Raw genomic sequence first — 144,179 nt, forward strand, 5'->3', positions numbered from 1 at the left:
ACTGTAAATGTGTGGGAACGGGCTTGAAGCGGGGATTCCTAGGATGCTTTTCCGTACATCAAAGTATTGACAAATATGTGTTTCATGTAATAAAGCCATAAACCTGCGTATAAGAGGCCAGGCCTCAGAGATGCGGTTAGAGCACCTCGTGACGATACTTGCTGTCTGAATTGATGTGCTCTCCTCCGGAGAGAATAAACCCTCGTTTCCTGCCTTTCAGTCTCCAGCGCCTGCTTCTTCATTGATTAATATTGTGTGGGTAATAGAGGCGACACCGCCGGGCAACACAAAAGGGTCTTTGGTCACTGGTTGTCTATTCACCCTTTTACAGTTTTTAAAGCAACCTTTGGAATTGACAGGTCAGTGTGTCAAGCAGCAATTAGACTGGAATTCGGTCTCCAAAGACAGTGCCTGGTATCAAAAGGAACCTTCCTAAAATGCATGGCTGATTTATCAACATCAGCCCCGGTATCATTAGGGAATATTTTTTGGCAAGCAATTGATAAATCTGCTTATACTGCAAAATGGAGAGCCTATATTTCCTTATGATATTTATGGAAAAGTATGTAAAGCACACCGTCACTTTAAGCTGTATTATGTAATTCAAAACGTACGGTGACTCGATTTGGGCCTATCAACAAGGTTTTAAACTGTATCTATGGGATTTTTTTTTTATTATGTGAAGAGAAGTTCTCTTGTTTAAAAATGTAACTGTGTTTTTTTGTTGGTTAATTATGATGCTGGGATTGCAATGATTTTAAGTAAACAAGCAATAAAGATGATATATATATATATATATATATATATATATATATATATATATATATATATATATATATATATATATATATATATATATATATATATCCAGCTCAAGTCCCTGCAAGTTTTCAGGAGCACTCGCAGACGGGTGCGTGATGCGGTTACAGGACCCGCATAACATACAGCTCACGGTTTCCACCAGTTTTCGCCAAAGAAACCACGCACTCCGGGGGTCGTTTTCGATTATTTTATTTCAGGTTCGCAACAGACGCGTTTCGGCGCTCCGCCTTCCTCAATGTTACAAACATTGATGGTGGGCGCCATGTTTTTAACAGCGTACACTCGTGATTAAAGGGCGAAACAAACAAGGGACTGAAATCTGTACACCATATTGGAAGTTGTTCACAATATACGTCACGTTTTGAGTCAATGCACAATGAAAAAAGGCTTTCCTGCTTCATTCAGCCCCAATATATGCTCTCAATAATGTCGAACATATTACTGACAAAAATCATTTAGATAAATCAAAATCATGAATTACACGAACATTATCTCGCATTTCATGGTATCTCGCCGTGTATCGGCATAAGGATCTAACCTCCCTGGCAATCTGTCAGCCATGTTAAATTGGCACAACTCATGCATATTAAATCATTTTGTCAATAAATTACAAACCATTGCACTGTAACACAACAAGTGACGAGTAGAAGAAATACCGCCGTGGATCGGCAAGTCACCCTTGACTCATTTTTGTTCCGTCCCATTTCTAAACAATGAATACCATTTTCATTTCATAATTTCAAAATTCACACTCTGGAAGTACTACAAAATAACAAAGTTTAAACGAAAAAATAGATAAACTTTTGGAGTTGACTTCAAATTTTCTCTCAGTAACTGCACAAATTATTTACATCCTCACTACTTATCCTTTCTTTCTGGTGCCTGCCTTGGATTGATATTCATCATGTTCGTTCCTCGTACACTTTAAACATCCTATAACAGTTAACAGCGGTATTTCTTCTACTCGTCACTTGTTGTGTTACAGTGCAATGGTTTGTAATTTATTGACAAAATGATTTAATATGCATGAGTTGTGCCACTTTAACATGGCTGACAGATTGCCAGGGAGGTTAGATCCTTATGCCGATACACAGCGAGATACCATGAAATGCGAGATAATTTTCGTGTAATTCATGATTTTGATTTATCTAAATCATTTTTGTCAGTAATATGTTCGACATTATTGAGAGCATATATTGGGGCTGAATGAAGCAGGAAGCCTTTTTTCATTGTGCATTGACTCAAAACGTGACGTATATTGTGAACAACTTCCAATATGGTGTACAGATTTCAGTCCCTTGTTTGTTTCGCCCTTTAATCACGAGTGTACGCTGTTAAAAACATGGCGCCCACCATCAATGTTGGTAACATTGAGGAAGGCGGAGCGCCGAAACGCGTCTGTTGCGAACCTGAAATAAAATAATCGAAAACGACCCCCGGAGTGCGTGGTTTCTTTGGCGAAAACTGGTGGAAACCGTGAGCTGTATATATATATATATATATATATATATATATATATATATATATATATATATATATATATATATATATATATATATATATATATATATATATATATATATATATATAATTACCTGTGTCCTCCCACATTAGCTTTAAATTCCAATTTCAAGCAGGCATTGGACCCCCAACAAAATAGCAGACAGATGTCTAGTAAAACAGAGTAGGACATCTGAGTTACCAGACTTCAGATACACATGAATCTTGTTCTGGTTCTAATTTGATTCTTTTCAACACTTTTACATTTGTCTCAGTAAGACTTGTCAGGCATGATTTTACACTGTTGTCTTAACAGGATGCCCACAGCTCTACCTTGAATATTTTACTGAGCTTAGAGGAGTCATCACTGCCCATACAGTAGTTCTGAACCTGTCAATTAAACTTACCTACAGTGCAGCTCATGGCAGGAATTATTCTCCTACATCCTGCCTCATTAAAGGCTAAGTACAGAATAATAAGCTGTTATAGGCTGTAGGAAACTAGGATCTGCTTTTATGGTTACCCCCACGTGGCTGAAGCAGTTGTGGGGACCCGAGGAGGTGCTTTGCTTAACACCACAAGCAGCAGAACTGGGCTTTCTAACCATCGCAAACCTGCTTTCCGCCAAAAAACATCTGATGCTATCAACAACCCTTGCATCACCTACCTGGAATGAAAAACACTGCATTCTGGGTGTTGGAGTCCACGAAGATTGCCGTGAACTGCAGCAGGTGAAAATGATTTCTCCGGGGGCGGAGCCTCTTTGTACATACAAGGAGGCAGCAGGACTTACATTCTGTGAGAAGGAAGCCTTTGACTGACTTGGGCGCTGAGGAAGGCAAACCAATGCCGAAATGCATTCGCCAATATTTTGTTAAATAAAGTGCTTCCAAATGTCCCCCGCCGTGGCCTCTGCTCTTTCGTGAGGAGGAGTTCTTTTGGATATATATATATATATATATATATATATATATATATATATATATATATATATATATATATATATATATATATATATAAATTACCTGTGTCCTCCCACATTAGCTTTAAATTCCAATTTCAAGCAGGCATTGGACCCCCAACAAAATAGCAGACAGATGTCTAGTAAAACAGAGTAGGACATCTGAGTTACCAGACTTCAGATACACATGAATCTTGTTCTGGTTCTAATTTGATTCTTTTCAACACTTTTACATTTGTCTCAGTAAGACTTGTCAGGCATGATTTTACACTGTTGTCTTAACAGGATGCCCACAGCTCTACCTTGAATATTTTACTGAGCTTAGAGGAGTCATCACTGCCCATACAGTAGTTCTGAACCTGTCAATTAAACTTACCTACAGTGCAGCTCATGGCAGGAATTATTCTCCTACATCCTGCCTCATTAAAGGCTAAGTACAGAATAATAAGCTGTTATAGGCTGTAGGAAACTAGGATCTGCTTTTATGGTTACCCCCACGTTTTGCTGATGTTTCACAGTTTTTTTACTTTAGTCTGTCTTTGGCCCTGCTGTCCAGGACCCCAGCCTAGTTGCTTCCTCTCTAAATTGATACCTAGTACTTTAGGTATACTCCGGTTTGGTTACTGGGGTTGCCTTGTGAGTCCCTAGTATATGGTAGACCAGGTACTAAGGGCATAGGTACCCCAGAGTCCGGCCAGAGGCTGCAGCATGTATTATGCCACCCCTGGGAAGCCTTCCAAAATGACAGCACAGGACTGTTACTGCAGCCTGGAAAAGGTGGTACATGCACCCCTTACTTAGATATAGGTGACCTATATTTACATTAAATCACTTCACATATAAACCTATCAGTCACCCCTATTGCAGGCCTTATGAATCCTGAAGGCAAGGTGCTTGATTTTGTGTGAGAGGGTGCCCATGCATGAGCAGGGATCCTCTGCAGCCTTCGGAACCTATTCTCTGTGGCTGTTCGGTAATGCAGCCAGACCGTATACTCTTAAGTGAATTATAACCTCGCAGTAAATGCTAACTTTAGAATAGCTGCACGGAAACATGTTGTGTTTGGTGTAAAACACTTTGGAATCCTACCCCCCGCCAGTCCTAGTGGTGGGGGTAGAATTCCACCCTTCTAGAGGGAGAGACATGTACACACCGGTATACAAGAGTCATCGCATCACAAAAATGGATGCTGCAGCCACAGACACAAGTCTGGCCTCCTGCTGCTGACCGAAACTCTGGCAGGAGAGGCCTGGACAATAGGTTTCCTGTGACAGGGAGGTGTAACCACCTCCCAGACAGGCCTTAGTGGATTGGGGCTGAGTGGGTGCACTGTGACAGTGCTTTGATGTCTGCACTGGGGGCACATTTGGTGTCCCTGTGCATAGCCCAGTTCAAACCTGCTCTGGTGCGAAACTGGACAAAGTAAACGGGTGTAGCCACCCCTCTTTTCAAACCCTCCCATTAGGTGGTTCCCCAGAGTATGTCCAACCCCTTCCTTGGGTATCAGAAAGGAACCCCTGACTCCAGGACTTTGGATTACACCTGGACGAAACTCTGCTAAAGATATCCTGGAACTTCGACGATCTACAAAACTAAATGACTGAAGAATCTCCCTTGGAGTAACAGAGTTACTCCCCTGCTTGGCAAGCACCAAAGAAGTGTCTGACCAGTCTACATTTCTGAGGCTCCTGCCAGATGTTGAAGACTTTGCAGCCAAGGAGTTGGATTTTCAGACTTTTCAGAGGCTGACCCAAGTCTCCAGCAAAGCTGAGACCAGCAGCCCTCGTGAGTGAAGTGGAACCAGAACTCCTGGGCACTGTGCACATTTGCAAGTTCATCAGCTTCTCAATGCTGTTTGAGGCTGTGCTTTGGGTTACTTGTAGCCCAAGCCCCGAGCACATTTGGCCCTGAATATTGCTGGCCTACACTTCACAAGTGTTCGGTGAGCCAGTTCTGAGTGTTTCAGCTCGAGACCCCTTTGCGATCCCTGGTCTGTCAAATGGTGGGTCCCTGTAAAGGCAACTGTGATTTTTCTTGGGCTTCCCTAGTTGCTCCAGAAGTGCCCTGACACCCCATCATATATTGAGTATCTCGGACCTTGCTGGTCTGCACCAAAGCATTTCTTCACTTTCTGTGTGGATTGCTGTTGCCAAGGCTTGTTTGGTACAATCCGGTAAACGATGCTGGAGCACTCGACCTCCTATGTGGGACTGCTTTAATCCAGCTCCTGGTCATTGCCGACGCCTCCTGGTCCTCGTGGCTGCAGAGTCAAGCTTCATCTCTTCAACCTGAAAACACCCGACATCTGTGGGCATCCGACTATCAGGTCCCTGGTCACTGGCAAGTGACCCAGACTCTGTCCCCTCTGCTTTCAGGTTCTTCTCATCTTTGATATAGGCTTGTATCACTCCGGAAACTTTCCTCTTCGACGGCAGCAGCACTTTGCAGCAGATCACCAGTGAAATCAACGATTCCCAACACCAAAAGACACCTATGCAGTCAGCTTCCATGGGTGAGGTAACTCGAGTACTCTGGTGCTCCTGTGGGTGTTGGCCCAAGAACCCTGTAAGTCTAAATAGGTTTGCTTAAAGTCGTGTCCTAAGTGTTCTTAATCGTTAAATTTCCAACTGCGACTTTCCCCATAGAAAGCACGCGTCCGCTGGCTCTGATGCACGCTTTTGGTGAGGTGCTAGCTACGCTGTCAGTGTTCTCTGCTCTTATCTGCCGCTTAATATAACTGTTGCACAGTTTAATATTTTAAAAAATAATTACTGCACTGTACTGCTTTTAAAAACGTAAATCAGGCTTCTTGACTCACCCTTACTTTAGCGCTACCACACCACATATTCAGCTGGTCATTGCCCCGGTCCACCGCGGCCTGTGCCGATTGTAGTGGAGGGCTTCCCCTGACCAATAGCTGGACATCCCCTTAGAGGAACGCACTTCAGGGGACGGCATAGGTGGGCTTTCCCCTCGCGAATGGTATTTTAAAAGAAGGCTGGCTCTGACGCGCAGCGGATGCTTATGGTGAGGCGCTAGCTACGCTGTCAGTGTTCTCTGCTCTTATCTGCCGCTTAATATAACCTGTCTCTGAAGTTGCACAGTTTAATATTTAAAAAAAGAATCACTGCACTGTACTGCTTTTGAAAACGTAAATCACTCTTCTTGACTCACCCTTACTTTAGCGCTACATCAACGCATTTCCAGCTGGTCATTGCCCCGGTCCACCATGGCCTGTGCCGATTGTAGTGGAGGGCTTCCCCTGACCAATAGCAGGACATCCCCTGAGAGGAACGCAGTTCCGGGGACGGGAGAGGCGGGCTTTACCCTTGCTAATAGTATTTCAAAGGAAGGCTGGCTCTGACGCGCAGCGGACACGCGCAGTGGCTGCGCCGCTGGTGCACCAAAGGCTCGCCCAAGGCAAGCCCGTCTGTGCCCGTCGTGATTGGACCGCGATCAGCCCCAGCAATGCTGCCCATTTCCAATCAGACGCACGTATCATGCTATCCAAAGATCAGATTCTTGAGCTCAACTTAACTACTTGCCATAGGCCATTATGTTTTGATCCCTGCATACTAGACGATGGGCCCTGTGAGGTGGAACTCAATTGTAAGTCCTGTTCCTTTAAATTGGACAAACAAGTTCTGGGAAGACAGTGCAAAGTCCCTGCAAAAGCTACATCATCAGAGCCTTTTGTCACTGGCAATAGTTCAAACCTTAAAATGAAATCCAGCTTAATTAATTGCAGATCTTTCCCTAAGAATGTAGATAACATCTGGCTACTACTTGACTCTAACTCTTGGGATCTCATCTTTCTAACAGAAACTCTAATGCCCAGAGTTGCCGAGTGTGATCCCTGGTTAGAGTAGGCCCCGAGGCGAGAATTATCGAGTCCGCTGACCCTGGTTCACGACCCTGCCGCGTCGGGAATTGAACCCTGGTCCCGGGCCGTCCTCTGCTCCCAAGTCTGCCGCCTCTAACCAGTGAGCCACACCACTCCACTGGTAATAATAATCATGAGAACCTCACCATCCCCCGTTTTTCTAAATACAGAATTGGAGGACGGTCTTTTGCCGTCAAAACTGCAATCCCAAGGAGCTCCTTGCCCGATCATATTAGAAAAGCTAAATCGGAACTCATTTTCCGGAAGGCGCTGAAGAATTTGGCTCTTCAGCCTCCCGTAACAAACTAGGGACTGACAGCTCTGACAAACTCTGGCAAAAATGACAACCCTAACTCATCTCTCACCGTGTCCACAAGTGCCAGGACACCCCTGTTGGGGTAGCTGTGCGCTATACAAGCTTAAATACATACATACATATAAGCTAACAGCATCTCAGCACTGTGTTCTCACACTGCACGCATCCCCAGTATGTCCACTGTGTCACTACCTTGGGTGGTTCCTTGTGGCCTCAGCGATTTTACAGGATCTAGGCCTTGTGTCTTGTCACGTCATGGTTCTTCTACCACTTTCTTAATATATGGTTTGATATGCCCCTAGGGCTCAATGTATATTGTGATAATATACTGTGTAATATTAAGTGTAAAGTATGTTCTTTTACCTCTAGCCTCATAAATAAACTAGTAGGGTGTGTTTAGAATAAATACATATATTTTATGTATAAACTTTGTATGGTTTTCCTTTCATTTGGCCATTCAAGAGATTATAAACTGGTAAAACAAGCTGCTATACATTACTTCAAGACTTAACCTGAAGGCTGCTCTCCATAGCTACCACTAGGATAGCTTTCAATAAAGGTTGGCCTCTAAGGGGCTGTTTGGACTGGTGCAAGGTGCCCACTATAACTAGTAGACAGCTTATGCCAGGCCAACTTCTCACATTGGTGTACAGTGGTTTGGATTCAAGCTTGCCATTGTTTTACCAGATAATCTCAAGTGATTGACTAACTGAAAACCACTAAAGGTACCTGAGGTACATATAATACAAGCTTAAAAACTACAGTAAGTTCTGCTGAACTTAGAGTTGTGTGTCAAGGGCTTAGCACACCCTTTCAAAAACTCGAGAGAGTTTAGTAGGCCACACTAGAGTAGGTAGGTGCATACACCACACCACACTAGTAATGTCTTCAAGGCAAGGAACCAGTGTGTCCCTGCCAGTTGTCAGTACTGTACTGGCATCCAAGTATGACACATTCTCAATCTTGGAATTAAGAGCATTGTATACTACTAGGGAATTGAAGACAGGCAAACGTGCCAACACCCAAAGCCTTAAAGAGGTACTACTGTTGGATGATCTCAAGAAGACCTCAGTGCCTGAAGGGGTAGACAGAGTGGGTGTGGCAGCAGAAGAAAAAAGGCCCAGGGTTGAAAATGACCAGGACCAGACCTCTGATGTTGACCAGGAAGGTGACAATGACTTTGACCCGGAAACTGCAGCTCCTCCTGGAGATGAAGAAGAAGGCAGGATGGCCCTCTCTTTGTCCCACCAGGGAGAGTTGTAGGTGTGCCTAGAAGGCCAATATCTCCTTCTCAGGTGTCTGACCATTCTGACATATCTGTAGGGACCTCTGTTTCTTCTCACAGGAGGAAATCCTTCCAGGAGAAGAGAGAAAGGCAGATCAAGTATGAGGAAGCCTAGCTGGGAATTAGAAGACAGCTAGTAGCCTTAGAAATGGAGTCCCTAGAGCTCCAAAGAGCTAGACAGAAGACAGCAACTTCCCTAGTGGTAGAGAGAGATCTCATGACCATGGTAATTTAAACAAGATTGTCCCTCCCTACCAGAGTGGGGGTGACATCCACAAATGGATTACTGCACTGGAAATGGCCTGTAAAGTTCAGAGTGTCCCCGAGGAGCTGTGGGCAGCGATCTTGTGGCTCTCCGTTGCACACAAAGGTAGAGATAAGCTCCTCACTGTTAGAGAAGAGGATGCTGATGATTATACAGTCCTGAAGAGTGCTCTGATTGAGCGGTTTGGCCTAACCACTGAACAATACAGGATAAAGTTCTGAGATACCCGAAAGGCTCAGACTCAGGAATGGGTTCACTTTGTTGATTGTGCTACTAAGGCTGTGGAGGGCTGGTTAATTGGCAGTAAGGTGTGTGAATTCACAGGATTGTACACCGTAATTATGAGGGAGCAGATCCTTAATACTTGTCAAAATCAGCTGTTGCATCAGTACCTAGTGGACTCTGCTCTGACCTCTCCCCAGGAATTGGGAAAGAAGGCAGACAAATTGGCCAGAACCAGGGTGAAGCAGAAGGTCCAGAACCAAGGTGGTGACCAGAAGAAGCAAGATTCTAAGAGCTCCGATATGGGTGGAGAAAAGGGTATAGACCAGAAGTCTTCTCAAGGTCCCCAAAAATCTGCATCTGGTGGGGAGTCCCAATCATCAAAAGGAAAAGGCCAAAGGAAACCATGGTGTAAAATCTGTAAACAGAAAACGTAGTGGACTAGTGATTTTAATAGGTCCAAAAACTCAACTGGCACCATTGCCCCTAAGGCAACTGTTCCCCCTAGTTCAGCTCAAAGTGGTGGTTCTCAGAATAAGGGTGTAGTAGGAACCCTGGGGTCTGCGATGGACTCTGGCCTAGTCAGAGTTCCAACTCAGGCTGTACTGATCTGTGATAGAGGCATGGATATGTCCTCCTTTGTGAGTCCCAGTAATTTGGGCAAATACAGACAGCAGCCTTTAAATAATTGAAAATAGGCTTTTGCATTCAGGCACACAGGGGCAAGTGTCAAAATGGTGACACAAGACTTTCTGGCTCCTGAGCAGATCATACTTGGTGAAATGTACCAAGTGACCAATGCTAGCAATGTCAGGACTAACCATTCCCTTCCAGTTGTTAATTTCTCCTGGAGAGGGGTAACTGGCCTCAAGGTGGTTGTGGTAAGTGCAGACCTCCTTGTTGAAATCTTGCTTGGCAATGATTTAGAGACTTCAGCTTGGGCTGAAGTGGAGCTCAGGACCCATGCATAAATGTGAGGAAGCCCTGCACATGTGTGACTAGGTCACAGGCCAAAATGTCAAACACTGAACAGGCCCTGGAGTCTGGAAGAATGGACCAGGTGCCTTCTAAGAAAAGGATCAGTAGGGTTAATGCAGTGCCTTCCCCTCTGACTCAGAATACAGATCAGTCTCTTGAGAGAGATGATTGTAGTCCTGAAGAAGGAACTGTCCCAGATGAACTTGAGCTTGATCAGGTTGAGTTTTTGGGGACAGGGGGCCCTTCCAGGGCAGATCTGAGCCAGGAGCAGCTGAGCTGCCCTTCTTTTTAACCCCATCAGACAGCAAGCTGCAGCTGAGGCTGCTGGGAATGCTAGTGGAGCCCATAAGATATATTGGGATGATGGACTCCTGTATTCAGAGAGTAGAGACCACAAGCCTGGTACAAACAGGAGGTTGGTTATACCTCTGAAGTTCAGGGGCTTCCTATTAACACTAGCCCATGATATTCCCATAGCATGTCACCTGGGCCAAAACAAGACTTGGGACATAGTTCGCGTAGTAGCGCTACGCGTGCACTTCACACTACGCAAGTTATGCGTAGCAATACTCAAACTGCGTATTGAGGTAGTGAATTGATTGCACAGTGCCGGATGCTTTTCCGCACTGTGCAATCATTGCAATCCTGCATCTTGCACAGTGCAAGCGGTCTGCAGCTCGAGTAGATTTGTACTCGAGCTGCAGTTTTCTCAACGTGGACTGGTAGTTTCTCATTGTGAGCGGTCGTGAGCATACACGCCCACTCACAATGACAAACCTGACCTCCCCACATTGAGAATCTTTCCGGGAGGTTTATTTTCCACACTCGCAAACAAGGAAAAATTCTCGCCGGGATGTCATTTTGCTTCCTTGCGGTTGCAAACTTGACGTTGAGGACCGAGAGCAAGCAAAAAATGCCCGCTGCTCATTTTTGCACCATGCTACGTACAATTCGTGTAGCGCATAGTTGCACAAACTACGCAAGCGTAGTGTAGTTTTCAACCCATGCCTACTCCTGTGTCACCTGTCACCTAAGGCAGGTGGTGGAACAAAGGCCCCCCTGATACCACTACCTGTGGTGGGGGTTCTCTTTGAAAGAGTAGGGATTGACATAGTTGGTCCCATGGATCCTCAGACAGACTCTGGGCACAGATGTATCCTGGTGGTGGTGGTGGACCATGCCACTAGGTACCCAGAAGCCATTCCATTTAGGACCACTGCTCCTGGGGTGGCAAGGGTCCTCTTGGGAGTGTTCTCAAGGGTGGGCTTCCCTAAGTAGGAAGTTTCAGACAGAGGTACTAACTTAAAGCATCGTTACTTGACCCACAATGCAATGGTTTAGTTGAAAGGTTCAACAAAACCTTAAAGGGCATGATCAAGGCATGTATGGGACATCCTTCTGCCTTGCCTTTTGTTTGCATACAGGGAGGTTCCTCAGAAGGGGTTTGGTTACAGCCCTTTTGAACTTCTGTTTGGGCATCCTGTAAGAGGGCCATTGTGTCTGGTGAAGGAGGGATGGGAGTTACCTCTCAAATACCCTAAACAGGACATAGTGAACTATGTACTTGGTTTCCGCTCCAGGATGGCTGAATACATGACAAAGGCAACCATTAACCTTGAGGCTAGCCAGGAATTACAGAAAGCCTGGCATGACCAAAAGGTTGTGCTGACTGTTTACCAGCCAGAGCAGAAAGTATGGGTGTTGGAGCCTGTGGCCCCAGCAGCCCTTCAGGACAAGTGGAGTGGCCTCTATACAATTGTTGAACAAAAGGAAGTGGTTACCTATCTGGTAGACCTTGGAACTCCCAGGAACCCCCACAAGGTGCTTTACGTCAACAGACTGAAACCATATGTCGATAGCGCAGACATTGGTTTGCTCATGGCTACTGATGAGGGACAGGAGGAAAAGAGTGTCCCACTCCCTAACCTGCTCTCACAGAACCCTGATGATGGGTCAGTAGATGGTGTAGCCTTGGCAGGCAGCCTCACTGGCCAGCAGCAAGCTGATTGCAGACAGGTGCTCAATCAGTTCAGACACATGTTCTCACTGACTCCAAGTCAGACTACCTGGTGCACTCATGAAGTGGACACTGTGGATAGTCTGCCTGTTAAATATAAGATTTACAGGAAATCTGCCCATGTTAGAGACTGCATCAGGTCTGAAGTCCAAAAGATGTTGGAATTGGGAGTTATTGAATTTGCTGACGTTTCACTGTTTTTAGACTTTAGTTTGGCTGGGGCCCTGCTATCCAGGACCCCAGCCTAGCTGCTTCCTCTCTAAATTGATTCCTAGTACTTTAAGTACACTTCAGTTTGGTTACTCGGGTACCCTTGTTAGTCCCTAATATATGGAACACCAGAGGCATAAGTACCCCAGAGGCCTACCAGGAGATGCAGCATGTATTATGCCACCCCTGAGAAGCCTTCCAAAATGACACCACAGGACTGCTACTGCAGCCTGGGTTAGGTGGTGCATGCACCCCTTATTTAGATATATGTTACACATATCTACCTTAAATCACTGCACATATAAACCTATCAGTCACCCCTATGGCAGGCCTTATCAATCCTAGAGACAGGGTGCTTGGTTTTGTGTAAGAGGGTGCCCATGCATAAGCAGGGCCCCTTTGCAGCCTTCAGAACCTATTCTCTGGGGCTGTTCTGTGATGCAGCCAGACCATATACTCTTAAGTCCATTATAACCTTGCGGTAAATGCTAACTTTTGAATGGTTTGGTGTCCTACCATCTCCCCACCAGTCAGGCGGCGGGGGTAGAATTCCACCCTTCTAGAGGGAGAGACATGTACACACCAGTATACCTGGTACCAGTTTAAAAGAGCCCTCGCATCACAAAATGGATGCTGCAGACACAGACATGGTTCTGGTCTCCTGCTGCTGACCAAAAATCCAGCAGGGGAGGCCTGGACAATAGGTTTCCTGTCACAGGGAGGTATAACCACCTCCCATACAGGCCTTAGTGGATTGGGGCTGGGTGGGTGCACTCTGAGAGTGCTTTGAAGTCTGCACTGGGGGCACATTTGGTGTCCCTGTGCATAGCCAAGTTCAAACCGGTTGCAGGGGCTATCAGCCCCTGCTCTGGGGCAAAACTGGTACAAAAGTCAGTGGTCCTAAACTTGGTTCTGACAGGATCTGAATCAAAATTTCATTTTAGGCATATCAATACATTTCTGAGCTTCAGGGAACTGATTTTTAGTAAGTATGGGCGAATTTTGCGGATTTGCGGTCCGCGAAATCCCGCGAAATGGCAAAAAATTTAGCGAGTTTGCAGGAAAATCTGCGAACTTGTGGATTTGCACAAATATATACTGGAGTACTTTCTACTGGCTAATCAGTAAGTGCTAGCTCGTTGGGTAAATGTATAGTGCTTTTCCTACACTGCAGCTGCTTAAAGGGCCAGAGAAGTTGTCTCCAGTGACCACGTGAGTCTGTAACTTTGCCACTGTGCCGAAAGGCACCGAGGTCCCTCGAGTGAGCTGTCCATCATAGTGAGGAAAGGGCGTGAAGACGTTGCATACCCTAGTGTTTGTGGGGCGGGGCCACACGGGTGGGGCTTCTATGCGAGTTCCCATGCCTCTTGTTTATAAAGGGTCAGAGACCGATCAGAGCAGCAGATGAGAAGGAAGCAGCCTCCTGGTCACAGGAAGTACACCGTGATTGGGCTCGAGAAACTCTTGGATGCAAAGACCTCCATCAAGGATTACACCTAATTGTAGACTGTGGATATAGAGAGGAAGCACACTTGCCTAGCCTCGACCATGCTCACTAGTTGTTTGGGCTGATTATAATGCGTAACTGAATTTGAGCATGTGCAAAAAAAATTAAAAATCCGCCCGCGAGCGGATTTGGGGATTTTTTCGGCAATTTCGCAAGATTCACAGATTGCAAAATGGCCGAAAATCTGCAAATTCCGCGAACGGAACGGATTTTACGCCCATACTTCATTATTAGGCTCCCAGTACTCAATACATTATTCACAAATTGTAGGAAAAAATTGCAACACAATATAACCTCGTCCAACATGCATTAATTTTCATGTTAATTGATGAGCAGACCTCAAAAGATTCTCAGTTAAAAATAGAGGTTGCTCCAGGGGGAATGTGCATCGAGGAAGGGTGCTCAAGTGAAAATTGGTGGTGAAAGGAATTCAATAAGGAGACAAGAAAAAACTTTTCATTCAATATTAGGGACTTGTTATAAATCACCGTCCTACTAGGCTTGGCTACAATCACAGTTGAGAATGTTCCATTTTATACACAATTTACAGTTACATATAGTATTATTCTTATGCGGCACAATGGAGGTGTATCTGGTGTCCAAGCCTATTGTGGGGGGTCTACGTTTGGACCCAACTTGTGGCCGCGTGTGTAATTTCAAACCTCAGCCTTGCGGGTCTTCATCTGGACTGGGGTGGGTAAGGGGTGGCAACCTGGGTGGGTATGTGGTCTCTTCACAACCTATGTGGAGGTCAGAGGGTTGCACTATTGAAGGGACATCATACAATTTGTGGATGCCTGAGCATCTAGTTATGCTTACCCGCCACGCTGTGCGGGGTGTCACAGTCTGTGCGGCGATGTGCTCCAGTCTGCAGGGTTCAGTCTATTAATGGTACTGAAGACGAGCTGGAATTAAGGTAAGGGTGAGGTCAGTCATCAAGAAAAGGGGGGTTCAAAAGGAGACAACCGTCCCTTGGTGACATGTACAATATAATTGCCGTATCTACCTTAAACATGCTCATATGATTCAATCCAATGGCTTGGTACAAGGAAAAATCCCGCCGTGTTAAGGTTCAGTTAAGGGCTTAAAAGGCGCTCATACGATTCCATGAGTCAGCATAGGACGAACGGCTCCCGCCGTGTGTCAATTCTATTAGGGGCTGAAACAAGATAAGGAGAGGGCCGGCAGTGTACTGATTCAACTGGTGATCAGAGCAGACTAACTCTGGACGCTAAGTAAATTACCTGCAATGGTGCCGCAACGGCAATGTCTGTGTGCCACCTCTGTGTAAGACGACAGGGAAGTACAGTGATCGCGAGGACGTTTATTAGTCATTACTTCAGGGTGCGCTGACGTGTGCATGCCATTGAACGGGGACCATGGTTGACAGACTACAACCTACGGCATGTGAATACTCATACTGGTGATGGACGGGCATGATACTAGAATTGCCCAGATGTGCAATCTAACTCAGCCCGGGTGCGTAACGTTACAACAAGTTACATACATTATTACCAACATTGAAAAATGCATTTCTGTACATACAGTAATAATAACAATACAAATGGCATGATATGTCGCTAACAAAGTTTATAGGTTTGCCGGAACTCAAGTAAATAAAAGCTGGTGCATTAAATCTGTGTTACTCAAGGTGAAGCTAAAAATCCAGAAGCCTGTTTGCGTGACACGGCCTCATTCCGGGTGGGCTTTTAGATCTACAACAGCCTTTATAAATACATATTGATACAATACATCAAATTCCAACCACCTAAGGATACAGGCATTTGATTCCGTTTGGCTATATTAGGGAGGACCCATTGTGCAAGTGTCTTCACTGGAAGTGAAGGTCATGGGCCTCGGTAGCCAAGGTGCAACATCAGTGTGCTACTGTAATCTAGTCTGGTGGAGTATCACTGGAGCCCCAGTGCGGTGAATGTCTCCAAGGTGATGTGTATAGAGTTCCATCAGTGGCACTAGATCCCTGGTGTCTCAGTGTCCATGTTCACCCATGCCTGAGTATGGATACCTGTCTGCCAATTCCCTCTGCTTCATTCAAACCCCATGTAATTGTGTCTAATTGGTATATCCATCTACACTCACGTTTTCGGAGTATGCTGGTGAAGTCCCTCCCTTTGGGTTAGGTTTAACCTTTTCAATGACACACCATCTGATACTGTCATCCGTGTGATCAAATGTGGAGAAATGGTCTTCTAGGGTTGCGCCCTGCACCTTGCAGCACATTCGGCTGCAGTGCTGGAGGATGCAGCATTTTACTTTCTGTATCGTCTGGTCTATATACATAAAGCCACAAGGGCAGATGATTGTGTAAATGACCCCTGTGGTATTGCAATTGCTGTTATCATGCAGTTTGTAAGTGACAGCATTATGTGTCAAGTCTGTTACTTCTTCTGTTATCGGGCAGGCTTTACAAGAGCCACACTTGTAGTGGCCAATGATGGGTGGAATCCCCCATAGTTTGGTTTGCCCAGGTGTACAGACAGGGGACAGGAGAGATTTGACCAAATGGTCCCTTACATTTTTGCCTTTTCTAACTGCATTTAGGGGAGGGGCATGTTCCCCAATTCATCTGACACTAAATGCCAGTGCTGGTTGATTGTCTTTTTTATGAGATTACTTTTGGTATTGAACGTCGTCACACATACCAGTCATTTCTCAGCAGTGTTTTTGGTTTTGGGGACCAGTAGAAATTCCCTATGATTGTGTCAAGCGCGCTTATGAGCTTTCTTAAGGAGTGTGATCGGGTACCCTCTTTCTAGTAGTCTGGAGAGGAGGCCTGCATATTCACTGAAATAGTCTTCTTTTTTAGAGCAGTTCCTCCATAACCTCAGGAATTGCCCAAAAGGTAAATTTTCCCTGAGGTTACGTGGATGGTGACTCGTGTATTTCAAGAGTGTATTCCGCTCACTACTCTTCCTGTAGAGGCTAGTATGTAGTTTGCCCGACTCGTCTTTCATCACAATGTCCAAGAAGTTTATTGACCCGCTGTTATACTCTAGGGCGAACTGGATGTCCGTGGAATAGCTATTGAGCCAAGTGTGGAATGCTTCCAGTTGTGACGCGCTACCTTCCCAGATGTTCAGAACATCGTCTATATAGCGTTGCCATAGTTTAAGACAATCTTGGTGTGGGTTGTACGCATTGAAGATGAACTTTCGCTCATACTCATGCACATAAATTATTGCTAGATTAGGGGCAAAACATGCCCCCATCGCCACGCCTTTGGTTTAGACATAATATTGTCCCTGAAAGTAAAAATAGTTCCTGGTCATGGCAATCCTCAGTAAATCAATAATAAAGTCTGTAGGGACTCTGTATGGTGCTGGTCTGGATTAAGGACTGTTTCAATGCATTTCAGTACTGCTGCCTGAGGAATGTTAGTGTAAGGTGCCGTTATATCCATTGTGGTTAAGATATTCCTGTCATGGTCATGTGGGCGTTTATCCACCAGTTGTATCGTTCGCATAGTATCCATGAGGTAAGTGGATGTGCTTTCAGTGATAGGTTTTAAAAATACATCAATGTATTTGCATAGGGGTTCTAAAATGGACCCACAGCCTGAAATTATTGGCCTTCCTGGTGGGTCCTGCATGCACTTGTGTACTTTCGAGAGGGTGTAAATGGTGGGCTTTCTGGGGTGTTTATTGTTAAGAAACTCAAATTCAGATTTGCTCAGGTATCCTGCTTCAAGGGCTCTCTTATTCTAATTTGATATACTGACTCCAATCTCCTTAGCGGGATCCCATCTCAGTCTGTCATAGTTGCCTTGGACCGCTAACTGAGAGTAAATTTATTTCTTTTAGTCTTCCATATTCTGTACAACAACCGTATATCGGTATTGGTTTTTAGTGACTCTAAGGCGTCCCGCTCTTGTTTGCTCACATTATACTTCACATACTGTCGATTGGCCAGTATGGTCTTGATGTCCCTCATCACCACCTGTTCGTATGCTAAAAGCTTTTGTGGTATCAGGTGGGTAGGAGGATTGAACTTTGAGGCTGGTCACAGACCACTCCCTGGGAAGGTGAGTTGTGGGGCAATCTTTAGGAAGTTGTGTTTTAACCTTTCTTTGCAGACAAATTGGTGCAATTCCATCTTCAGATTGAAGATGTTGGGCATGGAGGTGGGAAAAAAAGACAACCCGTTGCCAATATTTTCTGCTCATTGGGCTTAAGTATGTAGTCTTATAGATTGACCAAGGGGTTTTGGGGTCTAAAGGCTACCATCTGTAGTGTTGCCGTCTCGTCTGTATATCCCTGTGTGTCTCATGCTGGAAATGTGTCCATTTCCTTGCTCTCCCTCTGCCTTGGTTCGACGTTGGAACCCTCAAACCCCTGGGTCTGCCCCAGGGGCGTCCTTGTCCTCGTTGTCCCCACCATGGGTCCTCTACTAGAAAAGGCTGTTGTTCTGTGTGGGTATGAGTTGTGGTGGGTGTGACTGTACTGGGGCCTGGGAGGTCAGTGTCACTCTCTGATCCGCTATCTTGTGAGGATCCAGAGAAGGTTGTGTACCGCCTAAAACCACTTCTGCCCCTGCTGGAGAAGGTGCCCTGCTGTTCCCTGACGTAGTAACCCTCAGCTAGCTATTGGTATGTGTTGTGTTTATCATGGAATTTGATATCCTTTGCCACTTTATCAAATTTGTTCACCTGTTTGTAGAGGTCAAATTCTTGTATAGTTTTTTCTAGCCTCTCAAGTGCTTCCTTTGTGTTCTTTAGGGATTTGTCATCAATAATCTCTTTCCTAAGGTCAGCTATTTCCTTAGTCAGTCTTTGTACTTCCTCAACTGCAGTCTCGATCCCGAGCACCATCCAGTGACTGGAACAATTATTTGAAACAAAACTGAAGTTTTCTTTAAATTTCGGTTTATCCAGGAAGATAGCAGGTTGTTTCTGACCTGTAACCTACGGGGATGACATTAGATTTTAAATATTTAGCTAGTGTGTGCCCGTGTAGTCTTGTTCTGATCAGTTTTTTATCTAGTCTCTCAAGCTTTGATAATTTTTCATTGAGTGAAAGACACAGGTCAGTGGTACTTCCTCCCCAAAAAGTCCCATCTCCCTGTTCTTGTAGGAGTTTGTCTATATAGTCTTTACTTTAGGATAAGGTTTCCTTATCAGGCATACTAAAATTGATACAAGTTCTAGAGTGGGTATGGTAATTGTTATACAGTCAATTAACGATGGTATCAACACAACATTTAACAAAACATTAAACATTTAACACAAAAAACCCTTGTAGGCATAACCTGCACAAGGTGGCCATTTAAAAAAATGGGGTTACCCAATATGTAAATGTAAATGTGTTTCGATTTATATAGCGCACTTTAACCCAGGGGCCTCAAGGCGCTTGCTTAGGGAACCCGTCCTGGTATTCCCCTGTGAGATACCCCGGCCGGGTATCCACAAGGTGAAAGCCAGGCATCCCACCGCGAGGGGCCGTAGTGGAGATTAAGCAAGCTATTGCCCAGAGTCGCAGAGTGTGACCCCGTGAGTCGAGTAGGCACCAGAGCGAGAGTTGTCGACTCCGTGGAATTTTTGAGCCCGAGACCCGCCGAGGCGGGGAATCAAACCCTGGTCCACAGCCGATCTCAGCTTCTGGGTCTGCCGCCTCTAACCACTGAGCCACACTTCTCCACATAATGGTCGTGGACCTGGGTGCATATAGGTACAAAAGGCAGTCGTCCTAAACCTGGTTCTGACAGAAACTGAATCAAAGATTCTTTTTAGGCATATCAATAGATTTCTGAGCTTCAGGGAACTGATTATTAGGCTCACAGTACTCAACACAAAATATAGGAAAAAAGTGCAACACAAAATGACCTCGTCCAACATGCATTCATTTTCATGTTAATTGGCGAGCAGACGTCAAAAGATTCTGAGGTAAAAATAGAGGTTGCTCCAGGGGGCACATGCATCGAGTAAAGGGGGCTCAAGTGAAAAGTGGTGGTGAAAGGAATTCAATAAGGTGACAAGAAAAAACTTTTTTATTCTGTATTAGGGACTGGTTATAAATCACCGTCCTACTAGGCTTGGCCACAATCACAGTTGAGAATGTTCCATTTCATACACAATTCACAGTTACATGGAGTATTATTCTTATGTGGCACGATGGAGGTGTATCTGGGGTCCAAGCCTATTGTGGGGCGTCGACGTTTCAACCCGAATTGTGGCCGTGTGGGTAATTTCAAACCTCAGCCTTGAGGGTCTTCATCAGGACTGGGTTGGGTAAGGGGTGGCAATCTGGGTGGGTGTTTGGTCTGGCAAGAACCTATGGGGTAAATGTGGAGGTCAGAGGGTTGCACTATTAAAGGGACATCATACAATTTGTGGATGCCTGAGCATCTAGTTATGCTTACCCACGCGGGGTGTCACAGTCTGTGCGGCGATGTGCTCCAGTCTTCAGGGTTCAGCCTATTAATGGTACTGAACACGAGCTGAAATGAAGGCAAGGGTGAGGTCAGTCATCAAGAAAAGGGGGTTTAAAAAGGGGACACCCGTCCCATGGTGACATGTACAATATAATTGCAGCATCTACCTTAAACGTGCTTATATGATTCAATCCAGTGGCTTGGTACAAGGAAAAATCCAGCCGTGTTAAGGTTAAGTTAAGGGCTTAAAAGGCACTCATACGATTCCATGAGTCAGCGTAGGATGAATGGCCCCTGCCATGTGTCAATTCAATTAGGGGCTGAAACGAAATAAGGAGAGGGGTCGTCAGTGTTCTGATTCAACTGGTGATCAGTGCAGACTAACTCTGGACGCTAAGGAAATTACTTGCAATGGTGCCGCAACGGCAACGTCCGTGCGCGTGGGGTGAAACTGGACAAAGGAAATGGGTGTAGTCACCCCTCTTTCCAAACCCTCCAGTTTGTGGGTCCCCAGAGAATGTCCAACCCCTTCCTTGGGTATAGGAAAGGAACCCCTGACTACAGGACTTTAGATTACACCTGGATGAAACTCTGCTACAGATATCCTGGAACTTTGACGATCTACACGACTAGATGACTGAAGAATCTCCCTTGGAGTAAAGGAGCATCTGACCAGTCTGCATTTCCGAAGCTCCCGCCGGATGCTGAAGACTTTGTAGCCCACGTAGTGGATTCCCAGACTTCTCGGAGGGCGACCCAAGCCCCAGCAAAGCTGAGACACGCAGCCCTCGTGAGTGATGTGGAACCAGAACTCCTGGACACCATGCACATTTACAAGTGCATCAGCTTCGCATTGCTCTTTGAGGCTGTGGTTTGGCTAACTCTTAGCCTGAGCCCCGAGGACCTTTTGCACCAAAGATTACTGGCCTACACTCCACAAGTGTTCCGTGAGCCAGTTCTGAGTGTCTCATCTTGAGGCCCCTTCGCAAATCCTGGTCTGTTGATTGCGAGCCCCTGTGAAGGCAACTCTGATTTTCCTTGGGCTTCCCTGGTTGCTCCAGACATGGCCTAACTCCCCACCACGTGTTGAGTCCCTTGGACCTTGCTGGTCTGCACTGAAGCATTCTTCACTTTCTGTGTGGGTTGCTTTGCCAAGGCTCGTTGGGTCTAATCTGATCACTGATGACATCCTTTGTGGGACAGCTCAAATCCAGCTCCTGGTTGTCGTCGACACCTCCTGGTCCTCATGGCTGCAGAGTCAAGTTTCACCTCTTCAAACTGGAAACACCCGACATCGGTGGGCATCCGACTATCGGGCCCCTGGTCACTGGCAAGTGACCCAGACTCTGCCTCTCAGCTTTCTGGTTCTTCTCATCTTCGATCCAGGCTTGGATCACACCAGAAACTTTCCTCTTCGATGGCAGCAGCACTTTTCAGAAGATCGCCATTGAAATCAACAACGATTCCCAACACCAAAAGACACCTATTCACCCAGCTTCCCTGGGTGAGGTAACTCGAGTACTCTGGTGCTTTTTTGGGTGTTGGCCCTTGAACCCGTTAAGTCTAAAGGGGTTTGCTCAAAGTCCTCTCCTAAGTGCCCTTAATCTTTAAATTTCCAACTGCGAATTTCCCCATAGAAGCTAACTGCGTCTCGTGGCTGTGTTCTCACACTGCACACATCCCCCGTGGGTCCCCTGTGTCACTACCTTGGGTGGTTCCTTGTGGGCCCAGCAATTCTACCAACTCTAGGCCTTATGTCTTGTCAAGTTGTGGTTCTTATACCACTTCCTTAATATATGGTTTGGTACGCCCCTAGGGCTCATCGTATATTATGCTAATTTACTGTGTGATATTAAGTGTAACATATGTGTTTTACATCTAGCTTCTTAAAGAGACTAGTGGGGTGTGTTTAGAATAAATACACATATGTTATATATATACCTGGTGTGATTCTCGTTTCATTTGGTCATTCAAGAGATTATAGACTGGTAAAACAACCTACTTTACATTCCTTCAAGACTTAGCCTGAAGGCTGCTCACCATAGCTACTACTAGGATAGCTTTTAATAAAGGTTGTCTTTAACCTATCACCTCTAAGGGCTGTTTGGACTGGAGCACCGTGCCAACTATAATTAGTGGACAGCATATGCCAGGCCAACTTCTCATATTGGCTAATGCTGATAAGTCCTCTGAAAGCTCTGAAAGGGAAAAGGTACATTTCTAAAAGTTGCTTTTCCTAAATATTTATTATAAATCCAACTTGAAGATTGGATTGGATTCTAACTAACCGCAAAAAATAGGGGTTTAAGTATTTTGCCATCTTGTCCCATTCTTGAGATTCTTGTACAACTATTTTAAACTGTACCCTGGTTTTCTACATAAGACAGCTAGGCCTTCCATAGTGAAAATAGCTTTTGTGGCCTTGTGACTGCTGGGTAATGGTAAGTCTATTTTTCTAAATGTCCCCCCTTTAAATAGTATGCAGTGTGCCTGTGGGATGATGGGCTACATAGTGGCGACTAATTAATATATATATATATTTTTTAAAACAGTTTTTATTGTTTTATCATCAACAACAACCAAACACCTACATTGGCAGTGCAAAAGAAGAGTCATGACGGTAAAAGTACACAGTTAATCTGATTTTTGACACTATGCATACAGTGCGGACGATACATCACAACCATCTCATGCAGTATAATTTAACCCTGTCACTTCTAATCACGTTGCCATTAGCCCTCCTATGTCATTCCACATCACTCTCCTCGTCAGAGCTGACAGTATCATCCTCAGGCAGTGGATCGCAAAAGTCCCCTCTAAAGACATTCCAGTGAGTCCAGATCTTATTCCATTTACGGGGGCTAGTCCTGGCCATGTATACCGCACGCTTCATAATCATCAGCATATCCATATTTCTACACCAGTGCGCCAGTGTGGCAGGATCTGTCGCACCCCACTTCTGCGCTACGTCTCTCTTGGCAACCATAATGCCCAGTGTACCCCATGTTTGACCATGGCGGGAAAGATCGTTCGGGTCCCATATGTTCACGATACACTTGAGCGGTTCAGGTAGTATAGAGATCTTTAGTGTTTGTGATATAGTACACATTACCTGTCTCCAATACTCTGTCACTAATGGGCAGTGACTAATTAATATTTAAAGGGGAGGTCTTTACTTTTCAAAAAGTGTTATTTTGACAGGTCGCACTGAAGGTTTTATACAACAGCAGCCAGGCTACACAGGGTAGGCTTGGAGCCATGTTTTCAGTGCCACTGTATTATATTATACAATAGGTGCTGTAGTCTACAAGTAGTCAAGATAAAGAGTAGCTACAAGGGATTTTGCTTAGAATCTTACTCAATTATTTTTTAAATTCTTAGTTCTAACAATAGAACCCAAAGTATCCTCAGGATAACTTAATGACTTGGTTAGACACTATTATCAAATGACAATATATTCATTATTGACAAATTTAAAAAATAACAAGAAGTAAAAAGAGGCACACAGCAAGGAAGGGTGTAAAGTTAAAAGGATTATTTATATTGATATGAATCATAAAAAGAGAAAATGAATTAAATGGGGATACAGGTTGAACAAAACTGTACAAAGACTATTATGAAGAGCAACAAATATGCATTTCAATGACAATTCATAACAGTAAAATCAGCTCCAAAAGGTATATATATAAGGAAACCAAATGCAAAAATATATTTAGGTATCCTATGGCAGAAATGCCTGGGGAGATGATCTTTAGGTCGACGTTTCGGTCTTTTATGCTGTCGTCAACAAGACCATCATCAGGACTAGTTTTTTGAGGAAAAAAAACCCCTGTACAAAAAATGACATACAATTAAATACAATTCTTTGTAGTGGTAACCAAACAAATACATCTACATGGGATACATTTTATCTCACCCTAACTAAAGTGCTGTGTGCGTCACATCCTATTGATGGGCATTTAAACTAAAAACATAAGTTGTCAAAGAGATGCTTGGGTTAGCTAATGTTGTAATTTACAAATCTAATTCTGTATCTTAATGTTTTGAGCTAATTTCATATAAGTTACAGAGACTGAAGAATTTATAATTTACAGGTCTAATTCTGTATTTTAATGTTTTAGGCTAGTTTCATATAAGTTTAAAAGACTGTAGAATCTGTAACACTCACTTGAGAGGACCAGAGAAAGTAAATGGTCTTAGTGAAATGGACGGAGTTTCGCTCTGAGGTGGTTTTAAATCACGCTAGAAAATATATATTGGGTTATTAGTCTTGGGCCAGTTTCGGAAGCAAATTAAAGCTAGACTATCGGTTTCATTGATAATCATCATACCTGAGAGGATTGCTAAGAGTCATACAACGTATCTTTCTTTGAAGAGGACTCTTGTAAGAATGGTTCAAAGTTCTTTGAAGCAAAACCAAATGTACGATCTGCAATGACAAATGGTGTTCCTTATATTTGACTGTTTAGAGGTCAATAAGCATTCTATTCACCTTAGGATTATGGGGACGTACCTGGATCAAATGTGGTACATATAGATACTTTCAAGAAATTAGCGGTTGATCACAGTGGGTCAGTCAAAGTCACCAAATCTGTGAAGAAAATGATGGCTTTCTTAACTAGTCAGTCGTATCAATAGATGGGTGCAAGATTTTAAAGACATTTTAGAAAGATTTATACAAGGCATATGCAAATTAAATGGGAGCAATATAAGCTTGTACGTTTAAGTCCTCGAGGGATGAACAAAAATGTATAAATTAAAACTATTCATAATACCCAAGTATTAAAGTAAGGCTTTCTACAACGGTCAAAGTTAGACTGATGTCGATTATTTACAAAAAGCAGGACATCAATTTGGGCAACAGGTTTCATAAACATGATTAAAGAAAACGCGATTGGACAAAGTACAAGAATAAAACTTTAGTGCTTTGCGCTCGTACTGGTATCGGTTAAGTTTACAGCATTTAGTCACGCTGCATTACTTACATTTTTACTGGAATAGCAGGCAGAGGTTCGTCAATCACTCGGCTAGCATGAGACAAAAAACGAGAGTCGTCTGGCAACAAAGTGTCAAGACAGACTTCTAACTTTTAAATAGTGTGACCCGGAAGTATTGAGGTATCTTTGGGTGATGTTTGACAACTAGAGTAACATTGCAAAAAGGCGGCCATCTTAGAATGGTGTTTTGTCGTGAATAGAACCAACTTCATATTACTTGTTTAAAGATAAGTCAACTTTTCAAAATTGCGCGAACTCAAATTCACGACTATAATTAAAAGTTCGTAAATAAAGGGCTTTTGTACAGGCCATTTATAGATTTCGTTCTTTATTTATCTATGGCAGATTATCCTTGTGAGAGACTATGAGTTAAACTATCGATGCTTAGATTGTGTAAAACACAGAATATAAATCGACTAAATGTTCCGGAAAACGGTATTAGAAGACAAATTATTTGGACTGTCATAGATCAAACCGTAATGGATATAAGGCATACATATTGTAATAACAAAAAACGTTGTATTCAGGTCATTATTATGACATAGTCTACTTCTCACAACATTTCCAGTTAACTGATGGACTCCTGGAGTCAGTTGTCATTGTATTTGACAGTTTTTCAAAATAGCTACCACTTAGAGATACAGTGATCATTACCACAGATGAAGCAAAAATATTCAACAATTTATAAATAAAATAGGATTTGAATAAATCTCTAAATGGATAGCATGTCCAGGATTTCAAATGTACATAGTTGTTATGTGCGATTATAGTTCCAGAAATTGTAACATCATTATTTACAGTTTTACACATATCGACCTCATATTGAATTCAGGAAAACAAAGCAAAGGACTCTATAAAAATGAGCCCTTTCTACACATCTGGTATAAGGATTAATATTCTATATTGACTAGGTACAGATGTATGTACATATCAATCTATTTATGCATATTAATAACAACCTATCTTACCTATGGACATTATACATAATATTAGATATGGCATAATGTTTCACAATTAGAAAAACACTGACTATAATACAGCATGAGGCTAGAGTTATTGTTTATAGCATTGGTTACAGTGGATAATGCAGCGAACTGCTATCTATATCGTTTACACATTTGTATGAGATGAAGGATAGTTTAATGCGAACTCAGGTTAGACAGGCTAAGGTTTGCAATTCCAGACTGGAATTAAGTCATTTTTTACTGAGTCTGCTGTGCAGATCCAGCGTTGTTCTTTCAGTGTTAGGATGCGATCTACGTTTGTTTGTCTGATTGAAGGTTTACAACCCACCAAATCAGGTCTTTAGCAGTATGTTTGGCATGTGTAAAGTGTTCCACAAGTGGAGCATTTTCCACATTTTTGTTCATCCCTCGAAGACTTACACATACAAGCTTATATTGCTATAAGGAACACCGTTTGTCATTGCAGATCGTACATTTGGTTTTGCTTCAAAGAACTTTGAACCATTCTTACAAGAGTCCTCTTCAAAGAAAGATACGTTGTATGACTCTTAGCAATCCTCTCAGGTATGATGATGATCAATGAAACCGATAGTCTAGCTTTAATTTGCTTCTGAAACTGGCCCAAGACTAATAACCCAATATATATTTTTCTAGTGTGATTTAAAACCACCTCAGAGCGAAACTCCGTCCATTTCACTAAGACCATTTACTTTCTCTGGTCCTCTCAAGTGAGTGTTACAGATTCTACAGTCTTTTAAACTTATATGAAACTAGCCTAAAACATTAAAATACAGAATTAGACCTGTAAATTATAAATTCTTCAGTCTCTGTAACTTATATGAAATTAGCTCAAAACATTAAGATACAGAATTAGATTTGTAAATTACAACATTAGCTAACCCAAGCATCTCTTTGACAACTTATGTTTTTAGTTTAAATGTCCATCAATAGGATGTGACGCACACAGCACTTTAGTTAGGGTGAGATAAAATGTATCCTATGTGGATGTATTTGTTTGGTTACCACTACAAAGAATTGTATTTAATTGTATGTCATTTTTTTGTACAGGGGTTTTTTTTCCTCAAAAAACTAGTCCTGATGATGGTCTTGTTGACGACAGCCTAAAAGACTGAAACGTCGACCTAAAGATCATCTCCCCAGGCATTTCTGCCATAGGATACCTAGATATATTTTTGCATTTGGTTTCCTTATATTTATACCTTTTGGAGCTGATTTTACTGTTATGAATTGTCCGACCGCCCAAGCCTACAAGGGTAAATTGAGTTTCCACGTTTGTCTATAGTAGTCTACAAGTTGCATTTAACTGTGATGGAACAGCAGGGCTCCAGTAGGTCTTGGGTTCCTCTCTCTTCGTGTGGGGATAGATTTGACCCTCTGGAGATTGTGAACCACTTCTGTTGCTGCATCGGCAACGCCAGGGAATGGCAAGTCGGTACGTTGGACTCTGGGGTATTGGTGCCTGGGGACTGCAGGGGAGTAGTTCCTATACTCCAAGGGAGTTCTCTGGCTATTGTTGAAGGGTTGGAGGTGCTCTGGGGTTCTTGGAGGCCTCACAGTAGCAGGACAGGAGAGTACATCATGGTGGTTGAGTCATTGAGGCAGCAGAAAGGGTTTTGCCCAAAAACTCAGCAGCAGGAGCCCCTTTCCGAGGTCAGCAGCTCTTCTTTTTCCATTTCTTCCTTAGGTCCATTGAATCAGAGGTTCAGGTTTGAGGGTTGTTACAGGGAGTGACAGGTAGTAGCCAATGGGCTACCTACCTTTAGGGTGTCTACATCCTCTATGTGAGCACATCGTTCCTTTGGGGAGTGGGCACAACCCTGACCCTAATTTGCTAATTCTCTACATCACTAGATGGAGGAATTGGAACAGTGGGGTCCACATCACCTGCCCCACCTTCGGGGTGATGCTGGCTGAATGTGGACCAACCTGCTAATCTAACTAATTTTCCCGCCTCCCCTCCTGCAAAAAGTGGGGTTTGGACAGGTTCATTGGCATCCTCCCCTAACTGGTGGAGCCTGGGTTGCTTTGCAAATGCTGTTGATAGACAGAATGTTGCTCAATGTCAAAACATTCACACCAGTACAGAGATATGGGCCTAAATCCATCCTTTTCTTGCTCCCCATGCCATTTCAGTTCAGACCCAGCCATATGCATATCAGTCTTACCCTCTTCCTCGTGGGGACAGTCCAGCCTGAACTTCCAGGCAAAGCCAGGTCTTCCCCCTACTGGCAACAAGTATCCTGGGACCAGTTTCAGGGCATCACCCCTCATCAGCTAGGCTAGCCTGACTCCAGTGGCATGGAGAGGCACAGGGATGTGTGGCATGTCAACTCTTCAGTTTTGTCTGCACCAAAACTTGCAGACTGCAATGGCAGTTTGCATAATCTTGGTGAGGGGTCCCTAGGGTGTCACAATTTGTGTTGCAGCCCTAGAGGACACTCTTCAGTCCTAATGCCCTACGTACCGGGTGTACCATTTACTATGGATTTATATGTTGGCGGAAGTTGTGCCAATAGTTGGACAGTTTAAGAAATAGCTCTGGCACTGGGAACTTAGTTAGTAGGAACCTAGTGCACTTTCAGTCGAAATCACTTCATGTTATAGGCAAAGAGTGGGGAGCAAACATGTCAAAAGAGGCACATGCCTACATAATATCAAAGATTTAAGGTATATATAGTGCCTAAAAGCACATAGCACTACTCACAGTCATCTGGTGGTGCATGATCGGGCGAATGGCACACATTCAGGCTGACCATTATGGAGCAAGGGCTGGATACAGGGACCAGGTTAGTCCTGCTGAAAGTTGCATTCTAAAGTCCAGTGAGAAAAGTCAAGTTTGCAGTGGCTAAGGCCATGAGGAGAAGATAGTGCTTTGTGGAGGGTTGTTTCTGTAGCAGGAAGAGCAGCCCGGGGTCCACAGATGGTCATCTCTGTAGTGCGAAGATCCTGTTGAGCATAGCAGACTGTCACAGCTGGAGCATTGTATTAGCAGTAACTGTGGGCTGTCCATGTTGTAGATCTTGCGTTGACGGTCATCTCTTGCAATTGCTATAGTGTAATGAGTTGAGTTCCCTGGAGCTTTATGTTGGTGGTCATTAAAGGTAGCAAGATATTGGTGCAAACTGGTCCATTTGCAGTCACAAAGAGCCCATTCCTTAACTTCAAGGAGGAGATGAACTGATGCAACATCTAGGGAACAGGACCTGGGAGGCACATCATGGGGATCAGGAACTCACTCTAGCAGAGGCCAGCAGGGCTCAGGCAGGTCTACGGTCCAGGCAGGCTCAGTGAAGAACGTCAGCTGGGCAGTTCCAGGGAGACCTCTGGAGCTTGTTGTTTCCCTGTAGCTTAGAAGAGGAGTCCAGATTATTAGCTATTGGGGTCATTCAGGTAGCCTGAGATGCCGCGTACAGGTCAAGCATCCTTCTCAGACAGCAGCACAGACCTCAAGTATCAGGGCAGTCCTCTGGCAGCAGGGCAGTCCTTCTTCTGTACTATCCTCAGATCAAGGATCCCATTTTTATATCTAGTTCTAGCTTTGAAATGGGAGAAGAATCTGACGTTTTCCCCCCACAAAGGTATTTGGAATTTCATGTCTGCCTTTCCTGGTCCCATTCTGTCTGCAATCACAACGGACTAGTGTGAAGTTCTTTTTGTGTGAGCTGAGGCACTATCATTAAAGTGCAAGGAGGGCTATGCACAGCTGAGCTCCCCTCCTGCCTTGGATGGCCTACCCTCCAAACACCCAGGCCCTCCATTGTTTAGCTGTCTAGGAGGAATGCACAAAGGCCATCTGCCAACTACACCTAATAATGTGATCTACAAAACAAGCTGCAAGAACCAAACGGTTAGGACTAGAAAATGTCAACTTCTAAAAGTAGCTGTCCAGAATTGTGACTTGAAATCAGAATTTACCTTAAAAGAGGGTTTCACATTAGAATTCATCAGACACCAACCATGGTATTCCAACATCCTTACAAACAAAAGTTAACACTTATTAAATGAAATAAGGTAACCCAAGATTATGCTATGGAAGAGGTAGGCCTTGCAATAGTAAATAAAAGATGTGAGAGTTTCTCGCACGCAGGCGATGTAAAACTTAAAAGAACATGTCTCTAACATTTAAGATACACCACATGCTGCCCGATAAGCTGTTTAGGCCTTCTTTATGTTCTCTATAGGTGACTATAGATAGGATTAAAAAAGGAAGGTTTAGGCATGGCAAAAGTTCATTTTCATGACATGTGGAGCGTCATGACGCTCCATCAACAAGTCACACAGAAGATTCAGGAAATATTCAACAGATTCCATCTTTAGCGAAATAATCCATTTTTTTTTAAAGATTATAATATTTATTGAAAATATCGTGCTTTATTATGGAGCATTTGCTTTTTTTTTTAAACCTTTTTATTAATGGGTATCACAGGCAGATTTGAACAGAATAATCAGAATTTTGTTGTGCATAACTTCGAGTATCTATAAAAATATTACAAAAAGCAGTTTACCAAAACTTGTAAATAATAATCAATTCTCAAACTGGCAAATAAATACAATACATGAAAGATTTACACAAATAAATACAATCTTATCTGACTTAGAGTTAGACACAGCTTCAGATCAAGTTAGTTAGTTTCGGTTGTATTAAACATGCCTCCCCATATTCTCTTTACTTTAATCATTGCTTTCGCTCCTCTTTTTCTGGCTAGAGATAGCTCCATATGATGTATCTTTTTAACCAAACACCACCATTCATTCGCATTAGGTGCTTGATCGGCTATCCAAGCTCTAGCCAGAACTAACCTTGCACATGCCAGCACAATAAAGATTAAATCTTGAAAAGGTGTAGAATTGGGCTGTATACCTAACAGAATCATTTCAGATGTTAAAGGTGCATCAATTAACAATTTCAATCTCAGTATCTTCCCTATACTGTCCCAAAATGAAACTAGAGCAGGGCAAATGACCAGCATGTGTTCTAAATCAGCAGCCTGTAGATGGCATTTGGGGCATTTAGTTCGATTGTTAAAGGCATTATTCGGGGACCATTTACTTATTTGTAGAGGAGTGTGATAAAGTTGGCAAATTGTTTTATATGCTTGCAGTTTTAAGCTTGAAGAGTGAACTAGCGTATCAATTTTCTTTAAGGAGTATGATATTTCGTTTGAGGTGATACCTGTGGGAAAGCATAAGGCCCATTTCTCTGCTATTTTTGGACACTCATCTAGTTTATTTTCTGTAAGACACTTATATCCCTCGCTAATAGTTACTATTTGCTTTTCCTCTCCCTTGTACATACATTGCCAAAAATCCGAATCCAGAATCTCTTTCAGTTTTAATTTTCTTACAAGAAAATCACGAATTTGTGTATATTTAAAATAAGTGTGCTCTGGTAGTTTATACAATAACCTTAATGTTTCGAACTCCCAAAAACCCGAGGAGCCGTAAAGATCCCCAAGTTTCAATAAACCTTGACTCGCCCATATTTTACACCCAGAATCGGAAAAAATGCTAGGTAAACCTGGGTTGTTCCATAGACTTAAAAGAGGATGATAAAATGATAACTTATTCTGATTCATAATTATCCTCCAGATGTTAATCATGTCCTTTGCGGTCTTGAACCTCACTCTTTTGAAGTAGTTTGGGTCATTACTTCTAGCCAAAAACTGCAAGCAATCTGGCCCCAACATAAATTGATAAAAAAACTATGGATTGCTGGAGTTAAACAAGCTCTGTATCCGCCCCAAAAATGATGCAATATAACACAATCGGAAATCTGGGAAATTAAGCCCTCCTTTTATAAATGGGAGTTTCAGAGAGGAGAGTGCTCTTCGGTTCTTTTTATAACCCCAAATGAAGCTGCCCAATATGCCATCTAGTTTTCTAAAGAAGACTGTGTTTATTTTCAACGGTATACATCTGAATAAGTATAAAAATGTTGGCAGAATGTTCATTTTAATAAGGTTAATTCTCCCGATAAGATTTAAAGGTACCTTATGCCATTTTTTAAGGAGGGCCTCAGTTTCTTTTAATAAAGCATCATAATTCAGTAAAATAATATCCCTTATATTGGATGTTAGCTTAATGCCTAGGTAAATAGCAGCATAGCATACTCCCATCACAGGTATTGGCGGTTTGTAATTGGCTATAATATGTGTTTTGTCTAGGTTTAGCTTATAACCCAAAATTTTTCCAAAGATTTCTGCCTCTTTAACTATACCTAACATGGATTCAGTCACATCGCTTGTATAGATTGCCAAATCATCAGCGTATGCTGGTATTTTAAGAGAGTTTGCCCCGAATGTAAATGGTTTTATCATAATTTGAAGCTGTATGGCGTTAATAAAAGGTTCCATAGAGAGCGCAAATAAAAGGGGTGATAAAGGGCAACCCTGCTGAGTTCCTCTTCTTATGGGAGATTTAGTAGAAAGTAGGCAGTCGTATCCAATTAATGCATTAGGTAAATAGTAAAGTGCTTTTATCTTAGTAATGAACTTGCTTTTAAACCCCATTGCTTTCAAAACTGACCACAAGTAATCCCACCCCACTCAGTCAAATGCTTTTTCAGCGTCAAGTAGTATTATACCGAGTGGGGTGGAGTTAGCTGCGGCCATATCTAGCACTGTGATGGCCGTATTTACATGCTGTGTCGTATCTCTACCTGTTATGAATCCATGCTGATGTTTGCTAACCAATCTCGGCATAATGGGGGACAGTCTCAAGGCTAGTAATTTGGCAAAAACCTTAGCATCAGCGTTAATCAAAGAGATTGGGTGGTAAGATCCGCATTCCGTAGGAGTTTTATTCTTTTTTAAAAAAAATATAATTTTGGCGGTGTTCCAAGATGTCGGGCCCCGTCATCTGTAGCAATCTGATTAATAACCAAACAAAGTATAGGCACGAGCTCCTCCCAGCATAATTTATAAATTTCAATAGGGAGGGTATCATCTCCAGCAGCCTTTCCAGATGGGAGGGAAAAAATAGCTAATTTTAATTCTCCTTCAGTATAATCTTTTTCTAACTCTTCCATACATATCGAATCATTCTCCGATTGCCAGTTATTTCTGATATAATTCTCCACCAGATCAGTTGAGGGCACACTCTCGGGGGTATACAGCTTAGTGTAATAATCAGCAAATTGCTGCAGTAGCTTTTCAGGTTGAGTATAAATTGTACCTTCTGTTCCTTTTATACTCTTAATTAGAGAGGTGGCTCGTTCGTCAGCTATTTTATAAGCAAGTATTTTTCCTATTCTGTCACCACTCTCATACTGTGTAATTTTATATTTGTGTAATTTAGCAGTAACTTTATCTCTTAAGAATTTTTTAGTCTCGCAGTGCAGCGTATTTATTTTAAGTTCAAGTCTATCCTTGTTTAAATTATTATGGGCTCCTGCACTTTCTTTTCTAGCAATCTCAGCCAGGTGTTCTTCTAACCCTCTAATTCCTAAAATTAAGCATTGAGTCTCTGTTTTCTGATTGAAATTCTGCTGAATAATATATTGCTGTACAAATCCTCTAATACTGGCCTTGCAACAGTCCCAAACTAAAGTAATTTTAGTCGAATCAATATTAAACCCAAAAAAATCTTTTATGTGAGCTTTCAGTAAAGGAATGAACGTATTATCAGATAAGAGGTGTCAGGGTAATGAAAATAGCCTGCGTTCTTTCTTTGAAGAAAGTACCTTAAAAATTACCATTATAGGATTATGATCCGACGTTACCTTTGGGCAGATCTCCATTTTACAGCCGTTGGTAATTTGACTCGTTGCCCAGGCCATATCTATACGGGAATACATTTTATGAGGTATAGAATGGTAAGTATATCCCGCCAATGTAGGGTGTAGCTGTCTCCAGACATCCTTTAATTTATGTATACGGGCCAGCTCTAAAATGGATGCCCTAGTCTTACACATTCGCTGTGAGGGGGTACTCTTGGTCGTGTCTATTGCATAGTTTATTACACAGTTGAAATCCCCCATGATTAATATCTCTCCCTCCCACCCTAGTAGTTCTATATTTAAACGATCAAAGACTGCAGCATCATCATGATTAGACCCATTTACTGCACATATGGTGTATTTAACAGCTGATAACGTGATTTGAGCGATAACCCATCTACCCGCTTTGTCAGATGCTACCCTATTAACCTCAACCTTGAATTTTTTTTTTCTTTAGTATAGCTACCCCACGTATCGAGGTATTTAGAGATGTACTAGCTATCAGCTCATACCCCCCTTGCACCAGCATTTTCCTATCTCGATATCTTATATGTGTTTCATTTAGCAGTGCCAAGTGAGGATTATACAACCTTAACTCTTCAAATACAAGCTGTCTTTTACTCCTATTATTCAGCCCTGATACGTTCCATGCAAGACAGTTAACTTGGCACATTTGTTAATTCAGAAATGTTCTGAAAAACCGCTTCTAAAGACATATATACCCATTCTGAAATTATACGTTTGTAGCATGCATCGTACCTGCCTGTGATACTCTTTTTAGTTAACCCCGCTCCCCTCCTACAACCACCCCCAGGTCTAGACCTAAGTCCCTCCCCCCACCCTATACCTACCCGGAAGCCTAACCCTATCTTCTGCTGCCACTGATTGGGCAGTGTGACAGTGTGGACCCTCCCAGGATCTTCCCCCGCCGCATTCTATCATACATGCTTAAGTATCATATTATCGGAGTAGAGAAAAAAAAAACATCCTATAATATTGTCAATTTACAAAGACAGAGGAGAAAAGAAGAGAAGCAAAACAGCTAATCAAGTCTTTTAAGTAATAAAGTGCAGTACTTCTGGTATTTAATGATGCGAGAAATTGTTCTGCCTCCTTGAAATAATTAAATATGCGGGTGTGACCTGACTTTATCATTTTGAGCCTAGCAGGTTCTTGTAAATAGACCACCGCCCCCTTCGACTTCAAAGGGTCTATCAATTTTCTCAGTTCCCACCGCTTGTCCATTTTGGCCTTGCTCAAGTCGGACTTCGTGTAAAACGTAACATTGTCTACCGTCACTGGAGTATTAGGTCTTGCCTTTATGGAAATTGCTTGTCTCAGTAAAAAAATCCCCAGATATATCAGGATGGGCCTTGGATATCTGCTATCCTTGTTTTTAGCGAACATGGGCAATCTGTGAGCTCTCTGTACTTGGGAGTCCCAATCCCAATCAGAGAGATCTGGGAAAGCTTTGTGCAGTAGCTTGACCATGTACGCCCGAGCGTCGGCCCCTTCTGATCCCGCAGGAATTCCAAAAAAGCGCAGATTCTGGTGCCGCTGGCGATTTTCCAAGTCTTCGACTTTATTTTTAAGCATTACAATGTCTTTGTTCTGGCACTCTGAAGAAACAACCGTAGTAGCCAAGGTTTCTTCAGCCGTAACATACCTCTGTTGGATTTCGACTACCTCCTCTGTAACATTATGTAGTCTACCTGTGACCTCCTGCAGACAACTCTGCATTTTGCAATTGTCTTCCCTTAGCTGAGAGAAGTTATGCAGAACCTCTTGACGGTGCTCCAGAAGAGTCTGCAAAATCAGATCCAAAGAAGTACCCGCAGCAGCAGGGGCTGTTGCAGATACTGGGTGTGATTTTTGGGGGGGAAGTTAGTATCGTAGATGGGCATGGTATTGAAAAGGTAGCTTGGGTTGAATCGACACAGACAAAGGGTTGAGGAGATGGCGAGTCCACTGTCTCACCTTCTATTATATCTAAGAGAGGATCATCATCTACCACTCTTGGCACACCTGCTGTTAAAGAGTCTGAAGGAGTCTTAGTATTGCTTATATCCTCCGTGGGGCTATTACCAGAAAGACGCATAGCTAAGGTTTTAACACCACCTTTGGCTTGTATCCACTTACGTAATGGGCTCTGATCTTTCAAGAGTTTCCCCCTAGCGCTTGCAGATGCTAGTGTCGATGACATAGAGTTAAAGTTCAAGCTTCTGCCCTTTTTGGTCTTAACTTTTGCCTTCCCTCCCCTTTTAAGTAGACCGGTAGTCTTGCCACTCATGATTGTAACAGATTCATCCTCATTCTCATCACCCTCAACCCCTTCCTCCGTAACCAGATCCTCATATTCATCCTCATTAGACTCCACACCAGAAGCTCCTGAGACATCAATTTTAGCGGAGTCCTCCCCTTTTCTAGATAAGGATCCGAGCAGGGTGTTTCCTGCATTTACAATAGTCTCACTAGTTGTATCTATGTTTGTGGAGCCTAGGTTTTGGTTATTTGGTTGATCTTTTAGATTAGAGACTGCGTCTTCAGCGTCTTCAACAGTCACATTAGCTTTCCTCATATTTATATCCATGTCCTGAGTCTGTGCTGCCTTGCTTGACCCCTCATTTGCTTGATGTCTTTCTGCAGTTTTTTTAATAAGACCCCCAGTATCAACTCCTGGCTGGGCTATACTAACTTCGGCTGTGATGGCTGTAGTAGTCATAGCTATAGGAGCTGTGGGGGGTGCAATAGTGTCTTTATTAGTATGAGAGCTGGTTATATTTATATTCTTATGTCCCCCAGAGCTGGAAAGAGCCAGAGAATTAACTGGCCCTATGTTATTGGCACTTTCATTTTCATTTTTCTCTGTCACTGTCACTGTCACATTTTTAACTGCATTTACTACTGGTTCATCCACTCTAGAACCCACAGCTACTGGTAGACAAATGGTCACTTGCTTACCGCTTTGCTTGCCTTGTGCATTAAAGGGAGATCCAGTAATTAATTTGGCAGCTGCTATTGGGGTTTTCGCGATTACCGCTACCGCTGCTTGCGTTGTTGTTACTACTTCTTTTGTTATTGCAGCCGGCTCTGCAGTCTCTTTACCTTCAGTGTTCTCCTTATGTAGTTTATTCTGCCGAGGAGGGTTCTTGGGTGCATTTTTAGGGGCCATTGTAGCACTGCCTTCCAGCTTTTTTTTACTCCTTGTTCTCGCCACTTTCGTCTGTTCTGCTGGCGTATTTCACGTCTACTAATGTCTCTGTCTCTATCTCAGATATCTGCTGCTTGGCTGCCAATCTTCTGCCTATCCTCTTTCACCAGTTTCGAGCCTATCCACTCTCACCAGTTTCTGCTACTGCAGATCGAGGCACCCCTCTGCTAGTAGTCAGTATGCTTCCTTTTTTTGTTTCCGCCCCTTTATTCGAGAAAATAATCCATTTTAATACATGTTTTATAGCATACATTTCAGTTTACTTTCTCCATTCACATAAAATACTTTGTGTTTCCAATTTTCTTCAAATACTAAAGAAATGTCTATTCAGCCCTTTTTCTATCGCTGGTAGGAATACATAATGAATCCTGGACGGCTTAATTCTCATTAACCCAATGCATTTCAGACTGAACAGTCCTTCAGCTGGGGTAGTTATCAAATTAAAAATATTTAATAGTTTACAAGAGTTGACAAAAGACATAAGCTATAATATCTTGACTCATTGTGCAAACTGTAATCCATGCATGTGTGGTGTAAAAGAATGATGCACAAACACCTGTAAATCAGGAGGCCCCACCATTACCTTGCTGAACATTGTGAGTGGAAAAAAAGTCATCCACCAAGTGTTCCTCCTGTGTAACTTATTAAAACTCAGTGTGTGCAAACTAAACAACCACAACATGATGGCATCCCCAAAAAATAATCTGTACCTGAAAATACTTAACGCTGGTCCTGGCAGTTAAACAGCCTCATCCACTACTCATCATCACACCACTGCGATAGTACAAAAAAAGCCAGCTGCTGCCTAGTGATCCCAATTAAACCAGCTCAATGTTGCTTTCCTCTTTAAACCCCCTACATGCACCACAACCATTCCCATGACTCTAATTACCAATTCAAACACCGAACCACAAAGAAATACAATTTCCACTAACAGTTGCGTGCCCTTCATTAAAACTCACACTTAATACAAATACCTAATAATTTACACACTATATTTACAATAGCTGATGCTTTAGTAAAATTGTTTATGAGAAATGTCAGTTGTAAATCAGTATGAACGATGTTTACAGTCTAAAGTTCTTCAAAAAAGTCTTGTTAGCAGTTCTCAAAAAGCGAAATGGATTTCCTGTCGAGAACTTGACATTTCCAAACAGCCTTTTATATGATGTTGTGTTCTTTTCTTTAGTCATTTAATCCACATTAAAGTCCTGGGTGCAAATGATCAAAGGGGCAAGATTAATTGAATGACCATGTTATGTGACAGAATGCCCCCGTTCAGACTCAAAAAATATTTTTGTTCAAGATGCTCTTAGGCAAAAGTTTCGTGTTCAGACTTGCTTTGTGCCCTGCCCCAACAGCACGAATGAATGATTTCATAACATGGAGAGAACCATCTCACTCAATCCACCAATTGCATTGCAGATTCAGGAAACATTCAGCAGACTCCATCTTTAGTTAAAAAAACCATTTAATTCCCAGGTCAAAATGGCAGTTTGAAACTACACACAGAGACTGCAATGGCAGGACTGAGCCATATTTATGAAGGGCTACTTACTTGGGTGGCACTTGGTTTCTTAAAAATACATTTTTGTGTTGTTTTTGTGAGTACAGTCTTGTACTTGGGTGGTACTTCTTGAGAAATAATATGCAGCACCAGACTTGAGGTGAAATTCTTGTGTATACTGACGTTCAGCAAGATGTCTCGAGAATAGTGACTTGTAGCTGACACATGTTTCACTCATATTGGCAGGTCTTGCCTGGAGCTATATCACGGCTTGTTTTTTAAAGAGAATGAAGTAAAATCTCACACTCAGGTTGTCATTAAAGAACAACATATATAATATAATACTAACACGCTGTCATGGTTTGGTCTACACACTGCACATGGGTGAATATGGTGCAATACAAAGCTATCAAGAAACTTGTAAGTTCAAGTTCAAGTTCAGAAATTTGTATAGCGCACTACTCACCCAGAGGGTCTCAAGGCGCTTGAGGGAGGGGGGGTGCTTTACTTATCGAATATCCAAGTTTTTAGTTGCTTTCTGAAGGAGAGGTGGTTCTATGTAAGGCGGAGGTGGGTGGGGAGAGAATTCCAGGTTTTGGCCGCTAAGTAGGAGAAGGATCTACCTCCCATGGTGGATTTATGGATGCGCGGAATATCGGTGAGGGCTTGATTGGACGATCGTAGATGGCGGGTGGGGGTGTAGAAGGACAGTCGCGTGTTGAGGCATTCGGGTCCTAGGTCATAGAGGGCTTTGTGTGCGTGGGTGAGGAGACGGAACGTTATTCTCTTGTTGACGGGGAGCCAGTGGAGGTCTTTCAGGTGACCGGAAATGTGAGCTTGACGGGGGATGTCCAGTATGAGTCTGGCTGAGGCGTTTTGGATGCGTTGGAATTTTTGCTGTAGTTTGGCTGTGGTTCCGGCGTAAAGGGTATATCCGTAATCCAGGCGGCTTGTGACCAGTGCGTGGGTGACCGTCTTTCTTGTTTCGGTGGGGATCCAGCTGAAGATTTTTTTGAGCATGCGTAGGATGTTGAAAAATTATGATGAGACGGCGTTGACTTGTCTGCTCATCGAGAGGGAGGAGTCCAGGATGAAGCCCAGGTTACGTGCATGATCCGTAGGTATGGGTGTGGTTCCCAGGGCCGGTGGCCACCATGAGTCATCCCAGGCAGAGGGGGATGAACCTAGGATGAGGCCTTCTGTTTTGTCCGAGTTTAGTTTTAGACGGCTGTTCTTCATCCACTCGGCTACTTCTTTCATTCATTCGAGTAAGTTGGTTTTGGCGGTGTTTGGGTCTTTGGTGAGTGAGAGGATCAGCTGGGTGTCGTCTGCGTAGGAGATGATGTTGAGGTTGTGTTGGCGCCCGATGGATGCGAGGGGACTCATGTATACGTTGAAGAGGGTGGGACTGAGTGATGATCCTTGTGGTACGCAGCAGATGACTTCGGTGGCCTCTGATTTGAAAGGGGAGAGGCGGACACTTTGCGTTCTTCCGGCGAGGAACGAGATGATCCAGTCTAATGCTTTTCCTTGTATTCCGATGTTGTTGAGGCATTGTATGAGGGCGCTATGACAGACTGTGTCAAAGGCTGCGGAGAGGTCAAGTAGGATGAGGGCGGCTGTTTCTCCGTTGTCCAGTAAAGTTCGAATGTCGTCTGTTGCTGCGATGAGGGCGGTTTCAGTGCTGTGTTTGGCTCGGAAGCCGGACTGTGAGGGGTCGAGGAATTTGTTGGGTTTAAGGAAGGCGGCGAGCTGATTATTGACGGCTTTCTCAATGACTTTGGCAGGAAATGGGAGGAGCGAGATGGGGCGGTAGTTCTTAAGTTCAGTGGGGTCTGCTGTGGGTTTCTTCAGAAGGGCTCTGAGTTCGGCATGTTTCCAGCTTTACGGGAAGGTGGCGGAGTTGAAGGAGCAGTTGATGATGTTGCGGAGATGGGGTGCGATAATGGAGTCTGCTTTGTTGAAAATGTGGTGGGGACATGGGTCGGTTGGCGATCCTGAATGGATGGAGTTCATCAGGCAGATGGTGTCTTCAGTGGTGATTGGGTTCCAGGCGCTAAGGTTGTTAGAGTGCGGTTTTGGTTCAGAGGTGGGTGGAGTGGACTGGTCTTCGGACTGGTTTTCAAAGCTGTTATGTATGTCGACGAATTTGTTGTGGAAGAATGAGTATAGAGAGTCGCAGAGGTGTTGGGATGGAGTGATGTTGTTGGTGCCGGCGGTGGGGTTGGTAAATTCTTTGATGATGTTGAATAGTTCCTTGCTGTTTTGGGCGTTGTTATCAAGTTGATCCTTGAATGCTGATTTCTTGGTGGATCGGATCAGTTGGTAGTGTTTGCAGGTGGCGTTCTTGAAGGTGGCCAGGTAGTCCGTGGTTGGGTTTTTTCTCCAGGCTTTCTTTAGGGTACGACAGAACTTCTTGGATTTCTTGAGGTCATCGTTAAACCAGGGGTTTTTTTTGCTACCTTGCTTGATTTGATGGTCTTTCAAGGGTGCTAGTTCGTCGACTCTGTGGGTGATCCATTGCGTGAGGTTGGTGGCTGCTTGGTTTGGGTCCAATGATTTGGCATGAGGGTTTTGGTGAAGCAAAGTGAAGAGGTGGTCGGTGGTAATTTTGTTCCAGTTTCTTCGGGGAATAGGTTGTGGGGGGTTGTGGGTCGTGTTTTTCTTGTAGTTGAAGTGAACGCAGCTGTGGTCCGATGGAGAGCTGTGGTGTGATCGAAGGAGATGTGCTTGCTGAAGGTGAAGATTGGGTCGAGCGTGTGTCCGGCATAGTGGGTGGGAGTATTGACAAGTTGTTCGAGTCCGAGGTTGGCCAGGTTGTCCAGAAGGGTGGTGGTGTTGCTGTTGTTTTTCTTTTCCAGGTGGAGGTTGAGGTCTCCCAGTAGAATGTAGTTCTCGGAGGGGAGGGCATGTGGGCTGATGAAGTCAGCGATGTCTTCGCTGAATTGTGTGCAGGGTCCTGGTGGTCTGTAGATGAGGGTGCCTCTGAGTGTGGTCTTGGGGTCGGTGTGGATTTGGAAGTGAAGGTGTTCGGCGGTAGCGAGGTTATCGTCGGAACTGGTTGTGATGCGGATGGTGTTCTTATGGACAATGGCGATTCCTCCTCCTGTTTGGTTGGTGCGGTCCTTTCGGATGATTTTGTAGGCGTCCGGGATGGCTATGGCGATGTCCGGAGCTGATGAGGCGTTCATTCAGGTTTCTGTAAGGAAGGCGACGTCCGGCGATGTAGTGTCGAGTAAGTTCCAGAGTTCGATGGAGTGTCTGTGGACCGAGCGTGTGTTGAGCAGGATGCACTTTAGGTGGTTAGTGTCGGAGCTCTGCTTGGAGATTGTGGATTTGGTGTGGGTCCTGGTGCAGTCGAATTTGCAGGAGTGGCAGACGAAGGGTCCATGGGTGTGTCCTGGGGCTTCTTGGTAGCATTTTGGTGGGTGGCTAGGGTTAAGGGCTGAGAGGGTTGCGGCGTCGTATGTTATGTGGGCAGAATGGTTTTTGCGGGGCCAGGGGGTCTGGCGCTGGGCGCGGTCCAGGCACAGACGGGCGTAGACGTAGAAGTTCACTGTGCTGTGCTGGTTACAAACACAGTGATCACTGTGTTGACATACATTCTAAAATACCACAGTAATATCATTATTCATATTATCAAACACTTCATAGGAATGATATCCATTAGACCTAAATGTTTTTCACTTTTTGCTGCCTAGAAAGTGTGTGCATTGTAAGTGTTCCAAGTGAAATATACCTCTATTACAAGTTTAATAATGTGATTTCTGTATTATTGTTATTGTGCACTCACAGATTTTGCATACATACATCAGTACCCTACTTACCATGCATTTTAATATTCAGGTGTTACTCTTTTAATAATGTTTACATTTTCACTTTGATATTGTATAATTGAGTAATATGTATTTCTACACTAACATTATAAATTTGCTTCGGGCGATCGGCCGGACCCGCATATGCTACGGTGCCAGTCGGACGAGAGTCCGACAGGCATCGTAATTATGCCCAAAGTCTTTTAATTTCCTTCATCATGCAAGTCATGCATGAAAAATGTACTCCAGAGAAAAAAGAAAATATCAGACTACTTTCAGAGAACCACAGGACAAGCAGGAGATACTGATTTCACCTGTTGGGGTTGGGTGACTCTTCCTGTAAATGAAGAGCCCTTTGAAGTGCACAGAGGATGCTCTGCTCCTCTCTCGTCAGTGTGTGTGTCTCTCACTCCTGCCTTCAGTAATGTCAGCAATACACATCTTCTGTGTAAGGTTTGGCGTCTTCGCCTCTCCAGCCTCTCCAGACACTTGGGTTCTAAAATGGAATCCACAGGCTTCCATATTATATACCACCCACAGGTACATACATGCGAACCAGCCCTCATACACAAGCAGCACGCACTGTCTGGACTAAATGCACTCCAAGCAGGCCAAGGATGAGTTAAGTACACAGCCATGGAACTTTACACCAGTGGGTTAATAGGCTCCTCTCCAGTGACACAGACAAAAAAGCCTTTTCACTTTACTGATTATACTGAACACAATAAACATGTATACTGCCACCACCCTGCCTGTGCCGCTTCACTCCATGTATGGGCAGTAGCCCTCTACATCATGAGGATATCACCTGTTGCGCCACTCCAGGTTTAAGCAGACAGCATTACTGTGAGGCGGTCCTATGTCATGGCCCACATGCAATGTCTGTGTTTACCCATGACCAAAAATCAGTACCAGGGATCCATACAGCTGAGGCATTCGGGGTAGGGGTGCATGTCCATGACACTGCAGGAAACCTTTCCATCACAATAGAAAGCGAGGCAACAGGGCATCTTGGGCCATCGAATGGCTTATGCATAAAGAAATATACCTCCTTATTAATGATGATGGTAGGATTATTTTCATTTACAAATCTATAAACAAATGGGCGCAAGCAGAGCCGAATTTGGGGGGCAGAGCGCGGGGTCCCTCTCGTGTGATGGCCCTGATGTGATTAGGCCCGGCATATGGCCAACACTATCTGCTCTCCAATATCATAGGCATATGGCCCCGTTGATATGCATTCGTTGGTTTAGCTGTGCTCTCGTTGACGTGCGTCTATGCTGAGTTGATAGACTGGAATCCATGAACAAACATTGTGCTATGTCTGAAGATAAAGGAGTCATGTGTACTCCCTGGAAACTTTGCTACAATATCATTGATGATGTTTTTGGCATTGCATGTGATCTGGATGTTGAGCTAGTGGTAGCTTTTTCTGTTCCGGAATACATATTCTATGGCTGCAGGTGGAATGATAGCAATATGGGTTCCGTCAATGCATCCAATCACATGTGGAAATCGTGCTATTTGATAGAAATCCAACTTTGTTTCCTGTATGGCTTGTTGTGTATTGGAGAAATATATATGATGTTGGAGTCTCCTTAGCATTGCATCCAGGAAAACATGAAAAAAGCGTGATAGGGCACTCTGTGACACTCCACCACCCTCTGCAATTACACTTCGAAAAGAGCCTGATGCCAAAAGGTGCAGTGAGCACAATACCTGCACATGTGTTGGAATTGATTGTGTCCTGCCTGTAGGATGCTCCAAAAAAGATTCCAATTCATTGATCAGGTCCAAAATGGTGTGTGGATGTAGTCTGTGTTTGTCATTGATCTCCTTCCGAGTCTGCTGGAACAGCGTAATGCGTATTCTGAAGATTCTCTCCTGTCTTTGTCTCCTCTGGGCAACAGCTTGAATGCGCAGCCTCCTGGCAATCAGGTACAGTCCCGCCATTTTGCAATTTAAAAAATGCATTCTGGGAGCATTTTTATACTTTTTTTTCTATTACCACCTGCTTCTATTTGGTTTTGCGATTTCTTATTTAGTGAATTTTGTAAAATCGATATTTGTGATTTGTTCTTAGATATTGATGCGATTTCTTCTCTTGCGATTTGTTATTTGCGAAAATCGCAAATTTAGAAACATGCAAAATAAGGAATCGCTAATTATTCTGAGAAAAACTCGTCTCGCACACTTAGAAATCGCTAAAATTGCAAATTCTTAATATGCGATGTGATTTGTTTCATACATGCCATTTGCACTTTATTTTGTTGCAAACGTTGAGAAATTGCGATTCGCAGCGTTTGCAACATGCAAACGACTTGATACACCTGCCCCTTAGTTAGTAGGAACCTAGTGCACTTTCAGTCGAAATAACTTCATAGTGTAGGCAAAGAGTGGGGAGCAAACATGTCAAAAGAGGCACATGCCTACATAATTTCAAAGATTAAACGTATATATAGTGCCTAAAAGCACATAGCACTACTCACAGTCATCTGGTGTTGCATGATCGGGCGAATGGCACACATTCAGGCTGACCATTATGGAGCAAGGGCCAGATACAGGGACCAGGTTAGTCCTGCTGAAAGAGTTACCTTCTATAGTCCAGTGAGAAAAGTCACGTTTGCAGTGGCTAAGGCCATGAGGAGAAGAGAGAGCTTTGTGGAGTGTTGTCTCTGTAGCAGGAAGAGCAGCCCAGGGTCCGCATATGGTCATCTCTGTAGTGAGAAGATCCTGTTGAGCATAGCGAACGGTCACAGCTGGAGCATTGTATTGACAGTAACTGTGGGCTGTCCGTGTTGTAGATCTTGCGTTGACGGTCATCTCTTGCAATTGCTATAGTGTAATGAGTTGAGTTCAATGGAGCATTATGTTGGTGGTCATTAAAGGTAGAAAGATATTTGCGCAAACTGGCCCATTCGCAGTCACAAAGACCCCATTCCTTAACTTCAAGGAGGCGATGAACTGATGCAACATCTAGGGAACAGGACCTGGGAGGCACATCATGGGGATCGGGAACTCACTCTAGCAGAGGCCAGCAGGGCTCAGGCAGGTCTAAAGTCCAGGCAGGCTCAGTGAAGAACGTCAGCTGGGCAGTTACAGGGAGACCTCTGGAGCTTGTTGTGTCCCTGTAGCTCAGAAGAGGAGTCCAGATTATTACCTATTGGGGTCATTCAGATAGCCTGAGATGAAGCGTACAGGTCAAGCATCCTTCTCAGACAGCAGCACAGGCCTCAAGTAGCAGGGCAGTCCTCTGGCAGCAGGGCAGTCCTCCTTCTGTACTATCCTCAGATCAAGGATCCCATTTTTATATCTAGTTCTAGCTTTGAAATGGGAGAAGAATCTGAGTTTTTTCCCCCACAAAGTTATTTGGAATTTCATGTCTGCCTTTCCTGGTCCCATTCTGTCTGCAATCACGATGGACTAGTGTGAAGTTCTTTTTGTGTGAGCTGAGGCACTATCATTAAAGTGCAAGTAGGGCTATGCACAGCTGAACTCCCCTCCTGCCTTGAATGGCCTACCCTCCAAACACCCAGGCCCTCCAATGTTTAGCTGTCTGGGAGGAAAGCACAAAGGCCATCTGCCAACTACACCTAATATTCTGATCTAGAAAACTGCAAGAACCAAATGGTTAGGGCTAAAAAATGTCAACTTTCTAAAAGTAGCTGTCCAGAATTGTGACTTGAAATCAGAATTTACCTTAAAAGAGGGTTGCACATTAGAATTCATCAGACACCAACATTGGTATTCCATCATGCTTACAAACAAAAGTTATCACTTATTAAATGAAATAAGGTAACCCAAGATTATGCTATGGAAGAGGTAGGCCTTGCAAACAAAAAATGTGAGAGTTTCTTGATCGCAGGCGATGTAAAACTTAAAAGAACATGTCTCTAACATGTAAGATACACCACATGTTGCCCGATAGGCTGTTTAGGCCCTACTCTATGGGTGACTCATATGGATTAAAAAAAGGAAGGTTTAGGCCTGGCAAAAGTTCATTTTCATGACATGTGGAGTGTCATGACGCTCCATCTACCAGTCACACAGCAGATTCAGGAAATATTCAACAGATTCCATCTTTAGCTAAATAATCCATTTATACATGTTTTATTGCATACATTTCAGTTTACGTTCTCCATTCACATAAAAGACTTTGTGTTTCCAATTTTCTTCAAATACTAAAGAAATGTCTATTCAGCCCTTTTTCTATCGCTGGTAGGAATACATAATGAATCCTGGACGGCTTAATTCTCATTAACCCAATGCATTTCAGACTGAACAGTCCTTCAGCTGGGGTAGTTATCAAATTAAAAATATTTAATAAATAATTAATAGTTTACAAGAGTTGACAAAAGACATAAGCTATAATATCTTGACTCATTGTGCAAACTGTAATCCATGCATGTGTGGTGTAAAAGAATAATGCACAAACACCTGTAAATCAGGAGGCCCCACCATTACCTTGCTGAACATTGTGAGTGGAAAAAAAGTCATCCACCAAGTGTTCCTCCTGTGTAACTTATTAAAACTCAGTGTGTGCAAACTAAACAACCACAACATGATGGCATCCCCAAAAAATAATCTGTACCTGAAAATACTTAACGCTGGTCCTGGCAGTTAAACAGCCTCATCCACTACTCATCATCACACCACTGCGATAGTACAAAAAAAGCCAGCTGCTGCCTAGTGATCCCAATTAAACCAGCTCAATGTTGCTTTCCTCTTTAAACCCCCTACATGCAACACAACCATTCCCATGACTCTAATTACCAATTCAAACACCGAACCACAAAGAAATACAATTTCCACTAACAATTGCGTGCCCTTCATTAAAACTCACACTTAATACAAAAACCTAATAATTTACACACTATATTTAAAATAGCTGATGCTTTAGTAAAATTGCTTATGAGAAATGTCAGTTGTAAATCAGTATGAACGATGTTTACAGGTCTTAAGTGCTTCAAAAAAGTCTTGTTAGCAGTTCTCAAAAAGCGAAATGGATTTCCTGTCGAGAACTTGACATTTCCAAACGGCCTTTTATATGATGTTGTGTTCTTTTCTTTAGTCATTTAATCCACATTAACGTCCTGGGTGCAAATGATCAAAGGGGCAAGATTAATTGAATGACCATGTTATGTGACAGAATGCCCCCGTTCAGACTCAAAAAATATTTTTGTTCAAGATGCTCTTAGGCAAAAGTTTCGTGTTCAGACTTGCTTTGTGCCCTGCCCCAACAGCACGAATGAATGATTTCATAACATGGAGAGAACCATCACACTCAATCCACCAATTGCATAGCAGATTCAGGAAACATTCAGCAGACTCCATCTTTAGATAAAAAATCCATTTAATTCCCAGGTCAAAATGGCAGTTTGAAACTACACACAGAGACTGCAATGGCAGGACTGAGCCATATTTATAAAGGGCTACTTACTTGGGTGGCACTTGGTTTCTTAAACATACATTTTTGTGTTGTTTTTGTGAGTACAGTCTTGTACTTGGGTGGTACTTCTTGAGAAATAATATGCAGCACCAGACTTGAGGTGAAATTCTTGTGTATACTGACGTTCAGCAAGAGGTCTCGAGAATAGTGACTTGTAGCTGACACACGTTTCACTAATATTGGCAGGTCTTGCCTGGAGCTATATCAAGGCTTTTTTTTTTAAAGAGAATGAAGTAAAATCTCACACTCAGGTTGTCATTATAGAACAACATATTAATATAATACTAACACGCTGTCATGGTTTGGTCTACACACTGCACATGGGTGAATATGGTGCAATACAAAGCTATCAAGAAACTTGTAGAAGTTCAGTGTGCTGTGCTGGTTACAAACACAGTGATCACTGTGTTGGCATACATTCTAAAATACCACAGTAATATCATTATTCATATTATTAAACACTTCATAGGAATGATATCCATTAGACCTAAATGTTTTTCACTTTTTGTTGCCTAGAAAGTATGTGCATGGTAAGTGTTCCAAGTGAAATATACCTCTATTACAAGTTTAATTATGTTATTTCTGTATTGTTGTTATTGTGCACTCCCAGATTCTGCATACATATATCAGTACCCTACTTACCATGCATTTTAATATTCAGGTGTTACTCTTTTAATAATGTTTACATTTTCATTTTGATATTGTCTAATTGAGTAATATGTATTTCTACACTAACATTATAAATTTGCTTCGGCGGTCGGCTGGTCCCGCATATGCTACGGTGCCAGTGGGACGAGAGTCCGACAGGCATCGTAATTATGCCCAAAGTCTTTTAATTTCCTTCATCATGAAAGTCATGCATGAAAAATGTACTCCAGAGAATAAAGAAAATATCAGACTACTTTCAGAGAACCACAGGACAAGCAGGAGATACTGATTTCACCTGTTGGGGTTGGGTGACTCTTCCTGTAAATGAAGAGCCCTTTGAAGTGCACAGAGGGTGCTCTGCTCCTCTCTCATCAGTGTGTGTGTCACTCACTCCTGCCTTCAGTAATGTCAGCAATACACATCTTCTGTGTAAGGTTTGCCGTCCTCGCCTCTCCAGCCTCTCCAGACACTTGGCTTCTAGAATGGAATCCACAGGCTTCCATATTATATACCACCCACAGGTACATACATGCAAACCAGCCCTCATACACAAGCAGCACGCACTGTCTGGACTACATGCACTCCAAGCAGGCCAAGGATGAGTTAAGTACACAGCCATGGAACTTTACACAAGTGGGTTAATAGGCTCCTCTCTAGTGACACACACAAAAAAGCCTTTTCACATTACTGATTATACTGAACACAATAAACATGTATACTGCCACCACCCTGCTTGTGCCGCGTCACTCCATGTATGGGCAGTAGCCCTTTACTTTCACGAGGATATCACCTGTTGCGCCACTCCAGGTTTAAGCAGACAGCATTACTGTGAGGCGGTCCTATGTCATGGCCCACATGCAATGTCTGTGTTTACCCATGACCAAAAATCAGTACCAGGGATCCATACAGCTGAGGCATTCGGGGTAGGGGTGCATGTCCATGACACTGCAGGAAACCTTTCCATCACAATAGAAAGCGAGGCAACAGGGCATCTTGGGCCATCGAATGGCTTATGCATAAAGAAATATACCTCCTTATTAATGATGATGGTAGGATTATTTTCATTTACAAATCTATAAACAAATGGGCGCAAGCAGAGCCGAATTTGGGGTGCAGAGCGTGGGGTCCCTCTCTTGTGATGGCCCTGATGTGATTAGGCCCGGCATAACTATCTGCTCTCCAATATCATAGGCATATGGCCCCGTTGATATGCATTCTTTGATTTAGCTTTGTTCTCGTTGACGTGCGTCTATGCTGAGTTGATACACTGGCATCCACGAACAAACATTCAGTAGAACAAGAGGTACGTAAAATCCTACCTTCTTGGGGTTAAACTTGTTAAGAATGCTATTTTAACCACGCTGGTGTAAGAATACTGCGTATATGAAATGAAAACAATAATTTTGGACACAGAACCCAGCTGACAGCAGGGGTGAGATTATGTTGATTAAAGTAGAGATGTACAATTACAATGCAGAGAGGGAATAAAGGAAAAGAACAGGGATCGGTCTTCTGAGACCCTGGCCACTGAAAGAAAAAAATACAAACGGAAGAATCCCTAATTTAACATCAATATTCAAGTTTCGAAATGAAAACGTTTCTCTAGAATTAAAATCGTCCCTTTGTTTCCCTGCGGAAATGTCCACTTTGCTTATCTGAGAAAGAAAAGCGTCTATATTACTGCAGGAAAAATCTGCAAGGTCCACCCAAATGGTGGAAATAACACATAATAGTTCTTCATATTGGTAGATCTAAAATTGTTACATTATTCACGTTTTTAGTAATGGATGAGGCAGCCGAGTCCCTTTCTAATTTTATGGGACGGGATTGACTGGCACTATTTCTTGGGCCCAGCACTAGGGAGTGAAATCTGCCGAAGAGCTGTGAGAAACAATTAGGTACTCCTAGCTGGGCATGTGCCATGCGCGCATTTAAATTGCAGAGCATCACCATTAAAATGTAGACGCACTCCACCTTTATCAATCAGTCATGAACAGAATATGTGATAGATACTTATTTTATCCACAAGGGTTCCGAGTATGAACTGCAGTAGACATAAATGTTAAATATTAAGATTCCTGCAGAGATGCAGATACTCAGTAAAACGGTAATTATTGCTTTTACTCGGCAATCCAGGGCAAAAGTGTGCGCTTAGCAGATGATGGTTGTCTTCCAACGTTTTTATTCATCTATTCAATGCGGGGGTTATTTGAGTTTCGCTTGAATCCCAAGGGATATAAGAGTGAGATTTTATTTCAACTCCTCGTCATTTGCAATTTATTCCATGACATCTCGAGTACAATTTGAGCAGTCACATCTGGCTCAGCGTACACTAAATGGAAAAATGCCGTTTTTTTCTGTCACCAAGCTTATTTGGTTGCCTTTAGAGTTCCCTTGACAAGTGAATGAGACCTGCGTTGGTAACCTAGGATTTTTAGACACATACCTTTGCAGTATACATTTGAAAATTGGTGAAGAAAAGTATGATTATAATTTACAAGCTAATAAAATATGAAAGTGAGCTATTGGGGTCACCAGAAAAAAAATCTATGTAACGATCGTTTCTATATAGTGCTTCCAATCACAATTTTAAAAACAGTCATTATCCGACATTAACTTTCCATTGTAGAAAATCAAAAGAGGCTGACTTTAAGCCGTAAAGGGTATGGCGTTCGAGTATTTGTACTCTACCCTCCTGCTATTTTGTTTTGTTACATGTATCTATATTTCTACAATATTTGTATATCCATCTACATACTTACGAGCAAAAATTAAACCTTTCCCAGAACATTGTCTGGTAAAGAAGTGGAAAACATTGTATAGTTTTCCTTTTTTACCCCCTCAGCCTCTTGCCCCCCCCCCCCCCCCCCGATTCACCACCCGGGTCAGGTAGCAGCTGCTACTCTTCAATTTAGAATAAAACAACAACTTACTTGTCAGTGTACCTCAAGGTAGCTTACTTATTTTGGCACCTATTCACAAGGGTATGGCTTATTTTGAAAAGGTGGTTGCTGCTGCGGACAACTGGTGCTCATTTATGGGGACCAGAACATTTCTACACAACAGACAATTACTGAGAGCACGAGCCTAAAAAAACATGCACAGTGGAAAGATGGAGGAAGAGAAAGATGCACAAACTATCACAAAGGGCGAAAGCAGGAACCTGCAAGGGTGTGATAAAGGAGCAGGGAGTGTCTGGTAGTGGATTAAATCAGCATGAGATAGATTTAAGACTATGCCAACTAAGCATGGGTGAATTTTGCGAATTCGCAATCCGCGAATTTGCGGATTTGCGAATTCGCAATCCGCAAATTTCGCGAATTTGCTGATTTTTTAATTTTCGCGAGTTCGCGGGTGTTCGCGAGGCGCTTTGCGTTTTTGTGGGTTTTTTTTGCTGGTTAATCACTGCCACCCTCTCGTTTTTTATGCCCATCCGCCCTCTGTACCACTCGTTTCTGTGCCCTTCTGCCCTCTGCCCCACTCATTTTTTGTCCCCTTCTGCCCTAAGTCCCACTTTTGTGCCCTTCTGCCCTAAGCCCAACTTAGAATGGCGCCGGCAAGCTGCCAGCACCATTCTAAAATAGCTGCAAATAGCTTCAACAGGAAGCACTAATAGATAAAGTAAAGCAGGTGCTGGAGTTGAAGGTCAAATTAAGTTACACAATCATTAATCACCCCAAGTTTGGGGTGATTAATGATTGTGTAACTGATTTTGAGCAGCACCTGCTTTACTTTTATCTATTAGAGCTTCCTGTTGAAGCTGACTTTTGTAACTATTTTAGAATGGCTCTGGCAGCTTGCCGGCGCCATTCTAAAAGAGTTACAAAAACAGCTTGAACTTTTGACCCAATCCGTTCCGCTCGCGGATTTTGCGGGAAATTCGCGAATCTCGCGGATTGCGAATTTACCGAAAATCCGCAAAATCCGCGAGCGGAACGGATTTTCCGCCCATTCTTAATGCCAACTGGGAAATCAGCTCACCAACATTTAATTGCACCAGCTGTGGGCTTTTGACAACAACTTTGGGTTACAGAACTCGTTCTTTTTCAAATTATTAACTGCTGAAAGGCTTTTTGGAGTATGTTAAATGTACTTCCGGAGTTCTCTTTTATGCGCTCTTACATATATTTGCGAATCAGCCCTGAAACTTCCAACACCCTATGTTTTTAAACCAATTTCGATGATTTCATCATAAAAGACTTTGTGCATATAAAAATACATCCATGGGGAAAGGAGTACAATGATTCATATAAAATAGAATAAAATATAAATTTATGAGCATTAAAAAAGCACTAAGTTTAAAATTTGGATTTAATGCTATAAAAACATAGTAGAAATACAGTAGAATACAGTGGTTACAATGAAAATAAAACTGGATGGAATCACTCACTACACAACTATGGCCTGGCCCGAATGACCCACACCCAACCTAAAAATTTTGCCACAGCAATTACTATCGGTTCGCTCGTGTCGTACCTCAGGATCCTTAAAGCTACAGACACCACCCTTGTGCCCAAATTTCTACAAATGGGTTTTAGCCATTTAACACGTGGGGCTTCATAAGCCGGACATTCAAAAAATACATGACCAATGGATTCCCTACGGTCAGTGCACCAACGACAAAATTCGGTCACCTGTCCCTTCCAGTTTTTGGGGAAAGTTCGAATGGGTAGGGAACCAACCCTTAGCTGGTGATAGAGTTTCCTGTCGCTCGACCTGGTAATATGTCCCAATATTCTTCTAGCGAGGGGTCACTTTTGAACTCCAGGAACATACCAGTAAGCGAGGTAGCTGACGATTCTTTGAAGAGATTCTGGCCTATCAAGGACCAGTATAGGCTTTTGTATCGTTTTTTGGAGGGGAAGGGATTATTAGCAGGATCAGACCACAGATTATCCAGGCCCATTGACTACAAGAGCAACCTAATTTGCTTAAACCATGGTAAATTTCCCGAATCCAAAATAGATCTAACGTCGAGTATTGCCTTAGCGTAAGGTGCTAGTTCAGGGTTGGTCCAGATCCTCCTCCATAGGGCCACTGGTTTGAATCGTGCAATGTCATCAATAGAGTGACAGCCTAAATCCATTAATAGTGGACCAGTGGGGCTAGAACAGGGAAGACCTGTAAGAGTCCTTAAAAAATTGTTTTGTATTTTGACCAGAGAGGATAGGTCCCCAAATCCCCATAGGTCCGCTCCGTACAGGATCGCTGAACCTATCCTGGAGTTATAAATCTTCAACGCGGGGCCAATCCTTTTGGTCTGGGACATTCTCTGTTCTTTAACCAAACACCCTGAAAGCTGGGAAAACTTGAGGGATAGAGTATCAATTTGGGGCTTCCAACTGATCTTGCTCTCTAAAACTATCCCAAGGTAGGTCATTACATTTTAAACCTTTATTCATATGTTTCTGGTTACTAAAAGTGCAGCTCTTTCAACAATAGAAACAAACCATGGTGAGCAGCAGAGGGAACAACGCTGTACTTAGAACAACAAATCCACAGGGGTCAAGGCACACCACCAATCACCGACTAATGCTTTGAGCTCAAAGGAGCTCCAAATGTCTGTGCCGGTACTCTCCCAGCTTGACGATGTGTCTCCCTGGGCTCCAACTGTTCCACCAGGGCCCTGCATGTGAGAAAGTCATCCCCCACCTTTAGCATTCCTCCTGCTATGCTTTAATTGAAATTCATCCAATAAAGCTCACTCTGCTACATCATTATGCCAGTGCTCCTCCGATAGGGTGCACTGCCCCATCTATGTGATAGCAAGCATCAAACCCAATTGTAAATATGTGTATGCCATATTAGGACCCCAGGCCAATCTTCTCATTCAGCTGGGTGTGCTCCATCACCATTGCTCTATTCAGCTGATATATCTGGTGACAGCCTTAGCCACATGTCAACAAGGCACCCAATTCACGAGATGGTGTTGGTGCTGCAGGGAGCATTGTTTAAGTCTGCCTGCAAGTTCGGCCAAACCAGCATAATGTAGAAAATGTACAGGCCACAACATGAACTCCGCCTGTGCGGCCTTGAAGGAGATGAACTGCTCATTAGGATTCAAATCCCCCAGCAACATACAACCCCCATCCCACCATGCCTGAAAGACGTTATCCTCTATGCGTCGGACCGGAACAACAAGCCACACCAGTAACTCCTGTTGGAAACAACAGTCACTGGCCTTTGCCATACATGAGCGATCTGTCTAACCACATATGCTTAAGGGCTCGATTTGCGTGACCTCTCCATCAACAGTTGCAGAGGCTCACCACCATCAATGATACCCCCTAGCAATTGTTTCTCCCAGTTACTGACATCCTCCAGCAAAAGGACAGCATGTTGCATGATAGCAGGAAAGTAATAGAACTCCAGCTGCCGCACCTCCAGGTCACCTTTCTCATAACCCCTCATCAAGGTGACTCCATCCACCCTACTGTGCTTACCAGCCCAAATAAGTGAGGTAAGTATGGAGTCCAGCTGCCTGAACACTCTTGGCAGAAATGAGCACAAGGAGTTCTGAATAGTGTACAGGCTGCACCATTTTAGAAATTGCTATCTTGCCCATAAGCGACAGCAGCAATGTGTTCCAAAAAGATACCAATGAACACAAGGAGTCGAGTACCCTGGTGATACTTAATCACAGTTGTATCTTTCTTGAGTGTGCAACTATCATATTCAGGTAGCAGATTTGTCTAGCAAAAGAGAGGGACCCAAAGTCCAAAGAGGTAGGGTACCAAAAGACAAATTGTCAGATCGGGTCAAAGATCCTCGAGAAATGAGGCTCTTTGACCAGTTTTGCCGTCCTACGGAATTTAAGAAGACTGCGGGCGGTCTTGCTCTATACGGGTATCGGGATTATCACTTAACCCGCCTCATACCCGAAGCCTTAACCCAAACAGCCAACATCGTTCGAAGCATTACCCTTTGCTGAAATAGGATAGCAGCCAGAGTTAACAGGTGACCACATTTATATATGGCCCCGTATTTCGACTCCTTCAAGTAGTATATGGGAGTTTTGAACTTGGCAAAGATAACCAATAAATGGTATTGTGAAAAAGTTTGTAGTCTTGAGGTCCCTGGGCGACCTGACATGAGATTTGTTATTTGTATGTGGGATTCAGATTTTTAATCCTGAAAAAGGTGTTGGCTTTCTAAATATGTGCCAAACCGAAATGCGTCGATGCAAGTCATGAGTCACGATACGTTAAGTCTGTGAAACAACTACTCCTACTACGACAAAATGACATGTTTTGGAGTTTGATTGTGTTTTGGACTAGTGTACTTGCCTCATCCCAATTGGATTCATTTTCCTAATTTTGTCTCCCAATTTTTGAAATACATTTTTTAGATGGATTATTGTATCATTTTTATTGATTAACATTGTATACTGTGTTATTTAACGTATACTGAAATAAATTGTACACTTTTTATGAATTTATTATTATCATTTTTGCTCTTTACTTGTTGCTCAAGTTTGTACTGAATGTTGTGGATATAAGCGTTGTGGCTATTTGTAAGTTCACCCAAAGGGGAAACTTTGCTTTGACAGGTAGCAGATTTGTCCAGCTCCCACCTCATGCTGATATAAGGTAGCCACTCCCTGTAGCCCCACCAACTCAATCAGAGGGAACAGTAATGATTTTTTCAAATTGAGCCACAGGCAGGACATTGCACCAAACTCGTCTAGTTGTCATAGCACGATACTGATAGATTCTCTGGGGGCTCTGAGGTAAAACAGAGCATATAGCAATAAAATGTGCTGTGCCTCTCCCAGATCTCCGCCCTATTTGAGCCTACAGAGCCAAAGGATCTATCACAAGTGCAAAGAGAAAAGGAGACCATGGGCAGCCCTGTCAATTACCCTGCCCAATTTGCACCCTTCAAACTGACACTGCCCTACCCATACACTGGCACTGGACCCAGTATAGAGCAGTCGGATCCAGCCCCGAAACTGGGGCCTGAACCCCATGGCCTGCAGGACCTCTAGCCAGTACCTCCAACCCACAGTATTAAATGCCTTCTACAGGTCTCTAGATACAAATGCCATTTTCTTGCAACTCCACTCCAACTCGTGAAGCACGTGTCAGGTGCCTTAGGTCATCCCTGTACTATGGCTCAGTATAAACCCACATTGGTCCTCCTGCTCCAGGCCTCTCATCACCGGATTCAGTTGGTTAGCCAACAGTTTTCATAAGACTTCTACATCTGAGCTTATCATGGTAATTGACCTTTACTCTTCCTTGTCTGCCCTCTCCCCACGGCTTGGGCAGCATACAGATACCCTCTGCCTTCATAGTGGGTGGTAGGACCCCTTTGTCATTGGCTTCCTGAAAAACCTCAAGAAGACTCTGCTTGAGGACAGCCAAGAACTCCTGATAAAACTCCACCGGGAACCCAATTCCCCCAGGAGCCTTAGACCTAAGGAGCATTCACAATGCCACACACAGCTTCTTCAATGCGAGTGCCTAGTCCAGCTCTTCAGCCACCACCGTCCTGACCCTAAGGAGCCCTAAACCATCCAGAAATGCACGTATCCGGTCATTGGAAACAGGGGAACTCCACACTTAAGCATGCAACGAACCAGGGAGTGGTCAAAAGGAAATCTAGCTTATTGCGAGTTGGTCACCCGGTCACCTATGGGGACTCCACCCACCAGTACCATGTCAGGTCTTTCGAATGTGTCATGTGTCAGGGAGCGGCACGTGTATGCCTGCTGCAATCCTTTATGTTAATATGTGGGCCTAGCCCCTGACAAAGAGGGCAGATTTAAAGAAGCCCCCGAAGAGGGCAGATTCGAAGAAGACCCCGAAGAGGGCAGATTCGAAGATGACCCCGAAGAGGGCAGAATCGAAGAAGACCCCGAAGAGGGCAGAAGAGCAAGACCTTCTCAGAGAGATGGTGCCAACAAAAGTTCCCAAGAGGAGGTACAAGACCTGAGACAGGTCCACAGGTAAAGTGAGGCAGTCTGGACGACGACGCGGCCAGCGAGGTGTCCATGTGACATCAACATTAGACATGTGGAAGGATGTCACCTCCAAGTGGGATCCTGATCGAATGGAGGAGAAGAGAGTGGCATAATGCCACTCCAAGAAGGGAGAAGGAACAGAGCAACGGATAACCATCACGGGCGTGCAGGAGTAAAGGAACAGAGCGACAGGGCAGAGGGCTCCTATCACCACAATATGAGCACACCTCCAGACACATGACAGCCCAAGGAAAAGAACCAAACGCAAGCCACAAACAGCGCGAAGAGAGTATCTCCAACACTTCCCCGCGCGACTAGTCAGCTCCAAGCATCAACAGTTCGAGTCAGATGATATCCTTGCATCTCACGGCAGATGCCGCAGGTCAACCAGACGGGAGGAGGCGTCGCCATTGTACACAAGAACACCATCAACGTCTTGACTAACTCCGACAAAAACTTCACCGCCGCCGAACACCTTCACTTCCAGATTCACACCGACCCCAAGACCACCCTCCGAGGCACCCTCATCTACAGACCACCAGGACCACGCACACAATTCAGCAAAGACATCGCGGACTTCATCAGCCCTCACGCCCTGCCCTCCGCCGACTACATCCTCCTAGGGGACCTCAACTTCCACCTGGAAAACAACGACAGAAAGACCGCCGCCCTGCTGTACAACCTCGCCAACCTCGGACTCAAGCAACTGGTGAACACTCCCACCCACTACGCCGGCCACACGCTTGACCGGATCTTCTCATCCAGAAAGCACATCTCCTTCAGCCACGCCACCGGACTCCACTGGACCGACCACAGCTGCATCCACTTCAGCTTCAGGAAAACGGCGACCCACCACCACCCGCAACAGGTTCCCCGCCGAAGCTGGAGCAAGATCACCGCCGAGCAGCTCTCCGCCTCCCTCAGCCAGAACACACCCACCTACACAGCAGACCCAAACGAAGCAGCCAGCAACCTCTCCAAGTGGGTGACCGCCTGCGCCGATGATTTCGCACCACTAAAGAACCCTCCCAGCAGAACTGGCAGCAAGAAAACCCCCTGGTTCACCAACAAACATCAAGGAATCCAAGAAGAACTGCCGCACCCACGAGAAAACCTGGAGGCTCCACCAGACCGCAGTCAACAGGACCGCCCTCAAACACGCCACCCGCAAACACCATCAGCTGATCCGCACCACCAAGAAGGCGGCACTCAAAGAACAACTGGACAACAACGCCCACGACAGCAAGGAACTCTTCTGCATCGTCAAAGAGTTCTCCAACCCCAGTACCGGAAACAACGACATCACTCCCTCGCAAGACCTCTGCGACTCACTCGCCTCATTCTTCCACAGCAAGATCGCAGACATACACAACAGCTTTGACGCACAGACCACGCACCCTACCGCTGAACCAACGCCTGCCACCTCCACCCTCTGCAACTGGACCCTGATCAACACCGAAGACACCACCCGCACGATGAACTCCATCCACTCCGGATCACCAACCGACCCCTGCCCACACCACGTCTTTAACAAAGCCGACGCCATCATCGCACCCCAGCTCCGGGACATCATCAACTCCTCCTTCCACACCGCCACCTTCCCGGAGAGCTGGAAGCACGCCGAGCTCACCGCCCTCCTGAAGAAACCAACGGTGGACCTCACCAACCTCAAGAACTACCACCCCATCTCGCTCCTTCCCTTTCCGGCCAAAGTCATCGAGAAGACCGTCAACAGACAGCTGGCCGCCTTCCTTGAGACAAATGGTTCCCTCGACCCTTCACAGTCCGGGTTTCGGGCCAACCACAGCACCGAGACAGCCCTAATCGCAGCCACCAACGACATCAGAACCCAGATTGACAACGGGGAAACAGCGGCCCTCATCCTCCTGGACCTCTATGCGGCGTTCAACACTGTCTGCCACCGCACCCTAGTGAAGCGCCTCAGCAACATCGGAATCCGAGAGAAAACATTGGAATGGATCATCTTGTTCCTCGCCGAAAGAACCCAGAGGGTCCACCCCCCCCGTTCAGATCTGAGGCCACCGAAGTCATCTGCTGCGTTCCTCAAGGATCTTCACTCAGTCCAACCCTCTTCAACGTCTACATGAGCCCCCTCGCAGCCATCGCACACCAACACAACCTCAACATCATCTCCTACGCTGACAACACCCAGCTGATCCTCTCCCTCACCAACGACCCCACCACCGCCAAGGCCAACCTACACGAAGGGATGAAAAACTTCGCCGACTGGATGAGGAGCAGCCGTCTTAAACTGAACTCAGACAAGACGGAAGTCCTCATCCTGGGATCATCACCCTCCGCCTGGGATGACTCCTGGTGGCCCCCGACCCTGGGCACCGCTCCCAAACCAACGGACCACGCACGCAACCTGAGCTTCATCCTGGACTCCTCCCTATCGATGACCAGACAAGTCAACGCCGTCTCATCCTCGTGCTTTAACACCCTGCGCATGCTCCGCAAGATCTTCAGATGGATCCCGACCAAAACCAGGAAGACCGTCACCCAGGCACTCGTCACCAGCCGACTGGACTACGGGAACACCCTCTACGCCGGAACCACAGCCAAACTTCAAAAAAGACTCCAGCGCATCCAGAACGCCTCCGCACGACTCATCCTGAACATCCCCCCAACAAAGCCACATCACCGGACACCTGAGAGACCTGCACTGGCTCCCCGTCAGCAAGAGAATCACGTTCAGACTCCTGACCCACGCTCACAAGGCTCTCCACGACCTGGGCCCCAAGTACCTCAACGACCGCATGACCTTCTACACGCCCGCCCGCCAGCTTCGATCAACCAGCCACGCCCTCGCCACCGTACCGCACATCCGCAGAGCCACCGCCGGAGGAAGATCCTTCTCCTACCTGGCGGCCAAGACCTGGAACTCCCTCCCCACCCACCTTTGGCTAACCCAGGACCATCTCTCCTTCAGGAAGCAGCTCAAGACCTGGCTGTTCGAGCAGTAACTTAACCCCCCCCCCCAGTGCCTTGAGACCCTCCCGGGTGAGTAGCGTGCTCTATAAATGCATTGATTGATTTATTGATTGATTCCTTGATTGATTGATTGATTGACTGACACCCTCAGCAAGACAAAGGCAAACTGCGAAGCCCGTCCAGTCCTCGCTCCACAAGATCAGACCGCCGCCTGCTGCCCAACTGAAGAACAATCATCAAAGTTCCACGAGGTGAGCCACCCACGACCCGTCTGTGTGCCACTGTCAACCTGCAGCATACCGAAGTAGAGCACACCCACGGTCCACACGGTTTCATGGTAGCCCAGCGGGAAGATTCTCCAGGAGGCTCCAATGGGAAAGAGTCTGAGTGAGAGAGGCAAATCGGAAGTAGCTCGGCAGTCGGAAGCAAGGAAGATCATTAACCACGCAGCCTCCAGGCAAAGGCTTCACGTACAGAGTTCTTCCAGAATGGACCTCACCGCAGCTCTCAATGCACTGATGCTGGACCTTCATACATGGACTTCAACACTGCAAAACCAGGCCGGCCTAAAAAATTTGCCAAGGCCAAGGAAAACATCATGACCATGACAAGGCTCCAGCACTGCCTAGCTGACGGCCTGAAGAAACTGATTTTGTACTATCCGTTGTTTGTTTATTTTTCTTCCAGGTTGGACTCATTCTTTCTTTTATTAAAGGTGGGGGGGATGTAGTGTATAGCTAGGCACGTTCTAGTGTTCCACCAGTGATGTAGTGCAAACCTTACACCCACCCACCACAGGCATCACGAGTCAGGGGACCCTGAGAATAAAAGGGTCCGAGCGCACGTGTTCCAGGCCAGTTCTGCACCATAACTAGATGTGTCTGCGTGATCCTTTAAGTTAATATGTGGGCCTAGCACCCAACAATGTTACAACTATCAATCAATCAATCAATCAATCATTTGTAAAGCACACAACATACCCGCGAGTGTCTCAAGGCGCTGGGGGGGGGGCGCTACTGATCGAACAGCCAGGTCTTGAGTGTCCTCCTGAAGGTCAGCAGGTCTTGGGTCTGTCGTAGGCTCAGTGGGAGGGTGTTCTATGTCTTGGCGGCGAGGTGGGAGAAGGATCTCCCACCAGTGGTTGTTCTTCGGATGCGCGGGACGGTGGCAAGTGAGAGGTCGGTGGAGCGTAACTGTCGGTTGGGGATGTAGAAGTAGAGCCAACTTTTGAGGTAGGCTGGGCCGGTCTTGTGGAGTGCCTATCAAGCTAATACTAACCATGGGGGGTGAAATCCGCACCATTCGCAGAGTTTGCCGAGATTTCCAGAGTCCGTGCTCCGCGGAGCATCCAGAGTTCCCAAAACTCCGCTCCGCAAAGCAGAGCGGAATTTTTCCCCACATTCGTGCTAGGCAACATTAAATTCTGCCCAGGCTTAGCAAATACACATATAGGTGTAGTGGGTTTCAGTATAGTATGGTTGCATGAATGAGTGGATTGGAAACCAAACAATAATCCTTAATAGATAATCACCTTAGAATATGTCACAAAAATGATGACAAAGGAGCGAAAATCTTGAAAAACCAAGATAAGGTCCATATTTAATGACTCATTCCAATGGCAGTCGGACATCAGTCCGCCCTCCATCATAGCGGTGCTGGGACCACTTGCCAGATGTGCGGCGGTCCCACCACTGTAAATAGGATAATGGCTGCAGCACTGTTCGCAAAGCTGAAATTCCATGCTGAGCATTGCCCTGCACTACATGGCAGGCACCACAGGGTGCCTGCCACTTGGTGCATGGACATGCAAGGGGGTACCATGGGTACCCCCCAGTGCAATGCCAGCCCCCCCAACAAGGGGGCCTGCAACAGGCCCCCAAAGCCAATCCACGCCAACCTCTCCATGGCAAGGCCTTCCAAATCCCACATCCTAATTTGGTGGATGGTGCTAGCTAGGCATCCCCACCATTTTAGGCACACTGCACCCTCCGCCAGTCAATCGGGACCATTGTTTAAGGCGGTGAAGCCGCAGATGGACTTTGCATCAGCCGCAGTACTCATCGCCATCATAATTGGGCAGTGGGAAAATGCTCAGTGATGGCGGAAGGACTGCCTCCGCCAGCCCAGCGGTGGCGATCCTTCCGACATCATAATGTGCCCTTTAGTGACAAATGCACGGGCGGTCCAGACTTGTAATCCAATGGGGGAGGAGTGTAGTATTGATATTAATGTAATGCCCCTGCAAAGAGGATGTTGTTTAAGGATCTTTTGAAATTCAGATGCTTATTTTTAGTTCTTGGTTTTAATGGTAGGAGGTTCAAATGAAAGAAGTACTGTGTGAAGCAATCCACCGACATCTATCTAAAAGGAAGAGTCATGAAAGAGCCCCTGTTGGAAAATGTCAGATGATAGGGACAACTTAGCAAGACTTCTGGGACTTTGAGATGAAATGTCTTATTTATGAGGCAAGGTGTTTCTAAGGCTATTTTTTCTTTTAGTGAAAGCTTGTGAGGGCCTGTAGGGGCCAGTTGAAGCAATCACGTCCTTTCAGCCAAAACAAAGGTCTAAAATTGCCCAGTAATGTGTTAATTGTTTGTCCCCTTACTACTTTTTATATAGCACACACAAACACAAAAGTCAGTGATTATTTCTAATTGTAGGAAATTCCCCTTTTTTGTGAGCACCTCTATTTTTTATAGACTGTACATACTGGTTTGTGAACTTAGCACACAAAGGTACTGCTGCCCAGTTTTTAGTGTATGTGCTCTGACCCTTAAAACTCTATCAAATTAGCTAATCCCCAAGTTGCAGTAATGCCATAGTAAATGGTGCAATTAGATACATCAATGGCATGGAAAATTAAATTACCCTCCAAGATCCCTGTTCAGCGAAGGTGGCCGTTGGCGCTCTGGAGAGGCAGAAGTGCAAGGCAGAAGCAGGGCTCTGCCTTGCAGTGGTGTGACCCAGCGGGTCGCACCACTGCGTCGGGAGGCCCTGGATCGCAGGGCGGTTGGAGAAACACGGCACCGCAGTCTCCGACATCCTCGATCGATTCCGCGGGGAGAGGACGTCGACAGTGGGGGATATTATGCCCCCTAACAGGAATAGACCTCTCAGACTGTCGGCCTTGCCGGACATGGGGTGAGGTGGCCCGGACTGGTTGGAAGCACAGGACTCGGCGAAAGTACACGTGAAACATATTGACTCTTTCATGTATGCATTGACTGCGCACTGAGGGTAGCACTGCACTCTATCCCGGATGTTAGATTGCGGGGGGAGCCCCTTATGGGCTGGAAAAATCATTATGAGGCCACCTGATACTGTTTTGAGGGAGGGGAAGTTATCCATTGAATGTGGTTTGGAGGCCTGAAAGAGAATTTGGGGTGAATAGAACAAGTTGTGGCAGCTAACAGGTTGCAATATGGGGCTGACGGGATATCTCAAGTTGCGGATCTAGGTAGCAGTACTCACCCCCTAAGTTAAGTAAGGCTAAAGGCGCTCTGCTTGTTGGGGTATGTTTGGCCCTGTTGGCAGACGTAGCAGATTAGCAGGGAGGGGGGAAAGTTTTAAGGATTGGGGGGTAAAAGTTACTTAAGTGATGTTCTCTTTTTTCTTCTAATATGATGTATTAGTTATGGCTCCGAAAGCACTATTGGTAGGCAAGCGGGTGGCGGGGGGAGAGGGGAAGAGGCAATCGTCTCCCCGGACGTTCGTGTCAGTTCTCTTTCATGCTCATGTCACACGCCCGACACATTAGTATTTTATCATGGAATGTTAATGGCCTACAGAAAAAGATGTAGCGTACCATGGTACTCCAATACTTACATAGACACGCGCCAGACATTGTCCTACTCCAGGAAACAAACCTACTTGGGAATCACTCTAAGGCCCTTAATAGATTTGGGTACACACTACGAGCACATGCAGGTTTTACCACAGGCTCCAGGGGGGTGGGGATACTCATTAATAGCTCACTACCCCTAACTATCGGGAGAAACTGGTTTGACCCCCTGGGTCAATATGCGACACTGATGGCTCAGTGGGAGGGCAAGACGATCAACCTCTGCTCATTTTACATCCCACCTAAGCTGCATGGCACCACTCTCCCAGACATTGGGAAATTATTGCTGGAAATTACATTGGGGATCCTGATCCTCGGGGGAGACATGAATGCAGTTATGGAGAAGGATTTAGACAGGTCACAAAATCCATCTGCCAAAGGGGGGAACTATCACTTACATGACTTTATTCATGCTATGGGCCTAGTGGATCTTTGGGGGGCACACAATCCCCTGGTTCGGTAATACACACACATATCAGCAGCTCACGGCTCAGGCTCTAGAATTTATTACCTATTCACACAGGTGGGGTGTATGGGTCTGCTCGCATAGTATAGTATGGGAGGCATATAAGACCGTGGCCAGAGATTATGTGCAGGCAGAAGTGGGTAAGCGACGTAAGGACAAGCTTGCGCAAATAGACAAGCTGGAACAGGACCTGCAGGATATGGAGGGTGTGGGAGATGGAGCCCTTAAGCAAAATCAGGACAGGAGACATAGGGGACAGCTCTTGGAAAAGGAGATAAGGGATATGCTCACTGACCAGGCGAGATCTCATGCTCTAGCAATCCAGAGACGTGTCTATGACTTGGGGGATAAGGCCAACAAAATGATAGCCTGGCTGGAGAAACGGGATCGGGAGCGTAACTGGGTACCGGGGATTAAGCGGCTGGACGGGTCAGTGATAACCACAGGCAAAGAGATAGCGGCGGAATTTGCACCGTATTATGAGACTGTCTACAGATCACGCTCCACCAGGAGAGAGCAGGAGTGCCGAGACTTTCTGCCCCCCTTGCGGCTGCCTGCCCTGGAGCAAGCAGATAGGGACAACCTAGAGTCCCCAATAACGGGCAAGGAAGTGGAGGATGCCATGAGCAACATGCAGGCGGGGAAGGCACCGGGATCCAACGGGTTTCCGGCCAAAGCGTTTGGATGTGTGTCAAGCCCCATATGCTGAATATGTTTAACGAAGCCAAACATATAGGGGCACTTCCCAAGGACCTGCGGTCTGCGACGATCGTGGTAATCCACAAAGCAGGCAAGCCGCAGGAGCTATACAGTTCCTACCAACTAATATCCCTACTTAATTTTGAAACGAAGGTACTCGGTAAGATCCTGGCTACAAGACTAGGGGCTGTTATCCAGTCATTGATCCATCCAGACCAGTAGGGCTTCATGCCCCACAGAAGTACGCAACTAAATCTAAGGCGTCTGTTCGGAGTCTTGCAGGGGGTGGCGGCATGGCCCGAGGTGCCTGCGGCCATATTGTCACTGGATGCCTGTATGGCATTCTACAGTATGGAATGGCATATATCTACGCTGTCCTTGAAAAGATGGGTTTCGGAGACCAATTTCGAACATGGGTGCGACTTTTATGCACCGAGCCACTCGAAAGAGTCCGGGTCAATGGAGTGTTATCCAAAGAGTTCCATCTGAGCAGGGGCACGCGTCAGGGCTGCCCCCTTTCGCCCACCTTGTTTGCGTTAGCGTTGGAACCGCTGGTGCACTGGGTTCGGGCAGACCGCTTGGTATGGGGCATAGACCTAGGTAAGGGCTGGGAGGAACGTATTTCGTTACATGCTGACGACATCCTCCTTTATGTCCAGAGGCCAGATGCTTCCATTCAAAGACTAATGGCAATTCTGCACGAGTTCGCTACGTATTCCAGGTTCCGTATACACTGGGACAAGTCTCTGGGACATGTCCTAGCGGGGCCGCAGCCCCAGCTGTCGGCGGACTGTTGCGGCCTATCCTGGAAGAACATTTTTTAATATTTAGGAATCTGGATCACCCCGTCAGACTCAGAGTTTTTGCATTTGAATGTGCTGCCGCAGTTGGAACATCTTCACGGGGACGTAGAGCATTGGAGATCCCTCCCACTCTCATTGACGGGGAGCGCTGTCTTATTTAAAATGATGGCCCTTCCTCGCCGGCTCTATGCTCTGCAGTATACTCCCTTTCCGATACCGGACTACATTTTTAGGACGATTGAAACAGAACAACTTTCCTTGCTGTGGAGTGGTGGGTGTCCAAGAATAGCTCTTAGGAAACTGCAAAGGGGACCACATGAGGGAGGATTGGCTGTGCCGGATGCCCGCCTCTATTACTGGGCGACGCAGCTGATCAATGTTAATGGATGGGTGTTTGCCCCATTGGAGAACCCAGCCTACAGGATGGATCAGTTAGCCTTTGGTAGCGGTACCTTCCTTGCGGCCCTCTATACTAGGAGTCGGCGTGGCCGACATCTGCCTCTCCAAATGGCAGCAGTGGTTGGAGTGTGGAAACGGGCAACAAAATTACTAGGATGGGAAGCAAAGCTCACGGAGCAGACTCACCTGTGGGCCGGGACCTTTTTACCGGAAGTGGCAAAACTACGGAATCTGCGTCAGTGGAGCTTAATTGGTATCGATGTGTTGGGGGATATATGAAAGCGGGGGAGGATGGTAGGTTTTGCAGACTTATTGGCTGAATTCCAGATGGGGAGTGGGGAGTTCCTACACTACCAACAAATTAAGCATGCCCTACACTGACACCTCCTGCAGGGGAAAATATACCTGAGTACGCTATGCTGGAGGATAGAATACTCCAGGCCCTCGTGATTTATAAAGCTATCTACCTCACGTACAGGAAGCTTATAAATAACATTGCTGACACACTGGGGCCCCTGCGGGAAAAGTGGGAGTCTGATCTGGGGCTACTGGAGGAGGATGTTTGGGGGAGGCTCTGCAGTGTCCCCATGAGGTGGCGATTCGGGCCATGTTTAGGCTCGTCCAACTGCGCATCCTACATAAGTCATACACCCCACGCATGACGCAATACCTGATAGGTTATGTGGACTCCCGCTTTTGCATACGGGGGTGTGGAGAGGAAGGGACCTTTTTCCACATATTGTGGGATTGCGCCAGAATCAGGACGTACTGGTCCAGACTGGCAGGTATCATGTCGGAAGTGATAGGAAGGAAGACATTCCAATGGAGGCCAGATGGCATATCCCAGGGGTCACCAGTGACGTCACCTGGCCAAAATGGAACAAGATTTGGTTAGCTCTGGCGAGCATGGTGGCCAAGAGAAATATCGTGAGGTTATGGGGCAGTGATCTCTTGCCTACGGTGGAAGAGTGGAATAGAGATCAGGATTGGTGGCAACGGGCTGAAAAGGTCATCTACAGAAGTCGAGGTTGCCCTAAGAAATGGGAGAAAATATGGGCGGCTTGGAGGAGGTATAGGGGAGAGTGGCTGGACTCACAGGCGGAGGACGCACCGTCCTGAGGGGAACGGTGGTGGAACCTGTTGCTCCATGTCCGGGAATCCGCCGTGGTAGCCCAGTGAGGCCTGCGTTGCATTGGGCTCATTGGGCAATGGCTATTCTATGATGGGGCATGCTACAATCTTGCTGTGGGGAGGTAGGAGTGGGTGGTGGGTGGGGATTGTAATTTGTCTATACTGCTGGGTTCAAAATTGGAATTCTACTGGGGCTTTGACAATGTGTGTGGGAGGGGTCTGTCGGGGTAGGTGGGATTGATCATTTTTTATTGAATCTGTGGCTGATTTTCTTTTTAAATTCTCAATGAACATCCGTTGCTAACTGATGTGCACATGCTATGGAGATGGTTTTTCAAATAAAAAGATTTTTTTTTAAAAAGTTAAAAAAAATACTTTTCAGTGTGAAAGGAGTACTGTGTGGAGCAATCCACTGGCATCTATGTAAAAGGAAGAGTCATGAAAGGAACCCTGTTGGAAAACGTCAGATGATAGGGACAATTCAGCAAGACTTCTGGGATTTTGAGATGAAATCTCTTATATATGAGGCAAGGTGTTTCTAAGGCTATTTTTTCTTTTGGTGGAAGCTTGTGAGGGCCTTTAGGTGCCAGTTGATGTGATCACGTCCTTTCAGCCAAAACAATGGTGTAAAATTGCCCAGTAATGTGTAAATTATTTGTCCCCTTGCTACTTGGTATATAGCACACAAAAACACAAAAGTCAGTGATTATTTCTAATTGTAGGAAATTCCCCTTTTTTGTGATTAACTCTATTATTTTTAGACTGTATTATGGTTTGTGAATTTAGCACACAAAGGTACTGCTGGCCACTTTCCAGTGTATGTGCCCTGACCCTTACAACTCTATCAAATTAGCTAATCCCCAAGTTGCAATAATGCCATAGTATATGGTGCAATTAAATACACCAATGGCATGGAAAATTAAATGTTATCAGTGGACTGCAGCACATATATTGCACAATCCACTAGGATGACATGGAAAATATTACTGTTGCAATTTTTAAACATACATGTAAAATACTTTTAAGAGCCCTACTTTGAATATTAAATTAGGTAAGCCCTAAATATGCCTTTTAGCACCAAGGGAGGATACCAAGTTTTTAAAAGTGCTACATACAAATATTAGTGTTGGAATGTACGTATAGTGACTAGCCCCCAAAAGCTATTTTGCTGTACAGAGATGTATCTTTTCCTAAGAGGAAAACAAAAGTGCAAATGAAATACTATTTTTGAATACTAGATAAGCTGAAAAAATTATTCAAACACTGTTGTTAATGTTTATTAAAGTCCAATTCAATAGGGATGTTACATTTTATTTTAAGTATATAGAAAGATTAACATTTAGAAAGTAAGACTATGTCTGCCTGGAGCTGAAACGGGATAATATGCATTAGTCTGTCAGCAGCTGCCTCCTGTCAGTGTATTCTTCTTTGAAAACATTTCCTAGCGCACAAACAATAAGTTAGGCCTTTCAGTAGGAATACATGGGTGTGAGATATGTGATGCGTCTCAACTCAGGAAGGGCCATTGGTGAGGATTCAGGAACTTCATTATCTTGAAGAGGACCAGAGTGGAGCCTGCACGTTCATAGTTAAGTGTAAAGGGAGACCTGAGGAACAGAATCCTTTGTTTCCGGTACCAACTGTAACAGCTTGGCACCAGCCTAGTAGGACGATTAGATAGTACAAAAAACAGCTTGGTGTGGTTGAGGAGGAGGGGATACTAATTTCTTTAGACACACCCCAGGCTTGAACACCAGCCACCTTCTTAGGCAAAAGGGTTCTGCCATGCTGGATTGTACTCAGAATAGTGCACTCTGGGATCATTTGCATTAGGGCAAACAGGATTTGCTGCAAAAGAGGGAAGGTTTCCCATTTTGAACTTTTTCACATAGATTGATGAGTGTTCAAGAATCCCCCCTACCCATTGGCTAGTGAATCCTACAAAAGTGGCTCATCAGCCCTAGCTCATTACAAAAAATCAGAACCTGCAAACGTAGAAAAGAGAACAGGACCTGTTATCTGTAGCCTGTAGATCTAAAAGGTTGAACCTACTATCAGTTGTACCCAAGAGAAGGAAGTGGACTCCAAGGGTCGGTTCTCTGACCTCCTGTGTGGATATAGCAAAACAATAAGCTGCAGGAGGCCCATTCCTGTGATGACGAGCTGCACAGATTCAACTGGACTGAAGTGGAAAGACGGAAAATATGGTACTAAGAGCATTTTTAGGCTTATCACAGCAAAGGTGTCTGATTTCAAGAGCACTTCTTAAATACCAATTCAAGTTTGCTCCATTAGACATTTGTGTTGTCACATACTCAGTGGGGATTTCTCTACCTTGACGGAAACCACTGTCTTGGTAACGCTTGTCAAGGTACAAAAGTTTTGGTGGAAGTTCAGACCAAACATTAATGCATTTTTGTTTTTTTCCACAACAATAGTACTACAACGTTGTAATCTGTTTCTGAAAACAAATTGTAAGGATCTCCACAGCCAAGGAGTTTTTTCCAAGGTGAGGAGGGTCATTATTTGTTATTTTCTATCCAATGTAAATCCTGGTGGTGACTGCCAAAGAAAATTGATATCACACTGTACACCCTAAATATGGGTTTGGTGTAAAGCCCTTACTTCGATGGCCCCTACTCTGCTGGGCCGTAGAAGGAAGCTTTACAGTGACAAAACTTACTGGGACTCCATTGAGAAAAAGCTACTAGTCCTCCCATTCTTATATAGAGTGAAAAGGTTGTCATTTTAGCAGAAAAGGTACGCCATTGGGTTTGCAGTGGACTACCCTGTATGGTAAACTATAAATTACCTGAATGATGTGATGAAAGGCACAACAAGTATTAACCAAGAAAAAGGAGTTTGGTACTGTTAAATCTAAATGTTCCCACTTTTCATGCCCAAAATAATAGCTTCAAAAGGATCTCTTCCAACAGCTATCTGACTTTGAGAGGACTTCAACTCATATACCCTTCAACTTTGCCCCACTGGAGGAGTTTGACTTCCATGTCAGAGACTAATTCAGAAGATAAAATCTTTCACTGGTGTATCCAACCTCCGATCCATTGCAGTCATCCTGGAATTGTGTCTATGTCCAGTTAAACACAAACAGTGACTTCCTATTGGAGTTTTACTTTTCTTGGCTCTTTTTGCCCAAAAACATTTTGAACAATCATACTGATGGCTTCCCTTATTGGATGTTAATGATTTTTGTGTAATGTTTTAAAATAATATTGTCTCTATTGTTTGAAATTGATTGTGGGATTTTTATTTATTGTCCTTTGACTTTTTAACAGTTTTGGTACTACTGAATATTTCATATATTTCTTCTTGAGTTAAGCTTATCTGAACAGTGCTATAGCTCCTGGGTGTTGAATCTAGATTTATTTTCTGAACTTATGTGTTTGATCCTAAAAATTTGGGACTCAAATATTCCCCAAGTAATACCCGTTTTCTTACACTAATGTATAGAACCTCTCTGAGAGGCAAAAATTAAAGCTGTAAACACAGGAATGAATTTGTTATTGATCAGATAAATGGCGAACAATTCAATATAAAATACCTTTCAGATTGGAACATTTTGAAAATAAAGATGCAGCAGAACAGCCAGTACAAGCTCCTCTGAGAGGTATATGGTTATCTGTAGGAGCACATATTAATCTGCGTGAACAGCACCTTTCTGTATTGAAAAAAACATTTCTGTTGGTAAATTGTAGACTTGACATGATAGGTGAGGCATTTCAATGGTGCCAAAGTATTATGTAACATGACATTTTAATGTTGTTGACTTGTAACTTTTTCTACACATACAGAGTGAATTTCAAAACATTTCATGTGCAAGCCATATAATCTAGAAAAGGGGTTCGCAGCAACCATGTAAACATCAGCCTGATGGCTGTCTTATCTAGCCAAGAATTAGCATGCCGATTGGCAGCCTAGGCTGGGCCAATAGTCAATTTTGCATGGGAAAATGTCAATACCACTTCTATTTGGTCGCAATGAGTAAGCACAGCATACAACCATAACCATCTCTGGAGTTATGGCCGTGCATTGCTGAAAGTTTACCACAGAGTCTGACCTGTAGCCGGACCCTGTAATCTACCCATCTGGAGGCAACCAAAGCCACACTTTTATTGTATCCAGTGTGGGTTTGTCTGCACACAGCCACCCAGAGGCTGCCAACCCCATGATGTACATGACCATTGGTCTTGTGTTGGTCACAGTCCCTGACTTTTAGCCTGGCCCTGTTTCCTACCCCCGCAGGCAGCAAACCCCTCTCTGCCCACAGCCTTTAATTGGCCTTTTAAAATCCTTATACCCTAGGGACAAATACCAATACCAAAAGGGAGGGGGTTGTGTGGCCCCCATAACCAAACCTGAAAAGGAACGGGGACTCCATCCCCCTCAGACCATATACAATTAAAAATCTTCTCAGATCCAACAGTCCAGATATGCAAACATTTTGGAACCTAAATGTTAAAAAAAATACTGAATGATTTACACCAATCACAAAAACACAATCTACAGACCATGGTGTAGCTTACAGACACATTTGGTGTAATTTCATTTAGCAGATTTTGTGGTAGCACTGCTTAAATAAGTCTATGGGAAATGAATGGTGAAATTTGAATTTGGAAATTCACTTTTTGCTATTGGCCCCCACTTGACAGATTACTGGAACAATTTCTAGGAAGGAGCTGAGGTGGATAGATTTATCATACTATGACAAAGTTATTAGCAAACCAGAAAGTGCTCAGTTTATGGAAAAGCAGACCTACCTATAACTGCACAGTGTGGGCTGCCTGCCACGCAATATTTCTTATATATAAATGAAAGCAATTGTGTTACTGGTTGAGGGGGTGAAACCCCACTCAAGCAGGAACCACTAATCTTCTCAGGGTGAAGCCTAACGCAAACCTTAACCCCTTCGGTGCTTAGGACGGCCCACGGCCTTCCTACATCCTAGTGGGCATCTGTGGAGGACGGACGGGGGCCGTCCAAACCCCACCCGCTCATTAATTCTCCCGCACAGCAGGAGAATTATCACAGTGCACAAAGGGTTAAATTAACATGAGCTAAACCCTTGGGTAGCTTGGCAAACAGCTGACAAGCTGCACTCAAAGGCAATGTGCCATTTTGTTGTGTAACATTTCAAACACCAACATAGTATTAACACATTACAAAAGGATCCCGTACCAGAAATTTTTAATAAACAAAACAAGACCAAAGCACCAAAAATGCCAGTTAGTAAAACCAGAGATATTCAAGTTTAAAGATTTCAGTAAGAATACACTGCTTCCTGGCATGGCAGGGAGATTCAAAGCAGAGAGGGGTCATCCTCCTCCACCGAAAGCTATATTTCAGGCAGGGGTAAGGAGGAACCCCTCTACACCGGTGGAGTTGGTGGAGATTTGGCCACTGTGCGGTTTGCAAGTAATACAAAGTTCTGGCCGAATTCAGCCATCTGTCACGTGGTAGTTTCTTCTTGCATGAGGTTCTCTAACAGAAAGTTGGTAAGCATAATTGAGAATTGGCATCCCCTAGCAGGATTTTCTGTTATTAAAGGGGGCCCGGAAAGATTTTCTCAATGTGGCAAGTCACAACCATTTGAGGTGCAAAAGCTAATGCTTGAGTAGGAAATCCACTCTGGTGTGCCATGTGGTACAGTGGGTGCACACTGATTTTGCAGTGTGGAACAAGCTCCCAGCATTAACCAGTGCAAGCAGTGTGGTGTACCGATTTCCACCCATTCACTAAATTCAGCAGAATCCAGCAGAAATTTCAAGTAACCCTGCAGAATCCTGCAGAGTAAAGTTCTGTAAGTTCCCCCCACCCCCTACATTCAGGGCCTTGACAATAATTCCAACCCCCTCACAAACCTGGGCTGGTCGGCCAACCTGGGCACTACCCCCTCCACCAAGACGGCTATAGAGAGCCTGGGGGGTATAGCTGGATAATTCCTTGATATTAGATACCTAAGCAAATTATACACCTCCTCCCCTCATCCTGTAGAAGAATAGTGGTCCAGAAACTAATTCTCTCTCATCTAGACTACTGAAACTAATTTTACTTGGGAGCTTCATAAACTTCAATAAGAAAACTAATGGTGGTGCAGAATTCTTCAGCTTGGATTCTGCATAATAGTCCTAGGCACAAATCAGCCCAGCAAGGTCTGATCTCCCTCTACTGGATGCGAGTTGCAGATACGATCACATTTAAATCTCTATGCATGGCTCATAGGGCACTCCTAGACAAAGGTTGTTCAACCCTTGCTCTCCCATAATGCCCCAATTAGAACCATGCAATCCACCAACACCTGTTGGGCTGTTGTTCCTACCTTTAGAAAAGCTAGAAATGAAGGGTTGTTGTTGGACTTGGCCCTTTTTGCAGGGTCATCCCTGAACTTTTTGCCTTCCTCCTGTATTTTTTCTGACTGTTGGCTGTTTTTTTACTCTGGGCATTTTACCCCTGCTGATCAGTGCTAAAGAGCATTCACTCTCTATGTTAAATTGATGTATGGATTAGTGACTCCATGATTGGCTTATTTGGTTTACTTGTCAGACCCTAGTACAGTGCACTGCATGTGCCCAGGGCATGTACATCAAATGCTGCTGGTGGGCTTGCAGTGCTGATTGTGCCACCCACCGGAGCAGCTTGTAAAGTGTGTCTCAGGCCTGCCATTGCAGAACCTGTGTGCAGTCTGGTACTGATATGTAGACTTGGCAAGTGCACCCACTTGCTAGTCCCTAAACCTTCCCTTTTCTACATATTAATCACCTTTAAGGTAGGCCCAAGGGCAGGGTACATTGAATGTAAACGGTAGGACATGCCCTGCTATGTGTCCTGATAGTGAATTACAGACAATTTTGTTTTTCACTATTGCAAGGCTACCTGTTCCCTATAGGCCAGAATGGGCAGTTTGATTATAGCATCTTATAATCCTAACTGACACAGGAAGCTAGGTAGAAATTCGAGTTTAGTATGCCTGAACTAAGAATGATAAAATACATCTTTTGGTGAAGTTGGTTTTAACATTCTGTGTTTGAAAACACCACTTTTAGAAAGTAGGTATTTTCTTGCCTAACCATCCTAGCCTACCTCTGCCTCTGCTAGGTTGTGTATTCCTTGTCTGCTTTGTGAGTGACAGAGGCTGGGGTGGCTCCAGGATACAGGGTGAGTCAGCACAGGGCTGAATAGACCCATCTGCATGTAGAGTGGTGGGAGGAGTAGCACCTGGGACCTCAATAGGGCTGTGCCTGCCTTCCACAATGCTGGCTTCACCTCCTTGTGGTTTGTCTGATGACCCTGGCCCATCCTGACAAAGAAGAGAAGGAGTCTTGTAAACAGAGAGCTCCAGGACTGAACAGAACTGGTTTGAACTAGGTACAGACACTCTGTGCCTTCAGGGACAATTGATTTTGGTGTATAAAAAGGGCGACCCAGACCCCAGACCTTTAGGTCACTTCTGGGAATCAAAACAAACCTTTGCTGAGGAGAAAAAACAGGAAGCTGAAAGAGGAGACTACCCATGTGCTTTGTGTTTGGCGGTTGGCCTGCAGTGGTTGCTTCATTGCCAAAAAAAAGAGAAGCGGACTGAGTGTGCTTTTCATCAACTTGAAGAAGAATCTCCAAAGGCTTGAACTTTGAGCTTGCCTCCTGCCTGAAGTCTCAGGGACACAAGACTGCACCAACCATCCCTCCCTGAACTCCCTTGCTGGGAATTGAAGTGCCTGCTGTTTTGCTGGGCCTTCTGAGAGACTGCGTGTCGCTGGGAGCTGAAAGCGCGACTCAACAATGAGAAGCGTGTCGCCGCCACAGCAGTTGTCGTTGTATCGCTGAAGAAGCGAGCAGCCTCTTCCGCCATTGCATCACCGAAGCACGTCGCATCGCGGGAGAGGCGTGCCCCCGCTGTAGAAGTCGCCATCACATCACAGGAGAAGCATGTAGCAGGGCTCCAAAGATCATCGAATCGCTGCACGGCCGACGGGCGTGCACGCATCGCATCAACGATTGTTGCACCGTAACTAAGGCACCATTTTGTCGCATCCCACCGGAGAGAAGTAACGCATCGAGGTGCCATCTTGTTGCATCATACCAGAGAGCAGTAAGAAACCAACCCATCACCTCCCCACACAGTAAGGAAGCGAGTCAATTTTTAACAATTATTGTGGTGGGTGGCCTCCAGTTTCAGTAGAGGCCTAGTTATTGTTTTGCATGTCGTTTTTCTTCTTTTGTAAAGGAAAAATATTGCACAGTTTATTACTTGTTCTCCATGAGTTTTAATACATTTTCAATATTCATTTAATTCACGATTTGGCCTAGTCTGCTAATGGGCCTTCCAATCAGTAGGCCCAGTAGTTGTCATGGGTGTATGAAACAACTATTTCTATGGTATCTGGTAAATTGAAACATGATTAAAGCCATGGATGGCATTGGATTAAATTACAAATTGTGTTTTATTTTGTGTTATTTCATGTTTTTTTTTCTGTAAACGTGTATAGGTGGGGCAATATATTTGATGCCTTTGGAGGATGTGAGTTGCAAACTTCCTTACCCTATTTCAGTTTTTAACATTGCTGAATTTATGCTATTTTTCTCTGTGCTACCATGATTTCTTCATCTGGCCAGTGTGTGAGTTTGTTTCCCTAGGCCACCATTTGTCTTTGTTCCCCATGCCATGTACCCCGGAGCCATTTTTTGTATTGTCAGAGCGCATAGGCCTATATGTGATCTTTGTTTTCAATTCCTCTTTCTAATTGTTGTTTGACCATGTGGCTGCTGGATATTTTGTATAGGTAGCCAGTGTGCTTTTGCAATAGGTCTGCATATTTCCTTTGTTTTGGTCATGCCTCCTTGTTGGCTGTTGTTGTGACCATGGGGCTGGGGGATAATTTTGCGTAGTTAGCCAGTGTGCTTTTGCCATAGACCTACATGTGTTCTTTCCTGTAGCCATACCTCCTTGCTGGTTGTTGTTGTTGATACCATTTTGTGCAGGCAGCCAGTGGGCTTTTTTCATAGGCCTGCATGTGTTCTTCTTAATGTTAATGTTAATGAGACTTATTGAGTGCACAAATACTCAGAGGTGTCTTGGCGCTATGACTGCAGTATTCACCATTAGAAATCAGTTCTGGAAAAGTCATATATTTAACTTTTTCTGAAAGTAGTGAGGGAAGCAGCACTTCTGAAGCATATTCCATAATTTTTCGGTACCATAAGTTAAGATAAGATATATTTATTTGCACAATATATTAAAATCATTGCATTTCATACCAAACTGAAGATAAAAAACACTTTCAGCTCAATTTAAAAGAAAGAGGGACGCAAACTTCGGACACCCCAACCTGAGGTTCGTAATCCTGGTTATTTCGTTAGTCTTGCACCTGAGGACCGCAACTGTCTGGATGGTTGGTACCAGAGGATAAGATTTCAAAGAGAAAGAGGTCCTGTGTTGTTCTGAGCCTTATATGCTAAACAGAGAACTTTGAACTTAATTTGCTGAGCCACAGGGAGCCAGTGAAGTCTGACAATCTCCGTGGAAATAGAGTCATATTTGGGGATGTTTTCCAGTATCCGTGCAGCAGTATTTTGAATCGTCTGATGTTTTTTATATTGCTTTTGCATACCAAGGTAGAGACCATTACAATAGTCCATTTTTGCCTGGACCAGTGCAGTAACCGCTTTATATCAGAAAGGGGTGAGAAGGAAAAGTCTGTGATCCTTTCAGCTTCCATAGATTTATTATCAAAAAGTCAATGGGGGAAAGGATTACTTGTCCTGAGTAACCAGGGTTTATTCTCTATTCGTTTCCCATACTTACCAAGGCTCGTTTGGCGGTGTATCTTGATTCTTCGCCTTATTGTGAGCAACGTGACAACATCATCACAGGGTTTGATTGTATGCTTCCTCCACCCTGAGGTAAGCCACTGGTTAGTACAGTAGTGATTAGTGATCATAATAGATTGGGTAGGGAGTGTTTAGCAAAAAGGCTTATATGACCAGTCTGAACAAATTTTAATTGGTGCTGGAGAGCAAGCCTGGTTAAAAAGATTTGACGTGCGTAGGAAGCTAAATTATGGGGCTTCCGCACTGTATAATATCCATAAAAAGGTCGACATGTTTCAGCCACAAGTTGCCCGTAGGGCGTCAAATTTGCTTTCTTCAGGACCTGTCAAGCCCTGGGGGGCTTGTGGTCTAGGGCCCGCCCCATTCAGTCTTCGGCCATGTCCCAAACATTTATGTGGAAAGACTCATAGGTCTCCCTCTGCTGGACATAGAAGGTTGCTTTGTCATAGGGTTAGGGCAGGCTAAACACTGGAACTCTATTTTGCCCTAAAATTCCATTTGATTCCCTATGGTCCGCGAGATGCGTGAGGTTTGGCAGGGTACGCGAGATGCGGGCACTTTGGCAACCGCGTACCGCGAGATGCGTGCAATTTGGCATGCTGTCGCATTCGCGAGATGCGTAAGGCTTCTCAGTGACGCCGCAAGCAGGGGAAATTACGCGGGTGTGGTTACGTTGATGTACGTGACCACACCCAAGGGTCTGTGCTCACTATTCTAGAGATTTCTGAGTAGGAGGTTGGTTCCAGGCAGGCTCTGTGTTTTGTATGCAGTTTAACCCTTTATGCAGATTCGTGTGTGCCGCGCTGGAGCAGAGCTTTCCAGAGGAGCTTCCTGAGGTGGTAATTTCTCCGGCAAACATTGTGAAGGTTGTTTTAGACCGGATTTCTTCGAGGGATTTCTTCTTTTGGGAGTCCAGAGTTTGCAGATGATCCTAGAATTAAGAGTAGGTCGTACTCTTAAGGTATGATGGCAGTGTAATACAAAAGAAGGTTTTATCTTTGTATTTACAGAATCTTTGGAGCAAAGCAAGATTTAAACGCTGTTTTCAGTTTTTACCTCATGTTATTTAAGGAATTAAAAAACTTCAATGTTTTGGTATGAAAGTTAACCCAACATTATATTCAAATAGAAATGTATTGTTTTAGCACGGAAAGTAGATAAAACTCTTGTCTATGTTTTTTACATGCAACTAGATTATGAAACTATATCAGGACAAAATTTGAGTGTTTTGAAATACACAGTTTTGATTTATGTGAATAATGCTAAAGGTTTTGATACTATCTAGCAGAGAACAATTTACAGAAGTATAATGTAAATCGTGCTATTTTTTCTGAGAGAGTTTTATCAGAAAATGTAAGGATGTTTTATGTGCAAAGGATTATCAAGCATTTGGAGAATAATTAGTATAGAGGTTAAATTGCAAGAGGTTTATATTGCAATATTTTTCCTTAGAATATTGTGAATTTAGTTTTACAAGAAAACTCCATGCTTAGATTGCTGCTTGCATTAAGGAAAGCTTACTGATATATAAGTAAATAGGTATTAGTGTGTGCCTAACTTTTCCTTTTCAGATCTCCCTCCCAGCTGTTCCCTTCCCAACTCCCTTTTCCCCCCGCTTGATCACTTCAACATTCTGTGTAATTATTACAATCAGAATTGGAGGTATCGAGAGGTGGGCCCTTATATCATCACATCAGATTCCGAGGAAGACTTCGTCTGACAGAACCTAATATCAATAGTGAAAAAAGTTGAATGAAAGAAAAATGAATGTATCCTTCTATTGTAGGTTAATTCTTGGGATAGTTGTCCCTGAATATGGAAAAGGCCTTTAAGTACCTGTAAATAATATAAACGGGAGGGAGAAGACAGGACAGACAATACAAACATTTATAGATAACCTCAATCCGCAGTATAATTGATGCTGTTGTGCTTCAAAATCAGAAGAAATATACAGAAACTTAAAAATGGCAATTCTTTGTTACAAAAGTCAAAATTCTCTCATTCCCCATTGGCAAACTTTCTCTCATTGATCGTACTCCTCATGTTTAGATTCTATTGGTCATTGTGCGCAAAAGGAGTGTGATGGCTGGTTTCTAATGCGTTCATCCCCTAATCTGTGTGTGCAGAAATTGTGAAGAGATGCTGGTTAGGAACAGGACCTATTAGTGCATTGTGTATTAGGTTGATAATAAAATCTATAGACTTGTTGTGTGTAAGGTTGATACTGAAATCTGTAGACTTGTCCGAGTTGTGGTTAATAAACCGTCACAGTCCTATTATGTTTTTTACATGTATTACATTATAATCAAAATGGTGGTGACATTTGCGTAATGTCTCTAGATCGTAAGGAATAGGTAAGCATAATGGGCGATAGGTGTGAGTTCCACCAATGCCTATTGTTAAAAAACATTAACCCATCCGGTACTTTAAATTGAAAGAGGCACGGTTTGTTTTCAGTTTCGCCAAATTAATGGTTCCGTTACTCGTGGTCTTAGGTATCTAGAAACAACTCGATGTTACCCGCCATTAGCCCAGGGACGCGTACCTTGTTAGTGTTTGTTAAGAACCTCCTCGGGCGTGCTGAGAAGGCTGTGCCTGCTGGAAAAAAACATATACATATGCCGCATTATACACATGGTTTAGCAGATACGTTACAGTTTTGTAGAGAAGTGGTTCTGGCGGCGTGCGTTCTCCCTCTTGTGCAGGTTTTTCACGACTTTGCTCTCTCTGCCTCTCAGACCCCAAAAGCAGAGGTTGCATAGTTTCCTGTCTGATGTAGTCGAAGGTGAATGGTAATAGAGAACAGACTCTGTTTCAACACTACAATTAAAAGCGATCTTATGCTAAGGTATCAGAGGGCAAAAGAGGTTCCGTTTATATCAATATTTGTATATAAATGTGGTCTTTCTCGCTGCTTTTTATGAAGAAAAAAAATATGAGTTTTATCAGTTTTTGGCGGATTTTGCTTCCTGCAATATTTTGGAGGTATTGTCAAAGTGCTTGATCGGTGTGGGGATTACTGGTTGGTCACTAAACAGGGTTGGAAGTGATACATGTAGTGTGATATTGTTCATTTCTCCATTAGTTGGCAAGAGATTAGCACTGGTTTATTAAAATAATGAATAGTGCTTTGGGATGTTCCTCATAGTGTGGGAACTATAGAGTCACAAGGTTTGTGGGTTATTGACAAGGTGTGTCAAAATAAGGTCTCAGCTATATGATGTTTCTTGAAATATATTGGTCATTGTTCAGCGGTTAAGGCTGAGCCACGGAATATTATCATTGAGCCCATTGACATTCGTGTGTAAGGGGTGGACCCATCTTTGCTCCTTCTCGAATAGGATTTTTTCAGCGTTATGGTTCTTGGTGGATAGGGTTTCCAGAATCACCCATCTCAAGTCTTTCACTGTATGTTTACTCTCAATGTAATGGTTGCTCATTTTAGTGGTATTGCGTTAGCACTTGATGCTACTCCTGTGTACTACCATTCTCTGTATTACCTTGCGACAAGTCATCCCGATGTAGCGCAAGTTACAGGGACAGGTGATCACATAGACCGCATGGGTGGTGTTGCAGTTTGTATGATACCTGATGGTCCAGCATACAATCAAACCTTATGATGATGTTGCCACATTGCTAATAATAAGGCGGAGAATCAAGATACACCGCCATTCAAGCCTTGGTATGTGAATGAGGGTTTTTTTTACCAGTGCAGTAACCACCAACTTTCTGGAATCTGTAGAAATGTATGGCATGATTTGCTTCAGTTTTTTTATCTGAAAGTGGGAGGCGGAGACAATGGCGTTAGTCTGGTGTGATAATGCTAGTTTGGTGACAATCCACACTCCTACATTTTTGGCCTTTTGCACAGGTTCGGGTGCTTCACCCATCTCTGCCGGCCACCAAAGATTGTCCCATCCAGATTTCCAAGTACCGAAGATATTGATCTTGGTCTTTTCAGAGTTGAGCTTTGTTGTAAATAGAATTAAGTAGGCAGCAGGACACGTCTTCTTGTAGTTAGGTTGTATTTATTAAGTTGCTAAGAATAAGTTAAGAAGTTAAGACACAGAGCAGAAGTTCCCCACAGCTGACCAGACCAACTGCCCATAGTAGAATCCCCAACACTACAGATAGAATACAGCTATGTAAGAAGACAGAAACACAGAGAAAGGACTAAGGAAGCTAAGAAGCAATGTAAGAATGTACAACAAGCTTCAGACAATGAAACCCATCCATCTGTTTACTTCTTTCACACAGTTCTGAAACTGTAGAGTGGGCGAGACTTGATTTCTGTATGTTGCTATGATTATCTGGGTGTTGTCCACGTAGGATGTCAGATTGAAACCACATTTTCAAATCAGGGAGGCGAGTTCTGTGACATATATATTAAAAAGAGTTGGACTCAAGGAAGATCCTTGAGAGACTTCACATGGCAAACCATATGGATCTGACTGAAAACTGTCCATTGTGACTGTTAATCTCCTTTCCTTCATGAAGGAGGCCAATAAAGTCAATGCCATCCCTGGACCCCCATCGATTCCACCTGCTTTGGCAACAAATTGTGGTCCACCGTGTCAAATACCATTGGTAAATCGAAGAGGACCAGGGGGGCTGTCCCACCTCTGTTCATCACTGTTCTGATTTCCTAAGTAGCATTAATCGAAGCTGTTTCAGTGCTTTGCTCCTCTTGAAAACCGTAGTGAGAGTGATCAAGCAGATTGTTATCCTGAATGAATTGAGATAGTTGCTTATTCATAATGTTTTCAACTATTTTGGCCAGAAGTGGTAGACGGGCAATGGGGCGATAGTTAGACAGATTGGCCACATCTAGATTGGGTTTCTTCAGCAGAGGAAGAATGGAGCAATCTTTCCATATAAAAGGGAAGTTCCCTAGGTTAAAAATGGTGTTGAACATTTGTGTAAGGGCAGGGCTTACCATCTCCACTATCTTTTTAAGGACTGCAGGAGGGCAGGGGTCAGTTAGCGATCAGAATTTAGCTTCTAATATATGTTTTACTACCATGTCAGAGGAAATTGGGGAGAACAAACAAAAATTGTTCCTCTTAGAGTTGGCACAAAAGGGCACTTCTGTGGGACTGTGATCAGACATGGTTAAAAAAGCCTCGTAGATATTCATGACTTTAGATTTAAAAGCCGATGCAATCAAGTCACAGAAGTTTTGGTCAGATTTTGTTGCATCAGTCTTTGGTAGTGACGCTAAACTATTTACTACACTAAACAATTCTTTGAAGGTATTTTTAGCTTTCTCAATTTGTTGAGTAAAATAGTCCCTTTTAGCAGTTTTTAATGACTTATGTCAGTTTTATACAACCCTTTTTCTGCCTTCTCATAGTTTGCTCTCCAGCGCCTTTCCGTTCTATGGCACATTTGTTACCAGATTGCTCATTACAGCTTACCAGCAATTGCCAGGGTAAATATGCCCTGATTTTTTGTTCTGGTGGGAGACAGACACCGCATGAGCAGACTGACTTATTTTCGCTTGAGGTTGGCTTTGAAAAGGCTTAGCAGCTCTTTGTTTGAATATTTCAGTAATGGGATGAAGGAAATGCCAGGTGTTCTGGCCCTAGGCCCAGGCTGGGCGCAGGCTTGCCTTAGGTGGGCCTTCGGTGCACCAGCAGCGCGTCCACGCCATTGACTGCCTGAAGACTAGCGCGTAAGGTGATGGAAGTGTTCAGCACAACTCTACCCTCCACTTAAACAGCCAACAGACAGGAACGCGTGAGCTGGTAAGTGTAGCAAAGTGTAGAACAGGAAAAGTTGCACACTAATACAATATAACTCGATAAAATCAATTAAAAACAGGGGAGAGTTAATAGCAACGTTTAAAGGTAAAACAAATGGAAATGCCAAACAGGAGGCTCAAGCAGAGCTAACTGCAGTCTGCCGCGTGTAAGTGAAGCAAAGTGTAAAAAAGGAAAAGTTGCACGCTAATACAATACAACTTGTTAAAATCAAATAAAAACAGGTTATGCGAGCGAGATCAAAATTAATAGCAGCGTTTAAAGATAAAACAAATGGAAATGCCAAATAGGAGGCGCAAGCAGAGCTTACTGCAGTTTGGTTATTCCATGCCTCTTTGCTGGTTGCTGTTGTTGTGAACAAGTGGCTGGCGGCCATTTTGTGTAGGCAACTAATGTGTTTTTGCCATATGCCTGCATGTCTTCTTTGATCCCCATGCCTTTAGTGTTGTTGTTCCCGCTGCCTTCATTTGGCATTGGCTGGCAGCCATTTTGTGTGTCCAGCCAGGGTGCTTTTGCCATAGCCTTACATAACATACCATGTGTATTTGTAAAGAGCACGGTCAACCCCAAAGGGGCATCTTAGCTCTGAGTCCTTCTGATATCTCATCCTTCCTTGCAGGAAGGATGAGATATCAGTTGAATAATATGATTGATGATGAGCTCACTTATTGTTATTTTTTTATGTATTTTTTTTCTATTTTTTTTTCCTTATAACTGTTTTAATTTTAATTTTTTTATTATTATTTTTTTAATTTTTTATATTAATTCTTTGTAACTTTTTTCAATTTCTTTTTTTATTGTAAGTAATTTTTTCGCACTTTGCCTCAGTCTATCCATTATCCATCCATCCACCATAGACGCACAGCAGCATGCAGTTTTTTTAGGTATATAATTACATTTCCTCCTGGTAGACGTCCTGGCTTTGGGGCACTTAAGACTCCAGCATCATTCATTTGTGTAATGATGATGATTTTTTTTATTCCATTCACCCCGGGACCACAGTGCCTGCCATATTCGCACACTAACCTCCATTTTTTAAAAGATTACTATTACATTTACCCATTTATTTCCCTCGGTTCAACATGTGTCTCCTTTAAAATAAATGCACTTAAAGGAAAGAGCTTTATAAGTCTGTATATTGGGTGTTATCTGATAGGGAATTAGGGTATGGTGGTGGTGTTTAACTTTAAAGTAGTTACCTCAGGTAACAAAACAACCACTATATTATTGCCTTTGTCTGTACTAATTCAAACAGCAAACAATGCTACATTTCACACTAAATATTGTTCTTGCTTGTTTGCTTTTACATGCACAAGACAAGAGAAGAGACATCATCCACGGTTCTGCCAACCAAAAGGCCTGTACAGTCACACGTCAGTCCTCCAATCACTTCCGCTTGTGCAGCTTGGTGCTACTGCCAACTGAGAGCTTTAGGATGGCCCCAAATAAAGATGCTTACCAGAAAGTTGTCAATGAGAAGAAGCAGCTTCCAAACTGGCATGTTGCCCCAAAGCTTTTTTGGACCTCCACATTGGTGTCCCGGGGAGCAAGCAGAGAGCAGCATTCCAGCATCAACAGCCTCACCCCAACCTATGCCCAGGACCATGTCTGTCAGTGAGTCAGCCACATAAATCATACCGATGCTGATGAGTAGTGAATTTAGATTTGTCCCTTTCGCAAAGTAGTACACAATCATTTCAGAAAACAGAGCAAAGGAAGGGCACTATTCCACCATCTTCTCCAAGCACCACCTCTGATAATTTTGATAGGAACATGATGTGGACCCCAGCAGAGTCCAGGAGGAGCGGCGGTCTGTGCAGGTAAGAGTGGGGGGGAGGTGGGCCCCGGTGGGGGGATTTCAACATACGACAATGAGGGAAAATATATTTTACATTCTTTCTTGTGGTCATATGTTGAAATGCCATCCACCCAGCCACACAGCTCTTACCTGCACAGGCCGTGGCTGTCTAGGATACAACAAGAGAGACAAGGGAAAAGTAAAGGTCCTGAAAGAATTAGTCTTATGGAAGGGGATGATGATGAGGAGGACGACAATGAGACAGTCATTGTGGCAGGTGACACAGAGGAGTCTGGCACTGTTATTTAACCTGCTCCAAGGGATGTGGCACAGGTAGTACCACCAGCATTATATTTAAAAAGCCCCTGCTGAGACTTGCACCATCCCCAATCTGAGGGGATGCATACAAGCAATCAACAACATGCCCACCTATCTTGATTTCTTCTTCAGGCTTTGGCAGTGGCACAGTAAAAAAGTATTTCTCTCCAGTTTGGGACTTTTTTATGGTTAGCAAAGAGTGACAGCACATTGCAGTATGCAGCACCACACGATGTTCAGCGAGGTATATCTGGAACAAATGATGGGGCTGGCGGACAAAAGACCCATATAAAAAAACTCCACATAATCAAGTGGAAAAAGCACCTTTAAAAAATTACTGAACGTGGTGGTTTTGAGGAGAGCCAATCACTGTGAGAGTTGATGATGAGGAAGATACGCAAAGAAGCCCTGTCCCCAGCAGTGCTCTATCACATTCACCCACCTCAGTGACTTCATAATTCCACAAGACTCTCAATTAGATGGAGACACCACAGCATACAGTAACTGACCCTGTCACAATGCACATTGTCTCTACCACCACCATAAACTTCTCGAAAGACATATGTGTCAGTGGCCCCAGTAATGCAGAAAATAATGGCTACTATTATAGGCTTCTTTAGGCAGGAGGATCCTATGATCAGAGGCACCCAACTGCATGTTTGTACAATGGAAAGCTGGCCATTTTTTTAGCACATGGCCTTCTCCCTTTTTCTTTTGCGGAAACAGTAGGATTCTAAGAAACTTTGGCTGCCACTTGCCCTAAATGGAATGTAATGAGTTGGACCTATTTTGCCAAAGTTCCTGTTCTAGTGCTGGATCATGATGTGCTGCAGTTGGTTGGTCACGCTTTGCAGCAAAGTGTTGTTCACATCATCCACCTGACGACAGACGTGTGGACCAGTTGTCAGGTGACTGATTTCATGTGCATCACTGCACACTGAATCTTTTTTGTGGGGGTAAAGCAAAATATATCTGCTAGTCTTGGACCTGAAAAAAAGGTTTAGGAGTGTTCCGTGGCATGCAGTAGTGGCCAGGTTATCAATGGAGAAATCACATAGAGCTGTAATCATCTTGGACAAATTTAACAGCAAGGTGTATGAATGGCTGTGACTCAAACATTTCAGAATTGGGTTTGTTGCCACGAATAACGCCAGTAACATAGTCAAGGCCATGTCGGATGCAGGTTATTTCAGGGTACTGTATTTGGCCCATTGCATCAACCTGGTGCTGTAAGACTTTCTAAAACAAGAGGACAGCAGCACACTGACCACCTGCAGAAAAATCTGCTCACATTTCAGACATTCTTTTAAAGCCATTACGGATTAATCAGTGTACTAATAGAGCACCCGTTAAAGCCCTGATATTAGAGGTGTCACAATGTTAGAACTCAACCAATTACATGTTGCAACATCTGTTTGATCAGCACAAACAGATCAGTGATTATGTCTTTTAAAGTGGAGAGGATGTAATTGGCAAAATGATGACAATAGACGCAAACAAATGGGGCCTAGTCAAATGCCTGATACGGATGCTTCTCCCTTTTGAGGGTTTTGTACAGGATGTTAGACAAGAGGATGGTGTGATGAGCAAAGCTATCCTGTTGTTGCATCTCCTACAGGACCAGGTAAAGCAAGTGTCTGAAAGGTTCACCCCTGCAGGTGTGAATTAAAACACAAAAGCACATGCCTTGGTTGAGCACTTAATCCATTGCATGACTTGTGATACAAGGCTGCAACATGACATCTACACATCCAAAAAGAACATATGTGGTTCTGTGATGATTTGAAGATCTTACGAGCCAATTGCAAGGCCATTGAAAGGAAATGGAGGCATTCCTACTCTGTTTCTCAGAAAGCTGCTTATAAAGAAGCTTTGAAGGGGTATCACTCACAATGCAAAATTGCAAAAGCTGCTTACACTGTGAGTACAGTGACGCAAGCACAAAATTGTCCGCGCACTCTTTTTTCTGTTGTCAAGAAGTTAACAGGAGCGGATACTGTCCCGATCCCTCCAGCTTTGGAGGAAGCCCAATGCAATTCTATTGCTGCGTTCTTTATTGCCAAGGTTGAACGCATATACGATTCTATGAGCATTCCCTTGACAGTAATTGAACCCTGATTAGGACAGACTGCGGTGACTGAATGACCGCTTCCAATGGCGAAAGTCACAAACTGGCAACTGTTCGATGATACCTCGTTCCTTTCCTGTTTGAACAGTGTTAGATCTGGATCACCCCGTGATCCAGTACCTGCGAAAGTCCTAAAGTTACTGGACCTTGAACCCCGGCGGGTTCTTATTAGACTTCTTAATGCGTCTTTATTTGAGTCCCATGTGTTACAGGAATGGAAGCATGCAATGGTTGTCCCTCTTCTAAAGAAGGCAGGAGCGGACGTGTCCAATCTTGCTAACTTTAGACCCATATCCTTGTTGCCCGAGGCATGTTAACACTCATTTAAATCATCTTGTGGAAAGCTCGGGATTCTTACATGCTTCCCAATCCGGCTTTCGAGCGCACCATTCCACCGAGACCGCGCTCCTTGGGGTGACGGAGAGGTTGCGGCACGGTATCGTCCGCGGGGAGACATCTGCACTCATCCTTCTGGATTTGAGTGCTGCGTTAGATACTGTTTCCCATTCTATTCTCTTGAACTCTCTCCAGTCCCTGGGAGTAGATGGTCCTGCGCTAGCCTGGATTGCTTCCTTTTTAAGTGAGCGCACTTTTGAAGTTTTTTCGACGAAAGATGTATCTGTTACCTGTTCATCAGCGTATGGCATTCCCCAGGGGTCTATACTCAGCCCCCTACTATTTAACATCTATGTTAGACCCCTGGCTTCCATCGTGGAGGACGCTGGGCTGACAATATTTTCATACGCCGATGACACTCAGATTGTCTTCTCCCTTTCCAGCAGTTAGTGCAACAGTATATCGGTCCTGAAAACCGGACTGTTGCATGTCGCTGAGTGGATGCAGAGGCATCTCCTCAAGTTAAACGGTGACAAGACCGAGATCGTCATCTTGGGGAAGAACAAAAATCTATGGGGCCCTTGGCACTGGCCTAGTGACATGGGGCCCCTCCCCCAGCCGGTCTCTGTAGTTCGCAACCTCGGATTTCTTATAGATGACAAGCTCTCTATGAGGCAGAAGGCCACTAAGGTGGCCTCCGTTTGCTTTGCCACCTTGAGATGGCTTCAGAAAATCTTATGAGTGCTGCCCCGCGCCACCCAGAGAACCGTTGTCCAGGTGTTAGTAATCTCCCGCCTGGACTATGGAAATGTCCTTTATCTCGGTGCCGACACTTCAACCATCAACAAACTTCAGGTGGTGCAAAACTCGTCGGCTTGACTTCTTTGTAATGTACCGAGGAGATCTTCGGCCTCACAGGCTCTTCGTGATCTACACTGGCTTAGGGTCCCGAGCCGTATCAAATTCAAAGCCCTGTGTTTTCTTTTTAAAATTAAACAGGGCTCGGCCCCTAAATATCTACAGTCTTGTCCAAACCTACAAACCCAGTCGCACATTGAGATCTTCTGCAAATGGGGATTTTGCTGTTCCAAGATTTAAACTTGTAAAGATGGGGGGTCGGTCCTTCTCCCATCTAGACCCCAAATCTTGGAACGCACTATCTATCGCCCTGAAATTTGAGACTGATCTATTTCGCTTTCGGAAAAGACTTAAAACTCTGCTCTTTCAGTAGATCTGTCCTTTCGCATTAGCTTGTTCATTGTACTGTATTGTGTTTTCCTTTTTTTCTTCTTGTGTCTATCCCTGGCGCCGGGAAACCCACTGCGGGTAGCTGTCGCGCATTACAAGTTCAAATACATAAATAAATAAATAAATAAATAAATAAATACTACTCGATCCACGGTACAAAAACATTCTGCCCACTGTCATTCCTTTTTCTGTAGGGAATGTTTCAAAATACAAGAAATGGATTGGAGAGCAAGTGGAGACCTGGAGAAAGAATGGCTGGAACTTAAAGTTCCAAACTACATTTCTGGGGTGTCTGTTTCAACTTCCAGAGAGGGCACTCTTGTCTCAAAGCAGCCAACAGCACAATGAACCCAAACACCAGCAGCAACAGCAACATAAGGACGGGGCCCCAACCTCTGAATTGTATTGGTTTAAATTGATAGGGCTTAAGTCCAATACAGAGGTAAGGGCAAAACAGGTTGAGCAAGTGTCTGCACCAATGACCATCCACAGAAAGGTCCATGAGTATCTAGATGATCCAAAATAGGTCTATATGGATCAATATTCATTGATGTATTGGTATAGGAAGATGCACTTATGGCCAGAACTCAGCAGGCTTGCGATGAAATAATAGACGTGTCCTGTAGCCAGTGTGTCTAGTGAGCTTGTGTTCATTGCAGCTGATTTGGTTGTTACAGTGAAAAGGACCAGTCTCTTGCCTCAAAAAGTGGAGCAATTGACTATGATCAAAATAAACAAACATTTCATACCACACAATTACACAGTTCCTGAAACAGCACAGGAGGTAGAAGAGGATGATTGGTCAGAATCAAGTGTATTAGCTGATCAACCTCCTAGTGAACCACCTGAGTTTGAAGATGATCTCTGCTCTACTTCCTTGGCCCTTAGAACACTTTATATATTTCTCATTGAACTTCTGTCTTTGAAAAAAAAAGCTGGTTGAACATTAATATTTTAGTGTCAGATTAATGCTGCCCTATGTTTTTTTAGCTACATATATTTACGGATTATAATTTGATCAGTGTGCATTGAAGAATCCTCTAGAATTCCTTCATGGCATTGTTGGCAAGGCCTGCTCCCCTCACATACCTATTGCCTATCGCTTTTTTCATTACTTAGCACTAGCAGGTCTGCCCCAGAATATCATTGATTAAAATAGTGGCACTACCAAATTCCAATGTATTGCCCGAATCAACGATGAATAACTAATACCTAAAATACTTGTGCTTGAAATGGAACAGGTACATACAACTATTTCAATGGTGAGTGAGTGATTGTGTGAGTGATGATTATTGATTATTCATAATGTGGTGGAAGACAGTGAGGGAGGATGTTGAACTGTACTGTGGGAAACTGCTTGAGATGATTGATTTGCAATGTGTGGGGCCTGAGTGATGGGCAATCTTTTCTTACCTGGAGTTGATTAACCTTTACAAATTTACTTAGTGATAATTAATTAACCTGTATGGTCCACTTCTATGATCCTTCGGTTTTTCTATCATTCATGATGACTGCCCCAGACACACACTTGATTTAAAAGACTGCCAAATTCCAATCTGTAGCTTGCATCAAAGGGGAGATAGTGTTCCTATAACCGGCCTTGGATTGGATGAGGAAACCATTGCTCCAATGAGTGATATGATTATTGAGTGCTTGTGAGAGATGATTGATCGTCAAGTGGTGGCTGAAAATGAGACAGGGTGTGCTGAACTGCAATGCAAGAACTTTCTTGAGATGATTGATTTACAATGTTTGGGGCCTGAGTCATGGGCGATCATTTTTTTCCTGGGGTATTTGGCCTTTTCAAACTTAACCAGATTTATTTGCAGGCCCCCTCGTTTTTCTGGATCGTCAGAGACCAGAACAATCACTTTAGTTAACAAACATAAACCTATGCAACATATTGCAATTCTGTGTTTCTCCTTGTTCTTCAACAGCAGTGCACTACACGTCAATTTTGCTCGGGTCATGATGACTTGCTTGGAGTAAGGAGCAGGATGGAAAAATTAATGGTGGGAGCTGCAGGAGTACCACATCAACAGCTAGAAGCAAGAACTTATAAACTTCAGTTCAAATGTAAACCAAGAGTCTGAGGCCTAGTACTCAGCGTTGTGGAATGAAGAAAGGTTTATTTGTGAAATGTTGTGTGTGTGTGTGTTGGAATTGTGGCAACAAGAAAATCTGAGTCCCCCTCTTGTTTTTTTTTCTCTGCATCTACGTTTCTTTATAGACTCCTCATCATGCTTGTCTTCCTTCTGTCTTTCTCCTTGATTCTAAAATATAAATTCTGTTTTACAATCTGCAGGCCTTCTACTATTCTTCATGAACTCCTGCTTACCTACCGGACTAGACATGCGCCCAAGAGAGATGGAAATTCTAGAGGATAATGCAGATGCACTACCGAATTTTGCAATAAAGTATAACTTTTCTTTTAACAATCATATTTGTGTTCACTCCCAACCTAGAAGACAGAACATTTAGATATATGGTGCCTTGGGTCTCGGGCTGAAGGACTGTTTGTAATGCATTTAATTGTACTATGGCATACTCATTACTTTGTTTCCTTCCACAACAGATTGATGGCGGATGATCTGCGGTTGATTGCCAGATGAATGTTGTCCTTCTGTAGTGTTTATCTTTGTCAAACCTTTCCTGAATTCCTCTTTCCGATCCATTCATCAAACCTCTAACCCTCTTCCTAAAGCTGTGTGATTTATTGAGATGTGGCTTAATATAAACCATCAATGGCTCACACACTTAATGGGACGAATGTGGGAAAGCAACACCAATATACCTACACTGGCCCCATTTACCCACCCAAGCATGAAAAGTGATCCATATTTTAGATATAGAATGAAGAACATCAGTTGTTAGCATCATCATTCAGGCCATGTGTTGTGTAACTGTAACTGCCTCGAGGATTCTGTAAGTCACTAGTAGCTCCCCATTATCTAAATGTACTACTATTTCTATTTTTTGTTATTTTATCACTATCAGAAATTCTTATTGTGTCATCATGTAGCACTCTGATATCAATTCTTAGCAAAGCTTTGATATAATCCACTAGCTCAGTCTTTTTATTTCCATTTAGTTGCCTGCGATGGATATTAATTCTGAATAATCCAACAGTTGGATCTCATCTAGGTGGAAGCAGAACCTCGCTTGTGACGTTTTGATGCCTTTTCCTTTATTGCTTCATTTATATTCAGTTAATACAACTATAGAGTGAAGTGAACTAGTTAACTTAGTGAGTAAGTATCTAACTGCTACTATTGTTTATCTAGGCTGTCTATAACTAATCGGTACACTCTCTCTTTCAAGAACATAAACAGGCTGTATAAAAACTGAAGTCAGCGGTGCAGAGTATAAGTAAAACAAGCTACTTCAGGCATAAAGTTCATTAAAATATAGTTTCCTCTTTTTACAAAGAAACCCACTTTCTCCACCGACACAACATGCCACCCTCTCCCCAAACAAAGTGACCCAAGCCCCAATGTACCAAAATCTGAAATGTCCAAAGAAACCCGGTCCAACCTCCCTTCCCACTCTCTCCATCCAGCCATAACAAGTCCCTCTTACCAAAACCAAACATTTTTAAAAGGGCTAAAAGAAGACATTCTGGATGTCAATCTGGAGCTGATACAGCTCTCCTCCATTGTGGCGAGCCGGGTTAAATGACTAAATGTTCTGCCACTGATGAAGTGAAGGTGCAACAAGCAACTTCTGGCAAGTTTGCATAAAATTGTGGATCTAGTTCAAGAGAATATTACTGACAGGAAGGAGTTTGGTCCATCATATAAAGCACCACTGATAGTCCATGGCATTCCAGATACCAGAACTGTTTTCCACCACTTGCTGGTTGAAAAAGCAAATGGTTTGTGTCAATTGATACCTTCAAACCAAACAATTTGGCCAGTCCAACACAGTAGGCATTGAGGACCTTTGGGTAGTTACCTGTCTCTTCTTACTACCATATAGGAAGTACCTCCCCAATCATTAAATAATACGCAAGGCCAGTGAGTAAAGTGGGAAGAAGTGCATGATTTGATGAAAACTGTGATGTGTGGGATAAACTATTATGAATGCAATACAATCTATATAGCCTATTTCTTTCCCTGTAGTGCAGTCCATAATTTTCTGCAACGTCTACTTATGGCAGACCGGATAATATCCACATTTCATACGTCAGGTGTGTGACCAAGTATCTTATTTAGTATTCATCTGCCTCTTTGGAGTCAGGGTAGAAAGAAAAATGCATATAGAGCAGAGCAGGGCAATTGGAATTGAAAATAGATAATTGTCAACTACAGCTGTTCCAGCCGCAGACAGTAGCAAGATGCCTTATGCGCTGGCTATCAATGAGCATAGCTCCATTATTTTAGCACAACACACAACTTGTACTCCATGAATGAATGAAAAGGAGTTGTTGAGAGAAAACTTCTGCCCGAGTGCATCTTGGTGCTGCAAAAGACAGGAAGCTGAGTATTTTGGTCTTGTGTTAATGGGCAATGACCTCCTTTTATTGAGCAAGTTTTCTATTGCTGGACAAAAAGCCAGGTTTTCAGGGATGTTCTGAAAACTCAAAAAGAAGGAGCTGTTTTGAGCTCAAAGCTAGGCTATTTCAGAGAAGGGTGGTGGGCATAAAAAAACATTTCCCAGCCTAGGTGGACCATCTAAACGGGAGATCTGCTATGATCTTAGCTGAGCCTGAACAAAGGGCCCTACTGGGGATGTACCACCTCACCTTGTCCTTAAATAGTGATGGGCCTTGGCCCTTTAGTATATTATAAGCTACACATAGGGCTTTGAACCTGATGTGCTGCATGCCTGGGAGTCAATGAAGTTTCCTAATAGCCACCCTTGCTGATTCAAATGTAGGGATTTTAAGAAGGAAATATGCTGCAGAGTTCTGAAGGATCTTGTTCCACTTCTTGAAACAAAGTAGTGTCCATTGAAGAGATATCAAGCTTTATTATGCCTTGATATTCTAGAGGTGTTAGAATTTCTCTAACTGTGCCTTTAGCTTCATGCTTAGTTGACTTTTTTGCTTTCAGTTTCGGGCTGGACCTTATAGGTATACCATGATAAGGTAAGCTCCTCTACCAGCTTACATGATGGTCATATAATGCTGGGGCTTATTTAAGAACCCACTCTGCAGCATACACTTGTTTGACAACTTCAAAAACATAAATGGAGAAGGTTGGTATTACAATATCTTCCCTTTGTGGGACTTTCCTAACATTTTAATATAACAACAAGGGAGAGGAGAGATGCAGTGGATTCGGTCTCCCCGAACAGAATTACATAAATAAAAAGAATCCACACAAATATGTTAATGGGGTGGTCCCTATGATGGTGAGGAGTACACACTGTTCTTTTAATACCCCTCACACACCAAAAGGACCTTTGGTGTCATGCTTCATCATTGGGGTGTTCACACCCCTCTATCGGATGCGGCGTGCTACTAACTGACAATTACGTGGGAGCACTTTTATTTTCTGGCTATGTGTAGTGTGTGTAGGAATTGTATGTTACGTGAGTGGTGAGTTCGAACAAGTGAGAAAGTGAATATTAAAAAGTACCTGGCACGTGAGGTCCAATAACTTTAATGGGGCTAGCAGCAGAATGAAAGTTCCCCAGAGAAAGTGTGAATGCGTGAAGAGAGGGGTTGGTATTGTCAGTACCGTGACTGGAAGGGTTCCCTAGTCGGAACTTAGAGAGCCTCATACACCCAGAGTATTAGGTGTGAAACACACCCTGACTGGAGGGTATCCAGTGTCATCATAGACTCACTGCCCCTCGACAGACCGGCACTGCAATGTCTGACGAAGTACCCACAGGCACTCTTTTGGCTGGGTTCTTTTGTTCCTTGCCGATGGTGGGTGTGAGTGAGGATAAAGAAAAGTGCAGTCAGTGCAAACGTGAGTGAAGGTTAAAAAGGGTAAAACAGTCCACACTGACTTTTATTAACGTGGCTGGTTCCCTGGTTAAAAAGGGTGAGAGGGGAGCTAGAGACCGTATAGGTGTACAGAACACTAACTCAAGCCCCTGGTGTGGTCAACATGTTTCTCGCCATCCGGCGATTCGTCAGGACCTCAGTAAAGTACTACACAAAAACACATATGAACTAGATGATCATTTACTATGATGAAGGCAAATACAACCTCTCTGGGTCGGAGGAAAAGAGGGCCACGGGGTCCTGCTCTATTTAGGCGACCTAGAGGTAGGGAAAAAGGTTAACAAAGAAAGAACAGATCAAGTCAAATATAACATAAGTGACTTTATGCTCCGAAGGTATAACGTGACTTTGGTGACAAATCTCCACATTGTGAGGGGTGAGGGGGGGGGGTTGTATATGTGAAGGGAAGGCAATTGTACCGGTTATTGGTTGCAAAGTCCCTTCTAAATCTGACACGGGTAAAGTCTCACATTGGAGGGTGTCCATCGTGCGTTTAAAACAAAACTGAAGTGTGAAGCCAAAACTTTCAAGACAACACCCAATCATAGGAAAAAGCAAGCATGTTCTTACCCTAAAGGAATAGATTAGGGCCTCGCAGCGTACTCCCGTGAGGCCAGCGCTTTTAGGTTAGATGAACCTGTGGGGTATGCAAGGGAGGTAAGGGTTGGCAAGTGGTCCAACAGTTTAAAGTGGGGGAAATCAGCAAGTAAGACACTGGAGGCTAATAGGAAGAATGACCTCCATGGTGACACCCCTCAGCACTGGTACTGGTGGAATTTAGATATTTTGTATGTTAATGTACAACACCTCATGTGTGCGTCAACATGTTTGGAAGCTAGGCTTCTTCTTCAGGACAGGGTGCACAGATCCCCACCTCACTCCTGTCACAGGGTCACTATGTTTAACTAATAGACTGGATTCTATTTACTCTTGGCTATAAAAGTGGCTAATATGTGCCTACTTGTGTAACCATAGATATCTGCAATGAGTACCTGAAAAAAATTATGGAAAAAGAACACAAAAAAGAAAAGCATATGGCATTTTAGCCTCAAAATATCCAAGGACCCCTTCCTATTGTTCTCCATTGAAGGGTAAGAAAAAAGACCCTGCCCATCTATGGGCTCTGTTTTAATTAATCTTCATCCACCACAGTTAGTAATTCCGACTCTATTTTTCATAGGGTTATTATTATCCCTTGGTTGCCCCCATCAGTTTTTCCAGTCCTGATGAAGACTCGTACTCCCCAGGTTCAAATCACCGATTGGGCATAAGACGAGTCGAAACGTCGACACTACCTTCATTTACCTTGGACCAACTACTCTATTTTTCATATAGTGCAAACATTTTTCGACATATATGTCTGGATGTAATAATGTTTTGATTACCAAAATTTAAAAAGGTTTGGCCCGGGACTCAATACGGCAAATCATATGTCCGATATTGCTTGTTAAATAATGTGAATGTTTTCTGTCCACCATTGTGAATCTCCTTTCTGCTAACTTATTTCACACTCCAATCACTCTTTACTTTGCACGCTCCTCTTGGGCAACCACTTTGTTTTTATCTATTTTGAAATAATATATTGCGTATAAAAATGAACTGCCAAAATTAACTAATGAATTAAAAGTATTTCTTTAACCCTGGTGTAGGTTTATCACTCTGTACTAAGAAAATTGAGTACAATAGAGCAGACTGGTTGTTGTTGTTCTATACTAAAAACTTTGGATATTATAATTGATTAAGTGAATCATTATAATCAATATGTTCAGGACCATTGTTTTTCTATATCACAATATACCCAGGTCCATACCTTACGGGTTACACCATTTTTCTTCATGGTTATCTTCCTTTGCAGGCTGATGGTCTGAGTCGGAAAAGCTGCATCTCCGTCACAGCGCACAGTGTTCCAGGATAATCCCAGTAGAAGTGCTCCTCTGTTGAATTTGGCTCATAGACAGTTTATATAATAAAACAAATGTGATCACACTGTATCAAAGGTGCAGAGCTGAGGCAGTGGTTAGTCTGGAGTCTTAGAGCTGTCTCCATCCAAACTACCAAATGCAGGGGGATTGTGTTCAATATTAATTAGGCTTGGACAAAGTGTACCGACAACATGATAATATGCTTACTAAGAAATATGCTGCCTGCAGAATGATTTATAGGTACAGTGTTGTGTTAATATAAAACATATAAAGTCACCGGTATAGAGTCAAAATATCAAGTTTTTAATATCGACTAGACATAATATCGACTAAAAAATATAGAATAGAAATAATATTGACTTGACATAATGTAGACTACCAAAATATTGACTAGAAAATTTTAATACCGAATAGAATGGACATAATATCGAGTCAAAATATAGAATGGACATAATATCGACTAGACAGAATATAGACAACAAAAATATCGAATGTAAGGTAAGTTAATATTAATTTTTAATTTTTGTATAATATAATTCTGTAGCTGGTTGTGGGTTTATAGGGGAATAGGGTGGGAAGTAATTTAATTATAATTAATTAAATATGTTATTTTATTTATTGATATTTATTTAGAATTAATTGTTGATTAATTATTAATTGGTAATTAATTAAAATATAATTGGTGATTCATTTTAATTGATTAATTGATAAATATGTTAATTTTAGTATTTGTTTTCTGTAGCGGGTTGTGGGTTTATAGGGGAATAGGGTGGGAAGTAATTTAATTATAATTAATTATATATGATATTTTATTTATTGGTATTTATTAAGAATTAATTGTAAATTAATTATTGATTGGTAATTAATTAAAATATGATTTGTAATTTATTGTAATTGATAAATTGATAAATATGTTACTTTTATTACATTATTTTCTGTAGTTGGTTGTGTGTTTATAGGGCAATAGCTTGGGAAGTAATTGAATTGTAAGTAATTACATTTTTAAAATATTTTTTTGTGTCTAGTTTTTATTTATTTTTATATTGTAAATTAATTTATTGGTAATTGGTAAATAATTAGTATTAGTAGGTAGTTTTTATTATTAGGTAATTTTTATTTGTAATTTTAATTGATTAATTAATATATGTTATAAAATTGAAAAATATTTTAAATATTTTGTAATCGGTATTAATATTTATGTTATTTATATTTGTATATGAAGTATTTCCTTTCCCTACTATTGCACTCACTGGAGTGGGAATAGAAATTTGTACCCCTACGCTATCCAACGCTTTCCCTACTGTTGCGCTCACTGGAGTGGGAATAGTAATTTTTACCTCTACGCTATCCAACGCTTTCCCTACTGTTGGACTCTCTGGAGTTGGAATAGTAATTTTTATCCCTACGCTATCCAATGCTTCCCCTACTGTTGCACTCTCTGGAGTAGGAATAGTAATTTTTACCCCTACGCTATCCAACGCTTTCTCTACTGTTGCACTCACTGGAGTAGGAATACAAATTTTTACCCCTACTCTATCCAACTCTTTCCCTACTGTTGCACTCTCTGGAGTTGGAATGGTAATTTTTACCCCTACGCTATCCAACGCTCTCCCTACTGTTGCACTCCTTGGAGTGGGAATGGTAATTTTTATCTCTACGCTATCTAACGCTTTCCCTACTGATGCACTCTCTGGAGTAGGAATGGTAATTTTTACCCCAACGCTATCCAACGCTTTCCCTACTGTTACACTCTCCTGGGATGGAATGGTAATTTTTACCCCTAAGCTATCCAACGCTTTCCCTACTGTTGCACTCACTGGAGTGGGAATAGTACTTTTTATCTCTACGCTATCCAACGCTTTCCCTACTGTTGCACTCTCTGGAGTAGGAATAGTAATTTTTATCCCTACGCTATCCAACGCTTTCCCTACTGTTGCACTCACTGGAGTGGGAATAGTAATTTTTACTCCTACGCTATCCAACACTTTCCCTACTGTTGCACTCACTGGAGTGGGAATAGTAATTTTTACCCCTACGCTATCCAACGCTTTCCCTACTGATGCATTATCTGGAGTTGGAATAGTAATTTTTACCCCTACGCTATCCAGCACTTTCCCTACTGTTGCTCTCTCTGGAGTGGGAATAGTAATGTTTACCCTCTCACTATTCAACGCTTGCCTTACTGTTGCAGTCTCTGGAGTTGGAATAGTAATTTTTACCCTCACGCTATCCAACGCTTTCCCTACTGTTGCACTCACTGGAGTGGGAATAGTCATTTGTATCCCTACGCTATCCAACGTTTTCCCTACTGTTGCACTCACTGGAATGCGAATAGTAATTTTTACTCATACGCTATCCAACACTTTCCCTACTATTGCACTCTCCGGAGTGGGAATAGTTATTTTTACCCCTACGCTATCCAATGCTTTCCCTACTGTTGCACTCACTGGAGTGGGAATAGTAATTTTTATCTCTACGCTATCCAACGCTTTCCCCACTGTTGCACTCTTTGGAGTAGGAATAGTAATTTTTACCTCTACGCTACCCAACGCTTTCCCTACTGTTGCACTCTCTGGAGTTTGAATAGTAATGTTTACCCATACGCTATCCAACGCTTTCCCTACTGTTGCACTCACTGGAGTGGGAATAGTTATTTTTATCTCTACGCTATCCAACGCTTTCCCTACAGTTGCACTCTCTGGAGTAGGAATAGTAATTTTTATCCCTAGGCTATCCAACGCTTTCCCTACTGTTGCACTCACTGGAGTGGGAATAGTAATTTTTACTCCTACGCTATCCAACACTTTCCCTACTGTTTCACTCACTGGAGTGGGAATAGTAATTTTTACCCCTACGCTATCCAACGCTTTCCCTACTGATGCACTATCTGGAGTTGGAATAGTATTTTTTACCCCCACGCTATCCAACGCTTTCCCTACTGTTGCTCTCTCTGAAGTGGGAATAGTAATTTTTACCCTCTCACTATCCAATGCTTGCCCTACTGTTGCAGTCTCTGGAGTTGAATAGTAATTTTTACCCTCATGCTATCCAAAGCTTTCCCTTCTGTTGCACTCACTGGAGTGGGAATAATCATTTTTATCCCTACACTATCCAACACTTTCCCTACTGTTGCACTCACAGGAAATGGAATAGTAATTTTTACTCATACGCTATCCAACACTTTTCCTACTATTGCACTCTCTGGAGTAGGAATAGTTATTTTTACTGCTACGCTATCCAATACTTTCCCTACTGTTGCACTCTTTGGAGTGGGAATAGTAATTTTTACCCCTACGCTATCCAACCCTTTCCCTACTGTTGCTCTCTCTGGGGTGGTAATAGTAATTTTTACCCTCTCACTATCCAACGCTTGCCCTACTGTTGCACTCTCTGGAGTTGGAATAGTAATTTTTACCCCTGCGCTATCCAACGCTTTCCCTACTGTTGCACTCACTGGAGTGGGAATAGTAATTTTTACCCCTATGCTATCCAACGCTTTCCCTACTGTTGCGCTCACTGGAGTGGGAATAGTAATTTTTAACCTTACGCTATCCAACTCTTTCCGCACTGTTCTGCTCTTTGGAGTGGGAACAGTAATTTTTACCCCTACGCTATCCAACGCTTTCCCTATTGTTGCACTCTCTGGATTGTCAATAGTAAATTAACCCTCTCGCTATCCTACAGAAAAAATATTGTATATGATTTGTTAATAATATGTTTTAAAATATATATATATATTTTTTAAAGTTACATTAATTATTAAGTTTATTTAAGTATTTTAAGTATGTTTAAATAATTATATGTATTATTATATTAGTTTTTAAATACTTTTAAGATATTTAAAAAATTCGATATTTTGACTGTCAATATTTTTTCCTATCGATATTTTGGAGTCGGTATTTTTGTACTTACCTGTTTGTAGATAGGAAGTCGATATTTTTGCATTCTATGTTTTTCCCTGGATATTTTGGCAAGTCGATATTTTGACTGTCGATATTCTGTCAGTGATCCAAAGTCACCATTAGAAAAAGGTTTAAAGTTAAAAACCTGTAGCTAAGATGGAGACCCTACAACACTTAGGTAATGGTGGCATCTCTGAGCTCTGTTTATCAGCGCCCCAGACCATTTGTGGCCCGCTGACAGAAATAGGAGAGATGGATAGGTTCTCTCGATGATGCTGACTGGTGGGAAGCCTGTATTTCCCCCCTGTATTATAGCCATGTCCTCCCACCTGCACCTGATCCAATTGAATTCTCAATATTGACTTTACTTCCCCCCCACTGCCTCTGGTGTGCGGGTCAGGTCCCTGATCCAATTTGCTTTATCTGCAACTAGATGTGGACTTCTTCCACATGATTTGGCAATGCCGTGCAATTGTCAGTTACTTCAGTTGGATGGACAGCCTATGGGCCAGGTTTTTGGACACCATTTGGACATGGCAGCTAAAATGGGGTTGATCGGCATCTTGCATGACTTGGGCAGGACCTGGCATGACTGTATTCTACTGGACCTGGTCAAGCTAGTGGCAAGGAGAGACATCACCTGCAGGTGGAAAAAGTCCACACCCCCCTCTTTGACAACATATCACAGAGATCTAGACTGGTGTGTACAACAGTAAGTGCCTATCTGTACTGCCAGGGAATGCCCTAAAAAACTTATTAGGATTTGGGACTAATGGTGGACTTATTAAGTATTGGAGCATAAGACTTGAATCCATGTAAAATGCTATTTAGGGCAAAGTTTTGTCATGTGATACCTTCATCTCATCATGATACGTGACAGTGTTGTCTGTATGTTTATTTACCACTATAAAATCAACAAAAATAGTTTATCAGAAAATGTAACACAAATCCATTCTTCACTTCCTAAAAAATAGAAATGGATATTGTGACTTTAATTTAGTGCTTCTATTCCATAAATTATACATTAAGCATTGTTTGAGCAAATATCTTTAACAATGTTTCTGTAAAAGTTATCAAACAAAGAAAATCAGAGGCCACACGTTTGTTTGAGCTAACTCTACTAGTATTAAACTGATTTGTTGCTTTTTAGATTTCTGTGTCACCTTTGATTTTGTGCACCAGTTTTTGTTATGGGAAACCCTGACAAAAGTTCAAAATTCTGAAGCATCTACTTTTAATTCTCCAAGAAATACATAGGAAGAAATGGGAGTGGGTGATAGTAGACATATCAGGATTTTTTGGGGGAATGATCTGCACCAGGTCTGCGTATCGCCCCTCTGTTTGACTCCATATTTCTATGAGACATGCATACATCTTATAGAGGTGTCACAGGCTTTATGCCCAAAAATAAACAGACCATATGTCCCATTTCTTTAATATTCAAACGATCTGGTTATAATGAACATGACAGAAATTGGTCTGCATAGGAAATTGAAGATATTGCAAGAATACTGTATTAGGAAGAACTTATCAGTAAATATGGATAAGACAAAAGTTCTGGTATTGGAAAAAGAGAACACAAATTATAAATGGACTATGAGAGAAAGTAAAGTATACGTGGTTAAAATGTACAAACACTTAGGTATGTGGTATGACGAGAAATTGAATTTGAAGGACCATATTGAACTTCTAAAAGCAACAGCGTTGTCCTCAGTATGTGGGTTACACATTTTTAAAAAGAGAACATGGAGGCACCTCCTACACCCAATTCTATCAGCCTATGCCAATATGATCTGACACAATTCCAGTACGGAGCGGAACTATTAAACCTATGCTGTAAATTAAAATGAAATTATGAGGAGGGGAAATGTGTAAAAGAGATATTTATCCTTACCTCCATCAACTATAGCACAGACAACAAGAATGTAAACGTAGATTTGTGCATGGAGTTACTTTCACCCACATGCATCATTCATAGTTTTTGCGATTCTTATTTTGTGAAAATTACCGAATCGCAAATAAAGAATCGCAAAATGCTGAGCATCAATTTTTCCGCAATTTCTTTGCAATTCGGTAAAAATCGCAATTTTTACCGAATCGCAAGGAAAATGCGATTTTTGAAGTGCGAATTCGCAATTTGATGCATATCAATGAGGACACACCCAGGAAGCCAGTACACTGATTACACACACCTGAAGCCTAGTTCAAACTGCAGGAGTGGCTTTTGGCAGTTGGAGCTCTGCTTGCTGAAAGAGGAGGACTGCTTTTGGTGTGCTCTTGAAGGAGAAATGGCTACTGAAAGTGCTGTGGAAGACCTGGATGCCAGAAAAAGAAAAAGAAAGTTTAGTGACCAGGAGCTTGATATTTTAATAGAAGAGGTCACTTTGAGGCATGATCAGCTTTTTGGCAAAGAATCCCTTAAGATCCCTGAAGGAGTGAAGAGAAGACTGTGGCTGGCTATTCAATAAAAAGTCAATGCTGTAGGGGTTGCCCACAGAGACATTACCAATCTCCAAAAACGCTGGCATGATTTACGCAGCAGTGCAAAGGAGAAAATTGCCTGCAGGATTAAAAGTGCAAAGAGAACTGGTGGTGGTCCCCCAAAGGATAAACCAAATACGCCACTGGAGGACATGGTTGAGGGGACCCTGGTCACTGAAGCAGTGATTGGAGTGATTGACATAGACACCTCTGAGCATGCTGGCACATCGCAAGGTAAGTGTTTTCTTTTTTATATTTTAAATATGTATCAGAGTGTAGCTGCCTTTTAATTCTTCTGTAAATAATTTAAGTAATCACCATCATGTAACTTTAAGAGCATACAAAGAGGTTTCGAGAAATAGTCATAATATAGCTTTGAAGCAATTCATCATGGGAGATGTAGTTTTTTGTAAAAAAACATTCTGATGAATATGATTTCCCAAAGCAAAGTTAATCATCACATCTGTCAGTACACTTTTGTAAGCAAAGTAGATGTTTAATTTTGAAACAAAAAAGCATACTTTCACAATAGAGTAAAATTTACAGATATATTAAAAGTAAAGATTACAAGCATTTTTCTTTCATAGATAAAGAAAATGAGGGTGAAACAATTGATCTGGGCAACACTATCAATACAGATTGGGAGAACACACCCGCACAAAATCAAATGACATCCTCACCCACAGTTTCCAGGACAAAAACAAGGAAAAGAGTGCAGCAAATGCAAGACTCAGACACTGAAGAAGAGCCCAATGTACATGCACATATGCAGCAAGCAGTTGAAATGAATGCCATTCAACAGACAAAGATGAGCCGGCGTAGTAGACTGCAACAATTTTACAGAAGAAGGGCACGTTCAGCAAACCAGAGGTCATCCTCACAAGATGAGTGCCCGGCCAGTGTAGTTGAAAGAAAGCTCCTGAAAGTCCAAAGGCTGCAAGGCAAAGATATCAGGGTAATGAAGAGCAAACTCAATTATATCAGTCAAGACATCAGTAGCATGAGTAACAGTCTTATGAAGTTGACAAATGTGATTGAAAGTGCACATATTTCATCAAGTAATAAACTGGACCGCATGGCAACAGCCATGGAAACCATGTGTGAAGCAATACAGGCACAGAACATTGCCAATTGCAATAGGCACTTGAGATTAATGTCTAGCATGCACACTTACACTAGAGCAATACATCGCTTGTGCAATACCAATGCTAAAATGATAACTAATACACTGTGCATGCAAAAGGAATTCATGAAATGTTGTAGTAAGCTTTCAGAAGGGATGATGTCAAACAAAATTTCAAAGGATGTCATGCAGGAAGACATGAGTGTGCCTCTATCAATACAAGGGGGCAAAAATGATGAGAGTGCTAAACCCAGTTGTGAATCCAAATCTGATACAGTTGTTGAACGCCGCAGTTCAAGACATCTTGAACCAAAAAGTTACTTATCCTCAGCTCAGAGAAATGCAAAAAGCAAAGCATTAGGTGTGAGAGGAAGAAAATAAAGTCATGAATGGACTGCCTTCTGAAGGATTGACATCATGAAAATACTGGCAAGAGACTGATGAAAGTCATAGCTACATGTTTATATCATTTACAATTTTCATGCATTAATGTGACCTTTGTTTCTCATTACTTCCTTTATGATTTGAAATAAATTTGACTCAGATTAACTGAAAGTTCACATGCTTCTTACCTCTTTTAAAAATAATGTTCAATGATTTCTGCTCTCCTTCGCCTTCCTTCTGCTGCATCTGGTCCATAAAGTCTTGCATGTGGTTGTTGTGGCTGGTTGTCAATGTTTGGTAGCATGTCATCTAAATCCAGTTCTAAGCCTCTTCTTGTGGCTATGTTGTGCAGCATGGCACATGCTGCGACTATTTTGCAGCACACCTCAGGACGATATTGCAGTGCTCCACCAGTTTTGTGTAGTATCCGAAACCTAGACTTCATGACCCCAAAGGTCCTCTCTACGACATTTGGGGTGGATATATGGGCATGGTTGTAGTGCTGTTCTTTACGGGTTGCTGGATTAAGGTATGGTGTAAGTATATATGATCTCACACCATATGCACTATCACCTATGGGGGTGTAAAATGGTAGAAATGCAGTTAACATATCACATGTTACTGCATGTGAAGTAAATAAAGATTAGGAAAAAGAACAGTATTTACCAAGCAAATATCCATCTCCAAATTCACCTGACCACAGTCGACCATGGATGGCACTATGTTTGAAAATGTAAGAGTCATGGGCACTCCCAGGGTAACTTGAAACTAAATCTGTGATGAGTGATTTTGAATGACAAATTACTTGGATGTTTAAAGAGTGATAATTCTTTCTGTTGTGAATTTCTGTTGTCATTCACAGATGGGGGACAAATGGGTTCATGTGTGCCATCTACGCAGCCTATGACATGAGGAAAATTAGCCATGTTATAGAAGTCTAACTTTGTTTCCATCAATTCCTGCTGGGTTTTTGGGAAAGAAATGTGATGACGTATCCTTTGCAAAATTGCATTTAGGAAATCATTAAAAAATCTAGAAAGTGCACTCTGTGAGACCCCACCAGCAACAGCTATGACTCCCTGGAAGGACCCAGAGGCTAGAAGGTGTAGAGAACATAACACCTGTACATGGGTGGGTATGGCTAGAGTCCTACAAGTTTCTCTACCCAAAATAGGGTCTAATTCAGCAATGAGATCTGTTATGGAGTCAGCATTCAGCCTATACTTATCATATATTTCAGCCTGTGTCTGGCCAAACAAAGTGATGCGCAATCTAAATATCCTTTCACTAAGCATCCTCCTTCTCCTTCCTGCTGCTCTCAACCTCCACCTACGTGCCAGGACAATGACTGCTGCCATCCTCAAAGAGGTCTGGCTCAACTGTGGAACCCCTTAAGTACCCTACAAATTGGTTTCACATGTTTTCCCAGAAAAAAAAAAAATTACCACCTGCTCCCAGTACTTCTAAATTTAAGAATTCTTAAATGCGATTTCTTAGAAAATCGCTATTTGCGAATTTTGATGCATACACTTTTTTAAAAATCTTTTGCGATTCCTTGAATTAGCGATTTTTTAAGGAATCGCAATTCAAATTGCGATTTCTAAAATTGCGAAAAATACATTTTTACATGATGCATCTCAAAAAAGGAAATTGCATTCGCAAACGGACGAATTTTGCGATTCGCACCGTTTGCAAATGCAATTCTGCTTGATGCATGTGGGTGTTAGTTTATTCCTGGGTGGGAAGATTTTGGTCTAGATTGTGAAGGATGTCAAAAAATGTCTATCCTCTGTAAAAACGAGGCCGCACACAGTTAATAGAGATTAGAAAGACACTGGATAAAATATGTAGAAGACTAACAATAAATCCAGGTGACAGGAATCTCGAAATTAAAATTACCAAGTCTGAGTTGCGCATTGCGACTAAAAATTGTGCTAGGGAACAAGAAATTCGGTACTTAAGTGCGAAAACAAGTATACAGTTTCTGAGAAAGCCATGGATAGGGGATGATGGGTTCCCACATGTTGATGCATTGCCAATCCCCTCGCTACGGCGAGCAGAATAAAAATTTAGATCCAGAGTAAATCCGTGCTATGAAAACAAGAATGTCAAATAAGCAACCATAGATGATAATAGAAAATGAGTGTGTGGGCTGAATACAAAGTGAGACAGTTTACATGCTTTATTCAATTGTCAATGGTTTTTATAGCCACATAAAATGTGTTTTAAAACGAATCCTTTTGAAATATGGAATTCTAGAACGTAAACAAGCATCTGATCTTTCGATAGATAAATAATATCTGGATGTTACTCGTTCAATTGGAATGATTTTAATAGCAGTAAAGGGAATTTTAAAAGGAGATTTATCTAATTAATTTCATGGCCAGTAGAGAGGCATGTTTTATTATAATATTGCGTTTATGTCTTAATTATATCGGTTGGTGTTATTGAGAATATAATGTAATGAACGATCAGCAGCAGTTTTAATGACTGGCAAGGTAATGATTATGTGTATTTATTATATGTAATTGTTAGAGGGAAGCTATATGGGGTTGTTTTAAAGACCAAGGTCCTAATAAACGTAACATTCTGCTAGTAATCTATAATATAAGTACCTTCTTAGCCAGGGGCACATTCCTTTCGCGGTGCCTTTTAAAGACATCATCGTTATATAAGCACCGAAATGTACAAACATTTTACACCCTGATGCCAGCACCAAAAACAGTTCCATGACACATAGCTTACCTTAAGGAATGTGTTTAAAGAGCCATTTGTAAAATTCCCTGATGCTGGGGGTGGGTTGATGGACAGCAGATTTCATACCACTTCTGTCTGCTGGGATTGCAGTAGGGAGGGTAGGATTACATGAACTGCAACAAAGCTAGATAGTTTCCAAACAGGTTACAGACTAAAAGCAATGTCGGAAACTCGGCTGCTCTCTCAGGAGAGTAAGGTGAATATATTGCACAGGCAGCCTAGGGAATGGGAGTGATATTCTATCATAGACTATGCAGGAAGTTTCATTTTAAAAGAGAGCAGGGCTTACTGTACGAGGGTTGTGTTGATTATTGTTTAGCCGGCGGCAGCCACTGCAGTTTTCCTACCAAAAGAGACTAAGAGAGTGAGAGATGATAAATATAAATGAACTCAGTTGGCCAGCAGTCCTCATTATGCTGACAGGTTCGGAGCATGCTTCCTCTGGCAGTGTTCTACTGTGCGAGTGCCTTGAATTAAAAGCAGAGGGTGGGCTATGGCACTGTCTGGGCAGCTGCTTAAATGACAACCGCATTCCTTCACAATCTGGAAGTGGAGTGACTAGCAAAGTAACCGGCGTTCTTGTACAATTATCTTCCATTTACATATATCTGTCATTATGCGGAACACTATTTAAATAGATTGCCATGGGAGATTTACAGATTGCCGCCGAATACGAATTATTTAAACTCATTATTATCGCATTATTAATATTTAAAAAAATATATTCTTTTGTTCTTTTATTTTTAATTGTTCTGTTTGTGCTTGTGGAAACCATTTTAATCGGTGCAAGGCATAGGGACAGTCCTTCCATGGGGTATGTCACCACCAGCAGTGGACAGCAAAGAGCACCAATTTTGCAGCTGAAGTCTGTAAATCCGGCCCCTTTGTTGGGGGAGTGTACCATACTTGGCCGGTTATCACATTTGAATGGCACACTTTGATGCCCCTGATTATTAATATTGAATTCTATCTCAACCTAACGATTGGCACAGGCCATATCTGTATTTATTAGCAGTCTCACTATTTCAAACCTGATGTGGGTTTATAGCTGTGTGCCCATGACAAGTTAATCGTTTCTAAGATTCTTCAACATTTTGCGTCTTAATAATGTCCTATTTCATTTCACCTTTGATTTTGTGAGCAGGCATTGCTTGTGAATACCCTCACCTGGGTGGCTGACAGTAGGTCTTGAGATCGTTCAAATCTTCATCAATCAATCAAACAAGCACGGAATTTGTAGAGCGCACTACTCACCGGTGAGGGTCTCAAAGTGTGGGGCGGGGGTGAGGGATGCTGGTATTGCTAGAACAGCGAGGTCTTGAGAAGCTCCTGAAAGTTAGTAGGTCTTGGGTCTGCCGTAGGAGGATGGGGAGGTTGTTCCAGGTCTTGGCGGCGAGGTAAGAGAATGATCTGCCGCCGGAGGTTGCTATTCGGATGTGGGGGACGGTGGCGAGTGCGTGGTCGGCAGAGCGGAGCTGGCGATTCAATGTGTTGACTTGCTTGGTCATGGAGAGTGTTGAGTCGAGGACAAACCCCAGGTTGTGTTCGTGGTCAGTGTTGGCGCGGTTCACAGGCCGGTCGGCCACCAGGAGTCGTTTCAGGCGGAGGCGGTGGAGCCAAGGATGAGGACCTCCGTCTTGTCCGAGTTCAGCTTCAGATGGCTGTTCTTCATCCATTCGGCTACGGCTTTCATACCTTCGTGAAGGTTGGTCTTGGCGGTAAGGGGGTCCTTGGTGTGTGTCGTCGGCATAGGAGATGATGTTGAGGTTGTACAGTCTGGCGACATGGGCGAGCGGGCCATGTAGATGTTGAACGGTGTCGGGCTGAGGGATGATCCCTGGGGTACACCACAGATTATCTTGGAGGCTTTGGAGCGGAAAGGGGGGATGCGGACGCTCTGGGTTTTGCGGGCGAGAAAGGAGGTGGTCCATTCCAGGGCCTTGTTTCGGATTCCTGCATTGTGGAGGCATGTTCATAGGGTGCAGTGGCAGACCGTGTCAAAGGCGACTGAAAGGTCCAGGAGGATGAGGGCCGCGGTTTCACCGTTGTCTAGCAGGGCCCTGATGTTATCGGTTGTGGCGATGAGGGAAGTTTTGTTGCTGTGGTTGCTGCGGTACCCAGACTGGGATGGGTCTAGGATGTTGTTCTCCTCGAGGTAGCAGGTCAGCTGTTTGCTGAAGGTTTTCTCAATGACCTTTGCCAGGAACGGGAGCAGGGAGATGGGCCATAAGTTCTTGAGGTCCCTTGGGTCTGCCTTGGGTTTCCTGAGCAGGACGTTTATCTCAGCATACTTCCAACTCTCTGAGAAGGTTGCGGTCTTGAAGGAGATGTTGATGGCCTTGCGGAGATGGGGTGCAATGGTGGCGCTAGCTTTGTTGAAGATGTGGTGTGGACATGGGTCTGACAGGGAGCCAGAGTGGATGGTGTTCATAACTTTGACGGTGTTGTCGTCATTGTTGTTCGTCCAGGTGAGCAGGTGGTCGTTGTGGGTGGTGGTCATGGGATCTGAGGTGTCGTGGTGGCTTGGTCGTCGAAGCTATTGTGGAGGTCTGCAATCTTGTGAAGGAAGAAGGTGGCCAAAGAGTTGCACAGGTCTTACGAGGGTGGGATGTCGTTGGTGTTGGAGCTAGGGGTTGGAGAGTTCCTTCACCATGTTGAAGAGCTCTTTGCTGTTGTGTGCGTTGTTGTCGAGGGGGTCCTTAAAGGAGTTCCTTTTGGCGGATCTGATGAGGTGGTGGTGTTGGCGCATGGAGTTCCTGAGAACTGCGAGGTTCTCCAGTGTCTGTTCGCGGTGCCATTTCTTCCCCAGTCTTCAGCAGGTTTGTTTGGATGTCTGGAGGTCCAAGGAGAACCAGCTGGCGTTCTTGTTGGTGTGTCTGTTAGTGGGTTTCTTGATCAGGGTGAGGGTATTTGCACAGTCTTTAAACCAGTGCTTGAGGTTGCTGTCGGTGATGTCTAGGTCGGTGGGGTTGAAGGGTGGGTTTTGGGCAAGGGTGTTGTTTAGCTGGTCTTCGGTGACTTTGGACCAGCAGTGGCAGGGGATCTGTTAGGTGCGGTCGTGCGTTGTGGGTTCCTGGAAGGTGAAGTGGATGCAGTGATGGTCCATCCAGTAGTGTGGCTGAAGGAGAAGTGGGAGCTTGCGGAGAAGATGGGGTCAAGTGTGTAGCCGGCGGAGTGAGTGGGCTTTGAGATGAGCTGGAGTAGTTCGAGGTTGGTGATCAGGGTGGTGGAGTTGGTGTCGTTGTTGTTCTCGAGGTCTCTGGGGAGATCTAGTCCGTGGAGGTGAGGTTGTGCGTGCTGACATAGTTGGTGATTGAGTCGCTGAACATGAAGATGAAGTCTCTGAAACTCTATCAAATGTGGTTCAGTCTTGATCTGGAGACTCTTTGCCACTTTTACAATCAACATGGGTGGTCATATAATTCAGAAAGGATCAAGCAATCAATCAAACAGGAGCTTGCACAGCGTGGCTACTCACCCGTGAGGGTCTCAAGATGCTGGCGGGGACTGGGGGCTGCTGGTCCTTCTGGGTGTAAGATATTCAAAGAACAAGGTCTTGAGGTCCTACCTGAATTGGGTCAGTAATGCAGATTGCCTGAGGTGAAGAGGCAGGGTGTTTCAGGTCTTGGCAGCGAGGGTAAAGAAGGATCTTCCCCCATTTCTGGTGTTGTGGATCCTGGGAATGGAGGCTAGGGCAAGTTGGGCAGAACAGTGTTGTCTGGCGGGTACATGGAATGCGTGTTGGTGGTTCAGGTATGCTGGTCCTTTGTCATTGAGAGATTTGTAGGCATGTGTGAGGAGCTTGACGGTGATTCTCTTGCTGATTGGGAGCCAGTGGAGTTGTAGGGAGTGTTTCATGATGTGGCTACGCATGGGGATGTTGAGGATCAGTCTGGCTATGGCGTTTTCAATGTTCTGTAGTTTCTTGAGCTGTTTCTTTGTGACACTGGCGTAGAGTGTGTTGCCGTAGTCTAGTCTGCTGGTGATGAGTGCATGTGTGACTGTCTTTCTGTATTCTATGGGGAACCATCTGAATGTCTTTGGAAGCAGGCTGTGCGTGTGAAAGAATGTTGAGGAAACTGTGTTGATTTGTCTGTTCATTGAGAGTAATGAGTCCAGTATGATGCCGAGACTGTGTGCATGGTCCATCGGAGTGGGAGGGGATCCCAGAGCAGCTGACCATATAGAGTCATCCAAGGCTGAATAGGTGGGTCCCAGGATGAGCACTTCAGTCGTGTTCAAGTTGAGCTTGATGCAGCTATCTTTAATTTAGGTAGCAACGTCCTTCATTCCACTGTGGAAGTTGGTTCTCACGGTTTTGGGTTCATTGGTGAGGGAGGGGATCTGCTGGAAGTCATCAGCATAAGAGATGATTTTGAGTCCGTGGCTTCTGACGATGGCTGCGAGGGGAGCCATTTAGACATTGAAGAGGGCGGGGCTCGGGGAGGAACCTGGGGGCACTCTGCAGGTTATCTCTGTAGGTTCTGAGAGGAACAAGGTAGTCTTATCAGCTATGTCTGGCCGGTGAGGAAGGAGAGGAACAAGTCCAGTGTCTTGTTGCGGATGCCAGCATCGCTGAGTCTCTTGATTACCGTGTAGTGGCAGAGGATTTTAAAGAAAGGATCATGCTTTTAAAGGTATTTAGACAAAATATCAAGTTGTAAATACTGAGAGAGAGAAATATAAGAGGAAAAACAATATTGTGATTCAAAAATACCATCAGAAAGAATTTTGTTGTTGTTAATATCATTTTCAAGAATATGGTTGTAAAACTATATTGTTTTTTTAGTTATCTTGATGTGTTTTAGTTCATAGGTTAGATGTATGTGTTATTATTGTTTGTGTAATTGTTTATAATATTACTAAATATAGTATGTAATTTTAAATGACTTTTTTTATTTCATTGATAATAGTAATTGATAGTGTTTTAGCAGATTGCCATGTTTGTAAAGGTTTAGGGCCGGAAGGTAATTAAAAAAATTGTTAATTTATAATAAATTACAAATTTATAATTAATTATTTAATTGGATATAAATGATGTCATTAGTGTAATACTTATATTTTTTGTTTTATTTTAGGTGTGAGCTGTTATGTTTTTGGGCATAAAGGGTGGGAAGTTAAGTAATAATTAATTAACAATTGATTATTTATTAATTATTAAATATTTGATAAGAAATTCTTTAAATTACATACTACTGATGTATTTGAGTTATATTTTAGTTATGGGTTGCTAGGTTTGTAGGGGTATGGGGTGGGATGTTAATTAAGTAATAACTATTTAACCGCTAGTTATGTAAATTGGGCTATATCTCTTTATTTTAGATATATTTTATGTGTGGGCTGCCAGCTTTGTAGGGGTGTGGTGTGGGAAGTTAAATAAGTGATTCATATGTAACAATTTTTTCAATTGATAATTACATTAAAACATTGCTTAATATTCATGTAAATTGCTTAATGCTTTTGTTGTATTTATAGGTATCTGTGTATGTGTGTGTATGTGTGTGTTAATATGCGCGTCTATATGCTCATACACACACACACATATATATATATATATTTTATTGCTTTGGTGGTGTTATGTAAGAATGTTCATATTAAGAATTTTATATCTCATTCTAAATTAATAAGGTTATTCAAATATGTAATATGTTTGAAGTGAAGTACTTTCCCTATTGTTGCTTAGACTGGAGTGGGAGTATTAAATGTAACCCCTCTGAAGACCTACACTTTCCCTACTGTTGAACAGACTGGCGTGGAAATAGTAAATCTTATCTCTCCGAAGTCCAATACTGCGCTTTCTCTACTGTTGCGTAAACTGGAGTGCGGATAGTATATTGCTTATTCCCAGACTCCAATAATTTTCTAAACATTGTTATTTTTTGTGCATATATATCTCTCTGTTGTGGAGGAGCCTCGTGGTGGATATATATATATATATATATATATATATATATATATATATATATATATATATATATATATATATATATATATATTATTTATTTTTTCACTGGAAAAACCATAGGTTTCAGGAAAGTTATAGTTAGTTGGACATTTGGCTCATATAAAACCATAGAAATTCATCAAATTATTGTTAGTTGAGCTAACTAGTATTTGCGCGCCCGCAAGGCACTGCTGATGATGTCACATAATACAACACTCATAACATGGTCAGTGACATCACTGATGACATCTAACATGACAGTCAAATGTCCAACTAACTATAACATCCCTAAAACCTATGTTTTTTTCAGTGAATTTCAAAGGTTTTTTAAATGTTGAGCTTATATTTTAATATTTATAAAACCTATATTTTTTCTAATTCTCTTTTAATATTTTGCAACTCTATTATACTTCTTTTTAACTTTAAAAATTATTTAATGTTTTATATCTTCCCCCAAAAACATATGTTATTATATATTATTATTAGTTTTTTTTTTTAGAAAACTACAGTCCCGTACCTGTAGTCTACCAAGCTCGATCAGCACCCGAATCCTTTCCACCACATTTAAATGATGCACATTTCGTGTCTGACGGGTTTGCGGCACAGCGTCCCGTGTAACAACATATACATATGAGGTTGCACCACCTGCTACTTTGGTGTACGATGGGTACGCACTACCAAGCCGGGTGTTACGTCATATACGTATAGGGGGTCGCGCCTGCTGCGCATTGTATATGTGACGAGTGCACGCTGCCACGCCCTGTGTTACGTCATAGACGTACGGTGTCTCACTACGTATGCCATTCCCTCTTTTTTTGTCTCAATACTATATTTAAATAACTTTACATTGTATATGAGAGCAAGCGATAATGAAAAATATTTAAAACATTTATATATTTCTAGACTTATAGTAAATATATTTTCTCAAAATCACGTTGGGTGCGGTCTCCTTGCTCGCTGGGTGCGCCATTGCCATTTGACCATAAATAAAAGCATTTCATTAGTTCATAACATTTTCCATTGTAACAGTTGGAAAACGCCACCCATTTTAGTCAATCTCTGTACTGCATTTGGTGATAGACATCTCTTCTGCTTAGAGAGCACTATGTTTTCGTAATCTTCCCTACTGACTGTACTATCATGGTTGCGTCCACTGTCTACTTCATTCAATAGATCATAAGTGTATGTTCACATCTACATGTCTGTGCTGTGCATACTCAAGTCTGTCTGGCACATCCCCTCAACACTTTGCATTGCATACTTTCATAATAGAGAATCACTTCCCACCTTTGCACATACTTTGCTCCCATCTCTCCCCACATTATGCATTGTGTGATGGAAGTGTCATGCCATGTTTGTTTGTATACATGGCTAGCCACCGTTCCCACAGTACGTACTGTTGTTGTGTCTACTAGGTGTACATGTTGTTTGTCATGTTGCATGTCATTATATAAGGTACCGCGTTTATTTAAGAGCAGTGATTTCTCCCATTTACATATCGCTGTCTTAAAGAGGATACAGAACGTTTTCTCACAGGTGAAAAGTGCGAACACACTATCCAAGAATGTCCAACTGCACAACCCTTCTAAGTTTACAGACCACAATCTTGCATGCTTTCTTCAAACCACGCCAACTCCCACAATCTGCCCAACATTCACACAGCCTTCTAAGAGCACTTATCTGCTTCTCAATCACATGCACTCCTACAGAATATGAGCTGGCATACCGTCAGTCCTTACTGTTTCAAACTGAGTAACTTCCTGTGGTAATGTGTATTTCCACCCACACAAAACAACTCCCAAACTTCAACTTGACCTTCAAAATCTACTTTGAAAACAGATGTCATTAAACTAACCAAACTGAAACAGCTTTTTTTCAGAACAGAAGTGTCCCTCACTTCTGCAAAAGAAATGTATCAACTGCAGATAACACAAACTTCAATTAAAATACAGTCCCTTTTAAATACGAACCTCCCATTTCACTCCGTAAATTGTTACACAATTTTCAACCCATCTCACACTCAAGGTCTGGCACACTTTTGTTTAACACGGTCTCCCCTGGCCTTCTCACACTCTTTCAAACAGCTTTTGGTATAATACCAAACTTAATTTATTCGATCATCTATGGAATAACAGGAACAGTGCCCATAATTCTCGCTCTCTTTGCAGCCATCCTACTACTATTTTTGATTCTAAAGAATGGCTGCGCTCCCTGTGCTAACAACTATGTCCGACAGAATATGCCTCCATGCGAAGGTACATCAATACTGTCAATAAATGGAACAACTTTTCGGCTGCCTACCTCTCTCTATTATCGGAGCCAGCTACAACATGACATTTATGTACACAGTTGCAATTTGCATGCAACCATCTTTTAATTGCAAAACTGACGAATGGATCTATGCCTTGCCAACATCCCAACAATCGCTTCCGATATTCAGCAAGTAATCGAGTATCTTGAAAACCATGAAATTGATTGTTCAGGCAGTGGAGCAATGGCGAATGTAAAGAAAAAGTATTGTGGTGGAATGGGATTTCTGCGCAGCCTTGAAAGATCTCCTGCAACGTGTGACCTTTGACAACATCACAGATTGTCAGCCGATTCAAATTGCTGCTCCAATATTCGAGGAACATTACTTTCCCTTCGAGGATATGAATTGGATCGCTTCACTTTTTTCACACGATAGCAACCATGACCTCTTGGAATGTTATGCATCTCAAGCCGCTGAAAACTTCCGGACTGCAATCTCCAAGACTTGTAAGAAATTCACGTTATTCTTCGATTGATTTTTTCCAACTTTTTTGACTTTTTCCTTTACATTTTTTAATACAGTTAAATTGAATTGTTTTCATACAATAACTTTTTAAGTATGCTCATGCATGTGAACACTGTTTTCATTATTGCCCCTTACATCTCTACTCTAACCAGGGATCGGTGATGTATGGCCTATGCAAATACGCTATTTACTTGCTAAATTAGGCTAAACCCGACATCCATTTTGAAACCATGTCTATTCTTTGTGCATACGTCTCTCTCTATCTGCCTGTTCTCAACAAAGCCTTTTCACTCAAATTCACTCTTCTTCAGCCTGTGCTCACAAGCCTGTGATCTTGATCCAAAAACAAGACATTGTTTATGAACTGGTTGGCACACTGTGGTAATCGTATCCTACCTTTATTTTCATTATACAATTTAGTCATTCATGTCTAATAGCTAATATTCATGTCACATGGAACTGTAACATGTAAAGAGGAATTCACTGATGCAGGGGCTTCGGTTTCAATACAGCAGAAGCAGTTGAGTTTGCCTCAGCTTTATGCCTTAGATCTCTGCACAAGAAAAATTGTTTTTGAAAGAGCAAAGACAATAATGTATGGTTTAATCAGAAGGGTACCGACGGTGCTTCTCCGAAGCGCTATGTTTGTGTTCCTCCTCAAAGTTCCAATGTGGCTAGAACTATTACCAATTCTGACATGCATCAGATAGAACCTACTGTGCAATGGATTCCTGACTATTCTACTGTTGATAATTTTGTGTTACAAAAAAGCAGTACTAGGATACCTAAAAATTGTGATGATTACACTTTGCCAAAAATGTTTTTTTAGTTTTCTTAAAGGATGCATGTGGTAATCGTAACCTACCTTTATTTTCCTTATAGAATTTATAGTCATTCAAATCTAATAGGTATTGTTGATGTCACATGGAACTGTAACATGTAATGTGGAATTCACTAATACAGGAGCTTACGTTTGAATCCAGCAAAACAGCTTACAGTTTGCCTCAGCTGGATGTCTTAGCTATTGCACCAGTGGGTCCATTTATGCATTTGAGTCTTCAGACCGGTAGGACTAAGTAGTTTGCTTCCCACTCCCTGTATAGGATAAACGCATACTAGCACTACTTACACAGGTATGGTACTGTGGCCAGTATCCTACAGCGCCCACAGCACATCAGTTTACAGCACTCAGCTCACAGTTTAGGCTCACGCTTTCATCCCCGAGTGTACCGGCACCTCACCTCAGCACCATCTTACTCTGGGCAAAACAGCACTTTCATACCAGTAGGGGTAAATAATTCAGCACATCACTTTACAGCACTCAGTTCACGCTATAGGCGCACGCTTTCATCCCCGAGTTTACTGGCACCTCACCTCACCACCATCTCACTCTGGGCAAAACACCACTTTCACACTGGTAAGGGCAAATACTTTGCTTCACACTCCCTCTTTAGCATACCCTAACCACCCTACCAAGCTCACAGTGCTCCTACCCTCCTCTTTCCTACTCTGTTTGCCCTTTTTTCCCCTTACTCGCTTCAACGGAATCACAAAATGGCGGCCAACACTTCCTGGTTGCAACCGCTCGCAGCCAATAATCAGCAAGCTTGTGCTCGTAATGCCTCAGGCAATACAACAAGGAGCCAAGAGGGAAATAAGGATACCATAGGGATAGCCCTCCACTCAATAAGCATCAATACAAAAAGATCCCAGTACCCTGGACGTGGACTAGCATTTGTCTAAAAAGGCATTCCTTTGTGCTGGAAAATATACCATTAGATTCCAAACCACCCACCTACTCTACATTGAGTTAGGTGTGTTCTTCACGTGCCTATCCGTTCAAAACAAATCATTATTTTTACCTATAAAAGAGGGAGAATCCAAACTGCTTTCAACTCAACACAACCACCTATGACTGCTCAACTGAACAGTATGTGGTCCCACACTTAGAACAAGACAAACATGAAAAAATGTGTGGTGAAGAGGAAGGCACCTCACGGGAGAACACCCTTGGGGCCCTCGGCAGATGTTTACCAATTTCTTGCCCCTTTCTCATCATAGGTTGCCATTCCTCTTCAAAATAAAGTGTCCAAAAGCAAAAACCATACGTGTTGTGTGCAGAAAAGACAGCTGCAAGACAAAAACATTCAAGGAATCACTCCTTGATATGACAACAGAAAAGTGATTAAAATCAACAGTCACACCAAAGTTACAAATTTAGAGTAGGTGGGTGGTTTGGAATCTAATGGTATATTTTCCAGCACAAAGGAATGCCTTTTTAGACAAATGCTAGTCCACGTCCAGGGTACTGGGATCTTTTTGTATTGATGACTCGTAATTCCTCAGCCAATCAGATAGCAGCATTCCCAAATATTGATATCTGTAAATTTCGATAATACACCAAATAAACAAAAGCGTGCTTTCTAAACCGAGACCCTTCTCCCTGCCAAATTTGGGGTAATTCTGTTCACCTGTTCGAACTGTAGCCATGTCTAAAGTTTCCTATGGAAATTAACATGGAGAAAACACGATATGGGACCCCCCTTTTTTTCGGCCCCCCTTGACGAATCACCGCCGAGCTTTCAACATAGGAGGGTGGGGCCGAGAAAACGGGGTCCCAAAACGTATTTTCCCCATGCAATTTTCTATAGGGACCTTTAAGTGAGGCTACAGCCCGAACTGCTGAACGGAATTATACCAAATTTAGTAAAAAGGTAGAGTTTGGTTCGCAGATTACGCTTTTTGTTAAATGGTGTAAATCCGCTCAGTAGTTTCTGAGAAAATCTAAAGTAAAATCTAAAGTAAAATCATAGATATATCTATAGACGAGGTACTGTCCGAGGATAGTGTGCGTACCGTTATGAGCACGAGCTTCATGCTAATTGGCTGTCGACTGTCTGTCAACACTCCAAACCAGGAAGTGTTGTCAGCCATTTTGTGCCTCAGTAGAGCCGAGGCACAAGAAAGCGGCAAAAGAAACACAAAAAACACGCAAAGGGGGCAGGGTAGAAACACCCTGACCCCCGTAGGCCTGCACAGGGGGTCCCGCAAGGACCCCATAGGCAAAAAACATTTAAAAGAAAAAAAAAAGTAGCGGTAAACGCGTAAGGTACGCCTATGCTGTGAAAAAGAAGAAAAAAACCCGAAGGCCGCTTTATTGTTAATTAGCCCGCGGGGGCCAAATCCCGGGGGGGAATGTTTTATTTATAATGGGTGGCCCAGAGGCGGGCCCACTCCTCTGACCAGGCCTTGGCCGAAATCCTCTGTAATGAGATAACCAGACAAGAGGCACACCCTTCTCGTACATCATGGCCAAGACATGGAAAGAACTTCCCCTCAGCATCAGATGAACCCCCACACTGAAAGCATTCAGGAAAAGCCATAACACTTGCCTTTTCGAATGACGAAAGCTGCACAAATCCCCCCACATACTCCCCCAGCGCCTGGAAATCCTCACAGGTGAATATTCTTCTTACAATGCTTCACAACCAATCAAAAAGAGATGTTGAAAGTTTCTGTTTTTAACATACGAGCAAATCAGATATGTTTGCATGTACACGCAGCGAGAGGCAATTATTAAAGACCTCGAAAGGCTTCTTCCAGAATAAGTACGCACTTCACTGCAAGACCCCATATAATGATTATCCAGGCTCTGAAACCTAAACACGTCAGAAATCATCTCTCATCACTTTCTCTTCTTTTTAGTGTATTGTGTGTAGAAGACTGTGTGACCCTATGTCCAGAGCCATCGAAGGCCCTGGAGACTGACACGCCACAAGATCAGCTTCTGCAGGGTAACGGAGCCATGCGGCCCCCTTCCCAACATTGTAAAGCCCCGGGGGGAGGTGTAAATTAATCGAGACTGAATACGTTGGTACAGCCCACTGTGCTTACGCTACCAGGAAAACACAACAACAGTATATGGCCCAGATTTCCATTGTAGTGATTTCTTAGTTCCAGGTCTAGTTGTCAGGTCGGCACACACAGTCCCTCATAGCTGGTATACACCGACACCACACCCATCCAGCACATCCATCATTACATATGTAACCCATCTATAAAAAAGACGGAGCGTACAATGTCCCCACGGTCCAGCTGACTCCTCATGTCCTTCTGAAGCTGGCATTGCTTTTACACATGGGGAGATGCTAAGTTGCATGTGGAAATGCAATCTTGTTTGGATTTTGAAAGTGAGAACAGATTTCACTGCTGTGTCTTTCAAAGTTCAAACTAAGTTTGCTATGGGAGGGCGGGAGAAGCAAGACTTCCGCCCTCTCATAGTAAATAGCAGTGTCCTGGGGGTAGGTACCCCGGGACACTGCAGGAACCGGGTCTGGGCGTGGTGGTCTCCAGGGCTCTCGAGGGTACCAGGCGGAGGGCCACTGAGCCCCTGTCACACAAAACAGAAATCTCCGGGGGGTGGTTGTTCCCAGGGTTTGAGGTCCACACACTTTTAATTTTGTAGGGGGGGCGAGGACGCGCAAGTGGCGCTAGAGGGTTGTAAATGTGGTACACAGTGTTTTGTTTTAGTTTGCTTTCCTTTCTGTCCTGTAGAGGATCCAGGGTAAATATAAAGTTTTTTGTACAGCCAGTACCTTTCAACGCTACTTTCAAACGGCTTTCTGCCTGTTACCATGTTAACAGTTTATGGAACACTTGCATGAGCACAGAGGTTCAAAGTTCACCACAATATGTTGCTAATTGAAATAGTTTCTGTGCTGGAGATTTATATTTTTTTTCATAGGAACCGTTAGTCATAGAAGAAGTCAGTGGAAAAGTGTTGTTAGCGATTCCTACCTGTTCGGGGATTATTAGGGTAACGTGCTCCAAGCTGGACTTTACGAAGCATAATGTTCATTGGCTGTGAAGTACTAAAAGTATACGTTTTGAAAGTCATACCTTCTTCCTGTGTGGAGCAACATGGACATTTTATTGGCTAAAGTGTTCCAAGCACAAGTTTGCTCCTTATTGGCCGGGAATGGTTCACTGTTGTCAGTGATATTGTGACGCATTTCAAAAGGAGTATGGGAAAGAAAGTAGTAGAGGACAGGTTAGGAACACTATTAACTCTGTACAGTGCCCATAAGGTGGTGGAGAGGGATTATGAGGGTAAAAATTGTTTTTTATATGTTTCAAGGGCCATTTATATAATTGCCGTGTGGTGTATAAATCACTGCGGAAAAATGACAGTGTCTTGCGAAGTTTTTTTTGTCAAGTTTGTGGGTGACATACATCTTAGGAATACCATTTACTTATAATGTGGTGTTTACTTTCCTGATGGGGAGGTGTGTTTGCGCAGTAAAAAATTAAGTCTAGGTTTGAAACAGTTTTTATTAAGCAAATACAAATAAACTTTCTTCCAAAACTGTCGCTGTGTATATGAAAGGGGTGACAATTAAACATGGAATTTCATAAAATATCAGTTAAGCGAGCTATATCCTTCTTTTTTCTGCTACACTTTGTAAAAGTGTTGCCCCAAATTCTTGATGATGTAAGAGGGCATCAGTTACTTTTAGATAAAGTAGAATAGAAGTGCTACAACAAACACTACCGCACTACAATATCTGAGATCAAGAGAACAAGTAAAAAACAGTTGAATACAAGTGACTGATTATTACATATAAATGTATGCATTATTATTTTTCAAAGTTGTATTCTGTACAATTCAAGAACGTGCTGTCGTAGTGCTTAGAGGTTGCAGACTGTTCCGCTAACAAATCACACACTCACTAAAGAATATATAGGATGGTACTCTTATAATATACAGTGCAGGTCCTATATATTCTTTAGGGAGAAGGTGAATAGGAACTGCAAATAAGAATAGAAATTAGAAAATAACATTCAGAAATGTAGGGTTTATTAAATATTTAAAGTAACAAAGTATGCTTGATAGCTATATTTTTTTGAAAAGCAGTTTGGTAAAATATGTTTCTTGAAAAAAATATCTGATCAAGTACTTTTTAATATTTGAACGTTATATTACAGATGGCGCTGAAAAATCTCCCATTCCTCTTTTTTAGCAATAGCACAATCTATTATAATATAACAATTGATACCATTGTTACGGTAAAAAGAAAAGGAAAATAAAGTTATCTATTTAACAGAACATCCACAATGAAATACTTTCGAGCAGTAATTATTTACTGAACTTCTTTTCTCCGGGAGGTGAAAAAGTTTGATCTTCGTGGCGACGGGTCATAGACTCCTCTGAGATCATGACAGTGAGCATTATAATATGTATATATTCGAACAGCACATGATCACAAGGGGGAAACAGACTGAAAACTGGAAGCCGGTAACATTGCTTACATATACTTACTCTTTGTGACAACAGATCATGAACTCCACTGAGATCACCATAACTGTTAATGTTATAATATACATATAATATACATATTACCAATATATGATCTCTAGGGGAAAACACAATAACAACTGGTGACGTTGATTATAAATGTTTAGGGTTTGCATCAACAGGTCACCAAAACCTCTCAAGCAAATTACAGTGTCAATATTATAATATAAAAAGTCACAGTATAAAAGCTGAAAGGAGCCTGCAACACAGATTGGCGACTCATAAATACCTTGCTAAAACGAAAATAATTGCACAGCAGGTGTGGCTAGTATATAGTTTTTGGTTGTTTAGTAGTCTACGGAAAGAAGATGTGGCTCCTCCTATTTAAATGGCACGTTTTGCAGTTTACACGTACTCACGTTTGAACTGTTTTACTTCTGCATGTGTTGGGAAAAGTTACAAACTTTGAAGCTGTAAGGGTTTCGATTTCGATAGTAACGCGTATAAGGTATTATTATCTACATACGTTGGAGAGTTTAAAAAGTGTTACTCGGTGTTGGACCTGGGGTCACCAGTCCACATAGGGTAGCCTGGCCCTGGGCAGGTAGGCCTAACCTAAAGGCAAATGTGTAGAGTTTGCGTCACACCCTTCAGTAACTCAGCGACCATCCATTCAAAAATAACACCACACCAGCTTTAGAAAAATATGATTCGCTTTATAAATTCTCTTTGTAGTTTTTCTTTGTTTCTTAGCAGTATTTAGATTCCACTCATTAAATAGCTCCGCATTTGATTATTAGCATAGTCACATTTTCACATAGGAATAACTACACATTACATTAAGCATTTCCACCTTTTTCTTATTCGTACACTGTGCTTTGTCCCTTATGTTTCACTCATACACTAGAGCTTAATTCAGCAACCTCTTAGCAGTTCAAAATTCCAGCAATTATTTTTACATTACAATGCACTTGTTTTAGATTCTTGTCACCGAGTTTACACCTTAATTTTCAATTCTTATCTTTCTTTGACTCTCCACCCTTGGCTTACCCAACCTTGACTTCAGGTTAGTGGGGAAGTCGTCACTATTTGATGGTAAAATACCATAGTCAGTAGTTCTCAGCTGCTTACAGTTTTCCAAGACCAGGCTTCAAGTTTCTAAAAGGTGTATTACAATCTAGCACCCTAATAACAACTGCTCCTTTTTAGTTTCACCTCTTTCTCACTCCCCCCCCCCCTTTTGAGTGAAGGGAGAAGTTTGACGGAAATCAGCAGGCACTCAAAGATGTTAATCCATCCCTCCTGAAATCGCTGCTACAATCAGTTTCTTTCTCTTATTTAACACAGGTTAGGATGTTCCCACCTTACTTGTTTCCTGGCCTGAGCACGTATAGGGAGAGTTCCCAGCCTCCTTTTTACCAGGTTTCCCCCCACCGGCCACGCTACCAGAAGTCTTAAGGCTCACAGCGTCACTCCGGGGATTGCAAGGAATTCCCCTGGCCAATTACGCTTAAACGGCCTCCTTTGTTCAGGCCGACTCGGTGGGGATGGGGCGCTTCAATGCTGGCACTTCTCTTCCGCCCCATGCCCCTCGGAGGTTCGGGCTCCTCCCTTTGCGTCTTCGGTCTTCCCCTTCCGGGCCTTGGGCTTCAATGCCGGGTCATCCCTTTCATGACAGGCTCCCCTGCAGCATGCAGACGTCCTCCCGCCGGGAACCAAGTCCTGCGCGGGTCCCGTCCCCCACCTTCGGCTTTTATTGGGAGGCGCTGCAGTCTACACTCTTTCAGCACAGCGCCCCCCCCACCCACCTCACCAGAGCCCTCGCGGACCTGCCGACTCGCCTTCTCTCAGGCCCAGAGAAGCGGCCGCCACCAGGTGCTCGGACCAGCCTGGGTAAGGATCTTAACCCCTTAAATGGAAGAGGGTGGGGAAGGTAGATTCAGACAAGTCTTTCTGTTGCTGAGGGGAAATCCCGCGGCTCTATCACTGAAGACTTCCAACTAAGGGGGTTGACTCAACTGGAGTTTCGGTCTCCTAGGCTGTAATTCCCGTAATAGGACAATCCCTGTCCCGCTTACTTGTGGATTCCCCTTGGGTCTAGTCCAGCGATACTTACTGGGGGGGAAATGTCACCCTTCGCCGGTACCTCAAGTAAAGCGTGAGGAGACAGCTTCGCTGGGACAGATCTACGGATGAGGGGAAGCATCAGACAGTGAAGGAAGAGCAGCCCCCAGAGGCTGTCAGATCTTCTTCTGCGCGCCGACCTCCTCACTCCTCAGCCTGGTCTCCAGCTCGCTCTTGACTCGTGTGTCGCCTTCCTCCGCTCTCACCACACAAAATGGCCGCCCCACATTCCGGTACTTACAGCCCAGGTCCAAAGGGTCTAGAGTGGACAGAAAGTTCTGGAACTCCACATACTACCCAATGGCACCAGGTTCCAAGGTAACAGTTGTGGCAGTTGTAAGCCACCATTTTGTGGATCTGGTAAATTCAGTCAGAAAGGCACCTAGGCCTCAGGAAAAAGACTATGAGGGTAAAGAGCACCTAACCCCTAGGTCAACACCTGAAAAGTCTGGTGGACATTGAAAATAAAAAGATTGAGGGGCAGAAAGGGGACAAAAATAAATAAATAAATAGGAGGGACCACCCAAAGGACTGACAGGTCTAACACTCGGGAAACTGTGTTCTTTGCATTTTCATTATTAACAAACATCTAAGTAGAAGACATAAAAAAATATATTGTTAACATTAGAAGAAAAAAACCATTAATATTTGTTATTATTTTGCTTCTTAATTTAAAAAATGCTAGCATTTGTAAATCGTAAACTTACCCTCGGAAAGGTGTGCTGGTGCTTGGGGCGTTGGGAAGATTAAGCAAGGTATTACTTACAGTGGGATAGTGGTAGGCTAAGATGCTGATGGACTATTGAATCGAACTGTGAATGGTGTTGTTGAAAGTCAGGTATTATAGGTGCTGTGTCATACTTTTACCACACTTATATGTTAATTACTGCTAATTAAGTTGAAAAGATTCTTAAATTATAAGTACGGCTGCTTGATTTATGTTTTTACTGGGTTATTTTTTAAGCGTTTGCAAATGCTGTCAATGATGAGCAGTAGGGCAATAGGTCTGTTGTTCTAAAAGTAAAAGGGTCAAAACAATAAAAGACTTTTAGAAAAGATCCTTAAAGAGCAATATATATCCTCGTGTAAGAAAAGTTGCACATTTTAATATGAAGATTGTGAAAGTCTGTAACAGAAGTTTGTGTGCTTGGAACCTTCCTTTTCTTTCCTACGAAGGTTATGACCACATGAATTTCTGTTACAGTCATTTTGTGCAGGATTGATCATACCTGTAAGCATTCCGGTTTGTCCAAGTGCAATACACTGTACCATATTACGTTTGTGACCATTCTAACGCATGACCATTGTCTTTAGTTCCCCAACAGGTTTCTGAATATAGAGTTTTGGGATTCCCAGGACGATCTACCGTTATTTCGATACACAAGTTGATGTTCCATGTTGGGAATGTCACTCGTTGTTTGATGTTTTTTTTGTTGTTAATTCATGTTTTTCTAATAAAGTAATGTTTTTCCACTACTGTTGACTACTAGACTTTTTGACCTGGCGCACCCCCATTTCAGTGACTACAATCTTGGATCTGGAGCACGGAGGCATCAGGCAACTGCTGGGATTGGGGTTGGTGGTGTAGAATGGGCAATGTGGCAGTGTGCACCAACTTGAGAATGGGGCGATAATTCTTTTGTCACTTTTGCTACGATAACCCCTGTTGGTTTATAGGGTGACTCTAAAATTAGCCCTTGTGTTTATTAGGACTTTGTTGTAGCTACATGCGAATCACAAGAAAAAAGATGAAAAAACAAGAAAAGTGGGCAGGGTACAAACACCCTGACCCCCTAGCCTGCTCAGGGAATCCCACAAAAACACCCAGGGAAAACAAATTATGACTATTTTTTATAAAAAGAAGCGGCTGGGTGCACGAATCCAGACGAAAAAATTTAAAAAAATGATGGGGCATTTTCTCAAGGACTTATCGCTGAGTTATTGGCACTTTAGCGCAGCAAAAGTGGTGAAAGAATTATCATCCCATTCTCAACCTGATGAAAACTGCTGATGTTACCAGTTTTCCAGCTATAGCTTCTGTAAAAAAACATTGCCACGAATGAGAGCGACAACTAACACTAATGATATGCAGAGTAGGCGTTCCCCTGCAAAAAAAACAAAACGAAAGCACCACTTCCCGATATTTGAAAAAACCAGCCATATCTGGGATGCGATCCAAAAACAGGAGATAAGCTGGGTTAGCAGTAAGAATTTGACATCTGCCTTTTACTGGTGTAAAGCAGGACTACTACCTAAGGTATGAAAGGGAGCCCAGCCCAGAGCCACATCTGAAGACCGACACATGTAATAGAGCTATTGATCATGCAGCTCCAACACCCAAGAAGGCCACAACACCCACCCCCACAACCCTCGGGACCTCCCCCCCTGACCACCCCTCCTACTACCATCAAGGCAGTGCGGAACAAGACAGCGGACCTTCCCAAAACTGCATCGCCCCTCAGCCACGCAATAGCCGAATGTTGGGAGAGGTGGGAACCAAGTGTGTGTGAAGGAGGCAAGTCACAAATCAATAACAATGCACCCAATGCCAAGTGTAGCGGTGATGTGCTAGACAGACCTCACTATGCAGAGCACAGACCTCTCCATATGTACATATACCGCTGGTGTTTATAGTTTTGCGGACAGTGGATGCAACCATGTTACCTCAGGCAGTGGGGAAGATCTGTCATCTGTATCATCCCCCTGGAAGCGAAGTGAGCTAGTCCAATGTACGCCACTCCAGCGTAGGAGTGTGAATAAATAGACGGTGGCCCTGGGCATGGTTCACTTCTGGGAAGGCTAATGCGTCTGCCAGAGTGCCAGCCCTCAACCTGCCACGAGGCTGCTGCTGTGACCGCCGGCCTCCTCGACTCAGGCCCCCTGCGAACCCAGCGGCACAGCACCACAGAGTTATGTCTATGCAGACTACTGACTTCGATGTACACTAAAGACAGCAGGGCTCACAATTCAGATTGAGTCGCAATTGCAGATGACGCAGTCCAGTAGGCAACAGACATTACTACCAGTGCGGCCGCCGAGGAGCACAAATCATCACAGGCTGCTCACACTTTGAATGCTTCTGGTGTCACTAACTGTGCAGCTCAACTCCATGCCATGTGGCTGTGGGCCCTTGCTGACTGCTGCCTCCAGCCGACACTGTGGACAGCAGGGCTCACAATTCAGATCGAGTCGCGATTGCAGATGACGCAGACCAGTAGGCAACAGACATTGCTACTAGTGCGGCACGCCTGGACCACGCATCATCGCTGGCTGCACACACGCTGAGTGCTTCAGGCGCCACTAACTCTGTGTAGCTCAAGAGAACACCATGTAGCTCTTGCCAGTGTGAGCCCTGCTGACTACTACCTCCGGCCTACACTGTGGTCAGCAGGGCTCACAATTCAAGATTAGTGCCAATGCAAATTGTGTAAGAGAATATAATCGGTTAAGAAGACCAAATACTCCCAATCTGTGTAGCTCAAGTCAAAGCCACTTGGCTGTGGGCCCTTGCTGACTGCTGCCTCCGGCCTACACTGTGGTCAGCAGGGCTCACAATTCAAATTCAGTCTTGATTCATTAATTGTACAGTTGAGTAGGCAACAGACAGTGCATCCAGTGCAGCCCGCCCGGACGATGCATCATCGCTGGCTGCGCACACGCTGAGTGCTTCTGATGCCACTAACTCAGTGCACCACAAGTCAATATCCACATGGCCTTACTGAGGCAGAATTCATTTGGCAAAAGACATTGCTCCCAGTGCGGCCTGCCGGAACCACGTATCATCACTGGCAGTGCACACACTGAGCGCCACTGTTGCCATTAACTCAGTGCACCACAAGTCAAAACAACGTGGTTGTGGACCCTTGCTGACTGCTGCCTCCGGCCTACAAAGCTGTCAGAAGGTCTCACATATATCCAATCCAATCCTGTCCTGCAAGGACACGCCATCATCTCTGGCTGCGCACACGCTGAGCTCTTCAGGTGCCACTAACTCTGTACATCACAACTCATGAACCCTTTATGATTACCTTTCATGCTGTAGACACCGGATGCAACAATGTCACCTCAGGCAGCACGAATAAACAGAAGGGACATTAACATTTTCTTCACATGAGCACATTCATCTCTGGTGTCCCTACCTTAGTGCACCACAAGTCATGGACCTTTAATGATTGAATCTCTGTGTGTGATCCGATGATCACTGTTATAGTTGTTGCCAGCACCAACCATTGCCTAAGGGCTGGAATACACTCACCCCACACGCATCCAGCACAGTCATCACCGGACATGTGACCCTGGTAATAAAAAGGGTCCGAGCGCACGTGCCCGTAGCCAGTTCCACTATCTATCTAACTGTGTCTGTGTGTTCATTATGTATGCATGATGGCCCTGGGCCCTACCACATTTCATTGTGCAGTTGACTGCACACACAACCATGTTACCTCTGGCAGTGGGAAAGACCTTGGTTATGTAACTTTGTCTGGGTCATTCTATGAGTACATGGGTAGAGACTGGATGATTAGAGTACTGCAAGGAGAGTGTATGGTGAATTTAAACGTGCTTGGGGATTGGTGTAGTGATGGATAAGTACATATGTTGGCAGAGCCTAATCCCTGAGCACAAGGCTCTAATTGGCTGCATGCCAGGCAGAGAATCAGGATGTCAAACCAAGCCTCAGGAGAGCCGACGCTACGCACGGAGCGTGAGTAGGCACCACACCAGTTCCTGAGGCACCCACATTCTTTGCTATGGGATCCTCACAACCTTTGCTCTAGTACCCACTAAAATCTGGGCCACTGGCTAGCAGGAATACTGCACGGATGCCTGAAAAACTGAGTCCAGGAGCTTGGAATTCTCATTGTGGTATACTGCATTCTCATTCAGTGGATACCCTTCCAGGTCATTGATCTCTGGATCAAGGAATTCTGTCTGTTGGATCTCAGGAGTCCCTTCCACTAGATCCCCTAAGGCGAGCAGCTGGGTCCATGGAGCCCCTGTAATAAAAGGCCCAGAATCCTGTCTGCAAGATATGCCCAGCCCCACAGCTGGATCACAGACATACGGCGGATAGAATCTACTGAATTCTGTAAGCAGAAGCGGAGAGGGCAGAGCCAGCATACGCCAGTCAGGGGTGCAACTAGAGCCAACTTTCTGGAGAGGATGATAAAAATTCAATGGGGGTTAATTCTTCCAGTCATAGGCAGAGTGGAGTTCTAAGAAGAGGTGAAAACACAACAAAGCCTCATTTACAGGTAAATGGTCTTTTAAAGACCTGTGAAGTACTCGGGTGCTGCGCTGAGAGCTGCGCACCCAGCGCGTTCACACTAGGGGGCCGTGCTGAGAGCCGTGCACCCAGCACGTTCCCACTAGTTGGTACACTGAGAGCTGCGCACCCAGTGCGTTCACACTAGGGGGCCGTGCTGACCGCCACATTAGTATCGCCACTTCAAACTTTTCTAAAAATTCATTTATATTAGTGCCGAGAACCCCATCCCCCGGGAAATGCCCAACTCTTGAATGTTTTTAATGATCATTAGGGAGGAGGGCAGTGTGGTCTCCCTTACCTTGTCCACTTCTGGCCCTGGGGATCCCATCCCCTGGGGCCTGGCCTCTTTGTTGGGGACTGTGGGGGTAGCCCCAATGCCTCCACGGTCCCGCCAGCTCCCCGACTCCTGCGGGTACCGGCATTGCTTTTGAGCAAGGGGAGTTGCTAACATGCAGCTCTCCATACTCAAAATCAATCCTGCTTTGCTTCATTGAAGCGAGAGCAGGTATTTCTGCTCTCGCCTCAAAGAAGCAAAGCAGGGTTTGCTATGACAGGGCAGGAGCATTAGCAAACAGCAATGTCCCGGGGGTGGGTACCCCGGAACATTGCATGAGCCGGCCCTGGGGGGTGGCGGACCCCAGGGCCATCAAATGCTCCAGAAGGGGGGGCTGTGCAGCCCCTCTACCTCTATTTTCAAAGCCCCCGGTAGGTGGTGGTCCCCGGGGTTTCGGGGGCCCGCGAGCCCCACTACATATTTAATTAAATCCACGGGGTTGGCGGTCCCTGGCGCTTAGGAGGACCTCTGAGGCCCCCCAATAATTACAAAACAAGCCCTGGGGATGCGGCGGTCTCTGGGGCTACAGAAGGGTCATGCACCCTCCTATACCTAATTTACATTGCCCGGGGAGGTGGCGGGCTTTGGGGCTGCGGGGGCCCACAGGCCCCTGGTGTATAATTATAGGATTGCCCCAGGGACCTGTCCCACCCTTTGCCTCATTTAAATGAAGTGGGGGAGCCCCCGCTTCATTTTTCAAAAGGTTTTTCAGCAGGATGCGCCAGCCAGCATGCATTTTGACTTTTTCTTTTTTTTAAAAATAATTTTTTTGGGGCATGGGGGTCCTTGTGGGACCCCCTGATCAGGCATAGGGGGTCAGGGTGTTTATACCCTACCCCCTTTTCTTCCTTTTTAATTTTTTTACTATTGTTTTCTTGAAACTCGGTTCTACAGAGTCACAAGGTGGCTGCCAACACTTCCTGGTTTGGAGTGTTGGCAGAGAATCACAGTGAAGCACGTGGTCGGGAGGGTGCGTGAACCCACTGCTGTCCCAGATATTGAAACTTTTATTTTTTTTAATTCTCAGCAACTACTGAATGGATCTCACAAGGACCCCCAAGGCCAAAATATTTGTATTTACTTTTTTTTTTTAAATCGCGGGATGCGCGTAGGAACCGCGCATCCTGGCGTGTAAAAAAAATGGGCAGCCAAGTCCAGGGGGCAATATGGATAATGTAATAGGGGGCCCAGAGGGGCCCCCCAGCCCTGGGAACCGCCACCCCCCTGGGGCTTTTCTGAAATATGTGGGGGGCTCTCAGTCTCCCCAGCCCAAGGGACTGCCTCCCCCAGAGCTTCAAAAAACATGGGTGGGAGGTCAAAGGCCCCCCAAGCCCGGGGGACCACCACCTGAACCGGGACTGCAACCCCCCCGGGTCTTGTGTTTTTAAAAAGAAAAAACCTGTGTGGGGGGCTCAAGCCCCCCCACACACCCCAGGGACCACAACCACCTGGGGCTTTGTGAATTGCGGAAGGGTGGCCATGCTGCCCCCGTCCTGGAGCCTTATCATGGCCCTGGGGACCGCCACCCCTCAGGGCCGGCTCCTGCAGTGCCCCGGGGTGCCCATCCCCAGAACACTGTAGCTTGCTATGGCAGGGCGGGAGCCTCGCGGCTCCCACCTTGCCATAGCAAACTTGGTTAGGATTTTCAAAAAGACAGCAGGGAAACCTGCGCTCTCTTTCAAAATGCAAACCAAATTGCTTTTCCACATGGGGAGCTGCATCTTAGCTGCTCCCCATGAGGAAAAGCAATGCCAGCTCCCGAGGGATGCGGGAGCCGGCGGGACCGTGGGGGAATTGAGGAGCCCCCCGCTGTCCCCAAAGGATAGGGCCAGCCCCAGGGGATGGGGCCCCCACGGCTAAAAGTGGCCACAAAATAAAAAAACTAATGAAAAAAAAAACAAAGGCTGGCCCAGGGGAATGGGGTCCCTGGGGCCATAAGTGGCCAGAGGAGGGGAGTAACACAGCCCCCTCCAAAACAATTATAAAAACAACAAAAAAAGCCATGCCCCGGAGGATGGGGTTCCCGGGGCCGATTAAGGCCTCTGGAGGGGGGCCACGCAGCCCCTTTAAAAATTTCTTTTATTGAAAAAAATATTGGGGGCAGGCCCTGGGGGATGGGGTCTCCAGGGCCAATGCCCCCTCCTTGTAGCACTCTGCAAATGCACCCCCTGGCATGTTTGCAGATGGGGAATGAATTCCCCTCGAATACTGGGGGGTCCCTGGGGGCAAACTAGCCCACCAGGAACCTCCTGTATGCGCCAGGGGGCTGCATTGAAGAGAGGTGTTCTGGGGCCATGCCCCTTTTTACACCTCCCTGCAACGCAGCTCTGTGGCGCTTAATGGAGGTAGCTGGTGGGCTAGTTGCGCCCCAGGGACCCTCAGGATTCAAGGGGAGTTAACCATGATACTTAAAACGCACCACGGAACTGCGTTGCAGAGTATTGTAAAAAGGAGCGTGGCCTCTTAACTCGTCTCTGCAACGCAGCTCTTTGGCGCATACTCGAGGTACCTGGTGTGCTAGTTGGTCCCCAGGGACCCTCAGGATTGAGGAGGAATTAATTCTCCAACATAAAATGCGCCACAGGGCGTGTTTGAAGACATTGATACCTCAGGCCATGCTCCCTTCCTTCACCATTGTGCAAACGTGCCTGTGGTGAGTTGTAAGTTGGAGAATTAATTCTCTTTAAATACTGAGGGTCCCTGAGGGCTAACTAGCCCACCAGGTACCTACAGTATGAGCCACGGAGCTGCATTGCAGACAGGTGTTCAGAGACCATGCCCCTCTTTACACATCGGTAACTAGTGGGCTAGTTACCCTAGGGACCTTTAGAGTTCAAGGAGACTTAATTTCCCAACTTAGAACGGACACCGAGCGCGTTTACACAGTGGCAAAGGGAGGGGACGGGGCCTGAGGTGACATATGCAAACATGTCCTGTGGCGTATTTTAAGTTGGGGAATTAATTCCCCTTCAATTCTGAGGGCCTACTAGCCCACCAGATGCTTCCAGTAAGTGACACTGTGCTGTGTTGCAGAGAGGTGGTGCAGGCTGTGCCCCTTTTTACACCTCTCTGCAACGGCACTTACTGGAGGTACCTAGTGGGCTAGTTTGACCCTAGGGACTCTCAGGATTGAAGGGGACTTAATCTCCCAAATTAAATGGCCTCAGGGTACGTTTACACAGTGGTGAAGGGAGAGGATGGTGCCGGAGGTGACATGTGCAAACACGCCCTGTGCCGCATTTTAAGTTGGGGAAATAATTTCCCTACAATCCTGAGAGCCCCAAGGGGCCAACAAGCCCACCAGGTGTTTCCAGTAAGCGCCACTGCGCTGTGTTTCAGAGAGGTGGCCCTTTTTAGACCTCTCTGCAACGCAGCTCTGTGGTGCTTACTGGAGGTACCCAGTGGGCTTGTTGGCCCTCAGGGTCACTCAGTATTGAAAGAGAATTAATTCCCCAACTTAAAACTCCCCACGGGCGCGTTTGTACAATGGTGAAGGAAGGGAGCGAGGCCTGAGGTGTCTTCTCTTCAAACACGCCCTGTGGCGCGTTTTAAGTTGGAGAATTAATTCCTAGTGGGATAGTTTGCTAGTTGGACCCAAGGTACACTCAGGATTTAAGGGGACTTTATCTTCCAACTTAAAACGGCCACAGGGCGAGTTTACACAGTGGTGAAGGGAGTGGATGGGTCCCGAGGTGACATTTGAAAACACGCCCTGTGGCGCATTTTAAGTTGAGGAAATAATTCCCCTTCAATCGAGAGGGCTCCTGGGGATTAATTAGCCTGCCAAGTGCTTCCAGTAAGCGCCACTGCGCTGTGTTTCAGAGAGGTGGCCCAGGCCATGCCCCTTTTTACACCTCTCTGCAACGCAGCTCTATGGGGCTTACTGGAGGTACCTAGTGGGCTACTTGGACCCTAGGTACACTCAGGATTCAAGGGCATTTAATCTCCTAAATTAAAACGGACACAGGGCGCGTTTACACAGTGGTGAAGGGAAGGAACGGGGTCTGAGGTGACGTGTACAAACATGCCCTGTGGCGGGTTTTAAAATGGGGAAATAATTCCCCTTCAATCCTGAGGGACCCTGGGGGGCCAACTAGTCCACCAGGAGCTTCCAGTAAGTGCCACTGCGCTGTGTTGCATAAAGGTGGTCCAGGCCGTGCCCTTTTTTGCACCTCTCTGTAATGCAGCTCTGTCGCGCTTACTGGAGGTACCTAGTGGGCTATTTGGACCCTAGGGACCCTCAGGATTCAAGGGGACTTAATCTCACAAATTAAAATGGCCACAGAGCGTGTTTACACAGTGGTGAAGGGAGGGGATGGGGCCCCAGATGACGTGTGCAAACATGCCCTGTGACACATTTTAAGATGGGAAAATAATTTAACTTCAATCCTGAGGGCCCCTGGGGAAAAATTAGTCCACCCGATGCTTCCAATAAGCACCACTAAGCTGCATTGCAGAGAGGTGGTCCAGGCCGTGCCACTTTTTATACCTCTCTGCAACTCACCTCTGTGGTGCTAACTGGAGATACCTGGTAGGCTAGTTGGACCCAAAGGACACTCAGGTTTCAAGGGGGCTTTATCCCCCAAATTAAAACGGCCACAGGGTGTTTGCACATGACAGCTTAGCCCCCCCCTTCACCAGTGTGCAAACGCGCCCTGTGGCACATTTTAAGAGGTAGTTTTGAGGTCATTCTAATCACAGAGGTACCCCAATGCATAGTGTTCCCTAGTGTATGTAGCTGTTTTAACGGTATTCTAAGTGTCTTTTAGTGTAGCACTGGCTCTAGGACTGGTTAGTCAGAGTCAGTTACCACCAGTACACTTTTAAAGAAATTGTAAAAACTGAAACAAAACCCAAACACTTATAAATTTACTCAGGCACTCTACTTGCAGTACTCAAATCATTCAAACACTACCCAAGTACTCATGTACTGAGCCAGGCCTTAGCACATGGACTGTTTCAAACGCCTATCCACTATGCATGCAGTCCTCTAACCACCTACTCACTTGTCCTTCATACCTACATTTCCCCAGTCAGAATCCATACACTTCCAGGAAATACCCTGTCACTCCTCTTACACTCCTCTAGTGACCCATTCAGCACCATGTACTAATCCATTTACTGCGCCAAAACCCGACCACATAAATTCACTCAGGCACACTCCTTGCAGTACTCTAATCATTGAGTCAGTACCCAAGTATTCATGCAGTGAGCCAGGCCTTAGCACATGGACTAAGCTATTCACTGCACTAAAAGCCAACCACTTATAAATTCACCCAGGCACTCTCCTTGCAGTTCTCTAATCAGTCAGTCAGGACCCAAGTACTCATGCATTGAGCCAGGCCTTAGCACATGGACTGCTTCAAACCCCTATCCACGATGCATGCAGTCCTCTAACCACCTACACACTTGTCTTTCACACCTTCAATTCCCCCGTTAGTATCCATACACTTCCAGCAAACACCCTGTCACTCCCCTTGTACTCCTCTAGTGACCCATTCAGCACCATGTACTGGTCCATTCACTGTGCGAAAACCCAACCACTTTAAATTCTCCCAGGCACTCTCCTTGCAATACTCTAATAATTCAATCAGTACCCAAGTACTCATCCAGAGACCCAGGCCTTAGCACATGGACTGCTTTAAACCCCTATCGACTATGCATGCAGTCCTCTAACCACCTACACACTTGTCTTTCACACCTTCTATTCCCAAGTCATTATCCATACACTCCAGCAAACATCCTGTCACTCCCTTTGCACTCCTCCAGTTACCCATTCGGTACCATGTACTAATGCATTCACTGCGCCAAAACCCAACCACTTATAAATGTACCCAGGCACTCACCTTGCAGTACTCTAATCATTAAGTCAGTACCCAAGTACTCATGCACTGAGCCAGGCCTTAGCACATGGACTGCTTCAAACACCTATCCACTATGATTGCAGCCCTCTAACCACCTACACACTTGTCTTTCACAATTTCAATTCCATACACTTCCAGCAAACACCCTGTCACTCCCTGTGCACTCCTCTAGTGACCCATTCAACACCATGTACTAATCCATTCACTGCGCGAAAACCCAACCACTCATGAATTCTCCCAGGCATATCCCTTGCGGTACTCTAATAATTCAGTCAGTACCCAAATACTCATCCAGTGACCCAGGCCTTAGCACATGCACTGCTTCAAACCCCTATCCACTAAGCATGCAGTCCTCTAACCACCTACACACTTGTCTTTCACTCCTTCAATTCCCCAGTCAGTGTACATACACTCCAGCAAAGACCCTGTCACTCCCCTTGCACTCCTCCAGTGACCCATTCAGCACCATGTACTAATCCATTCACTGTGCCAAAACTCAACACTTAAAAATTCACCCAGGCACTCTCCTTGCAGTACTCTAATCATTCAGTTAGTTCCAAAGTACTCATGCAGTGAGCCAGGCCTTAGCACATGGACTGCTCCATACGCCTTTCCACTATACATGCAGTCCTCTAACCACCTACACACTTGTCTTTCACACCTTCAATTCCCAAGTCAGTATCCATACACTTCCACGAAACACCCTGTCACTCCTCTTGCACTGCCTTAGCAGATGGACTGGTTCAAACCCCTATCCACTATGCATGTAGTCCTCTAACCACCTACACACTTGTCTTTCACACCTTCGATTGCTTAGTTAGTATCCATACACTCCAGCAAACACCCTATCACTCCCCTTGCACTCCTCTAGTGAACCATTTAGTACCATGTACTAATCCATTCACTGCGCCAAAACCCAACCACTCATATCAATCATACAAACACTACCTGTGCAATCATCAAGGACATCCTTTCCTCATCACCCTTCAAAACATGCCTCCTGGCATAGTATAAGTTGGGGTATGAAGCCTCCATGGCTATTGGGGGCATTTGGGGGCCAAGTATCCCTCTTGTTACCTGCAGCAAGTTCCACACAGTCAGTTAGCTAAGAGGTGTTATGAGGCCACACCACCTTTATACACCACTTTGAAAACACGTCTCCTGGCACACTAGTGTTTAGGGCATAAAGTTGGGCGTCCCTTTCTAATAGTGACTCCAAAACCTATGTATGTTATACATAACCTTTTACGACTGGCAAATTGTGACTCTCAATTTGTGGCAATTTGCGAGCCGCAAAATGCAATGGTTGTACATTTGGCCCGTAAAATGTAGTTTCTCCTATTCAAAAGCATAATATCTGTCCCGGAGTTCCAAAAGAAACTGATGTAATTCAGCCCAGGTGATGTAGAGAAATGGTGCAGAGTATTTGGGGGCAGTAACATTTCATGTCACACTGTATAAAATCATCTTGACTTAACAGCCATTATAGAGTGGGCAAAATGTACAGGTAAAGAAATGCACAATGTGTGTGCATACACACATATATATGTGTGTGTGTGTATATATATATATATATTTATTTATTTTTGACTTTTTAAAATAATGTTTGAGTAAATGTATATTTGGGGATTTTACATGTTTTATATTGTATTATTATGTAATTATTTTAATATAGATTTGTTGATATTTTTTACGTTTCAATGTAAATCCCTCCCTTTTGAAAATATTAAGGGCCTGTGGCCAACCCCTGGCTTTGAACAGCAGGGGATTGAATTCACAAATGTAATAAAATATAACTTTCTGTTAAAAAAACTAGACATGAATTGATAAAAAGTCAATTTAGGGTGAACCTATACTTAGGTGTGATAAAAAGATATGTTTTTTTTTTAAATGTTGAAATTCACAGAAAGAAACAAAGGTCAAAGTAATGTTACCTATATTGGATATAGCATTAGCACTATCAAACTAACTGCAAATTAGCTCAAAATAATATGAAACATCATTACTTCTAGCATACATGTAACCCCTATTGGTAAAGCAAGCTTGTGTTGCATGCAACATTGACCCTATACCATAAACTTCATAGGTGACCAAGTTCCTGATGACTATGAATCACTGATGAAAGGATAACCTGTCTATCACACAGTGTTTATTCGGTACTCAACTATTCAGGGAAAACCAAGTTCCCTCAGACACTGAAACCCTGGTTTTTTTTCAGTAAATGTTATTTTTTTACATCTATAGTTATAGTTTATTACCATACTTAAACCAACCCCCTGTTGTCCATGGCCTGGGAGTTTGGCCAAAGGACCTTGGACCACATGCAACAAAAATGCATTTTGCATTCCTTAAAAAGCTAATTTTAGGTAATCACTATTTAAGGAATGCAAAATGGTATGTACGAAATCCTACCTAATAGCGGTTCCTAAAGATTTGCAAGTAGATAATGGCTATTTAGTAATAGTACTTCATTTGTTCATAGCGGCCTAAAGGTCCACAGGTACAAATGGTTTTGTATTACCTAATTTGCAATTACCTAATTGGTAATCAGCATTTAGGTCATGCAACAACAATGATGCCCAGAGGCCTATGGTCCTCTTGAAGAACACCCCAAAAGAATTGTGCACAGTTTGCATTTAGAAAATGCTTGGTACATTTACTAAGGGATTCACTAATTGCAATTCCTTTTTAGTAGGTATAGTCTTTTAGTTAATCACAATTTTTGTGATTACCTAAAATTACAGAACAAAGACTTACATCTTGAAAGGCTATTTTTCCTGTGAAAACAGGCAAAGGTACTGATTTGCACAATTTTAAATTCAAAATTGTTTGATACATGTGACCCCTTATATCTTTTAAACAGGAGTTGTTCACATGTACCCTTCCCCGAGCCTTATTAGGCCCTGGGGACTCCTTTTTTTGAACCTTGAACCCCACAGTCTTTTTTTGTAAGAAACAAAGCAGCTCAAATGCTTCTCACCCACCATGGGCCTTATTAGACCCTGGTATTCCATACTCAAGGACTGTTTTTCTAATTAACGGGAAGGAACCCACATGGCTCCTCCTCCCGAAGCCCTACTAACCACTAGGAGCCCCATCCCCAGGGCCTTATCAGGCTCTGGCGAATTTTTCCGACAGGTCCTTTTTTATTAAAGGGTAGGGAGATGGTTGGACCCCCTCCCTGAGCGATGTTAGGCACAGAGGAGCCATATTAGGCACAGAGAACCCCATCTCCCAGGGTCACAATCTAAAATAAAGGGGATGAGGGCTGAGGCCCCCCTCCATGAGCCTTGTTAGGCCCTGGAGACCCCCTTCTCTAGGACCACGAATGCAGTTAAAAGGTTGGTGGCTCCATTTCCCCCCTCCCTCAGCCTTGCTAGGCCATGGGGACCCGAGCCCTAGGGCCGTTTTTTGAAACTAAAAGGAAAGGGGTCCACCGGGGCTAAACCCAGCTCAGGGACAAGGGCCATGTACCCCGTCCCCTTAATTAAAGAATCAGAGTGAGCTGCCATTTTGGCTTGTTTTTCTCCAAGCCTGCAGGAGTTTTGTGGGTTTGCAGCAAAAATTGCTGTTTTTTTTTTAAATTTTGGCACGGGGGAGGTCCTCTGGGTCTTTTCCATGGGGCCTATGGAAGCAGTTTATCCCTACCCTGCCCCCTCATATCACTTAAAGAAAGAGACATCATTTCAGGTTACTACGTTCCTGAGTGCTGTAGTGGCTGGCAGGATACCATTTTCTGTTGTTACAGGGTCGCTTCTTCTCACTCCCAGGGGGAGAGAATTGAATTGATCCAAGAGGAAAAAGCTCCCTTGGCCAATCAGAATGCTCCAATAATTAAATTGGCACTCTCCCAAGACTGTCTCAAGCCTATCTCACGTCCCTAGAACTCGCCACCCCATCATGCATAGTATTATAAACAATGATGGCATTTCAGATATGATTAGGGATTTTATAAACGTAATCAATGGATATGTCATGAGTGATTTATTATGCGAGGGTAAAAGTAGTGCATGGTGAAGGTGCAAATTATAGTTATTTTAGGGTGCGAGAAATAGATACTTGAGATAACTCTATCTGGTGAATTTCAGTGCTTTTGTAAGTATCAAATAGTATGTCAGCTGTCACATTTACACCTAAGTATAACATCCCATTAACCTTTGTTTTTCAGTGAATTTCCAAGGGGGTTTTAATGTAAGGTACAGAATATTACAATTCCTAACTATAACATCACTTTAACCTTTGTTTTTCCAGTTAATATCTAGTTTTTTTTTTTAAATAAAGCATGAAAATTTCAATTACCTGATGGCATAAGTGACATGATGTGACTTCCAGTTCGACCTTTTTCTGCTACTTGATCATGAAGTCAGGAGATAGAAGGAGACCAATATGGATTTTTTTTTATTCCCTCTTTATGGACAACGAGAATGCTGCCTCAAAGTAAGGTAGTTCCTTGCTGATATTGTAGGATTCTACTTCCAGCCACCCATGTGCTTATTTTGCCTATTTAATTTTATCCTCCATTCAGGTTTTCGGCTGGATGCAGTTTTTCAAATTCTTCTTCAAAGTACTGAATTCCTGGCGAAGCTGTGTTCAATACTCGCCAGGTAAGAATGCACTGCATCTGATATTTTTAAAACAATGATCTGGCAATATTTTACTTGGGGACTCGCACCATTTGGGGGCTGGTCTTATTTTTAAAAGATTTGCTTACAGCGGCGTTGCACTGTTAGAAGTCCGATCCCGGGCTCTGTTGGGGGTGGGCACTTCCAGGCCGGTTAGCGGTCTATTGGTGCTTCAGGCTGGCCTATTTAGCGTGCACGCTGACGCGAGCGCGCTGTACTGAATTCCTGGCGAAGCTGTGTTCAATGCTCGCCAGGGAAGAATGCACTGCATCTGATATTTTGTAAACTGTGATCTGGCAATATTTTACTTGGGGACTCGCACCATTTGGGGGCTGGTCTTATTTTAAAAAGATTTGCTTACAGCGGCTAGAAGTCCGATCCCGGGCTCTGTTGGGGGCGAGCACTTCTGGACGGGTTAGCGGTCTAGTGGTGGTTCAGGCTGGCCTATGTAGTGCGCACGCTGACACGAGCCAAAGGCAAGGCCTTCTGCGCCCGTCCGCGCTCAGGCCGGGGGCTGGGCCCATCCTCCTGGCGGTTTTACTCCAACTAATCTGCAATATTCAAGTAACGAATTGCATGATTTAAATGTAGGAGAAAGCGTACCCCCGTATCCAAGGTTATATATGGACTATAGTTTTGACATAGCAAAGGGGTCTGTGTGTGCCTATTGCTGATTGCCGCATCCGGAAATTTTGAATCTGCCAAATAACTACCGGACGGAAGCCATACAGAACAATTTTAAGGTTCAGGATAGTAAAGAGCCCCTGAAATGTATTTTATTTAACGCTAGATCACTGGTGAAACATAGTGTGGAATGCGCTCTCCTACTGGAGGATAAAAATGTAAAGATAACATTTGTACCAAGACATGGACCGACAGTTCATCTGGTACAGACTTGGTAAAGGCTATACTTCCTGATTTTTACTGCCACACGCTTGACTGACCACTAAGAAAAGGTGGAGGGCTTGCCATTATTTACCACAAGTCTCTCAGCCCCAATTTTGTTGGGGTCTCTAATTCAGGGTGTGAGGTATTAGCTTTTAACATCTTTTCCACTATGTATAAAACTTTTAAAGGTATACTACTATTCTGGCCTCCGGGTCCTAAAAGTGGGTTTTTAGACTCTCTGGGCTCGTTGGTAGAAGAGGGGTTGTGCCTAGAAGCCTTCATGGTATTGGGGGACTTTAATTTTCATCTTGAAATTGTTGATGACCCTGATATGTCCATGTTGGTGAAAACCATGGGACTGGGAGGTATCAAACAATTGGTGATACCCCCTACTCCTGATAAAGGTCACACCCTGGATGGTATCTACTCTAACAGTAAAGAATTAGTTGGCATTTCAGTGCTTCCGATTTCATGGTCAGATCACTGTTCGATTTTATTTGAACTGAGTAACTACTTAGCACACCCTGCAGGGCTGACACATGCTAAAGAGATCACTACCAGAGCATGGGGTAACCTGGATGTGGAAGGCCTAGAATCTATCCTTAAAAGTTCTATGTACCATCCTTCGGTAGATGTGAAGGAGGCCACGATTTCAAATAACAACTGGCTTTCTAGTCCGCGCAATCAGCAAGTTCCTCGCAAAAAATGTATACCTAGACGAGCCGCTCCAACGGCTCCTTGGTATTCAGATGAGCTTAGGACCAAGAAACTATTCTGTAAACATGCTGAAAGGACATGGCGTAAACATTACATGGAATCCGATAGAGAAGAATTTAAAAGCTGTATTTCTGGTTACAAAGAAATGCTTTTAGCAGCAAAAGTATTTTTCTCTGCAAATATCTAAGGCTGAATCTAATTCAAAGGAACTCTTTAAGACCATCATTAAATTATCCAGCCCCAATACTGCTAAAATCCAGGGAGATCTAGAATTATGCAACAAGATTGCAGGGTTTTTCAGAGAAAAAGTAGAAATGTTTTTTTCCTCTCTAGTGGATTCGATTAATAATAATCAGAATAACTCTAACAGGAATGCTGGTGACTGCAGGTCCGTCCCTGTGAGCTTATTGGACTCATTCTCCCCTCTGGAAAGACTAGATACTATCAAACTGCTGGATCTAATTAAGTCTGGTGAACCCAGTGACCCCTGTCCAGTGTGGATCATTAAGCAAATCCCTGATTTGATAGAAACTGCACTTACACCTCTGCTTAATGTAGTTCTATCTTCTGGTATCTTTCCCAAATTATGGAAAACTGCCTCTGTGTTGCCACTTTAGATGAAACAGTCATTAGACCCTAAGGACCCTAACAACTATAAACCAATCTCTAGGCTCCCGCTGCCAGCGAAACTGCTTGTAAAAGAAATGAATAGACAAATGAGCAATTTCCTGCTGATCAATAACATCTTAGACCCATCACAGTATGGGTTCAGAGCTTTTCAAAGCACTGAGCTGGCTTTATTGAAATCAACGGAGGACATCAGAGAGGCCGTAGATAAAGGAGGAAATGCCATACTAATCCTATTGGACCTATGTGCGGCCTTTGATACCGTGCACCATAAGGTCCTACTGAACCCGCTATCGGATATAGAAGTAAAGGGTTCAGCATGGAAATTGTTGCAATCATTCCTATCACATAGGTCACAAACAGTTGACCTTGACAGAAACATCTCAGAACCTTTTACCCTTCCATGTGGGGTGCCACAGGGCTCAGCACTCGGCCCGACACTTTTTAATATCTATGTGGCACCTTTGGCCGGTATCATCAGATCCTTCAGCTTCCAGCTCACCTCCTATACTGACGACACTCAAATTGTGTTGTCGCTGATGGAGGGAGTGGAGAAGAAGGTGGGTGAGCGTTTCAATGAGTGTATGGGTTCTATTTCAGCCTGGATGTCCTCCAACTGCTTAAAATTAAACTCGGGTAAGACCGAGGTTTTGAAATTTGGTAACAACCCTTTGGTCTGGACACCGGATTGGTGGCCGGAGGATTTGGGTTTGTGTCCTGAACCATCTAGGAAAGCCAAGAATCTGGGGATCATCTTGGATAATAAACTCACCATGGCAGATCAAGTTAACATGGTGACCTTAGCATATTTTATGGACC

The sequence above is a fragment of the Lissotriton vulgaris genome, chromosome 7 (assembly GCF_964263255.1).
Source record: "Lissotriton vulgaris chromosome 7, aLisVul1.2, whole genome shotgun sequence".
Classification (NCBI taxonomy): domain Eukaryota; kingdom Metazoa; phylum Chordata; class Amphibia; order Caudata; family Salamandridae; genus Lissotriton; species Lissotriton vulgaris.